This window comes from Miscanthus floridulus, chromosome 13, assembly GCF_019320115.1.
Source record: "Miscanthus floridulus cultivar M001 chromosome 13, ASM1932011v1, whole genome shotgun sequence".
In the NCBI taxonomy this organism is placed as follows: Eukaryota; Viridiplantae; Streptophyta; class Magnoliopsida; order Poales; family Poaceae; genus Miscanthus; species Miscanthus floridulus.
In genome coordinates, this window is record NC_089592.1 from 87,423,196 (window position 1) to 87,567,374 (window position 144,179).

At 45.4% G+C, this 144,179-nt stretch overlaps 7 protein-coding genes across 8 annotated transcripts; 2 read left to right on the forward strand and 5 right to left on the reverse strand.

The window, feature by feature from the left end:
- The first annotated feature begins 46,561 nt into the window (after positions 1 to 46,561).
- Positions 46,562 to 50,203, forward strand: LOC136500529 (COP9 signalosome complex subunit 6-like). Its single transcript, XM_066495901.1, has 9 exons — positions 46,562 to 47,076; positions 47,196 to 47,284; positions 48,047 to 48,140; positions 48,737 to 48,798; positions 48,867 to 48,945; positions 49,089 to 49,181; positions 49,387 to 49,487; positions 49,659 to 49,714; positions 49,821 to 50,203. Exons 1-9 carry the CDS (start codon positions 46,728 to 46,730, stop codon positions 49,903 to 49,905), a joined length of 1,008 nt encoding a protein of 335 aa, XP_066351998.1. The 5' UTR covers positions 46,562 to 46,727; the 3' UTR covers positions 49,906 to 50,203.
- Positions 50,204 to 50,396: 193 nt separating this feature from the next.
- LOC136500528 (F-box protein At-B-like) lies at positions 50,397 to 53,640 on the reverse strand. Its single transcript, XM_066495900.1, has 4 exons — positions 53,128 to 53,640; positions 52,828 to 53,030; positions 52,497 to 52,602; positions 50,397 to 52,254 (listed from the first exon to the last, which is right to left on the reverse strand). Exons 1-4 carry the CDS (start codon positions 53,386 to 53,388, stop codon positions 50,929 to 50,931), a joined length of 1,896 nt encoding a protein of 631 aa, XP_066351997.1. The 5' UTR covers positions 53,389 to 53,640; the 3' UTR covers positions 50,397 to 50,928.
- Positions 53,641 to 56,016: 2,376 nt separating this feature from the next.
- Positions 56,017 to 58,757, reverse strand: LOC136501259 (pentatricopeptide repeat-containing protein At1g80150, mitochondrial-like). The gene has a single exon (XM_066496759.1). It carries the CDS (start codon positions 58,534 to 58,536, stop codon positions 57,148 to 57,150), a length of 1,389 nt encoding a protein of 462 aa, XP_066352856.1. The 5' UTR covers positions 58,537 to 58,757; the 3' UTR covers positions 56,017 to 57,147.
- An 11,090-nt stretch (positions 58,758 to 69,847) lies between these two features.
- On the forward strand, positions 69,848 to 74,653 carry LOC136500630 (probable WRKY transcription factor 2). 2 transcript variants are annotated; one of them, XM_066496030.1, is made up of 6 exons: positions 69,848 to 70,421; positions 71,281 to 71,748; positions 71,966 to 72,136; positions 72,371 to 73,110; positions 73,193 to 73,378; positions 73,482 to 74,653. In XM_066496030.1, exons 2-6 carry the CDS (start codon positions 71,335 to 71,337, stop codon positions 74,017 to 74,019), a joined length of 2,049 nt encoding a protein of 682 aa, XP_066352127.1. In that variant the 5' UTR covers positions 69,848 to 70,421; positions 71,281 to 71,334; the 3' UTR covers positions 74,020 to 74,653. The 2 variants fall into 2 exon arrangements, with proteins under 2 accessions (XP_066352127.1, XP_066352128.1); XM_066496031.1 differs by having other exon boundaries at positions 69,848 to 70,171.
- On the reverse strand, positions 74,494 to 76,190 carry LOC136500253 (uncharacterized). The gene is made up of 4 exons (XM_066495613.1): positions 76,164 to 76,190; positions 75,358 to 76,117; positions 74,841 to 74,905; positions 74,494 to 74,610 (listed from the first exon to the last, which is right to left on the reverse strand). Exons 1-4 carry the CDS (start codon positions 76,188 to 76,190, stop codon positions 74,494 to 74,496), a joined length of 969 nt encoding a protein of 322 aa, XP_066351710.1.
- Positions 76,191 to 90,495: 14,305 nt separating this feature from the next.
- On the reverse strand, positions 90,496 to 96,192 carry LOC136500671 (chloride channel protein CLC-f-like). Its single transcript, XM_066496082.1, has 9 exons — positions 95,627 to 96,192; positions 94,229 to 94,631; positions 93,773 to 93,967; positions 92,507 to 92,961; positions 92,326 to 92,430; positions 92,018 to 92,251; positions 91,687 to 91,905; positions 91,358 to 91,590; positions 90,496 to 90,792 (listed from the first exon to the last, which is right to left on the reverse strand). Exons 1-9 carry the CDS (start codon positions 95,963 to 95,965, stop codon positions 90,720 to 90,722), a joined length of 2,256 nt encoding a protein of 751 aa, XP_066352179.1. The 5' UTR covers positions 95,966 to 96,192; the 3' UTR covers positions 90,496 to 90,719.
- Positions 96,193 to 97,381: 1,189 nt separating this feature from the next.
- LOC136501186 (uncharacterized) lies at positions 97,382 to 101,476 on the reverse strand. The gene is made up of 2 exons (XM_066496681.1): positions 101,112 to 101,476; positions 97,382 to 100,917 (listed from the first exon to the last, which is right to left on the reverse strand). The coding sequence occupies exon 2, from the start codon at positions 100,836 to 100,838 to the stop codon at positions 97,815 to 97,817; it is 3,024 nt and encodes a 1,007-aa protein (XP_066352778.1). The 5' UTR covers positions 100,839 to 100,917; positions 101,112 to 101,476; the 3' UTR covers positions 97,382 to 97,814.
- Between the last annotated feature and the right edge of the window lie 42,703 nt (positions 101,477 to 144,179).

The following is a 144,179-nucleotide window of genomic DNA, read 5'->3' on the forward strand; positions in this document are numbered from 1 at the left end:
AATTGCCATACGCCAAAATTCACAAATTACTCAAAATTTTTCTAAACAACTTGAAAAACTCCAAAAACAAACTTTGTATAACTTGCCAAGCTCTACACTTTTGCTTTTGGGATCAACCCCAAATTATGCTTAGATTTTGAAATAGATTTTCAGGGTAGGATTTAAATGCTGAAAAGCGGGGTTTTCTTGAAAAATTCAAAAATCCAAACAAACTTTGAATTTAAGTCAAACAATACAATTCAACACATACCACATGAATATAAACTTGTTTTAGTGTATGCATCTCAAAGTTTTCACCAAATGCCAAATGCTTTGCAATGCATATGACGACATGTCAGGTTTTAGTATTTTAAACACCCGAGGTGTTACACAGTGAGTGCACTTTTTTCAAAAAAAAAGCGCACGCCACTCAGAAGACTTCTTCAAGACAGACGACTTCAAGGCCACAAGATAAAAAGAACCCGTATATAGCTATATCCGAGCTCTTTTCAGCAAAAAGAACCTGGACATAGCTAAATCCGAGCTCTTTTCAACAAAAAGGACGGGTATATGCTCGGAAACCTTTCGACGAAGAATCAGGGGGATTTCAAGAAAAGACCCTCAAAGCTCCTTGTGCCAAACAACAAGAGGCTCGGGGGCTACATCCAAATGGGAGTACTTTTTTCTTCGAAAAAGTACACACCACGCAAAGATCTCACGAAGCGCCACACGGTTTCGCTCAAGAAAACACTCAGACGACGCTTGTTCCTGCTCGACGAGACTTGAAGGAACAAGATGAAGCTTCCAGAACTCAACCATGAAGTGCTCGGGGGCTTGTCGGTGCGGGACCCACAGGATACCCTGCAAGGAAGGGAGAAGACCTAGTCTAATTAGGATTCTTCTCCTATAATCTTAGTAGCAGTATTACTCTGTAATCCTACTAGGAACTCTCATTGTAAACCGACCAGGGCTCTGGCCTCCTGACTATATAAAGGAGAGCAGGGCTCCTTGGATCGGGAGTTCAGACAACAATTGTACAACACAACACTTTACAATCAATCCAACGCAAAGGCTAACGCCGATTGGACGTAGGGCTATTACTCGATCTACGGTCGAGGGCCCGAACCAGGATAAATCGACTGTCTCTTGCATTAACCGTCGAGTTCTGCATACGCTGAAGCCCGAACATACTGCCTCGGGTACCCCCATGGTAGGCTATCGGTGGTCAAACATCGATAGTATCTATTGGTCTTCACCAAGCTTATAATTGGACTTCACATTGCTATTGGAGTAATGAATTGGAATCTATGTGGCTATCCTCTACTCCAACATAGCAAAGGTATCATTGTAATGTGCATGATCATTTCATCCCTTACTAGTATGCAGTTAGTGCATATAGTACATGCTTCATAGGATCATGCATAACAAATGAAATATTTAAATTCATAGCCTACCACTATTGTTTGAATGATTACTTGATCTAGTGGTTAGTATATGAATTTGTTCATGAGCTAGTAAACCCAAGTACTTGACTCAATTTGGATTGCTAACAAGTGACAAGTACAACATTGGCAAGATAACCCTTGCAAGAGGTGTGAAGAAGCTTGTCATTAGTTCAAACCGGACTTGGAAGCTTAGGCGAATCAATTTAGTTCAAGTCAATCATAGAAGCTCATAATAGTGATAAGAGTACAAGCACAAGACAACAATGCAAATGGATATCTAGTTTGTATGTTTCAAATGGTATCTAGACTCAAGTATTCTATCAAGAATCTACAAATAATGTCTAGATCAACTCACAAGTGATATCCTATAAGTGGTACTCATGAAGATAGCAAATGTTTAAGAAATGGTCTTTATTGATAAATTAAACAAGTGGTTCCATACTAGAAGATTCTTTCAAATGGTATTCACTTCCTACAAGTGGTATCTATACATAGTATCAATCATGCAAGACGATGGTTCTACAAGTGATCCTCAACTTTTAGTGATCATCAAATGAAGAATGCATCCCTCAACTACAAGAGCGCAAGTGTATCAAATGGATGACCCATGCTATCACATAGGGGGAGGTGTCCCACAAATTGATCTCAAGATCAAAAATCTTATGTGTGGTATCTCAAGAAGCCCTACACAAGATACAAGGAGTACAAGTTACAAGTGGTATCTACAAGTGGTGTCATTCCAACAAACAAGTGATGTCCATAAAAAATGCAAGATTCAAGCCTCAACCATCTACCCCAAACATGTACCTTTGCATCAATGAGAAGCTCACCTTTTATGGAAATTGATGACAAAGGGGGAGAGATTGTATAAAGATATGAAAGCTTTGAGATTGAGATTGTACATGGGGGAGAGATAAGATATGAAAGCTCAAAGAAGTAGAGGTTAGACATGGACATGGACAAAGAGGGAGTAACATTGAAGAAAAGAGATGGATCAAAATTCTTGGACAAGAGAAGCACACAAGTAGGGGGAGCAAGCTCATGAACTTTGATTGATTGCATTTGATATGTGCATATTCATGTGCTTGCTTGCATTGCATAAGCTTTCAAATTCAATATGCATGCTTGTGTGGTGTATGCTAGTTGTAGAACTTGAATGATGATTTGATAACTAACATGCATAAGATGATAGCTAGACACTTGGTATGCTTTTCAAGTAATGCTAGTACCTTGCTTTTAATGTTGATCTCACAAGGTATCTAGTGCTTTTATTTCCAAGTGATATCTAGCTAACCATGGTGCTAAGGATGAACTTAAAGGTGCAACTCCGATTGGTACACGCTTCAAAGGTTTATTCTATACACCTTAGCATCATTTTGTAGTAATTACTCTCCCACAATTTTAATCTATGCATATGTGCGAGCTTCAAATCAAACATTCTAGCACATATGTAGGGGGAGCTAATACTACCATCTCGGGTTTGTGGTACTTGTCCAAAATCATTTTCACATGGTAAAATTGCTTGGGCAAGCAACATGAATCCAAAAGAGCTTAATTTCCATATCTTTGTAGAGTTGTCATCAATTACCAAAAAGGGGGAGATTGAAAGGTCCTTGTGTGGTTTTGGTAATTGAGTGACAACCTAGGTGGACTAATTGTGTTTACATGAGATACACAGGTGATTAGTCCACAGATACATGTGTGTGAGCAACATATGCCATGAAGGTGAAAATGGCTTTGAGATGTTGCAAAGCTCACACATGTGAAGATGAAGGAGCTCATTGCACATGAGACATGACATTGAGTCATATGATCAAAGGTGGAGAAGATCAAGTCAAGACTTGGCTTGATGGACCGGTTGCAAGCGTGAAGGGCAAGTTGGAGGCTTTGGAGCGATGGACCGCGTGGCGGTGAAGCTTGAGCAAGACTTGGCGCCGATGGACGAAGGCAACAGTGAAAAGCAAGTGAAGTCAAGATTGATGAACCAATATGATCACGTGATGATATGAAGTGGATCATATCATTGTTGATCGTGTTGGTGCATGTGTTGCATCGACATTGGAGGAGATGGAATGGAATGTGCAAGGCAAAGGTATAACCTAGGGCATTTCATTTCACCGGTCATAGGTGTGTAGAGAAGTTTATGACCGGGTTTAGGATAGATGGCCGTACTATCAAGAGGGGCAAACTTGTTTGCATATCGGTCATCTAGTGCCACTCGAGTGATCTAACTTTGCATCATCGCTAGAATCGAGTGGCGTGGCAAGTTGAGTGGCTAACAGCCTTGAAATTGTTTGTAAAAATATGCTAACACATGTGCACAAGGTGATACACTTGGTGGTTGGCACATTTGAGCAAGGATGAAGAAGTTGGAGGTGAAAACGAGTTAGTCGCGCTGGTTACAGAGCTACCGGACGCATCTGGTATGGTGACCGGACACGTCCGGTATTTGGCGACGTACTCAGCGACCGGACGCGTCCGATCACCACACGAGACACGTCCAGTGTGATTCAGCAAAGACGGTGTTCGGTAGATCTGTTGATTGGACGCTGGCAGCGTCCGGTCCGGTGTGACCGAACGCGTCCGGTCGTCAGTGGGTGCTTACTATACTCGACCGGACGCTGTGGCTCAGCGTCCGGTCAGCTTCTAACAGACGCGTCCAGTCGGCCCTAGAGGCTTACTGGACTCAACCGGACTCAGCGACTGAGCGTCCGGTCATTTTGTGCTGAGCGTCCGGTCGTCTTATCAGAGAGCCATTGGAGGCAACGACAGGACACGTGGCAGTCAGGTAGCTACCGGACACGTCCAGTATTCACGATCGGTGCGTCCGGTGCAACGTCCGGTGCTGCGTCCGGTCGACCCGAAAAACGCCCAGTGAAGGGGTAACGGCTAGTTTAGCCCATGAGGCTATAAATAGAAGTGGCCTTTGGCCATGGCTATAGCTGAGCACCTTGGGGGACTTTGTGTCCATGCTTGAGAGTGCTTAGGAGCCCTCCATCTCACACATACTTGATAGAGATCATCCGATTGTGTGAGCGAGCGATTCTAGTGCGATTGCATCGTGAGGTTGCAAGCCGGTGGTGCTTGTTACTCTTGGAGGTTGCCACCTTCTAGATGGCTTGGTGGTGGTCTCCGTTGAAGCCCGCAAGAAGCTTGTGCGGCGCTTCAGAGAAGTGCTTTGTGAGGGGCATTGTGCTCGCCCCGCGGGAGTGAAGGGTCGAGATGGCGACTAGAGGGGGGGGGTGAATAGTCCTTTTTAAAACTTAATCACGTTGGCTAACCGAAACAAGTGCGGAATTAAAATTATCGGTCTAGCCAAGACTACACCCCCCTATCTATGTTCACTAGCACCTTGCAAAGATACTAATCAAGCAACAAAGGTGCCGGGCTAGCTATAGCTCTCCTAACCAATTCTAGAAGCAAGGTCACACAAACCTATGCCACTAGTACTTTAAGCTACAGGGGAGCTCCTACACATGCTAGTAAGCAAAAGCACAAAGCCAACTAAGCTCACTAGCAATGCTCAATAACAAGGCAACCAATGCCAAATTAGAGAGCGCAATTACTTAGCTACACAAACTAAGTAATGTGACTAACAAGGTTACATAAACCAAATTAGCCACGCAAGGGAGCTACTTCTATGCTACACAAGCATGAAGGTAACTAGCAAGCTACACAAGCTAACTAATTACAAAAGCAACAACACAAGCTTAATGTATATGAAAGTAAACGCAAGCTTGTGTAACGGAGATGCAAACCAACGGGAAGAACAAGGTTGACACGATGATTTTTCTCCCGAGGTTCACGTGTTTGCCAACACGCTAGTCCCCGTTGTGTCGACCGCTCACTTGGTGGTTCGGCGGCTAATTGGCATCACCCGCCAAGCCCGCACGTCGGGCGCCGCAAGAACCTACCCCTTGAGTGAGGGTAGCTCAATGACACGCTTTACTAATGTTGCTCTTCGCGACTCCCGCGGGGCGAGCACAAGTGCCCCTCACAAGCACTTCTCTGGAGCGCCGCACAAGCTTCTTGCGCGCTTCGACGGAGACCACCACCAAGCCATCTAGGAGGTGGCAACCTCCAAGAGTAACAAGCACCACCGGCTTGCAACTCGATCACCTAGTGCCACTCGATGCAACCTCACGATGCAATCGCACTAGAATCGCTCACTCACACAATCGAATGATCACTATCAAGTATATGTGTGATGGAGGGCTCCCAAGCACTCACAAGCATGGACACTAAGTCCCTTGAGGTGCTCCGCACCAGCCATGGTTGAAGGCCACTTCTATTTATAGCCCCAAGGGCTAAACTAGCCGTTACCCCTTCACTGGGCAACGGTCGGGCCGACCGGATGCTCCGGTCGTGTTGACTGGACGCTGGACCTCAGCGTCCGGTCGCCCGCAGACGACCACATGTCCCGGTTCCAACGGTCACTTGACTTGACCGGACGCAGCAGCTTTCAACTGACCAGACGCTGAACCCCCAGCGTCCGGTCGTTTCTAGTAAGGTACTGACCTCGACCGGACACGTCCGGTCACACTTGATCGGACGCAGCCAGCGTCTGGTCACACTCCAGCTTCTGCATCATCATACGTCAGCCTGACCGAACATAGCCAGACAGCGTCCGGTGCTTTCAGACCCAGCGTCCGGTCAGTTGACCGACGCCAGCGTCTTCGCGACCAACTCGTTTTCACTTCTAACTTCTTCACCCTTGCTCCAATGTGCTAACCACAAGAACTTGCATCCGACGCAATAGAAAATAGGCACTCCATTTTCCCGAAAGCGCCTCCTTTGTAAATGTGCCAACACCACCAAGTGTACATCACCATGTGTATGTGTGTTAGCATTTCACAATCATTTCCCAAAGGATGTTAGCCACTCAACTTGCCACGCCACTCGATCCTAGCGACAATACAAAGTTAGATCACTCGAGTGGCACTAGATGACCGATATGCAAACAAGTTTGCCCCTCTTGATAGTACGGCCATCTATCCTAAACCCGGTCATAAACTTCTCTACACACCTATGACCGGTGAAATGAAATGCCCTAGGTTATACCTTTGCCTTGCGCATTCCATTCCATCTCCTCCAATGTTGATGCAACACATGCACCAACACGATCAACAATGATATGATCCACTTCATAGCATCACATGATCATATTGGTTCATTGATCTTGACTTTACTTGCTCTTCACCGTTGCCATCGTTCATCGGCGCCAAGTCTTGCTCAAGCTTCACCGCCACGTGGTCCATCACTCCAAAGCCTTCGACTTGCCCTTCACGCTTGCAACCGGTCCATCAAGCCAAGTCTTGTCTTGATCTTCTCCACCTTGATCACATGACTCAATGTCATGTCTCATGTGCATTTAAGCTCCTTCATCATCACATGTGTGAGCTTTGCAACATCTCCAAGCCATTTTCACCTCCATGGCATATGTTGCTCACACACATCTACCTGTGGACTAATCACCTGTGTATCTCACATAAACACAATTAGTCCACCTAGGTTGTCACTCAATTACCAAAACCAAACAAGGACCTTTCAGGGAGCCGCGAAGAGCAACTTTAGTAAAGCGTGTCATTGAGCTACCCTCACTTCCGGGGTAGGTTCTTGCGGCGCCTGATGTGTGGGCTTGGCGGGTGATGCCAATTAGCCACCGAACCACCAAGTGAGCGGTCGACACAACGGGGACTAGCATGCTGGTAAACACGTGAACCTCAGGAGAAAAATCATCGTGTCAACCTTGTTCTTCCCGTTGGTTTGGATCCCCGTTACACAAGCTTGCGATTACTTTCGTATACATTGAGCTAGTGTTATTGCTTTTGTAATTAGTTAGCTTGTGTAGCTTGCTAGTTACCTTCTTGCTTGTGTAGCATAGAAGTAGCTCCCTTGCGTGGCTAATTTGGTTTGTGTAACCTTGTTAGTCACATTGCTTAGTTTGTGTAGCTAAGTAATTGCGCTCTCTAATTTGGCATTGGTTGCCTTGTTATTGAGCATTGCTAGTAAGCTTAGGTGGCTTTGTGCTTTTGCTTACTAGCATGTGTAGGAGCTCCCTTGTTGCTTAAAGTACTAGTGGCATTGGTTTGTGTGACCTTGCTCCTAGAATTGGTTAGGAGAGCTCTAGCTAGCCCTGCACCTTAGTTGCTTAATTAGTATCTTTGAAAGGTGCTAGAGAACATAGATAGAGGGGTGTAGTCTTGGCTAGACCGATAGTTTTAATTCCGCACTTGTTTCGGTTAGCCGACGCGATTAATTTTAAAAAGGACTATTCACCTCCCTCTAGTTGCCATCTCGACCCTTTCAAGACCCGGTCTCAATATGGTGCTTAGGCCTCCACCTTTCCCCGCCTCCAATCAGTCGGTCCGGAAAGAGCCAGAACCCACGAAAAGAGCATAACGAGCCTTCCCGCTCCCATAAGCAAGTATGTGCTCAGGATAATAAGTCTATGACCTGACTACCATCCACAGCAATGGACGATCCTTAATCGACACGAACAGGGAAAACAATGTGATGGCGGGGAAACAGGCGGCTATGACCCACCTCCGCGTCAGCAGAGACAAATTTGGTTTTGGTTAAATTTAATTGGGACAAAAGCAAAATAATAGGTATTGCAAGTCCATACTTCCATAATTCTTATATTTGCATAAAAATTATGTTAATTACATCTCCGTAGAGAACACCCCTGATTAAGAGTTCCAAAATGTGTACATGAAAAATAAGATTACATCATATGGCTTCCTATTACAAACTACAAAAGAAAACAAAGTTTTTAGTCTTGGATGGATGCATGAGTATGTTTTGCATTTGGCGATGGTCATTTCTTGGATGAATAGTGCATCATATCGTGTATGCACGTGGTTTACTTTGAAGACTAGGTTTGACATAGTCTCATCAGGCCATGCAAAACTCTGGATTGACATGTTTGATATATGTGGATGCACTCGACATATGGTGCGATATTTTATATGGGCACTTGTCAAGGTTTAGGAAGATATGTTGTTGAGCCAAACCTAGACGCGACGCATGGAGTTGATTTGTTTTATCAAAGTTGGCGTACATGCTCATGACATGGTATTTGACCAAGGGTTCACATGCACTATGCTATTTAATTTGATTTGATTTGGTTCGTTATAGCAAGGCATAACCTTATATGAGTGCAGTCTAACTAAGGAGCTAGATTTAAGTTAGCCGTGATGCATAGCATTTGGAGGGCCTATCTGGGGCATAATTGACATTTCTTTTCAACATGACATGAGTTCATTTCTTGGTAAACTAACGCACACTCTTTGTAAATACGAATGACCCATTGGTTATTTGGGTTTTTTAGGAGACCACGATGTGCATGTATCTAGTTTATGCAAAGCTTTTATGAATATCGTGTTATTTATTTAGGCCATGATGTAGTTATGTCTTAATAACTCGGCATATGGCCTCTGTATGATTATTTGGACATATATGTATTTTGACATATGTGCGTGCCGACGGAAGGAATTTTATACACACGTGATTAATTATATCAGGCAAGATTATGGATTGGAATGCTTTGACATATATGATGTAATATTTTATTTGGGGCTAAGCCAGTACGTTTATTTTGCCATGGCTTAGAAAGATATGTGGCATCACCAGACTAGACCGTGACGTATGTAGTTAACTTATTTTATGAGAGTTAACGTGTATACTCATAGCATGGTATTTGGCCACGGATTAGCATATATTATGCAATTTACTTTAATTTGAATGCGATCACTAACTTGGCATCATATTCTCTTTTGTGCAGTTGCCTAGGCTAACAACAGCACGTATGAATGCCGGGCGGAGTATATTGGGATATTTTATTACTTAGGGCGTGCAAGTAGGTGCTAGCCATGCAGTATATTAGAATATAATCCTTTAGTTGCAAAATGGTGTGTTTGGAGATGAACCGTGTAATGCATTTGATCTTTCTTACCTTAAAAATATTTAACTATTTAACATTGAAATGATGATTGGTTTTGTGCCGGAAGATGCCTAAAAGCTAGCAGTATTCCCAGCGCATTGCATATGCGTGGACTGAAGATTTCTACATGCAGTATATGGCTATCTTTTCTTTTGGCATAATTTCTAATGCACAGATGGCTATTTCTTCGATTTAATATAAACTAGTGCACGAACTTTCTTTATGGCCGTAGCATGCACTTTATTTATTCTCTTTGATGCACAGTATGAAAATAGGCCAGCGGGGCGTGGCCAAAATATATGTAGATTTATTTGGGTATGGAGCCAAATCACATCCATATCAACTTCACCATGAATTAGGCGGAGCCAAAATGCATCCGCTCACAAATTTCAACGAGGCACATCTACTGGCCTTTTACATCTTTAGCGGGGCACGAGACCCACGCGCATCGCGCAATCTTGGCGCTGTTGACCGATTCTTTACCAGGGCATCAGACCCTTATGCACAATGCATTCATCTTTTAACCGGGGCGTGTAGCTCATGCGTGCAGCGCAGCCGGCCGTTACTAGCTCTTTTTACCTTTTACCAAGACATGACGTCCATGTATGGGGCACCACCCTTACTGGCCCTATTTACCAGAATGGAGGAGGACAAGAAACTTGTTGATGAAGTTGTCGCATATCAAAAGGGAGGTAGAGAGACAGGAGCGGGGCTCCTTGATTCGTCTCTGAAGATCAGACTGAGAGTCTGAAAAGAACTGGGGTTCCCACCTTATTCCGGGCACCGACGAACGAGCGTAGCTGCTTCTGCCGGCTGGTCCTGAGAGGGGCCTCCGGTGTGTGCTTCAGACGATGCGGGAAGGCAGCCGGACGGTGCTGTGTTTGAGGTGGGAAGTTGGCATCCTGACGGCGCTCTGTGCTGGGAGAGCAACGCGGCAGGTGTTTGCTTTTCTGATCACCGAACGGGAGTGTATGTGTGTATGTGTGGGGAGCCTGACGACACCGTGGATCAGAGAGCCAGGGGGCTGAACTCTTGCGGTAGCCTGATATTTATAGAGCCGAGCAACCAACGGTTTTTCTGATTTGAAATCATGTCAAGGTCTAAAGCGGCGGGAGTGGTTGCCAGCGCTCTTGAGTTTAATTTCGTATTTTCTAATGACCCTGGCGCGCGACTGCTGGACGGGACTCTTTCCGGATGTGGAGTTCGTGGAAGTTTGAATCCTCCTTTGGACTTGGACTTGGCCGCATCGAGACCTGCTGCTCCCTCTCCATGTCTTGTGGGCCACTTTATCTTTAGATCAAATTAATTAATTTAATTAAGGAAAATGGGGAGGTTTATCTTCTGGCCGGTATACATAGTTCTACAAGCTAGGTAGTATATATACACCACTATACTATACGTTGCATGATCATACTTTGATCCATGCGTGTGTAAAGTGTGTTTGCATTTATGACCGGGTATATATTTATATATGAGACATGTAATCGCCATGCTTTTAATTTGTCAAGGCGTGAACACGCTCATGCATATATGTACATGTGTGTCTCCTTTTTCTTTTTGCTCCATCTTTTCGTCTTTAGCGATGTTATATTATTCCTTATTTGCCTATATCATATTCATATGAAACTTGATCATCTATACCATTTTATTTAATATGGTATAAATGTTTTTTACACATTTTGGGTATGCCAAAATTGGTGTCAACAGATGCCCCCTCGAGGTCCGGATGCAAAAACTACTTCGTATATGTTGACGGATCCGGAGCTCGAAACTTGAGATTTTTGTTTTTTATTTATGATCTCGCTTTTTTTAAGCATATTTTGGGGCACTTGATTCACATGGAGATTGGCGCATATAAATGATACTTATCAAGCAATGACGTATAGTCTCACGTTATATTGATCTTTATATCAGACTCTTGGAGGACATAATATTTTAAATGTTCATTCCATGGTCGTAATTTAATTTTAAGAACTTTGGATTTTTTTCTTGTTGCATTCAGTTTAAACTCATGATGCATTGAAGATGCATTGGGGGCATTTGTTTATTTTCATGCCAACAGTTTAGGCTCATGTCGCAATAGAGCATCCTTTTTTTTATATTTTTTTAGCTTCAGTTCATGCTCATGAAGCTATGAAACATTTCTTCTCCTTTTTTGCTTACAATTTAGGCTCACGAAGGAGCACGTTTTTTTATGTGTGCTAACAATTGTAGCCGTGGAGCTTCATTTTTTTGTTTCAATTTAAACTCGTGAAGGAATGGAGCCTAGTGATTTTTTTACTTGATGCTACAGTCTAAGTTCATGAAGCGATGAAGCATTGGGGTTTTTTCACGCTACAGTTCAAACTCATGAAATGATAGAGCATTTATTTTCTTTACAGTTGAGGTTCATGAAGGAGCAATTTTTTTGTGCTAACAGTTTAGGCTCTTGTGGCAGTGAAGCGTTATGAATCTTTTTTTTACTTCAGCTTCAGTTTAGGCTCGTGAAGCTATGGAGCATATGTCTTCTTTACAGTTTAGGCTCATGAAGGAGCGTTTTTTTCGCGCTAACAGTTTAGGCTCGTGAAGCTATGGAACGTATGTCTTCTTTACAGTTTAGGCTCATGAAGGAGCACTTTTTTGCTAACAGTTTAGGCTCATGTAGCAATAGAGCGTAATATGCATATTCCCCTATGCGTACTAACGCTTTAGAAATTTTCCATTTACCGGCGGTGGGCAATACTCACCATCCGGAGATATGATTCTATAAGCGCCACTAGAGTAGACATCCTTCACAGTATAAGGACTGTCCCATTTAGGCTCAAATTTGCTTTGCATTCGATGAGTAATATTCATAGGCCGAATGACCGCTAGAACCAAATCCCCTTCTTTGAACGATCTCCTCCTTATGCGCTTGTCAAAAGCTCGAGACATTCTAGCTTGGTATGTCTCCAAGTTTTGCAATGCACGAAGACATTTTTCTTCAAGGTTGTCTAGTTCCCTTAGGCGTAATTTCACCGATTCATCTTCATTGAGTTCTTGGATAGCAACTCTTAAGGAGGCAATTTGCACCTCCAGTGGCAGGACCGCCTCTCCTCCATACACAAGTGAGTAAGGAGTCATTTTCGTTGGCGTCCGAGTCATGGTCCTATATGCCCACAAGGATTCGAGTAACTTTTCATGCCAGTGTCTCTTATTTTGTGAGACCACCTTTTTAAGCAACTTGCATAGCACTTTATTGAATGCTTCTGCTTGACCATTAGCGGCTAGATTATAACCTATGAGAAGCGATGTTTAATTTTGAATTTAGCACACATCTTCTCTATTTGTCTATTTTTAAAAGACGTGCCATTATCAGATATCATTCGGGCTGGAACCCCAAATCGATATATAAGATTCGTTCTTATAAAACTTTCAACATTTTCCGCTTTGACTTCTTTTAGTGCTACAACTTCTGCCCACTTAGAGAAGTAATCCGTTACGGCAAGAATGAATTTGTGTCCCTTAGAAGACATGAGATTTATTGGCCCAACTACATCCATTCCCCACATTTCAAAGGGCCAAGACATATTAGTCGGATGTAATGGTTCATGGGGCTGATGTATGAAATTACCATGTATTTGGCATTCATGGCATTTCCTTGCAAATTTCATAGAATCATCAAACATTGTAGGCCAATAATAACCTAAATGTCTTAGTTGGTAGTATAGCTTAGGTCTAGATTGGTGTGCGCCACACACTTCGGAGTGAACTTCATTTAAAGCTTCGATTACCTCATTGCCTGCAAGGCAGCGAAGTAAAATGCCATCGCATGAACGCCGATAGAGCGTGTCGTTTATACATGTATAATTCAATGATTTTTTTTGAATCCTAGACCTTTCACTAGAATCTAGGGGCAAATATCCATGAAGGAGATAATCGAGAAAAGGTGTTCTCCAATCACCCATCTCAATTTCATATGTATCTATAGTCATAACTGAAGTAGATGGTACGTCCTCTTCCTCAGTAAGTATGGGGAGGACTCTTCGTTCCTCTACGTGAACATCCATAGTTTGATATGGATTTAGTGACATGCTGGCAGCTAAGCTTGCCAATGCATCTGCTTTCTCATTTTGGCTTCTCACAACATGCTGAATTTTCAAATCAGCAAACATAGCCATTAGTTCTTTTGCCTTCCAAAAATATGGCAAAAGCCCTTGCTTTTTTACCATATATGCTCCCAACAATTGATTAATTATTAATTGGGAGTCTCCATATACAGAGAGTGTGTTTAAACCCATATTGTGAGCCATTTCAAGCCCGATAATTAGAGCCCTATATTCAACAACATTATTTGAAACCACTAAAGTTAATGTGAAGGAATATGGAAGTATTGCTTCGTCTGGTGTGACAAACACGACCCCTGCACCTGCTCCTGATTTTCGACAAGCACCATCAAAATACATTTTCCATGTAGGATTGGACACCGTAGTGGTGAAGACTACCTCATCTGGCAGGTCATCGTCAATGGGAAAGTCATCAGGTATGGGATGTGCGGCTAGAAAATTAGCCAAAGCTTGACCTTTAATGGATTTTGAGGCACGAACACAATATCAAATTATAAAAGGAACATCGCCCACTTAGCCAATCTACCAGATAATGTCATTTTATTTAAAATATGTCAGAGTGGATTAGCTCTCGAGACAAGATGTACTGTATGTTCTAGCATGTAATGGCGAAGCTTTTGTGCTGCAAATACAAGTGCCAGGCATATTTTTCTATATCCGAGTAATTGCACTCTACCCCCTGTAGTGTGCGACTTAAATAATATAGGGAGACTTCTTTCCCTACATCATTGGTTTGTGCCAAAAGAGCGCCTAATGAAGTTGGCATGGCTGCCGTATAGAGGATTAATGGTCGTCCTTTAATTAGCGTGTCTAAGACGAGAGGATTTGTTCAATATTTTTTTATGTCCTCAAATGTATTTTGACATGCTTGATCCCATTGAAACAGGACTCCTTTCTTCACGAGCCAGGAAAAAGGTTTGCACCTCCCGGACAGGTTTGAGATGAACCTTCTAATGTACGCTAAATGGCCTTGGAGGCTCTTTAATTCATGCAAGTTTGTTGGTCGAGGCATGTCGACAATTGTCTTTATTTTAGTAGGGTCAATTTCAATGCCACACTTGGTGACTATGAAACTAAGGAATTTTCCCAAAGATACTCCGAATGCGCACTTCATAGGATTCATCTTTAATTTATGTTTTCTAAGGCGGTCAAACACTATTTCCAAGTGTTTTAAGTAATCTTTCTCATACTTAGATTTTACAACAATATCATCTATATAGCACTCAACGATATCGTACAACAACCCATCAAGTACAATGGTCATTGCGCGTTGATACGTGGCACCTACATTTTTTAATCCGAAGGGCGTCACTTTATAACAATATATGCCCTTGGGTGTATGGAATGCTGTTAACTCCTCATCTTCCGGCGACATTTTTATTTGGTTGTAACCAGAGAAACCATCCATGAAGGAGAATATTTCATATCCCATAGTGGCATCAATAAGGATTTTAGAGATTGGAATTAGAAATTCATCTTTTGGACAGGCTTTATTTAAATCTCTAAAATCCACACATACACGGATCTGCCCATTTTTCTTTTTCGTGGGCACGATACTAGACACCCATTTGGGGTATTTCACTTCTCGAATAAACCTAGCAGCTATGAGTTTATCAACTTCAGCTTCTATTTGTGGGAGAAGTTCTGGACGATATCTTCTTTGTCCTTGCTTCATCGGAGGAACATCTTTTTGAACAGCCAATTTATGCACAGCAACTATTGGGTCTAGACCTGGCATTTCTTCATAAGACCAAGCAAAGACATCTCTATTTGCAAAAAGAAATTTATGGTATTCTTCCTTACTTTCTTTAGATATATGTTTACTAATGAAGATCGGTCGGGGATCTTCGTCCGTGCCGATATTAATTTCTTCCAACTCATCAATAGTTGGTTGATTTCCATCTTCCATTTGTGGAGATGCTTCCATAGCATCAAGGGGTTTGGTAGAGGTCATATTAACTTCATAGCCTAACCCATATTTCTCTTCTTTTAATGCTTGATCTTGGTGTAGGGCTTCAAGCTGAGCCTGGGACATCAACTTTTCAAATGGTGCGAGCTGCCCCCAGCCATCGCATAAAGAAGGACCGGTAGAAATATCATAGCCCATCTGTTGCATAATATAAAGAACTTTGTTGTCATATAAAGAGATGGGTAATGTTTTATCATCTTTATTTAACAAAGTGACCTATGTAACCAATTTACTCTTATTACCCCTTTCAATTTGGGATTGTTTTATTTTATATTACACCAAAGGAGGTAAAGGAGTTGGAAATGAAATACCTCTATTTTGAGAGGGTTTACTTATGATGCGAAATATCGGATTGTCTTCCTTCCTTTGATTGCTTGGTATGTATTGGTATATCTTTCGGCTTGATGAAGACTTGACATCTTCTATCTTCAGGATTTTTTGTTCTAACGACAATGATGATTTTGGTTTTGAGACTTTATCAATAGGCTCAAAATAAAACTTTGCATCAGCATAGAAGGATTTTGCTATAGTGAATGGCTTTTTATCAGCAAAAATCCTTACTACGGTCCCTAAAGGATCTTTATACTTGATGCATTGATGGAGAGTAGATGGAACAACTCCATTTTCATGCCGCCATGGGCAACCGATAAGAACATTATATGAGGTAGCCGCATCAATAACATGGAAGTACACATACGTCATAAGATTTTCAAACTTTAGAACCAGAGATATGGTGCCCAATGCTTCTTGTCCAGCTTGGTTAAAGCCATGAATCACACCATTTGAGCGACATAGGTCTCCTTTAGAATACCCAATCTTTTTAAGAGTGCTCAAGGGTAACAAGTTTATGGCTAAACCACCATCAATCATTATGCGATTAATGGGGAGATCATCGATCTCGCCGAACATAAGAAGGGGTCTATTATGCTTTTTATTTCCTAACAACAGATCCTCATCATTGAACATAATAGTTTGAGTTTGGGATAATTTTACTTCTACTTGTGAAACCTCAACCCTATAATCTTTAGGAAAGGAAAGTGTAGTAATAAATGCATTTCACAAATCAGAAGAGAGACACAAGGCATCATACACAGAAAGCATAGCTGGTATTTTCTTTAAGTGCGAGATTACATCGTACTTGACCAACACATTAGGAGTATGGTCAGTCGCATCATTCGGAGTTACATTTGGGGGATTCTTTGTTGAGGAGATGGCCTAGGTAGTTGATGGCCTAATCTAAGCTGAACTTCAGCAACTTTGGGTGCCTCTTCTTCAGGAAAGTGAAGAGACTCCTCATCATCCTCAAAAACTCCGATAGGGAAAGTAGCATATTCTTCAAGGGGGTTGTCCTCACGCTTCTTTATATTTTGGTAGAAGAGCGGGCCTTCGCTCTTTTCCATCATTCGTCGGAGAGCAAATCGTCTTGAGAGTTGTTGTCGACGCTCTCCTGATCTTTGGGAACTTGATGGTCCACATTTTGGGGTGTGGATCCACTGAAGAAAAGCCTTGCCTTCATGTTGGCGCTTAGCTTGCTGTTGTGGATGCCCTAAGAAAGACATATTAACATGCTTAGGTTTTGATATCATATATCGATCATAAGTTGGCCACATTTTTGGAGTTGCACAACTCACCGGATCACTTTGAAAAGTGGCGACATTTGACATAGCCGCTTCTTTCCATTTGTCATGCTTTTGAGTAGATCGACATCTATGGTGCCTTCATCTATGAGCTTTTGTATCATGTTTTTGACTACAAAACAATCTTTGAGCGTATGACCCAAGATGCGATGAAAGTGACAGAAATTTGGCTCATCGAATTTAGAAGCTTCTTCCGACCTTTTTGGTTTGGGGAGCTCGATGAGTTTCAACTCCCGTAGGCCATGAAGAGATCCCCCACTTCTTTGTCGGGGAAAGAGTACTTCTGATTTTGATGCTCGCTAAGAGTTGGCCTTCTAGGAGCTAGTGCACCCCCTTTGCTTGGTAATCTTGTGGTGGTGCCCCTAGTTTGGAACTTTTGAGGACCCACCATTGTCTCCATGGCCTGCATTTGCTTCGGCTTAGAATATGTGGGCTTATCTCGTGGGTTGTTTTTATCCAATGGTGCCTTGTTGAACGTCCTCAGCGGATGAGACATGTAATGCATATAATTCTCTATGTCTGTGCCCTTTGAGGACAATTCTTCAAAAGTTATTGGCCTTACACCCTGCAGGTGAATGGCCATGTCTGGGCTCAAGTTATTCATACACATATGAACTGCTTTTGGTTCGGTGATTGGCTGTGGGCAGTGGAGGCTTAAATTCCTCCACCTGTTGATGAAATCCGCAGCTTTCTCATTTGGCCTTTGTAAGGTTTGAGTCAACTCAGTTATTCCCACCGTCGTTTGAGTGCTATAAAAGTGCTCTAGGAAGGCGTCTTGCATTTGTTCCCATGTATGGTTGGAGCTAGGTGCCAACTTGCTATACCATGTGAAAGCTGGACCCGATAATGTTTGTACAAATTGATGGAGGAGAAGTGCTCCATTGTGGGTTGTATCTTGACACGCAGCAAGGAAATGGGCCACATGTTCATGTGGCGATCCGGTCCCATTAAATTTACTAAATTGCGGTTGGTGATAATTGTTCAAAAATGGTACCATGTCCACCTCTAGCGGATATGGTTTCACATACCCCGGACGCATGGAATAATGTGTTTGCATATATTGAGCCTTTACGCCTTCCGAAATCATCCTTGGTATGGCTTTAAGTGTGATTTCAGGTTGGTGATGTGGACCATTATGACTGGTCGAAGTGTTCACATCATTTGTATGATTCTGGTGTTGGCCACCTACTCATGAAGCGCGGCCAACTCTTCTTCTTTCTATTGTAAGGCAGCCATCATTCGGTTCATCTGCTCTTCAACAGATTGACCCTCATTTGTGGCAAGCACTTGTTCAGCATCGCCTGGCTCACTCTCACTATGCGGAGATGGTGAGCCATTCCCACTTGAGGCTTGTGGATCTTCACCATTTAGTGGGTTTAGATCAGCCGAGCCTACAGTATCCAATAATTCATTTTCAAAGTTAGAATGATCATCAAATAGGGGGTTATAAGACCCTACATAGATCGTATTATTTCTTGAATTACCGGAGCTTGTTAAGCTTCGAGTCACCGGACAATGACCCACCGGAATTTGTTTGCGAGGCTTCTTTCTTTTGAAGTGTGTAGAAGCGGAGGAAGTATCACTCATGTTGTAGGCTGCTTCCTCAACACTCACCGGCATTGAAGAGAATACCTCAAAATGGTTGCTCGAGGCTCTTTTATGAGGAGGCCGATAAGCTAGTGTTGTTGTATCTTCCACTCTTGGGGTGGCTGCTTTAATTTCTCCTTGGGTGCCACCAGCATGTCTTGATGACGCATCCCCTCATACCCAACTAGACACGGAGTCAGTTGGTATTGCCATCTCCCTTTGCTTTAAGCTGGCACGTCTTGCACGTACATTGGCAGCCTGCTTTGCATATCTCCCTCGCCTCGAGTTCCTTTTTACGAACTCTTGATTCTCGGGTAGTTTGGCCAAAATTTCGGCGCGTCGCATGATTTCACCCTCAATATTATCTAAGGATGTGGATGCTCCGGCAACAAGCTCCTTAGGTCCTAGCATATGGTTCTTTTGATGGAAGACTAAAAAGCTTGCCTCGCAGCATTTTGGATCCTGCAATATTCTCTGCTTTATTGAGCCAAAATTGAATCACAAATATAAGCATGTTGTGCATTAGTCATAGAGTCAATTGCGTTGTTGAAGTTGGCCCATGCTTGAAGGATTTTGCATTGCCGTCGATGGTGTTGCTTTGGAGACACAGAATCTTGTACAGAAGGCCATGACGGTGCCACCTCTAATGATATAGGATCAGAGAGTGTTGCAGCTGGATCAACATGTTCCCTCTTTATATCATTGAGGGAGAGGTGAATCCCTTGCCACTGAAGCTCACGCTTAGGTAGATCATTGCTGGAATTATAAACCAATGTGGGGATAAACTCTGGAGCTTCAACCTGAAGTTAGCTTTTTGTAGATGAATCACTTTGAATGGACAACACACTATATTCTATCGCCATGGCTTTTCCTTTGTTGGAAGGACGCGGGTGATCCATCTCTCCCACCGCTACAGCCCTTTCTTTGTTGTAGGGCTGTGGATGTTGAGGTTGATCCTGTGACACTATCCCCCTATTTGGAGGTGGGAAAGTTGTTGTTGATGCATTCTTTGTCAGAGGTGCCCCTAGTATGCTTGGGGCAGGTTTGGAGGAACCAACCCCCAGCTTATCATGAGTAATTGAAGGTGGCATTCCCCCCTTGTCTTTGGAGTCGATGAAGAGGATATCATTGGTGGCGTCGACTTGGTTGGCGACGCCCTTTTGGCATAGATAGGCCACTCCCCAAGCTTGGTGGGGTGGAACTTTGGTGCCATCTTGGAACTAGGGGACTTGGTGCTCTTGGGCTTGGTTGAGCCAGGAGCAACCACATTGGAGGATGTGGCCTTGCGCACATCGATAGCGCGCTCATTGGAGGCCATCATCCTTGCTTTGGTAGCAACTCTTCTTGCCTGCCGCTTTGCGGCATTGGACATGACAAGGGTGAACCCTTCCTTAGGCTTGGAATTGACCTCTTGGTCATGAGCAACTACAGTCGGCGACATAGTTGTAGTGTGGAGTGAACCAGCACTGTTGGACGCTTGAACGGGACCCATGGGAACATCGACCAAGAGGGAACCAATGCGGATCGTGATGAAGTCTTGAACACTTCCGACCATACCTTCACATAAGAAAACCATATATGAGTTTTCTTGAATATAAATATGAATGCGCATATAATTTCATTTGACAATTTAGGTCAAAGCCGTATGATGCAACCATGTTGGAACTCAAAGATGAGGGGAGAAGTAGGTCTCACTAGGCATGCCAGAATCTGATGGTGGGGAAACGGGCGGCAATGACCCGCCTCCGCGTCAGCAGAGACAAATTTGGTTTTGGTTAAATTTAATTGGGACAAAAGCAAAAGAACAGGTATTGCAAGTCCATACTTCCATAATTCTTATATTTGCATAAAAATTATGTTAATTACATCTCCGTAGAGAACACCCTTGATTAAGAGTTCCAAAATGAGTACATGAAAAATAAGATTACATCATATGGCTTCCTATTACAAACTATAAAAGAAAACAAAGTCTTCAGTCTTGTAGTCTTGGATGGATGCATGAGTATGTTTTGCATTTGGCGATGGTCATTTCTTGGATGAATAGTGCATCATATCGTGTATGCATGTGGTTTACTTTGAAGACTAGGTTTGATATAGTCTCATCAGGCCATGCAAAACTCTGGATCGACATGTTTGATATATGTGGATGCACTCGACATATGGTGCGATATTTTATATGGGCACTTGTCAAGGTTCAGGAAGATATGTTGTTGAGCCAAACCTAGATGCGACGCATGGAGTTGATTTGTTTTATCAAAGTTGGCGTACATACTCATGACATGGTATTTGACCAAGGGTTCACATGCACTATGCTATTTAATTTGATTTGATTTGGTTCGTTATAGCAAGGCATAACCTTATATGAGTGCAGTCTAACTAAGGAGCTAGATTTAAGTTAGCCGTGATGCATAGCATTTGGAGGGCCTATCTAGGGCATAATTGACATTTCTTTTCAACATGACTTGAGTTCATTTCTTGGTAAACTAACGCACACTCTTTGTAAATACGAATGACCGATAGCTTATTTGGGTTTTTAGGAGACCACGATGTGCATGTATCTAGTTTATGCAAAGGTTTTATGAATATTGTGTTATTTATTTAGGCCATGATGTAGTTACGTCTTAGTAACTCAGCATATGGCCTCTGTATGATTATTTGTACATATATGCATTTTGACATATGTGCGTGCCGACGGAAGGAAATTTATACATTTGTGTGATAAACATTTATTGCAAGATTATGGATTGGAAGGCTTTGATATGATGTAATATTTTATTTGGGGCTAAGCCAGTATGTTTATTTTACCATGGCTTAGAAAGATATCTGGCATCAGCAGACTGGACCGTGACATATGTAGTTAACTTATTTTATCAGAGTTAACGTGTATACTCATAGCATGGTATTTGGCCATGGATTAGCATATATTATGCAATTTACTTTAATTTGAATGCGATCACTAACTTGGCATCACATTCTCTTTTGTGCAGTTGCCTAGGCAAACATCAGCACGTTTGCATGCCGGGCGGAGCATATTAGGATATTTTATTACTTAGGGCGTGCAAGTAGGTGCTAGCCATGCAGTATATTAGAATAGAATCCTTTAGTTGCAAAATGGTGTGTTTGGAGATGAACCGTGTAATGCATTTGATCTTTCTTACCTTAAACAATATTTAACTATTTAACATTGAAATGATGATTGGTTTTGTGCCGGAAGATGCCTGAAAGCTAGCAATATTCCTGGCGTATTGCATATGCATGGACTTAAGATTTCTACATGTGGTACATGGCTATCTTTTCTTTTGGCATAATTTCTAATGCACAGATGGCTATTTCTTCGATTTAATATGAACTAGCGCACAAACTTTCTTTATGGCCGTAGCATGCACTTTATTTATTCTCTTTGATGCACAGTATGAAAATAGGCTGGCGGGGCGTGGCCAAAATATATGCAGATTTATTTGGGTATGGAGCCAAATCGCGTCCATATCAACTTCACCATGAATCAGGCGGAGCCAAAATGCGTCTGCTCCCAAATTTCAATGAGGCACATCTGCTGGCCTTTTACATCTTTAGCGGGGCACGAGACCCACGCACATCGCGCAATCTTGGCGCTGCTGACTGTGGCAGAACCACCTGAAATAACACACTTACAGAAGTGCTCGTCTTCCACCAGACACTAAGCACCCCGAAAGCAAGCTACAGCAGGCGGTATCCATCGGGCACACCCCAAGGGAGAACCCGAAAGATCAACATTTTCCCCAAGGATCCAATAATGAGAACGAGTTACAATACTTGTCCATTTCATACATCTGTGTTTCTTAAAAATTACATTATTACATTACCAAATGTCAGAGTGCGGAATAATAACAACGGAATTTAAAATAAACATCTAGCAATAAAAACGAGAATCCGTCTGCGCCCACCAGAAGAATCCTCCACATAATGGTACTTCTCATGCATTACCTGCAGTAGGGGTAAATAAACCCTGAGTACACAATGTACTCGCAAGACTTATCCGACTAGTGGGAATAATTTCCTGACTCCAAGGAATATGATAAGTTTTATGGTTTGCTGGTTTTCTTTTGGCAGAAAGCAATACTACTAGTGAGTCCTTACTTCTGATATTATTAATAGCCGTATTAATTTATTATCTATCCATTCTATGTAAGCACATGTTCTACTTTTAAGCAAGAGTTGAGCAATCAGTTCCATTTCCTTATCTTCCATCCTTCAGTTCTTACTACGGTGCTAGACACAAAACAAGCCGTACCGGATTGCCCGATGATTCATGAATCAATGCCCCTAGTTGGGTACCCCGAAAACACACGCCCCGCTTGTACCCCAGGCACAAGTAGGACTAACCCATCACCCTCCTATCCTAGGCGTCCAGGTCCCCGTCCAAACGTGGACTCCAAGCCCCCACTCCTGAGACCTAGACTCAGTGCGCTGCAAGAACCTCCACCATCCCCGCCTCCAATCAGTTGGCCCGGAAAGAGCCGGATCCACGACAAGAGAGCAATGAGTCTTCCCTACGCCCATACCCAAGTATGTGCTTAGGATAATAAATCTGTGACTTGCCCATGATGCCTTATGCAACGACCGGTCCTTAATTGACACGAACAGGGAAAAATATAACCGAGCTATGCCCTGTTGGCCGCAGGACACAACCCCTTACACCCACCAATACCCAAACCATATCCCTGCCCGGTCACCATTTTCCTTTACAACACTTTATCATGAGTGATTATATTTATCACCTATTTGTGGGTAACGGCAGGTTACTCATGCTACCGATATCCTGAGCATAGCAGCTACGCGACATATACTAGTAAGACACATAGGTAGATATATTTATGCTTGTAGTTTCAATAAAATACCTATACGTAAATGCACATCATATATATTCAGTGATCATCAAATAGGGGTTATGCACCGGGGCTTACCTTGGGCAGGCGATGGGTCAGCAAAGTCAGCACCAAAAGGCTCTAGGGCTCCCTCCTGCATGAGGATCTCCTCCTCATACTCTTCAATGACTTCCTCGTACTCCTGTTCATCCATAGGCACGAACTCTACCAACTCGTGATCTACATGTATGAAATGATGATGCAATACTTAGTAATATGGCAACATCAACTCTTAAAATAAAAGTACATCTGTCTAACTACTAGCTAGTGCTACCGGCTAAGGTACTAAATTACTTACTGTTACCACTAACAAGTATGAAGCATGACATACATTATCATAGCAACTAAAGGTATTCTTACTCCTAATACTGATTTAATCTATATATGATAAAACAATGATAATAGCTACTCTATTTATCAACTTACTCTAGGGCTACAAAATTTACAGCAAGTACATAATAATCTAGTGAGCCTAGTGTAAAATTTTTATAGCTATAGTTATCACCAATTCACCACAAAAATTCCTACAATTATTAATCTACATAATACTAAGCTCTCTAGTTTAAATTTATGAACCTACCATTGTCATAGATAACTGTAATCTAACTACACTAACAGGTAGATGGCATTTTTGTGAACCTAATAAGCTTGGTTTCACTATTTTTGGACATCTATAGAATATACTATAATTTATCAAAGTTTAGCTCAAAACATAATTGAATAAACATTTATACTTCACTGGAAATTTGAAAACGTATTCCACTACGCGGCCCAACTCACGACGCGGCTCGGCCCACCACAACGACCCGCGCGCGCGCACCAGCTTGGCCCACGCGATGGCCCGTTCCCACGACAGTGGCCCAACGCGGAGAGATCCATGCGCGCGCTGGCGAATAAGCAAAAGAGACCCCGACTTTCCGCTAAATGAATCCGCCGTCCCTTCTACTATTCTACTCTCTCAATGATGCTCGCATTTATCCCCCCATCTCACCTCGAATTTACATTATGACACCCCTGGCCAGATTTAACAGAGGCCACGGCATCTCTGGCCAACGCCGATGAGCACAGACCCTCTCGGCAGCAATACTCACCACTGAGACACTCCTCAACGCAAACGCAGTTGAACGTGTTACCCATCATCATGATAGGTGGCGTATAGAGGCACGACCGTGCACCACGATGGGGCTTGGCCATGGTGACGCCGACGTCGGCTAAACATCCATCCTAGCGCTACCACTACTCCTAGCCTTCATTCCTAGAGTACCGATAACACCCTAGAGTTTCTAGATACGACCATCCTTCTCCCAATCCAACCGGCCACGGACATAGTGGCGACACAGCGTTCGCCGACGGTGGCCATGCACTCCAGCAAGCCTCGGCCCCAATTGACTCACCCAACTATCCTAGGAGTAGGAGGGCCTTACCAGCAACGCGTAGGACGACTTGGACGAGGTTGTGGGGCACGGCAAGGCGACTGGCCACGTACATGGGGTCGCTCTGGTTCCCAGCAAGCGCAGCAATGATGTTCCCAGCGACCTGCAGATCCGCCGGTGAAACTGCTACACGAGCGAGGCCACCAAGTCAATCACTACGCCAAGCACAACCTAATTGAAATAGTGAAGCACCACGCGACGCCCTGGCCGTGCGCCCGCTTCGACGGCCATGGTGGACCATCGCGAGGGGAACGCCCCGCATTACCTCACTGTAGGCCGAACGAACATCGAGACGACTCCAATCAGAAGCTAACTACCCAAGCTCATAGTGTGGATGGTTAATTGGAAAGATGTGGAGAATGCAAGGTCAATTGCAGGGGCGACGCCTATGGACTTATGGCGGCCGGCGATGACAAAAACTTAAATTGACGCCCCTCCATTGTACCACCGCAACAGTGGTAGGTTAGGCACGAAGCTGTCCTCCCACTCGACCACCAAACATGCTTGGTAACAAGGATGGGGCCAGCTCCTTGGTTTGGCTTTGGCGTGGCTCGGTGGTCGGCGACCTTCCAAGAGACATGACAAAAACCTTTGGCGTGGCCTCGCGCGCAAATGTGAAAACAAGGGCAAGCAGGGCAAGCCCACGTGCGTGTAGCCGAACGTCAATGGGAGCAGTAGCTGTGCGGCAGCGCCGGATAGCGCGCAGTACGACCGGGGTGTAGTGCGACACGATGGCGAGCAGCAGCCTCAAGCAGACATGATGGAAGGGCAGAGCAGCCAGGATTGCCGGGCCCAGTGGGTGCGCGTGCCGTGTGCCAGAGCGCGGCAGCAGGAGGCCATGGCCGGCAGCGCAGAGCCAAACGCGCGAGTGTGCGCACACAGGCACGACGGGCGGCCAATGCAGCAACGTTGAGAGCCGGACGGTGACCGCACCCAGGCACTGGCACCATCCAAACATGCAACTTGCACACTTTTTAAAGTTACTACAAAAACCAACCCAATGATCCAGTAACTACACCACATATTTTACGCTCTAGCTGGTATATCAGGCTACTAGAGGAAACCCTAAAACCATGCCACTACCTAATCCGATCGTTCTACAAAAATTGCTGAACGTAGCTTCGTCAACGCATTGTCCGACATGGGAAATTTTGGCTAAGTCCTAACGATTTCGCGTCGAATGCGATTTTCAAGTTACCCGATACACTAGCTAGTGAATCCCGTTCTTGACCGCACATATTTCATCATCACCTCTGAAGTTCAGGCTACCAATTTTACTACATTCTGCCGATGCAATTCATATCATTTCCGTCCGATAAAAATTCATTTAGAACACTAAGTGATAATACGCGACATGAAATATAACATTCATTTCTTGTTTCAAATGAACGTTTCAAGTTCCGAATATCGATGTATACCCTATATTACACACATTTACACACAAGTACGATGCTCATGCAGTATTTTAGAAAAAATAGTACAGTGTAACACCGCCGATTCTTTACCAGGGCATGAGACTCCTATGCACAATGCATTCATCTTTTAACCGGGGCGTGTAGCTCATGCGTGCAGTGCAGCCGTTCGTTACCAGCTGTTTTTACCTTTTACCAAGACATGATGTCCATGTATGGGGCACCACCCTCACTGGCCCTATTTACCAGAATGGAGGAGGACAAGAAACTTGTCGATGAAGTTGTCGCAAATCAAAAGGGAGGTAGAGAGATAGGGGCGGGGCTCCTTGATTCGTCTCTGAAGATCGGACTGAGAGTCTAAAAAGAACTGGGGTTCCCACCTTGTTTTGGGCACCGACGAACGAGCATAGCTGCTTCCACCGGCTGGTCCTGAGAGGGGCCTTCGGTGTGTGCTTCGACGATGCGGGAAGGTAGCCGGACGGTGCTGTGTTTGAGGTGGGAAGTTGGCAGCCTAACGACGCTCTGTGTTGGGAGAGCAACGCGGTAGGTGTTTGCTTTTCTGATCATGGAACGGGAGTGTATGTGTGTATGTGTGGGGAGCCTGACATCACTGTGGATCAGAGAGCTAGGGGATTGAACTCTTGCGGTGCCTGATATTTATAGAGCCGAGCAACCAGTGGTTCTTCTGATGTGAAATCACGTCAAGGTCTAAAGCGGCGGGAGTGGTTGCCAGCGCTCTGGAATTTAATTTCGTATTTTCTAATGACCCTGGCGCGCGACTGCTGGATGGGACTCTTTCCGGATGTGGAGTTCATGGAAGTTTGAATCCTCCTTTGGACTTGGACTTTGTCGCATCGAGACCCATTGCTCCCTCTCCATGGCTTGTGGCCACTTTATCTTTAGATCAAAGTAATTAATTTACTTAAGGAAAATGGGGAGGTTTACCTTCTGGCCGGCATACATAGCGCTACAAGCTAGGTAGTATATATACACCACTATACTATATGTTGCATGATCATACTTTAATCCATGCATGTGTAAAGTGTGTTTGCATTTACGGCCGGGTGTATATTTATATATGAGACATGTAATCGCCATGCTTTTAATTTGTCACTCTATTAATTTGTCAAGGCGTGAACATGCTCATGCATATATGTACATGTGTGTCTCCTTTTTCTTTTTGCTCCATTTTTTCCTCTTTAGCGATGTTATATTATTCCTTATTTGCCTATATCATATTCATATGAAACTTGATCATCTATACCATTTTATTTAATATGGAATAAATGTTTTCACACATTTTGGGTATGCCAAAATTGTTGTCAACACAGTGTAACCAAGCTAAGCCCTATTGCCGCGGACACAACCTGTTATACCCACCAATACCCATACCATATATCTGTCATGTCTCCATTTTTCCTTTCATCATGTTATTATGAGAGTAATAATAATCCCCTATTGTGAGCAACGGTAGGTTACTCACGCTACTGATGACCTAAGCATAGCATCTAGTCGAACCTACACTAGTAAGACTCTTAGGATAGTTGTATCTATGCATGTGGTTTCCATAAAATCCTTGTAATGTAAATGCACAACATATTTATATACGATGAATTATAAAATAGACGTTATGCACCGGGCTTGCCTTGGGCAGACGTGGTGTCAGCTGAGTCAGTCAGTGGCGGCTCTAGGACCTCCTCCTACACAAGAATCTCCTCCTCGTACTCCTCGATGATCTCCTCGAACTCGTGATCACCGATGGTCATGATCTCCACAAACTCGTTCTCCACATGCATGCAATGATGATGCAACACTTAGCATTTAGGCAACAACAACTCTTAAACTAAGAATACGCACACTAAGCTACTAAGCTAGCTCTAATGACTATGGTACTAAGTTAACTATCATCTTTACCAAGCAAAGTGTTGGGTTCAACTAACAATCACCTAGCTTTACAAATGAAGGATATATCTTTATTTCTACTAAGGATTTAATGTATATTGAAACAAAGAGCATTTAACAACCCTAATGCTTAGTCTATTCTAAAGCTACAAAAATTACAGTGAGCACATAATAATACAATGAAGCTACCATAAAAATTTTAGGACTAAAGCTATCACCAATTTGCATGAAAATTCCTACAATGATTAATTTTAATAATATGATGCACTTTCAAATGATTTAATAGCTCCTGGTATCAATATATATATATATGAACTAAATACACTAACAGATAGATCACAATTTTAGAAACTTAACAAAATTTGTTTCACAATTTTTGAACACCTATATGATTTTATATTAATTACCAAAGATCAGCTCAAAAATTAAATTAGAAAACCATTCACATATTCCTAGAAAAAGAAAAAACAATCTCCCGCGCGGCCCATGCGACGCAGTGCGCGCTCACGCAGTGGCCTGCTTCCGCGGCCCACACGAGGCCGGCCCACGACGGAGAAGCCTGCGCGCGCAGGTGCTTTTGCAGAAACACCCCTGCACTATCCTCTATTAACACGACAACTATGCGCACTATTTCTACATACAATGTTTATGCAAGAAGGCCCTCGTATTAACCTGTCTTCGCATCGGGGAGGTCCTCGACGCCTCTGCGCTTGCTGGTGCAGCATTGACCGGCACTAGGCCACTACGCCGACCAATTGGGGACTCACTCGACCCATCTAGAGGACTGATGCTCACCTACAGGCCAACACGCAACAATGGGCAGTGATTCGGAGACCGAAAATGAAGTAGGGCGACTTCTCCACGTCAGCGGGGAACCTACGGTGGTGACCACAATGTTCTAGTCAGCCACAACGCTAAGGGAGCAGTAGAGGTAGCAGCTAAGCATCAGCGACTCACCAAGGACCTGGCCAAGGCGATGGTTTGGCCAGAGACACCCTGAGCAAGGCTGGCTGCGTACGCGCGGCGAGCTCGGTGATGAGCCATGGCGAACACGACCGAGTTAGCAGCATTGGAACAGCAGTAGGGGTACGGCTCATGTGCGCATGGTGAGGAGGGGTTTGAGACGAGTCTAGCAGTGCAGCCAATTTGGCCCAAGGTGGTTAGATGGAAGCTGCCCTCGGTGATGGGAGGACTCAGCCTTATCAGTATGGTGGTGGGCAAAAGCTCCAAAATTGAAGCTCGATCGAACGCCATTCAAGGTGAGGTGGGGCGGGTAGCTAGGCAGCTGGGTGTTGGAGCCAGCGAAGCGACGGATCAGACGATGGTGACGTCTCCCTGCTTGTTTTAATGGCACGGCTCAGTCCACCATGGCAGCAGCAAAGAAAGAGGGGAGGGGGTAGGTCAGAGCTCAGCTTGTCCTCGCCTTAGCGGGACACGAGTGGCACGATCAGGATGCACACATGCTGGCGCTATAGACAAGGCGTGCACGTGTCCACGACCGACATGGCATGAGGAAATTTAGTGCCTTTATGGGCAAGGTGACAGTAGGTACGGCCATGTGCTGATGTCGCAGATACACCAAGTGCACACACAGCAGTGGTAGGGCCACCGGTAGGGCAGGCAGTGGTGCAGAGCCGTAGGGGGGGCGTATGCGACGGCGAGGCGACAGCAGCGTAGCGTGGCCGTGGTGGCACCAATGGTGGCAGCACGAGGTAGGGCAGTGACGCGGGGCTAGCGGCTGGCTGTGGCCAGCCTTGGCCAAGCCCAGACAGGCTCGATCGACCCAGCGTGATGGCATGGGGTGACCGCGTGGGACATGGCCATGTGCACAGCGTGGGATGACCGCTGTAACACCCTCAGTGTTACACTGTACAATTTTTGCTAAAACATTGCATGTGCATCATATTCATATGATAGTGTATGAATTATAGAGTGTAAATCAATTTCTATGGCTCAAAACGTTCATTGGAAATGCGAAACGAATGTTATGTTTCATGTCGCGTTATATCACTTAGGGTTCTAAATGAATTTTTATTGAACGAAAATGCTATAGAACGCATACCCGACACTTGAATAAAGTTTGTGGTACAAACTTCGTAGGTGGCAGTGAAATACTTGCAGTCGAGAATGGGATTCGCTAGCTACCATACTTGATAGCTTAGTCAATTTTCGTAAGTCAGAAAATGGTTCGACGAAGTTAAGTTCGACAATTTTTGTAGGAAATTTGGGTTAAGCAATGGTAGGGTATTAGGGCTTGTTTCAGTAGTTTAACATGTCCTCTTGAGTGTAGAAAAACTGGTTTAGCAATTGGATCACCGTGTTGAGTTTTAGGACCATTTTAAAAAGCGTGCACGACACGGTTTCTATGTTTGGGCACGGTCACCATGCTCGCCCCTCGGTGTTGTCGCGCCGGCCGTCGATGTGCACACGCTTGCACACCGTACGAGCGCCACCGCATTGGCCGGGGCTACCGCTGGCTCTGCGCTATGGGCCACTGTCACCCGTTGCCATGCCTTGGCTCGCGCTCACGCCCGTGCATGCATGCACGCCGCGCCGGCGGGTCTAGCCACCACTGCCCTCGCCGCGGGCCCACTGCCCTAGCTAGCCACTACCACTGCTTCGCTGTGTTGCTGACTCCGCGCGTTGTGACATCCCGCTGCTACTGGCTATGGCCGCTCGTGCGTGTCGCCTACGTGCGCTCTGCCACCACCATCATGTCCGCCAGGCCATGCTGCCGCCTCGTGCTCGTCTGGCTGTACTGTGTGCTCATGGCCACGCTTGGCTCTGCCCACACATCGCCTTGCCACGTGTGGGCTTGCTGCCTGCCCTTACCATCACATCATGCTCGATACAAAGGCTACTCTAACCGGCGCCATGCCACTATGGCACGGGGCCAAGCCGTCGTCGTTGGCTTGCAGTTTATGGCCGTGCGGCCCACTGTCCTGTGCACACTAGACATTTCCCCATCGCCCCGTAGCCATGGTGCTACTCCTTCCGAGCCACAGTGCCCCCCCCCCATTGACTGTGCCTTGCCTGCTCAGTGCCGGGAGCTGCCAATTGCGCCGCCGCCGTCGTGCAGTCACCCGCCGCGGCCACCGCACGTGTGACCGGGACACTGCCGCCTACGCTTAGCCAAACCACCACCGCGGGCTGCTTCTAGCCGAGTCACGCCCTGCCTGGAGCACATGCGAGGTTGTTGTAGCTCTGCGTCAGCACTATCACCGGTGTGCCGCCATATCTGTCGGCGCTCTGCTTCCCTATCCGTGCTCTACTTTGAGGATGATGAAAAGGTAGAAAAGGACTCAAGCGTAAATAGCACTTTTACCATGTTCTTTTTGCAAAAACGCTAGACTCATAGGTTTACAAATAGGGTCTTAGTTAATTTAGAGAAAGTTCAGGGGCCTTTATGCAAGTTACCACCGCATCTGGGCTCGTCCACACGTGGGCCGACCGTTTCTTGTTGCTGGGTTGCGGCCTGCCTGGGCCTGGTGCCGCGCGCCGCGCTAGGCCAGCTGCACGCCCCGCTAGGCTGGCCGCCCCGCCTGGGCCACCGCATCATTTACCGCGTCGCTGGGCCGCGTCTGGCTAGCAGGCCGCGTCTGGCTAGCAGGCCGCATGCGCGTCTACGGGCCGAGCCAAGTCGCTGGCCCTTTAGCTTCTAAGCATTTGTTGATTTAGCTTTGAAAATAAACTTGTAAAATTCGTAGTAAAAATAGAAAAATCATAAAAATGCTAAACCCATTTTGTTAGGCTCCTAAAATCATGATCTATCTATTAGCGTAATTGGTTCATCTAGTTTTTAAATATTTCTAGGGTTACTCTAATTATTTCAAAATATTTAGAATTGTTAAAATATGAACTTGTAGGAATTTCTGTGATAAATCGGTGATAGTATTAACTCTAAAAATTTTATAGTAAATTACTAATATTATTAGCTGCTCACTGTAATTTTTGTAGCTCTAGAATAATTAGTTGCTAGAAAGATAATGACACTCTATTTCGAACAAAGATTAAATCGATAGAACAGAATAAAGAAACAATTTGGGTTTGTATAACTAAAACATTGGTTGGGACGTAATGCCTTATTCGACAACATGGATACGTAGCCTAATTACGATCATTGTTAGAACTAGCTTGTTAACTTGAGAGGCATAAATCGTATTTTACGAGTCACGGTTGCAGTCGATTAATTATGTCTTTGTATTGCATCGCATTGCATATCATAATATGGACATCGATGGATCGTGGAGTCATCGGGAGTTGCTGGAGGAATGATACTTTAGGAGATCATGTCGCCATGATGGAAAGCTAATTTCTGATTAAATTTTACCCAGGCAAGCCCCGGTGCATAACCCCTACTTTTCTGCACTTTAAATTATATTTATGCATTAAGTTTTATGGAGTTGATTGAAACCCACTTGCATATATATATCCTTATCCTGTGAGTCTTACTAGTATGACATGATCATGTAGATTGCTATGCTACAGGACTCCGGTAGAAGTCAAGTGATTGTCTGTCACTCGTGAGAGATAGGAATTATATTACTATATTATTATCACTTGGAAAATATGAATGGTGAAAAGAAAAAATGGTGACCGGGTAGGGATATGGTTTGGGTATTGGTGGGTGTAAGAGGTTGTGTCCTATGACCAATGGGACATAGCTTGGTTACACTATTTTTTCCCTGTCTGTGTCGGTTAAGGATAGGCTGTTGTATAAGACTCTAGGCAACTCATAGACATATTATCCTAAGGACATACTTGGGTATGGGCGCTTGGAACACTTGTTACTCTCTTGTCATGGGTTCTGGTTCTTTTCGGACCGACTGTCATGGTGGTTTTTAGGTATTGGAGGTCCTTGCACCGCACTAAGACCGGGACTCAGGGACGGGGCTTGGAGTCCTAGTTTGGATGGGGACCTAGACCCCTAACAGGAGGGTAGTGGGTTGGTCCTGCTTATGCCTGGGGTACAAGCGGGGCATGTGTTTTCGGGGTACCCAGCTGGGGGCATTGATTCGCGAATCACTGGCGTTCCGGTATAGCTTGTCTGTGGCCAAGCACCGTAGTAAGAACTGAAAGATAAAAGATGGAAAAAGGAAATCTGATTGCTTACCACCTTCTCAAAAGTAGCACAGGTGCTTACATAGAATGGTTAGTTGATGAACTAATGCACTGCTAAAAAAATCGAATATAAGGACACACTTTTAGTAATGCTCCTGAAGATGCAATAAACCCACTAGCCAGATAGCCTTGCATATCCTTGGAGTCTTTTCTTTTCTCCTATCGGGTAAGTCTTGCTAAGTACAATTGAATACTCAGGGTTTTATTTCCACCTGTTGCAGGTAATAGGTGGATGCTAGAGCTGACCCTTGTGTGTGGATTCCTCCTGGTGGGCTCAGAGATGATTCCTTTACGTTGCGATCATAGTTTTTGTTTATAACTCTTACTAAATATTTTTATAAATGAAAATTTTATAATCTGTTGTCCTAGTTTATTTATTAATGCTTCATCATGCCATGAATAGCTATTTATTTCCGCTATAATTCTGATCACATGTTTATATTCCGTTATTAATTTAAATTCTTCATAACTCTGATAATATGATCACATTCTGCTGTTATATCAAATAATATTATTCTCTAATGTTGTATTAAAAGTGATGTAAGAAATGGTTAAGAATGATGTAAGCTTTATTCTCTCATTTGTGATCCTGATGGAAAAATATGGATTTTTGGGTTCTCCCTTGGGGTGTGCCCGACGGGACCGTGTAATTTGGTGTTCTCATTTAAGTGTTTAGTGTCTAATGGAAGACGAGCACTCCTGGGAGGCATTTGATTAGGCGGTTCTGCCACAGGTGGTATTAGAGCCAATAATGGGTTACGAGTTTCATCACCCTTTTCCAAAACTTAAAAATTTGACCAACAAAAGTTTTGCAAAAAGTAGAATGTGCTAAAATTATGTAAATAAGTATAAGCCCTAGCAATATGGTCTATCTAGGATAGCGGCATAGGTTTTAGCTAATTAGTTTCTGCACTGACTTTCGTTGTGTAAGAAATCGCGTAGAATACAGAAAGTGAGTGTGCGATGTGCCGAAATCTTTGTGAATGCCGCTATATTCCGGTCTGAGTGAACGGATAGGCCGATACATGCATCATGATAATAGCATCTTGTTTAAAACCAAAGCCCCCTACACGTAAATTTAGATTAGTAAATTGATAGGATAACAATAAGAATGCTTTAATAAAGGTGTTGTCATTTTCTCTAATCCCTTGCTTCTGATCTGGAAGGTTGTCCTAAGTGGTTGGTTACTATCTCTTACAGATGAATCTGAGGTCCGGACGCGGGAGCACCAGTGCTGGGGAGGGCCACAGTCTTGGCCAGGGCCAAGGTGAGAGTGGCCGGGTCAATGAGCATGGCGGGAAGAGCCATGAGGCTCCACTTCTAGCTCCTCCTCCGTCACCTCCACCTCCGATGACTCATGCAGAGATGATGGCGGAACTGATGGCTTCTCGCTGCGAGTTAGCTCGTGCCATGGAGCTACTGGCACAGGCTGTCACTGGCTTCACCCATGGAGGACATAGGGGCAATGGTGGGAATGGGGGTGGTGCCCACGGTCCTAAGGGACCCTGCTCTTACTAGGATTTCCTCAAGACGCACCCGCCCATGTTCACACCATCGGCTAAGCCCCTGGATGCGTAGCATTGGCTTCGCATTCTGGAGCAGAAGTTCCTATTGCTCAACATGACTGATGAGCAGAAGGTGCGCTTTGCAGCGCAACAGTTGTTGGGGTCCATGAGTGTATGGTGGGATACCTTCAATGCCATGCAGTAGCCAGATCACCGGGTGACCTAGCAGGAGTTCATCGTAGCATTTAGGGAATTTTATATTCCTACTGGTGTCCTCAACAGGAAGCTGACTGAGTTCCTAGACCTTCGGCAAGGGGGCAAAACAGTGATGGACTATGTCAATAAGTTCAATCACTTGTCCTAGTATGCTGGAACTCATGTGGATACAAACGAGAAGAAGAGGGACCGCTTCTATCGCGGCCTCTCTTGTAGCCTTTAGGAGAAATTGTATACTGGGAACTATCAGACTTTCAGGGCAATGATGAACACTACCATCGCCATGGAGGGCTTGTAGTGAGATTCCCAGGTAGAATGGAAGAGGAAGTGGGTGGCTATGGGGTCTTCTAGCCACCCTCATCTAGAAGGTACAGGTTGTCCGATAGGTGCCATATCAATCATCAGGCAGGCATTCATTTCGGTAGCCCCAGCATACTTTTCAGACTTCTTCCACGTAGTACCATGCACCACTCAGCAGGTGCAACCCCAGCAGCCTCAGGGATAGCAGGTCCCACCTCATCTACGATAGGGAAACAAGTAGGGTGCTTGTTTCAAATGTGGCAAGGATGGCCACTATGCCCGAGAGTGTCCTCAGAACTAGTCAGCCTAGTCTACTCAACCATCGGCTAACTCCAGGCTTATCAAGAGAACAGTAGTCAAAAAGAAAGTGCCAGCCAGCCGATCTGGATAGGTGAATTTCACGGATGCTGAGCAGATATTGCAACAGGAATCGGTGATGGCTGGTATGTCCACCATTGATTCCCATCTAGCTTATGTGTTGTTTGATTCTGGTGCATCACATTCATTTATAAGCATAGGATTTGTAGACCGGCACAATATACCTCTTATGACTATACCATATGCCTATAGAATCTGTACTCCGGGTGTGCAGATGTGCATCAATACTCAGACGGATACAGTAAGCTTGGTATTAGCCACTCACACCTACCATCTCCAGTTCATGGTGTTGCCTGAGTAAGGCATTGATGCTATTCTAGGAATGAACTGGTTATGTGTATATGGGGTAGTATTGGATTTGAAGCAAAGAATTATGGAGTTATGGCTTCCTTCTTCTGAGGATAGGACATCTCTTCTTGTACCCTTAGATCCAGTCTTATCTATTGCTGCTCATGCTAAAGCCTCTCCTGATCTTACCTCCATCCCTGTGGTATGTGAGTTCCTGGATGTTTTTCCTAAAGATCTACCTGGGTTGCCACCGGACAGAGAGGTAGAATTCTCCATTGAGCTAGAGCCTGGTACTGCTCCTATCTCTCAACACCCGTACTGCATGGCTCCAAAGGAATTGGCTGAAATGAAGAAGCAGCTAGAAGAATTGTTAGAAAAAGGCTTCAGCTGTCCTAGCTCTTCACCATGAGGTTGTCTAGCCATTTTTGTGAAGAAGGATGGCACTCTCCGAATGTGTGTGGATTATCGCCCTCTTAATGCGGTAACCATTAAGAACAAGTATCCTTTGCCTCGCATAGATACTTTGTTCGATCAACTAGCTAGTGCCAAGGTGTTCTCCAAAATTGACCTCCGTTCAGGCTATCATCAGATCAAGATTAGACCACAAGATATACCAAATATAGCTTTTTCTACTAGGTATGGGCTATATGAGTACCTAGTAATGTCTTTTGGTCTCACCAACGCTCCTGCATTCTTCATGTACCTGATGAATTCAGTCTTTATGCCGGAACGGGACAAGTTTGTTGTGGTATTCATTGATGATATCCTGATATATTCCAAGAACGATGAAGAGCATGCCCAACACCTTTGGATAGTACTGGCTCGATTGAGGGAACACAAGTTGTATGTTAAATTCAGCAAGTGTGAATTTTGGTTAGATCGAGTGCAGCTTTTGGGGCATGTGTTGACACCTGACTGCATTTCTATAGATCCTAGCAAGGTGCAAGATGTGCTGAATTGGAAGTCTCCCAAATCTGTGCACCAGATTCGTTAGTTTCTTGGTCTAGCTGGGTACTATTGGTGTTTTATTCTGGATTTTTCTAAGATAGCTCAGCCAATGACCAAGCTGCTCCAAAAAGAAGTAAAGTTTGACTGGAGCCCATCCTATGAAGAAGCTTTCCAAGCTTTGAAGACATTTCTGACCATTACTCCTGTGTTGGCCCAACTAGATATTGATAGACCCTTTGATGTATATTGTGATGCCTCAAAGATGGGGTTGGGATGCGTGCTTATGTTGGATGGGCGTGTGATAGCTTATGCTTCGCGCCAACTGAAAAAGCACAAAATCAATTACCCCACCCATGATTTAGAGCTGGCTGCTGTGGTCCATGCTCTAAAAATTTAGAGGCATTACTTGTTGGGCAATAAAGTACACATTTTTACAGATCATAAGAGCCTCAATATATCTTCACTCAGTCTGAGCTAAATATGTGGCAAAGGAGGTGGTTGGAATTGATAAAGGATTATAACTTAGAGGTACATTACCACCTAGGAAAGGCCAACGTGGTAGCTGATGCCTTAAGCCAAAAGTCATATCAGGTTGAAGAAACACCTTTGTCTCTCAACCATGTAGAGGTGTTGGCTCATATTGCCTTGACCTCAAAATTGCTTGAGCAGATTATTCTAGAGCAGAGACAAGACCCTGATGAAATTCCTCACATTAGAAAATTGATTGCCGAAGGGCGTGGCCCTCACTTTAGTATTGATGAGCATGATGTGGTGAGATACAAGGATAGATTGGTGGTTCCATCAAATGATGAGCTGAAAAGGAAGATTTTGAATGAAGCTCACCATTCAAAGTTGCCTATCCATCCTGGCACCAACAAGATGTATCATGATTTGCGCCACTTATACTGGTGGTCCAACATGAAGCAGGATATCACCCAGTACGTCACGGAGTGTGACACTTGTGGGAGAATTAAAGCAGATCATATGCATACTCTAGAATATTTGCAGCCCTTGCCCATTCCTGTTTGGAAATGGGAAGACATCTCCATGGACTTTGTGGTGGGTTTGCCCCACACATCTAAGGGCTATGATTCTATTTAAGTCATTGTGGACCGTCTAACTAAGTCTACTCATTTTATCCCAGTGGACACCAGATATACAACTAGGAAGTATGCTCAGATATATTTTGACCGGATTGTGACCCTTCATAGAGTTCCTCTTACTATCATCTCTGATAGAGGGTCAGTTTTTGTCTCTCATTTCTAGGACCAACTGTAGCAATGTCTTGGTACTCGTCTCCTCAGGAGCTCAGCATATCATCCACAAACTGATGGCCAAATAGAAAGGGTGAGCCAGGTGCTTGAGGACATGTTGAGAGCTTGTGCCATTTCTTTCCTTGAAAAGTGGGATGAATGCCTAAAGTTCGTCGAGTTTTCTTATAACAACAGCTATCAGGAGAGCATTCGTATGGCACCATTGGAAGCTCTATATGGAAAGAAATGTAGGACACCACTTAACTGGGTTGAAGTGGGAGACTATGGATACTTTGGGCCAGATTTCATCAAGGAGGCTCGAGAGCAAGTAAGCGGTATTTAGAGTCACGTGAAGGCAGCTCAGAGCCGACAGAAAGCTTATACAGACAAGCGAAGAAGGCCCTTACAGTTTGCATATGGGGATTATGTATATCTCAAAGTATCTCCTATGAGAGGGGTGCATCGGTTTGGTGTCCGTGGCAAGCTAGCCCCTCGATATGTGGGTCATTACAAGGTGTTGGAGCAATGTGGCCCAGTTGCTTATCGTCTCCAGATTCTCGATATTTTATGTATGGTACACAATGTGTTTCATGTATCGCAATTGAAGAAATGCTTGCAGGTTCCTGATGAAGCTATGGAAATTGAAGGGTTTCCCCTCCAGCCTAATTTGACTTATATTGAGCACCCTGTCAAAATCTTGGACAAGAAGGAAAGGGTGACCAGAAATAATGTGGTGAAGTTCTACAAGGTGCAGTGGCAAAACCACTCTGAGGATGAGGCCACGTGGGAACAAGAGAGCTATATATTAAAGCATTACCCCCCACCTTCTCTCTGGTTCTGATGAGTAGTTCTTACATTGAAATGTATTTCCTATCTCCTTCTCACACTAGGCACATGAAAATCTCGGGTAGAGATTTTGTTTTAGGGGGTAGATTTGTAACACCCTCGGTGCTACACCGTACAATTTTTGCTAAAACATTGCATGTGCATCATGTTCATATGATAGTGTATGAATTATAGAGTGTAAATCAATTTATGTGGCTCAAAACGTTCATCAAAAACACGAAAAGAATGTTATGTTTCATGTCGTGTTATATCACTTAGGGTTCTAAATGAATTTTTATTGAACAAAAATGCTATAGAACGCATACCCGACACTTGAATAAAGTTTGTGGTACAAACTTCATAGGTGGCGGTGAAATACTTGCGGTCGAGAATGGGACTCACTAGCTACCATACTTGATAGCTTGGAAAATCGAATTCAACGCAAAACCGATAAGAACTTAGTCAACTTTTGTAAGTTGGAAAATGGTTCGACGAAGCTAAGTTCAACAATTTGTGTAGGAAATTTGGGTTAAGCAATGGTATGGTATTAGGGCTTGTTTTAGTAGTTTAACATACCCTCTTGAGTGTAGAAAAACTGGTTTAGCAATTGGATCATCGAGTTGGGTTTTAGGACCGTTTTAAAAAGCATGCACGACACGGTTTCTATGTCTAGGCGCGGTCACCGTGCTCGGCCCTCGGTGGTGTCACACCGACCATCGACGTGCACGTGCACCACCGCATTGGACAGGCCAGCTGCTGGCTCTGCGCTGTGGGCCACTGTCACCCATTGCCACGCCCTGGCTCACGCTCACGCTCGTGCATGCATGCACGCCGTGCCGGCGGGTCTGGCCACTCGGCCACCACTGCCGTTGCCATGGGCCTGCTGCCCTGGCTGGCCACTATCGCTGCTTCACCATGTCGCTGACTCCGCATGCTGTGACACCCCGCTGCTGCTGGTCGTGGCCGCTTGTGCGGGGTCGCTTGCGTGCGCTCTGCCACCGCTATCACGTCCGCCTCGCCATGCTGTCGCCTCATGCTTGTCTAGATGTATCGTGCGCTCATGGCCACGCTTGGCTCTGCCCACACATTGCCTTGCCATGCGTGGGCTTGCTGCCTGCCCTTACCATCACATCATGCTCGATGTGACACTACGCTGAACGGCGCCATGCCACTATGGCGCAGGGCCAAGCCGCCTTTGTCAGCTTGCGGTTTATGGCCGTGCGGCCCACCATCCTATGCACGCTAGCCGTTTCCCCATCACTCCATAGCCATGGCGCTGCCCCTTCTGAGCCGTAGTGCCCCGCCGTCGATTGTGCCTTGCCCGCCCGATGCCGGGAGCCGCCAATTGCGTCGCCGCCGTTGTGCAGTCGTACGCCGTGGCCATCGCATGTGTGGCTGGGACACTGCCACCTGCACTCAGCCAAACCACCACCGCGGGCCGCCTCCAGCCGAGTCATGCCCTACCTGGAGCGCGTGCAAGGTTGCTATAGCTCCACGTCAGCACCATCGTCAACGTGCCGCCGCATCGGCCGGCGCTCTGCTTCCCCTGTCCGTGCTCTGCTTTGAGGATGACGAAAAGGTAGAAAAGGACTCAAGCATAAATAGCACTTTTTATCATGTTCTTTTTACAAAAATGCTAGACTCATAGGTTTATAAATAGGGTTTTAGTTGATTTAGAGATAGTTTAGGGGCCTTTATGCAAGTTGCCACTGCGTCTGGGCTCGTCCACGCGTGGGCCGGCCGTTTCTCGTTGTTGGGCTGCGGCCTACCTGGGCCTGGTGCCGCGCGTCCCGCTGGGCCGTCCTGCTTCCACACGTGGGCTGGCCGCCCCGCCTGGGCCGCGTCTGGCCAGTAGGTCGCGTGCGCGTCTACGGGCCAAGCCAAGCCGCTGGCCCTTTAGCTTCTATGCATGTGTTGATTGAGCTTCGGAAATAAACTTTTAAAATTCATAGTAAATCATAGAAAAATCATAAAAATGTCAAACCAGTTTTGTTAGGCTCCTAAAATCATGATCTATCTATTAGTGTAATTGGTTCATCTAGTTTTTAAATATTTCCATTGTTGCTCTAATTATTTTAAAATATTTAGAATTATTAAAATGTGAACTTGTAGGAATTTCTGTGATAAATCGGTGATAGTATTAACTCTAAAAATTTGATAGTAAATTACTAATATTATTAGCTGCTCACTGTAATTTTGGTAGCTCTAGAATAATTAGTTGCTAGATAGACAATGATGCTCTATTTCGAACAAAGATTAAATCGATAGAATGGAATAAAGAAACAACTTGGGTTTGTATAACTAAAACATTGGTTGGGACGTAACGTCTTATTTGACAACATGGATACATAGCCTAATTACGGTCGTCGTTAGAACTAGCTCATTAACTTGAGAGGCGTAAATCGTATTTTACGAGTCACAGTTGCAGTCGATTAATTATGTCTTTGCATTGCATATCATAATAGGGACGTCGATGGATCGCAGTGTTATCGGAAGTTGCTGGAGGAATGGTACTTTTGGAGATCATGTCGCCATGATGGAAAGTTAACTTCTGATTAAATCTTACCTAGGCAAGCCCCGGTGCATAACCCCTACTTTTCTGCACTTTAAATTATATTTGTGCAATAAGTTTTAAGGAGTTGATTGAAACCCACTTGCATATATATATATATATATATATCCTTATCCTATGAGTCTTACTAGTATGATAGGATCATGTAGATTGCTATGCTACAGGACTTCGGTAGAAGTCGAGTGATTGCCTGTCACTCGCAAGAGATAGGAATTATATTACTGTATTATTATCACTTGAAAAATATAAACGGTGGAAAGGAAAAATGGTTACCGGACAGGGATATGGTTTGGGTATTGGTGGGTGTAAGAGGTTGTGTCCTGCGGCCAACGGGACATAGCCTGGTTACACTGTTTTTTCCCTGTCTATGTCGGTTAAGGACCGACCGTTGCATAAGACTCTAGGCAAGTCAAAGACTTATTATCCCAAGCATATACTTGGGTATGGGCACTTAGAAGACTTGTTACTCTCTTGTCATGGGTTCCGGCTCTTTCCAAACCGATTGTCATGGTGGTTTTTGGGTATTGGAGGTCCTTCCACTGCACTGAGTCTGAGACTTAGGGGTGGGGGCTTGGAGTCCTAGTTTGGATGGGGACCTAGACCCTGTGATAGGAGGGTAGTGGGTTGGTCCTACTTGTGCCTAGGGTACAAGCGGGGCATGTGTTTTCGGGGTACCCAGCTGGGGGCATTGATTCATGAATCGCCGACGTTTCGGTACGGCTTGTCTACGGTCTAGCACCGTAGTAAGAACTGAAAGATGAAAGATAGAAAAAGGAAATCTGATTGCTTACCACCTACTTGAAAGTAGCATAGGTGCTTACATAGAATGGTTAGTTGATGAACTAATGCACTGCTAAGAAAAATCAAATATAAGGACACACTTTTAGTAATGCTCCTGCAGATGCAATAAACCCACCAGCCAGATAGTCTTGCATATCCTTGGAGTCTTTTCTTTCCTCCTATCAGGTAAGTCTTGCTGAGTACAATTGAGTACTTAGGGTTTTATTTCCCCCTATTGCAGGTGACAGGTGGATGCTATAACTGACCCTTGTGTATGGATTCCTCATGGTGGGCTCAGAGAGGATTCCTCTATGTTGCCATCATAGTCTTTATTTATAACTCTTACTAAATATTTTTATAAATGAAAGTTTTATAATCTGTTGTCCTAGTTTATTTATCAATGCTTCATTATGCCATGAATAGCTATTTATTTCTGCTGTAATTCTGGTCACATGTTTATATTCCGCTGTTAATTTAAATTATTCATAACTCTGATAATATGATCATATTCTGCTATTATATCAAATAATATTATACTCTGATGTTGTATTAAAAGTGATGTAAGAAATGGTTAAGAATGATATAAGCTTTATTCTCTCATTTGTGATCTTGATGGAAAAATGTGGATTTTCGGGTTTTTCCTTGGGGTGTGCCCGACGGGACCGTGTAATTTGGTGTTCTCCCTTGAGTGCTTAGTGTCTAATGGAAGACGAGCACTCTTGGGAGGCATTAGATTAGGCGGTTCTGCCATAGCTGCACGGTGACCGTGCACACGGCGCCAACCATCGCGACTTTAAGCTAGTTTTGATTTCAAGTTCCATTTCTAAGCTACTAGAAGCACTAGCTATCAATGTTATTTTTCTACAACAAGTATTTCATTGTCATCTATAAAGTTCATACTCCAAACTTTAGTTAAGTGCCACGTATATGTTCTATAGTATTTTTGTTTAATAAAAATTGGTTTTAAACCCTACTTGATATACATGAGTTGTGTAATAGCTTCTCATTTAATATTTTTATTGATCATTTTAGGTTGCAATACTCCATCTATTCATTCCATCACATGCATTATCACATAGTAATTTGTTTAGGGCGTAACATCGAGGGTGTTACACTCGTCCTCCAGCTTGCGGCCCGCCGATGCCATCTCATCGGTGAGGCCCTTCATCTTCGTGTAGTAGTCGGCGATGGATGACGTCCCCTTGGATGCCGTGGCGAGTGCCATGCGCGTGGCGATGACGTGCACACGAGACTGCGAAGCATGCAATCCTTGAATTACAGCCCAAAGCTCGGCCGCAGTCTACGCCGATGACACCTGGGCGAAGATCTCCTTGGAGAGCGACGAAAGCAGGTAGCTAAGGATCTGCTGGTCCTGTGCCACCCATTTCTCGTAGTCAAGGTTGGGCAGCGGATCGACCTTCTTGTCCGACTTGTCGCCAGTCGAAGCAGCGTCGAGAAACTCCGATGGCGACTTCGTCGTGGGCTTAATGAACCCAACGAGTTGAGCTCTCTTCAGGGCAGAGAGAACTTAGGCATGCCACATCCCATAGTTCCCGCGGGTGAGCTTCTCCGTCACGACGGGGAGAAGACCGAAGGAGAGCGATGCAGCAGCGGCAGAGGATTGAGCCATGGATCAAATCCGTGAGGAAAGAGGCTCTAGATACCATGTAAAAGTATGTGGAACGAGATAACCCTTCCTGGGCTCTCGGCTTCATGTTAAATAGAGTAGGGAATAGCTCCCTACGTGGCTTGTACAACAAGATGATGTTTACAACAAACTCTTGAAGAGATCTCTATCCTATATGCATGTACACCGACGCCTCCTCAACAACCTGAAGTCGGCGCCTATACAATGAACCTAGACGGCTCTATCAGATGAACCTATCATCTAACAATCCTTACTTTATTTTTGGTCCTAGAGAAAAAAAACTTAATCCAATGATGTCTCAACTCAAGTTTGTATTTTATGTAGACCTCCAAGTCTCCCCCCATCCACATCTCTTATAGGTGCGTAAGGAAGCCCTTACTGTTTCTTGGAATTTTTTTTCACATCAACTTAGTGTTGTAGGTCTTTTTTCGTCCCAACTCTCTTTCGCGTTGCTGCCTTATTCCCCTATCGGCGTGACTTTGCGGCGAAGCCCTCAGCCCGCCGCGAGTCTCCTCCTAGGCGCTTGTCTCGTCCCTAGTGAGGCCCCATTTAACATGTCTCTTCTTATCCTGGACAGTCACTCAACCCCACCGCCCCATCTTCAATGCTCGTGCTTGGGCCCATCGCGCTCCCGCAGCTCAGTCGACTGCAATGATGGTGGACATGGCCGAATGACGAGCGGAGTGGGCCTCATGTGACAGTGCCATGGGCTATTGAAATGATGATTTTAAGGTTCGAGGGCTTCTGTTATAGTAGATAAAAAAAATAAACCCTTGAAAGCAAGAGGATAGAGGAAAGGGGTCAATGATGATTTTAAGGTTCGAGGGCTTCTGTTATAGTAGATAAAAAAATAAACCCTTGAAAGCAAGAGGATAGAGGAAAGGGGTCATTTTTTCAAGCTTCTTGCATATATGACGTTACAATTATGTCATCCTTCGTCTTCCAAATTTGTCATGCATATCATTCCTTTTTTCACGTATATAGTAAGTCACACAAAAGTCACTTAAGTGATTTTTTTTGTATTTTAATTATCACGTTACAACAAAATAAAGTTACAATAAATTAATTTTAAGGATCACTTTTTTTCTTTTTCATGGTGTAGAAAGAAGTAAGTGTCTATATCTGGTTCATCTCCCACCTCCGGCCTCCTCTTCTTCACTCTTCACCCCTCTCCTGCGATTCCTCTCTATTCATTCCGCGGATCCCCCGTGCATGCGGAGAGAGCTTGAGACTCCCAACCTTCCATACCTCAAATACTTGCTCGTCCACATTCCATAGCTCAACAAATACTGATCGGTCAGCAAGAACGGCTGTGTTCGCTGCAGCTACCCTACAACAGTCGTGACTGTTTGCATGGCGATAGCACAGGAAATTGTGAAAAGACTGCTGGGGAAATCACATAATCCTAGCTTGATTCTCGTTAGCATAGAGACTCAGCCACTACTGGATTATACTAGCATGAGGATTTTAGGTAATCGCGAGTGTCACCGAACCATACCGCACGATTCCAAACAGGACTAAAAGAAGAGAACCAATAATGCAACACTTACCTTTATCTTGATTCAGCACCAGGGCGAAACCAGAAAGTTGATTTTTTGAATGTTACAGGGGCTAAGAGTGTTAAATTTTCAAAATTTATTTGAATTTCAAAAAACCAGTGAAAATTTCACATTCATATGCCCCGGGTTCAACACGTACATCTTCTCTAAGATTTAACACTTGTTGACTCACTATGATTTTTTAGTAATTGTTATGTCTCAGTTGGTTTCAGCTCACTACTCTATACGTTCTAACTTATGATCAGTTGACTGACACTTTTTAGTTGGCTACTGTTTTTTTTTTTTAGAAATTGTCTTTCACCGATCGGAAAAATCATTTGTATTTTTTTGGTTTTCTTTGTTGTTCGTACTGATTGGTTCCATGTGCACGCGACCTGTTTTGATTGGTTGAAAGAAATGACTGAAACATAAACAGAAATCAGTCGAATCACTTTTGGTTCCATGTGCAACTGTCCTATTCTGACTGGTTGGGAAAAAATCGGCCGTAACACAAACAAAAATCAGTCGATTGATGCGTAGTCACTGAGAATCGGTGAAATTTCCACATTCATAGGTTGGGATGAAAACGGTGACCGTATTCGAAATCGAATTCGTTTAGAGGGGTTGAGATCTGTCCATATTCAAGTTCGGATATTTAACATCCGATACCGTATCCGAATCCGAATATTCAAATCGTATATTTATGATGTCGATATTCAATCGTATCCTATCCGACATAGTTGACACTATCCGTATTCGAATCCAAATCCGGACAGAAATATGAAAACAAATGTAATATCGGTGATATCCGTCCGTATCCGATCCGTTTTCATCTCTATTCACAGGGTTCATCTGGACCATTGCACTTCTCTTCCACCAGGAAGGCCTAATCGCCTATCCGAGCCCAGCACGAGACGCAAGCAAAGCCCACATAGCATCTCTCTCTTTCTCGCACGCACGCCCCAGAGCGCAAAACCTTCCCGTCCCCGTCGCAATCGCAACCCCCGCCGGCGCTACCTTGGTCACGCCACACGCCACCTCTCCCCCGGCTCCGACGATGTCGGCGCCCTCCGAGGCCGCACCGGCAGTATCCGCGCCCGCGCCCGCGACCACCGCCGCCGCCTCCAGCGGCGGGTTCACCTTCAAGCTCCACCCGCTCGTCATCGTGAACGTCTCCGACCACCACACCCGCGTCAAGGCGCAGGCCGCCTGCTCTGGGGACAGCTCCTCCTCCTCGTCCGCGGCGGGGGCGGGGGCGGCGGCCGGGCAGCCGCCGAGGGTGTTCGGGTGCGTGATCGGGGTGCAGCGCGGGCGGACCGTGGAGATCTTCAACAGCTTCGAGCTCGTGCTCGACCCCGTCTCAGGCACCCTCGACCGCGCCTTCCTCGAGAAGAAGCAGGAGCTCTGTAAGCTCCTACTCGAATCTGGGGATTTTTTTAGGGTTTCACGACGCCTGGAATCGTAGGGAATGATAGGGTTTCGTGGATGGTTTGATGAGTTCTTTGTTACGGCTGTGGCTGTGCAGATAAGAAGGTGTTCCCCGACTTCTACGTGCTCGGCTGGTACTCCACTGGAAGCGATGTGCACGACACCGACATGCAAATCCACAAAGCCGTGAGTTTTTACAACCTTTTCTTCAAGTCCTTGAATCTGTTATCTGTGTGACAATGTCACATTGTGCTTGGGCATTGGTGTTTGCCCATGCTATGGAGAAAATGTGTCGGTTTCAGATTGTAATAATTCACTGTTCATTCACTTGATGATGCTAACCCTGACCTACGGTGGCACTTATGGATTCTTATTTCTACATGTTATTAGTCCTATTTAACATGCCTATTGGTTTAGTAAGTAAAACAAGCAAAAGAGACTGCTTCAATGTTTCTGGAATTTGGGAATTCTCACTGTACAAATGTAACTGGTGCTGAATCAGATGGCTAGTAATTATAGCTGCCAATAACCTCATAATGTAACACATTATGCTTCTAATAAGGTTTCTTTTGAAGTTTCATGCTTAAAAATACATAGTATACGGCAGCAAGATTAACAGCTGAAAATGTCATTGCAGTTGCATCTTTCAGAGCCTAACTTCAAGGCAGAATTAAGTAACAAGCAGTAGCTTTGGATGTTTGATAATTTTCACAATATTAAGTTTCCCTCTTCTATGCAAAAATTGCTTACCTTCTGTACAGAAAAACCATATGTTACTTACCTCTATAGAGTTTCACCTGAGTTCGTGTGACTGAATGGAACGATGGCTATATGATTTTGGCTTGAGAGGAGAGTTGAGGAATTGCCTGCCAGCATAGACATTTGTTTGATCTGTGATGTATATATTCATCTGACTCTGCATAACCTTCTTTTATTTGTATTATCCAGTTGATGGATGTTAACGAAAGCCCTGTTTATCTTCTATTAAATCCTACAATCAACCTCTCCCAGAAGGATCTCCCTGTGACTATCTATGAGAGTGGTAAGTCAATATGGATTTAAGTTTGGAATCATTAATGTATTGCAACTTGTTTCTCCTGTGTTTGGTTCTAACCTGAACCTGTTTATGCAACTTCAATGATTTATATGTGCTTTTGACTATTAGCGCTTGATTTTGTGTGTACATAGGTTCTGGTTATGCACGCATGTTGCTCTGAATCTTGATCAGTCTTAGATTGCCAAGTCGCATTGCCATACTAGTTATCATATTGCTCTTTAAATTCAGGGTTCAGATCAAGAAAGGATATTTATGAATTTATGAAGTTTGGTGCTGCTGTATTAATAAGTTTAAACTTTTTTCTTTCGTGTCGACACATTGCCTTTTTTATGTAAAAAATGTAAATGCTCAATTTTTTAATTTTGTATCAGGCAACCCCTAAAGTTTATTTCCAGGTGCCAATATTAACTACATAAGCCATTAGGTTCTACCATGTGTACAAGTATAACGTGAATAGCCCCTGAACTGTTCCACTTGTATACTTAACCAGAGAGTTTTATCAATGTTTTCTTGTCACGCTCTCACTTTGTTTTTCTATCAAATTGTCTGCTAATTGCTTCTTTATTTTCTGTAATTTGAAGAGTTGCATGTCATCGATGGGAGTCCTCAGCTCATCTTTGTCAGATCAAATTATACAATTGAGGTAAGTGTTACCCCTTGTGCGTCTAGCTATATATGATTTTTTTTTAACATTAGTACGCTTGATCAAAGACTGTAGAGGCTGAGAGGATATCTGTGGACCATGTTGCCCATCTCAAACCTTCTGATGGTGGCTCAGCAGCAACTCAGTGTAAGGATTATACTTTGAAGACCTCTCATCAGACAAAGCCCTGGGGGGTGGCTTCCCTGTGGCTTTGCTTTCTCAACATTATTAGTCATACTATCTGAGGTATTTTTCTGGACAGAATTGTACTAATCGATGCTTTTGTGCAGTGGCTGCTCATCTTACAGGAATACACAGTGCCATCAAGATGCTCAATAGCAGGGTCCGTGTTATCCATCAGTATCTTGTTGCCATGCAAAAAGGTCCGTACATATATGAAGTGCTACATTGCTTTATCTCTCGCTACTGAGATAATGCTCTATCGTGCTTGTTCTCCAAAACATGCTTCCATTCTTATTTAAACATAAAAACCTTTAGAACTTTAATTTCCCATGTACTTGTTAATCACCCTGTTGGACTTTTTTTGACTTGAGAAATTTAACTGCAAAGCCTTTTCTTCAACTGCAGGTGACATTCCAGTGGATAACTCGCTGCTTAGGCAAGTCTCAAGCCTCGTAAGAAGGCTACCAGCTATGGAGTCACAGAAATTCCAAGACGACTTCTTAATGGTATGCTAGTTTCATTTCTCATCTTAGGCAAAGTGCTTTCTCTTTTGATTTGAAGAATACATTATTTGAATTGCCAGCTATGTTGCCAGTAAAGATCGCTTTTCTGTAATTTTCTCAACGTTGCATAGTTAATGTATGTGTAATAATGATGATGACATTCATTGTTTCCAGGAATACAACGACACTCTCCTCATGACTTACCTGGCAATGTTCACCAACTGTTCAAGGTTTGCACTCACCTCTTTCACAGATGAAGTTCCTTATTCTTCTATACCTTATATCGTTCTTTGTTGGAAATTTCACTTGTGTTGATTTCAACTTTATAATTTGCAGCACAATGAACGAGTTGGTCGAGAAGATCAACACAAGCTACGAGAGACCGACTACCAGGAGAGGAGGCCGAGGTGCTTTCATGTAGCTTACCTGCCGTGATCCTGCTGCTGCTTTCATCTGTGGAGATTTTTTGGAAAAAAATAGCTTATGTTCCCGAGGCATTTTTTTTTGCATGTATTATGTGCAATCGGCTATACGGCAGCTCTCGAGTCACTTCAAAGTTTCTAGGCAAAAAATGATGATTTGCTCGAACTGTATCAAATCCCACTTGTGCTGAAGTTGGTCTGTAAAGTTTCTCCCCCTAGTTATTCTATTTGACTGGCAAATGGATATTGATGCTGGTTTGCGTCACGCTCACGGTCAAAAAAAACTTGAAATCATTTGTTACGCTGCTTGATGTAACGTTATGATACATGGGCACGGCAGAACGCAGCTGACCCGATCCTATTGGCAGGACTATACGTTCTTTGAAGATTAGAAGATACATCTGAATATTCAGAACAAGACAAGAAATTAGCTGTGATGTAATCAGCCACTCTTCCTACTGAGGGCTTACTTCATAAATCATCATCAAAATAAGAAAAGAAAAGGTACCATATAATCCTGAAGAAATTGTCCAAAAGAAAAGGCGCCATAGAATAGTTCTTTGACACAAGGAACCATAGAGCACAAATGGTACATGTTTAATCAAAGGTAAAATAGGGCATTACAGTATCAACTCAAATGGCAATAACAACACATACTGAAGAAAACGAATGTTGGGTTGGCACTTCTACTGCAACCCATGTCGCAGCCTCACAGGCGCTGCCACAGATGGGTTAATCCTGCACATCTACTGAAGAAAACGAATGTCTGTTGCCACAGATGGGTTAATCCTGCACATCAACTGAAGAAAACGAATGGCTGGATGACACTTGTTCCTGCCCATGTTTTAAAGGCGGCTAGGCGTCCAGGCGAGTGCTTGGTACGCCTGGACGCCTAGGCGACGCCTAGGCGACAAGGCGCCACTGTTTCCCAAGGCGAGCTGGGTACGCCTGGACGCCTACGCCTAGGCGACGCCTTTAAAACACTGGTTCCTGCAGCCGATGTCGCAGAAATTGCAGCACATCTACTGAAGAAAACGAATGTCTGGATGGCACTTGTTCCTGCAGCCCATGTCGCAGGCGTTGCAGCAGATGGTTAATCCAGGCTTTCGCTCCAGAACCTCCGCAACTGTCGGGCTGCAGCCACGACGTTGTGCCACATTCTTACCGACGCCAAGCCACCGCAGCCCTCGGAACAGTGGTGGCTCAAAGTGTCTCAGGAAGTTTCGAGACAGCTTACTGCAGTAGGCAAGATCAAGCATTCTCAGGGAACATTTACTGGAGTCGCATCCCATAGAACCTAGCACTTCGAGAGACGAATCAGTTATGAGGAGGCAGTTCCGCAGACACAGGCTGCTTATCTGCTCACAGTTCCTGGCAATCACTGTCACAGCCCGACATGATATTCTTGGTACATTCCCGATGTCAAGCGAAATTAATGTTTTGTTGATGGTGCCAGTCCCGCACAACAGTGAAGCTATTCCATTACTGCCGATCCTTCTGCACCCTCTCAAGCACAAAGAAGATATCAGGCACCTCCCATTACCGAGTGCTGATAAACCCGCATCAGTAATGTCAGCTCCAGCAAGATCCAGTAGAGTTAGGTTGGGGAGCTTTGAGATGGAAACCAAGCCAGAGTCTGCAATGCTCTTGCAACCCGAGAGATCGAGAACCTTCAAGTTAGTGCAGGGTGCTAGAGATTTGGCGGTATCACTAGTTAGGAGAGCACAGTTAAGCAACCTCACTTCTGAAATGTTTGGAGCTGCCTTATCAAGATCTAGGCATGCCAAGTCTGACAAGCACGAGCCGTTGCTGACCTCAAACTTCTTCAGGTCCTTCCCAGAGTGGAGAAGGGCTGCATACCCTGCATCACTTACTTTAGAGAACCCACCAAATCTAATGGTTCTGAGTTGCTTGCATCCGTCAGCGAGCATCAGTATCCCAAAGTCGTTTACCCGTCTGAAGTCGCAGCAACGACGTGTCAGAGACAAATGTCTCAAGTTGTGGCATAAGCCAAGTGCTTGAAGCCCAACATTGGTCAAATCTTCAGGCAAATTTGGTTGGGTAACAGGTTCATCTTCCAGGCACAGCTCAACCAACTTGTGGACATTACTGGTGATCAACATAACGAGTTCATCCGTTATTGTGTCGAGAACTAAAGAGAGTGATTCCAAACTGTCAGTGATGTGTTTGCTCAGAGAGGTGGTTTTCAGGAAGACTGTCTTTGCCCTAGAATGAGATACAGGCTGTAGCAACAGGTCCTTGATGTTACTAGGAATGAGAGGCAATCCAGTTCCAGTCTCGTATTCAGCTGTGCGTGGATCTAGCAGAGGGAACTTCACCCAAAGAGTCTGTATTGAATATTGAAAAAAAGACTGCTCAGAGCAAGCAACCAAATTAACTGAACTTTTTCTAAAAGCTCCATAACATTATTCAAAGGCTACGGTTAATCTTATGTAATTCTGTGCATGCTTGGAAATCGAAAGACAATGAAAGCAAACAAATCTTCGAATATGCAATATTGCTACAAAGTGGCATGTTTTTAGCGAGGAAGAATATCATATTCGTAAATTGTACCAGAAAAATCTCTCACCTCCAAGTAAACACATCCCGTGTAGATAGGCGCTAGGCAAGTACCGAACCCAGAATAACGAGAATATAGAATGTCTGGAGCAACCGCCATCTCCAGCTTCAACGATCTGAATTTTTCAAATTCGGGTTAAAGGATGATTGGACTTCTCAATCACTATGACTTGAAAGCAATGTCCCAAATTCCAGATCATTAATTGCATAATCCAATTTCATTTTGGCAAATGACGAGAATAAACAGGAATGTGCATAGTTCCAGACGCAATCTTCTGAAGCAATTTTACATTCGCGTGCATATACGAAGGCATGAACAATACAGTGCTGAAGAACCGCACCTTAAATTGCGGCATCCCGCGCCAACAGCCACAAAGAAGCTCATGGAGAAGGAGCACCTGAGCAGCGAGAGCTCGCGCAGGCTACCCCTGGCGATGACGGAGGCGGCGGAGTCGTCGAGGAGGCTGCAATTGACGGTGAGGCTGCGGACCGCGCCGTTCCCCGCGAGAATCCTGCCTAGGATGGCGTTCGACGGGGCAAAGGCCTGCAGCGGGCGAGCGACCGAACCGAAGCCCCAGGGGGTTAGTGGAGGAAGGGAAGGAAGAAGGGGGAAACGGAGGGGAGGGGAGGGTGAAGCTCACGGAGAGGTCGATGGCGGTGAGGGCGGAGAGGGCGGCGTTGGCGGCGGCGTGGAGCGAGCGGCAGGACGCGGCGGCGGAGAAGGCGCCGTCGAGGTCGAGACGGCCCAGCACCTCCACCAGGAGCGCCTCGGGGAGCCTCTCGACCAGGCCGCCACCGCCGCCGCCGCTGCTCTCTGCGGTGCCGGAGGGCTCGCCGTTGCAGCGGTCTCCGTCGCCGTCGCCGGCGGTCCGGGGCTTCTTCTCCGCTACTGTGTCCTCCATCCCCTTCGCTTCTGAGCCGGGCTGGCCCCGCCGCCTGCAGCAGAGAGCGTGGACTCTGGATTGAGAAGTGCACAGATTTGCAGGGAGGAGGAACGGGAGGATATGCCGCTGACACCCAGGGACCACACGAGCACGGTGTTTGGATGACTGGTCTAGGAGAAAACTGCGTCTATGACATGTGGGCCCCTTTTACAGTTACCGACGGTGGTTTATCAAGGATTTCGGTAGCGTATAAGGAATTGTTCCTTATCATATTTGACAATAGTAACGTCCAATCCGCGCGCCTTTTAGAATTTAAATTCTTTCAATTCTAGCCGGGGTAAGTTTTTGAGCCATCATGTGGTAGATATATAAGATAGGTCTGGTACTTGGTAGAGAAAGGATGCGCGTTAGGTACCCCAAAAAAAATACTGACAAATAAAAGTGCTTCTGAAGTTAGCAGAACACAGGTTGGAATACCATGCGAAATGCTCCATTACTTCATCAGTACTCAACAGTTGCTATGTTTTGAAGCGTTCTTATGTTTATTTCTTTTTAACACAAAAAAATCTGTTCAATAGATATTTTTTTTAAAATAGTCCATATGATACAGGTATTTCTTCAGCTCTTAAAGTCTCTGTGATCATTTTTTGCTACACGGGAAGGTATCATGTAGAATTGTACCTTATAGTAGCATCTGTTAAGCAGATGAACAATTGCTATTTGAGGAGTCCAAAAAGATTATCAAGACAGTATTCAAGAACCCCCTCAATCTTGTTTATTTAAACTTGGCAGCAGAAAACAAAAGAATATCCACAACAGCTTTACACTACATATGGTGGAACTTACATCAGAACTTCCCTATCAAGCTGTCAACGCATCTTCCAGTAACCCCATGAAACATGCCCTTGAAGACCTCCATTTCATCATCTTCCCTATCAATATGAAGTTTTCTCCCGGTAACTAACTACCTCCTCAAATTCATATTCTTTTCAAATCTCTGTGAGGTCATTAACGGTTAGTTAATAGTAACTACACTTGGGCCCCGTTCGCGTGCCCTTAAACCCGGCTTGATCCGCTTCTTTTTTTATCTGGAATAGTGTTTTTCTCTCACAAATTCCTCCAGCATTCCTCCAGACCATCCAAATTCCTCCAGAATTCCTCCAGCCGAACACCCCCTTGGAAAAGAAAAGGTGTTCTCCTGTTCTCCATGCTGTCCTTGCACAATCTGAATGCAAAAACACTGTTCCGGATGAAATATTGTGAGAGAGAAACACTGTTCTGGATGAAAAAAGAAGCCGAACAAGCCGGTTTTAAGGGCACGCGAATGGGGCCTAAAGTCCTTCACATTGTTCTCCAGCTTGCGTCGCCAAAAACCACCTTGGTCATCTCATGCTCACCCATAACCATAATGAAGAAACCCAAAACGTGTACTGTCAGTCAAAGTTCTGTTGCAGATGGAGATGAACAAGGAAGAGTATCAAAGTTTTATGAGCAGTGAGTGTAAATGTGACCAAATATGCTGAGAAGTGATGTTATGAAATACCTCAATTTCCACAAAGTATCAATTACACCAGTTTTCTTTTCTCATGCCTCAGGACATACATTAGTTCTGAATTCTGCTGCTAACATAAAAGTATTTGAAAACTAATGTAACTATCATAAAAGCTCACAAAAAAAAAATCAAATGACCGTCTCATGCGCATTCTTACTGGTATCAAAAGAATCATCAATCCTAAATTAAACTTTTATATCGCTGAGTTTGCAGAACTAAAAGGGAAAAGAGATAATAAGACGGAAAAGGCTGCATGAAATGCTTCTATTTAACTTGACTGAAAACAAAATTATAAAGGAAAGACAGTTACATGTGGCGGATTTACAGCTGAATTTCTTTCCAGACGTCAACTTATATTCCGGTCTTCTTAAGGTACATGGTGTCTTTGAAGACCATCATTTTCATCATCTGAATACATAGGTTTTCTCCCAGTAACCAACTCCGTTATCTCTCCCAGTTAATAGTATCGACACTGGGAAACCAGTTCTTCTCCAAGCTATCCTTGCACAACCTGAATGCCAAATAACAGTCCCTTCCCAATTCCCATCGTTTCCAGGATCCATGTATCTCATAATTGGTTTCAAGATCAGTGAAAAACATCTAGGATTTTAAGACTAGCACTATTGTAATGCTTTAAAAGTAGGATTTCATATAGATAGTCTAGGTTTATTCACTGATATTTCACATTTTTCACGGAATACAGGATTCTCTCTGAGATTACTCATGTGAAACCTTCTAACAATATTTTAAAAATAATGTAGCAGACACTACAACTTAAAGCTACATGGTTATCAACAGGTGGAAGGGGGTAAAAGAGCTGTCCACATATTAGCAAAAGTATGATAAAATGTACAGTGTAGATTTAAAATTATTGATGACTGAATGATAAGTGCTATGTCGTATTTTAACCAACAAAAATAATCAGAAGAATAATCTTGATGTATAATTGTAAAGGTCATGTGCATCATTTCAATCATGTTAAGAATCACAACGTTTCAACCAGATGAGATCACATGATTGCAAAATTTTCACAGATCTAAGAGATAATAAATTATCCTAGTCACATTAGTTTGTTTTACTTTTAGACATGCACATTACTAACTAATCATCCGAACTGATGCATCATAGAGGTGTATGCATCAAGTAGCATGCAATGTTAGTTACTTTTTAGTCAATCAGTGATGACTGATGAATAGCAAGTAGTAACTCTGGTAACTGAAAACTGTTATTGATCAGTCACAAATTTGAACATTGTTGTCAAGGAAGTTAGTATTTTTAACAAGAAACATGCAGCACAGATTTGAAAAACTGTGTAACTATCATATGGCTCCTACAAAAAATGGAAATAAATCCAGTTGATTTTGTTTTGGTTTGTTTCCTATGCCTTTTCATCAATGTCAAAAGAATCATCAATCTTAGGGTAGGGAAACTTTGAGGCACAATTAAAATATTTCTTGTTCTTAACAAGTAGACAATACTATCTTGGTAATGGAAAAATAAAAAAATGATAACAAGATCAAATTTTCCCAAACATAGGTTTGTATACTGCACAGAATACTTCATTACTTCATCAACACTGATACCAAAGATGAAGATGGCGTACCTGCCCTTATAAGGGGCTCCGAGCAACGACTTTATATGGAATCAAGTTTGTTTCTTCTTGATTACAACTGGAACGCCTCTCACGTTAAGTAGGTGCAGCTAAATATCAAACTCTTATTTTTCTCCAACTAAAAGTATAAAACAAAGTCTGGACCCTAACTGAATTGAACAAACCATGACTGAACTGATAATACTCCTGAACAAACTCTATCCTAAACACTTGTGGAGACCACTGATTCCTTCTTCCTGCCATGCTCATATGTTTTCCCGATGAATGCTCCAACAACACATTCTTATATAGTTATGTTGAATTATTACGATCCCAACCTTTTTATAAAACTCCTGAACATTAGCTAACGAAAAGTACAAAACAGAACCTTCAGCTCTTAAAGTCCTTGTCATCCGTGATACTTGAATTTTTATCTTTCTATAACTTATACTAACTTTTAAGGACCTGAAAAATTGTTGTCTGAGGAGCTTGACAGGATGGTTCAATATTTGAAACCCTTTGATCAACCTCATTTCAACTTGCCTATGAAAACAAAGTGATGAAAGAATGTCAACAACAGCCTTACAGTTACAAGTGGTGGATTTACAGCAAAACTTCCTATCCAGACATCAACTTATCTTCCAGTCTTCCTATGAGATAATATGTCTTTGAAGACCTTCATTTCACCATCTGAATACGAAGGTTTTCTCCCAGTAACCAACTTCATTATCTCTCTCGCATTCCTATCCTTTGAGATAGCCATGAGGCCTTTCAACAGTTGGTTAATAGTATCGACACTCGGAAACCAATTTTTCTCCACGCTATCTTTGCACAACCTGAATGCGAAATCAAAGTCCCTTCTCTCACAGAGGTAATGGACCATTGTCTGGTAAACCTTACTGTTTGGCTTGCATCCCCTCCCATGCATCGCGCCAAAGACTGTCTTGGCCATCTCATGCTCACCCATTATGAAGAAACCCTTGATAATTAGATTGTATGTGATCTCATCTGGTTTGATCCCCGCTGCATACATTTTCCGCACCAACTCATTTGCCTGCCACCCCCTTCCCCTGTTAATCAGGAACTGGATCCTCACATTGTAGGTAGCAAGTGTCGGGTCACAACCCCTCAGCCTCATGAGGTTCCACAAACCATCTCCAACCTCGCGCCAGCCACACTTATAGAACGCAGCCATGAGCGTCGTGTACGTGACGACATCCGGTCGCACACCAGCCCCATCCATCTCCTGCATAACCCGGTAGGCCGCACGCAAGTCCCCCATGTCACAGTACATCTTGATCACCGTATTACACGAGATGTTGTCCAGCTCAACGCCGTACTTCTCCGGCCCCTCCTCAAACAGACACAGAGCCTCATCAAACATCCGTGCTCGCAGCAGCACCTTCATGGTGGCATTGAGCGACTTGGCGGTGCGCGGGCACCCGTACATACCCATCTCCTGGAAAGTCCGCAGCGCGTGACCCGGCATCCCGGCCTTCCCGTACAGGCCGATGATCCTGACCACGAACCCCTCCCGCCTCCCTTGGGGCAGCGCCTTGTGCTGCTCGAGGATCTCCTCGACGAGGTCATTCCGCCGAGCACCCGCCAGGCGCCCCACCGCGTCCTCGAACACGAAGCGGTTCTCCACCAGGAGGCGGTTTTGCGCATTGGCCCTGAACAGCTGGTACAGCCGCTCCGGGTCCCGCTCATGCTTGATCCTGACCAGCACCGGCTGCTGCTGCTCCTCCTCCGCCGCCGCCTTCTCCTCGGCTGCGGCGGCTGCGGGGGAGGGGGAGGGATGGCCGACGCCGGGGCGGCGGCGGCGGCGGTCACCCTTGGAGGCGGAGACTGCGGCGCGGCAGGCAGCGATGGTGGGGAAGTCGGCGGGGTGAGTGGAGTGCGCGTGCGCGGAGGAGAAGGGGTGGCGGCCCGAGGGCGGGCGCGAGAGCCCCGCGGCGATGACGGTGAGCGCGACGGCGTCGAAGGCTGCGCAGAGCTTGCGGAGGGCGCCCAGGGAGAGCATCTGGCCTCGCTCGATCCCGGGGCGAGAGCCTAGGGTGCGGGGGCGGCTGCGGCGGCCATGGGCGTGGTGGGCGGCGAAGCGAGGAGGGGACAAGAGAGGGGGAGAGGAGTGCGCGGCGGCGGCGGCGACGGCGGCGTGGAGGCGCAACGCACCGCTCCGTCCAGCGGACTCGCGAGCGGTGGGCGAGAGCCCACGGTTTTCCCAACCAAAAGCCTGGAACTGTGCTCGTTGGGCTTTGAGGGCATGGCGTAGTTAGGCCTTTTATGGGCCTTGAGCCCAGCAATACATATGGGCTCGGCCTGAGAGTTTACGTGGACAGGCTCGTGCACATTGTCTAGGCCACAATCTTTCTGGGCGGGTCTTCCACTCTACAGTTTCTCACTCTCTTCACTTCATTCACCGGTAAAAACTAGAGATTCTAGATTTAAAAAAAAAACTAGAGATTCTGTTCCATAAAAAAGAGATTATACAAATTAATAATAAAATAAATTATATGGTAATTTAGTCGATCTGAATATCTTTCTTTTTTTTAGAAGATGCTTAGGCTAGTTCAATAGGAGTTTCATTCATAGTGACACTAAGAATGGCTAGTACGGTGCCCGTGCTAAGGCCACTTTTTTTTTTCCAGGATGCATATGAAAACAACCAAACAACGATATTTTTCCATAGTTTAAATCTCACACAATTGTATATGACTATGTATATAATCCGAAAAACACTCAACATAACAAGGCACTTGCTTGCATGAAGCCCTGCCTCCTTGCCGGCTTGACAGTGAGGCAATGCTCCTCGACGGCGATCTAGGGCATCTTTGGAATGTAACAATGTAACAGATTTCACAGGAAATCCCATGGGGTCACTCTGAACCCATGCTTCAAATGGTCTAATGTCCAAAGAGCAGAAAGAAAAAACTTGGTTGGACTAACACTCTAAGAGAGCTCAATATTTGCATGAGGTAGCCTAGCAAAGCAACATTATCACACAACTGCAGAAAAATGTTGAATGAAGTTGTCGTGTGCCAGTTAACACAAATAAATGTTTTCGGCATACCTTGTCTATTTTTGAAGAAGAAGACTGAAGTTCCCATGTAGCATGTTCGTAATCTAGATCCTTCCATTTTCAGTAGCCATTTGACACTATGGTATATAAATTTAGCACCTAGTGAATTAAAAAAGAACTTCGGCTTTTTTTTTGGAGGCGTAAGTAATCTTCTCTTCAACAGACGTTGTGGTTCAGTCCATTCCTGTGTCCACCTTATATTGTATAAGAAATCAAATTCAGAAAGGAATCCATCAGCAACCATAGTCTTACAGAGCCTAACATCCTCTGAAAAAAGATAAGCAATGAGATTCCTCACATGAGCAAAAAGATAAGCATAGTTGTGAGCGGTAGCGCGAGGCCCGAAGCCGATGGAAAGCGGCCTCGGCGGTGGAGAGGTCAGCGGAGGTGGTGGGTGCCGTGAGCAAGGGGGGCGCAGCCTGGTCATTGACGGACACCATCGGATCCCAATCGCCGCCGCCGCCGCCACAGCCCCAGGCAAACCAGCCTTCGATCCCTTGCAAGATCAACGGGTGGGGTTCGCGTCCTGAGATTGTGCGTTTCCGAGACAGGGGAGACGACAACCGTAAACATTGGAGACCGAAGTTGATCTTTTTTTTTTCTGGATAGACCGTAAACATTGATTTTCTGGACAGACGTAAACGGGTGCACTCCCCAGCCAACCGTAAAGAGGCATTTCATGACGATACGTGCATATATCAAACTGAAATTTTATTGAACGTAACATCGAACTGAAATTTTGAGTAGTAATTTACAAAATCTCAATAGTAATTACAAAAAAACAGCATTGCGCAAAAAACTAATATTACAAATTCACTCCTCCAGCAGTGATTGAAACAATAGGACGAAAGTAAATTCATCCAACAACCAAAATCTCAATCAACAACAAATCAGTGACGCCAATTTCCTCGGGGCGAGGCCGAACATGGATCCAGGAGATGACTTGATTCAGAACTAAAAACAACAGTTGTAGTAGTTATTGTTGTAGTAGCATTACTAGGAGTAGCAGCAGAAATCGTAGTAGCAGCAGCAGTTGTAGTAAGAGTAATCATTTTAATTCGGGCACTAATACTTGTTTGAATCAGTTACTACTAATTGTTTGAAATGGGTGTGATTACACTACTACTTTAGTTTACAATCTATAATAGTGTTCATGAGAGTGCAACATGATTCGAACCAACCTACAATAACAATGAAAAACCTTCAGTACAAATTTCAGTAAAATACATAGGTATGTAGCTAAACAGGCAGCGTCATGTATCATCAAGTATCGAATTTACAACCATAAGATTTAGTAGTGATAATGCCCACCATTTCCTGGTAGTAAGTATAAGCAGATTTGAACTGAAATATGTACTACAGGCTACCATATGAGATTTGCTAGATGCATCAATATTCATGGTAGCACATTTGAACTAAAATATGTAGAAGTCAATTGACTCCAAAAAGCAACAACGTACCATGAGTATTAGCATTGGTAGAAGTAATAGTGGTATTGGTAGAACTAAAAAATGGATTTTATTAACAATAGATGCAGGCAACATGGATTTTATTAACAATAGATGCAGGCAGCTGTTATGGTAGTACTAAGAACTAATCAGCAATACCTAAAACAAGAGATCTATTCTCCCGTATAAAAGATTGTATTTCAGTTCTTGCAAAGTAAATGGAATGGATAAAAGACTGTATTTCCGTTCATGCAAAGTAAACAAATCATAGTAAGCACTGCTACTGCAGAAACAACCGGGTAAGCATGTACAAGAAAATAGATTCAAGAAAATATTATTCATATGCCCCGAGGAACTGAAATAACCACCTGGATCACCCCACAGCGCTCCTGCATGGATCTTCCTCATCCCCTCCTGGATCCATCGCTGGGAGACGGCATCGGCAGCGTGAGGGCCGCCGACGCCATTGATGGGGTGGGTGATGAAGGCCGGAGCTCGAAGGGGATCAATCCACGGCGCCCCTGCACGGATCCTCCTCATCCCAACCTAGATGCATCGCCGCCACTACCTTCAGCGGGAGCAGGTTTGCACCACCGCCGGCGTGGTGGTGGTGTGCGCTGCCACCGGTGCGGTGGAGGGTGCCGCCGCCGGTCGCCAGATCCATCACCGTGTGGTGTTTGCGACGAAGCTGGATGCGCCGCTAGTGGGGAGGGAGAGGGGCGCCACCGATGGGGAGGGAGGAGGGGGCGTCGTCGGTGAGGGAGGGAGAAGGGGGCACCGCCGAATGCAGGGCCCCGATCCCGTCGACGCCATCACCGAAGGGAGGGACGGGGAGGGTTGCCGCCGCCAGATGCAGGGGGGCCCTCGTCGGCGCCAGTACCGGAGGGAGGGGAGGGCGCCGCCACCTGACTCCCGTGCGTGAGAGGTCGAGGGAGGGGCCGGGTGCCGCTGATGCCTTTCCTTCTGTTGTTGTTTATTTTATTCGGTGATGACTCCAGGAATCGATCGCTGGTCGCCGCGCATGTTTGAAGCCCGCGTGCGTGACGGAGGGCGCGGGGGTGAGAAGCCTGTAATCACACGTCAAATATCGGCCGCCGGATGGGATTTAGTGTTTTATTAGCGCTTGATTTCAACAGAGACGAAGTGTTGTGTATATTTTTTTTGAAGTGTACAATGGTTAGATGCTTTCAGCAGGGAACATTTTTATGGAAGGACCTAGTATAATTTTAATTGATTTATTATAGTAGAGATGACGTGGCACAGGAATAATTATGACTAGAAAACCTTCGCGCCATCTTTGATAACCATATGATTTTATTGGCCTATGTTAAAACAATAGAGTGTTGAAACTCAATAGAGTGTTAGACATCTTCTCCACTAATGTGATAGGAATATATATTCCATGACAAAGATAAATCAGCGATAATAGTCATTAAAAAAATGAAGGAGCAATACACGATTGATGAATAAGTGAATCCATGAGCTTTAATATGATTTATTGTACTCGTAGTGTCGTAGTAATTAAAATGCATTTGATCTGAAATTTAGTGTTTGGTGAAGCTTTTAAGAAGATTTATTGTCACGACTTATAGTGAAGAATAATTTGATGGCACGGCTGAGGTGACAACACAAATTAAATAGATTTAGTGTTCATCTGAATTGAGAGCCTACAACTTTCTATCTATATTTGAGTACTTACATCTATAGAACTCTTGATGCAAATCAGTACATGTCTAGGAACTTATGCCAATTGCCAAACCACAAATGAAAAAGAACATAGAGCCTACCCAACTCTTGAATATATATTTTATAATGACACGTGTGGTCCACTGAAAAGAAAATGAATCTATAAAAGATTATAATTGTCCAGCTGAACTGAGAGCCTACAGCGTCCTTATAGAGTTCATAGTCATAATTCATAAAATGTGATGAGCTTTATTCTTGTTTCTCGTCTATTTGTGCATAATAAAATATAAATAATAAGTTGCAGCAATGAATTACCCGTGCAACTTCTAGAATTTAGCAAATGCCATGGTTTACATTTTGGGAACTTAGCAAACAAGGTACAAGGAAATGGTATTAGAGGAAGCTTATATTGATCTGCGTATATTCAAAGTGGCTATTGGAAATTATTAGTGCCATATTCTTTAGCACCCACTGGTGTGCTTAGTAATTCTGTTGCTCCTGCATGACATAGAAGCATAAAAGATTAATAAAGCAAGCAACAATTCTGTCAAATAATTAGCGTGGATTTCCTGTATTACACACGGACCTTGCATTTCTAAGAGCAGTGCTTCAAACCTTCACGAAAGGCATTAACTATCGAGCTTGTCCCAAACGCAATATATTTGAAATGGGAGGCATTTGTAATCACATGTTGACCTTGAGTGATGAAAATTGAACAAAGGAAAAAAAACGTTTGTCATCTGAATTCGTAGAAGAGCAGACTGATGAACACCAAGAGAAGGCATCTTGTGCGCCGAGAAGTGTTCGCTTTGAGGAAGTGGGCATGGATTTTGAACTAAGATTACTTGAGTCACATTACAATTAATTAAATATCATAAAGTATCTTGGGTCTACTACATAACTTGATCAAAATAAATGTCAATGAAACTAACTATAATTATCTGCTGACATGCATGTTTGTTTGGTTTGTTACTTAGTTTGTTTATTAGTCAGCAGACGATCATTCGACTGAGACAAACCATTGAGTACATGGTGTGTATCCATCGCATGCATGTGCAGGGTAAGAGATAAGAAACCAAGAAATTAGCATTAAATCAACCTAAGAAGTAAAAAACAGGCTCATGAACGAATCATTAGATGGATTCTCACCTGATCTCAGCAATAAGATTATGAACAGTGCACAGTGTAGAGTGTTTGTGAATATTGTGTATTGCTAGCTGCTGCTAGCTGACGTTTGTTCTCAAGAGATCTGTATTCAATGGAAAATAAGTAGTATCTAGAAATTTTGTTTTGTACGTGCTTACATAGATTTAAGTCCTCTCTTAGCAATAGTTTTTCTTCTTGGATGAACAGTTTGTCCTGTTCTAAAGTTTTTCTTGCTTTTCTTGATGCTTATGTTATATTTTTCTTTCTTTTGCTGTATTTTACTATACATAAGAAAATAGCTTGGACCATGTTTACATTTTTTAGGTAAAAAATAGGTGCTTAAGAGAGTGAGCCATCGTTTAAGATTAGTTCTATATTTTGCTGCTAATCAGCATAACCGCTCTAGTGGGAAGGCAGTTGGATTTGGATCACCGGATCACAAGTTTGACACAGTAGCTCAATCATATGAAAAAAAAACTTTATAATCTTTGCATTGCATATCTGACATGTGCTGATAAAAATGGTTATGAATTTGGAGGAAGGACAGAGTTAATAAAGAAACTGAGTGGTAAACTTCAGAACAACCAAAGAACTATACAGTGGTTGAAAATGCCTACCAGCGTTATGTTCATATTTCATTTTTTTCCAATAGCATCATTGCAGGACTTTCTATAACTAAAATCTACTTGTATAAGTGTAATATTACTTTCTAGATGTCAAATTAGGATCTACTACAGCAAAAGCCATATTTTTTATTCCGATATTTCTGGATGCACATTATACTGAGGCTGGTACTGAAGTCATATCAAAAAAATTGGCTGTGAGTACTAAGGCTGGATAACGAGCTGGCTCGACTCGTTTGGGCTCGGCTCGTTAAGATAACGAGCTAGCTCGGCTCGGCTCGTTATCCTAACGAGCCAGAAAGCCAGCTCGGCTCGGCTCGTTAAAAGCTCGAGCTGGCTCGTTAAGCTCGTGAGCCAGGTATAAAAAATACATAAAATATAATATTTGCATTTATCTAAAGTTTGAGAATAATAATAATAAAAAAATGCATCTAGACCAGTTACCAGTCAATTTATAGGGTCTAGACCAGTTACCAGTCAATTGTAAAGTGCAAGACATGAAGTAATACAAAAACTAATACAAGTTTTGATACTTTTTTTCTGAAAGCTTGGCTCGTTTAGCTCACGAGCAGCTCGCGAGCTGGCTCGAGTTGGCTCGTTATAGCTAACGAGCTAAAATCTTGGCTCGGCTCGGCTCGTTATGATAACGAGCCGAGCCGAGCCGAGTCGAGCCAGCCACGAGCCGAGCAAGCTAACGAGCTTCGAGTTTTTCGTCCAGCCTTAGCTGTAACTTATATTTTCCCAACTACAAGTAGCAAAGAACTAACCATTAATCAAAGAACTGAGATTAGCATAATCACATGTCAAGCAACAATTTGACATACATGAGCTGCTATTCAGAGCCTATTATTTGAACTGTATGTGTAGTAAAAGGTAAAAATATGTATTTTTTGCTTTCGTATTACTAAAATATCCTAAATCATATAAAATAAGTTTTACTTTTTATCTATGTATAATTCTGTAACCTTGTTAAGCAGCATGGTAGTAGGCCTCCACTACAACCTGTAGGCATTGCAGCGGCAGACTCCTAGAGCATAAACAAATGATAGTACCCAATATGATGAGTGCTTATAAGAAAGAATCTTACATGAGTACGAAGCCCTTTGCTAAGATTTTAGAAAAGGTAAACCCTATCCGACACGGGAATAGATAAAGAGAAGTGTTTGTACCTGGCTCAAGTATTTTGATTGCACACTCAAAATTTAGAACTTTTTTCTTCCACAAACTCAGATGAAATAAAAATGTAGCATATGCTAACTTGACATTTCATAAGTGGTCGCTATACTTCGGCTGTTTCATCACAAAGCTTGCAATTAAGTTGTTTAATTATCTAAAAATGTGGAATTTTATATGGATCTGGTCATGTGCAGTCAAGTAGGACTTAGAAAGAGAAAAAAAAAACCTTCGTATATGAACATATCCTTTCTGACTGCTCAGGCAGGCAGGAGGTTGAAGTAGTAGTGAATGGGTGTAAGAAGCTAGGAGCTTGTCGCCGGCGCTGCAGCTCCTTCTTTACGCAACGTGGATTTTCACATGGGCCGGTGTCCACTTTTTCTCCACGGAAAGTGCCTTGAGCATTGCTGTCGTCTGGAGTCTGGAATAAGCTCAGGCTGAGTGCGACATTTTGTCGAACAGTAGGCACGCGAGGCGTGTGAAGCCCAGGTGTGGACCTGCCGCGTCTCCCGTCCGCGTGGCCCCCACGTCGCTACGCCGCGGCCTGTTCTTAGCCCCTGCGGACCCGCACCGCCGGCCATCTGTGCGGCCCGTGCTCCTCTGCGCCGCAGCCCCGCGTGCCATAGCGCGGCCCTCACTCTACCGTGATGCAGCCTGTTCGTGTCCGCGGCTCCCTGCGCCGCCGTTCTCGTGTGGTAGAGCAGAAGGACCCGGCGACGCGGCAAGCCCCGGGCGTCGTCGAACCTCGGGCGGGAGCAGGGACGACGGAGGCGCCGCACAGGGAGGCGACTGGTGGCGCATGAGTATGAGCGGCGCACAGCAGTCCAAGATGGAGGGGGTGAGTCGAGTGGGTTCCGAAGCATTCCTGACGGCCCGGTTGTGTGGATTAACGGGTAGGAGACCCGCGAAGACCATGATCGAACGGTGGACATGGCTTGTTCGCCGGATTGGACGATCAGCGGGCTAACAGACGACGTGGCCCAATCCGTTGCCCGTCTTTTGGAGGTAGGATTCCTATATAGAGACGAGAGAGATGAGCAATTGAAACCCACTGCACAAACATAGTGAAACTCCACTGGGAGCATTTTGTTTCGCTCCCACATGAATTGGAAACTGAGTGAAACTTCATTAAAAATATTTCATTTCGTAACACCATTCAACATTTAAATATGTGAGCTTATGAAACAGAGAAATGAAACTATGCATTATGAGCACTACAATAGCCTTATAAAAATAGAGTGTGTTTGTGTGTTTATAATGGTGAGTGTATGGATACGTATGTACTGTGTTCGAAAAAAATTAAGATAAGATCAAGCTGCCTTTCCATTGTCTCCTTGCCTAAACTGACAAATGGTCCCTTGCTTCCAAACCATTCTCTCTCGTTCTCTGCTCGTTGTACGATGGCTACTTGTTTTCCCACATATTAGCCAAAAGCGAGATAATCCAATTTTTGCCGGCCAGCAACATGTTCGTTTCGGCTTATTTACTCGTATCTGGCTTATAATCCACGGCTTTAAGAGTATTTTTCTCTCAAACCAAACCAGCCAGCAGTACTTTCAGCCATGGCTTATAAGCCAATTGAGCTGAAACGAACAGGCTGCAGATAAGCAAGGATCCGAATCCGATGCCACGTACGTAAACACAGCCAAAAGCGATGAGCGCAAGTTAGAAATAAAAACAAGAGGCCAATCTAAGTAGCTGGACAAAGCTGTTATCCACAGATAAAGCTCTGCTTTGGCCTTTGTTGGATGCTAATCATGATTGCACATAATTACACGTACGGGGATTACGGAATAACTCTTCTGTAATGATACAATTTCCTCAAAGCAAAGATTAGGGGATAAACTGATCAGGATGCTATCATGCTGTTTATGGACTTACTTCAAGGTTACAAGTAGCGCTAATTAATTATCACTTTACTCCTCCATCTTTTCGGTCAGATTTTAGCTCTTAGTATTAAGGGAGATTGGCTCCATTCTACGGATCACAAATTCACAATGCACTTGCCTTCTGGCCTTCTGGTTGCGGCCACAGCATACGATGTCAGCAATCTTGTTGCGTTGCTGACTTGCTGCACGAGTGAGTTCAGAGTTCAGAGTTCAGAGTTCCATACATGCAGCCCCACACAGTTCTATGCAGGCATTCAGAGTTCGGTCCAGTAGTTCAGCTACCGCAGCATTTTGTTCAGTGTTCAGCTACTTCAGTTCGTTTTAGTTTTCAGCTACTGCAGTTTGGTTTACGAGGTGTCTGTTTCCACCTCCTAAACTCTAGTCGCAATATTTGGACATATGCATGGAGTATTAAATATAGACTATTTACGAAATTAAATGCACAGATTGAGATTATTTTGCAAGACGAATTTTTTAAGCCTAATCAGTCCATGATTTGACAATATGTTACTACAGTAAACATGTGCTAATAACGGATTACTGAGGCTTAATAAATTCGTCTCGCGGATTACTGAAGGATTCTGTAATTTATTTTTTTTATTAGTATCTGAACATCCTATGCAATACCCCCACGTGACACCTTCTAAACTTTAGTCTCTGGATCAAAATATAGTTCAGGGCCTGTTTGGATCGGAGGATTTTCAAAGGAAAATCGTAGGAACCAAGAAACGGAGGAAAGAAAACCTTTGAGTGTGTTTGGAATTGAGGAATTGAGATTTTATTTCCTTTGGATTCCTATAGTTAGATGTCGATTTCACGGGAAGAAAATAATCCACTCCAATCCCTTGTTTTCTTTTCCTTCGTGATTGCTCGAGCAAATGAGTGATTACGAGATGGCGGCAGGTGTCATCTGGGAGCATAGCATCATGAGCATGGACCACAGTGGCAGGATATAGTAATTAGTACCCATATTTACCTAAAATGTTACAATTCCTATGTTATAAATTCCTGTGTTTCAAACAACCTAAATTTTCTGTTTATGTGTTTTAAAATCCCGTAGTTTTTCACTTTTCATCGTACCTTATTTCTACGTTTTTTCCTATTCCTGCGTTTTGGATTCCTTTGTTTTGGATTCCTTTGTTCAAACAGGCCCTCAGTGTTCAGCTACCGCAGTTCATCATAGAGGAGTACAGTTCAGTGATCCAGGATTCAGCTGCTCCTTCATGGCAATTGTACATATTTGTTTACAGTTCTCTACATGGTACCTGGCGCGAGACACCTGAATGGATGCATATCCATAATCCCAGCATGGTGCCATGGTGCATGTACCATGGGCACCCACTGCATGGTGCCAAAACTGCTGGTCAGGCCGAGGAGATGGCTGCCGCCATGGGATGAGACCACCGAGCTTGAGAAGAGAAGATGGACCTCGCCTCTCCTCCTCTGCATCCCCTGCAATATTTGCTGGAGTAGAGGCAGCCAGAGGCCAGAAGAGCCAGGGAGTGGAGCTGTCAGCTCAGCTGCAACTTGCAGGGTTGCGGCATCTCTGTCCTGTCCTCTTTACCGGAGTACTACTGCACTTTTGTGTGTACCTGTAGGAAGATCCTTGGAACATGAAAAACAAAATAATACATCTCTTATCTCTGACTTGGAGTGGCATGATATTTATTAGTCTGACTTGGTCTTCTTCGTTTTATTAGTCTGCTAAAAATAGATGAGATGACAGTGGATGCTGGATATGTGCTGTTTAATAACTAACCTAATGCACACGGTAACAGTGCTACTGCCGGTTATAAGCATCATTTATATATTTAAAAATATAAAATGAGAATATGTCTGCAAATAATGGCCCTGTTTGGATCCATGGGTTAGAGCTAGTTTGGGCTAGTTGGAGCTCAACTAGCCCTAAAGTAGCCAAACAGGAGGGCTAGAGTGGGTTATTTGCAACTAGCCCACCCTAAAAAACTATCCCCCCAAAGAGATGATTATTTGGGCTAGTTGGGGCTATTTGAGGTGGGGTCCACTGTTTTCTCTCTACTTTCACCCGCACCAATGATTTGGAAAGCACATTTATTATCATTTTAACCCTTGTATCCAAACATCTCTTAGACTAGAGTTAGTTCAGGGCTAGTCCTGAGCTAGAAACTAACTCTAACCTCTAGCTGTGCTAGAGTATCAAACAGGGCCAATGACGCATGTAGGTTATGGTTAAAGTTAAACCGCCAGACGGTTAAAGAGCAACCGCTTCCATAAAGGATGGGGGGAAAGTGAGTGGGGAAGACGACAGCTCTGCAGTTGCAACGAACCCCTCCCTCCGGTTTCTCTGCCGCCGTTCGGTCCCTTCGCCTCCTCTCGGCCAACCGCTCTTGTCTACTCCCTCTTCCATCTCCTCTCCCTCTCCCTCTGCTGAGTCCATACCCATCCTGGTCCTGGCAAAAACCGCTTGCTCCCCATAAATATCAGGAAGCCACCCACAGAGACGCCCAGAGGGAGAGAGTCAGAGGGAGAGAGGTGAATCCAATTCAGTCGTCTCGGAACAGATTCTTCTTCGTGGGGGGTAAGAACCTGGTTTCCACTGCCGCTTACTGCAAGGTTTTTGCCGCCGTGGACGGTAGGTCCTTGCTCTGGTGAGACAATTGCGGGGCCAAAAGGAGCCGGGAAAAGGCCGTAGAAAGACAGGAATTTTTGTCCATAGTCAGAGGCCCGATTGTTCTGTTCTTATCCCCGCGGGCGAGCGATTTGACCATCCACCCCGCATTCGCACATCCGCCGCCTCGCCGCCTCTTCCACTCCTGCCGCTTCGCTTTGTCAAAGAAGATAGAGAGCTGTATCGTTGCCGTCGACCGCTCCAGCCACCTCAGGTGCCCATTTCAATGCCCGTCGCGTTTAATTCCTCCGTGTTTTTAAAGTTTTGTGGTAAAGGCGGCGCCTTTGTCATCGAAGCCGAAGTTTTGTGGGTTGTTCCTTGGATTGTGTAATTTGCGTGTCGAGTTCGAGGTTTATTTGGTTCCATAAAAAAAATGCAAAATTGAGACGCTAGTTACCTGTGGTTTGTGTAAGAAAATTGTGTCCTGGGTCGTTTTGCAAAGAATTGGAGACCTGACGTTTTTTTATGGAAACAGGAGACCTGACGTTTTATTTTTATTTTTTACACCGTGGTTGTTTGCATGATTGAGTCGAACTGCATCTTGCAGTGGTGTGCTTGGATTCAGTTCAAATGTCAGCGATCTTCTGTTAGCTGATGCTGAAATTTGGTTTATGCTGATGCTTATGCTAAAATGTTGTAAGATAAAAAACATTGTTCTATGGCTGAAAATGAATAAGCTCAAGCGAACAGGGCAAAGCTGGTTTGGCTGTAATTTACTTGCACATAGGACTATGATTTCGTTCAGTAATCAGTAGTGTTTATATGTGTACTCTGTGTTTATATGAATTCCACACCTTATATAATCTCGTGGGTTTAGCAGTAAAGTACTCTACTCTCATGTATGTGCAAAGGTTGCCCCATTACCTGTCCATATCCTGAGCTCAAGTGCCTTATATTAAATGACTGCTGCTATCTTCAGTTAGCTATTCTCATTTCCAGCTATGCTATCATATGCCATGTCTAGTAATATCATTTGCCTTATCATATGCACAGTTGATAGAAACACTGCACCACTTGATCTTATTAACACGATTGTTTAGTGTTTCAACTAACATAATGGTTTTGCTTTAAAGGTTTAAGTTTGAGTTGCTTCCCTTATTGCTGGGACTGACAACCGCTGCGCATTGATGGAGGATTGGATGCTTCCCTCACCCAGCCCAAGAACACTGATGCCAAGCTTCTTCAGCGAAGAATTCAGCTCCGCTCCATTCTCCAACATCTTCGGTGACGATAGAAGCAACAAACCACTGGATGAAATTGAGAAGAGTAAATCTTTCATTGGTTCGAGTGCTCAAGAAACCTCTCAAGATATGAAAGACCATCCACAGACTGAATCAAACCTTTTTGGCGCAAATCAGAAATCAACCTCTCCTGGAGGTCTTGCAGAGAGGATGGCCGCAAGAGTGGGTTTTGGTGTCCTGAAAATTGACACGTCCCGTGTCAGTTCATCTGGTGCACCAATCCGGTCTCCTGTGACAATTCCTCCTGGTGTGAGCCCAAGGGAACTTCTTGAGTCACCGGTTTTCCTTCCAAATGCCATTGTAAGTGTCTGTATTCATCGTGTGATTTTTGTCTGGGTGATACTGTGAAGGATAGGCTGGCCAATAGCTTCGAACTATATTCTAACCTGATAATCTAATTGGTTGTTTTTTTACCACTTTCCAATGTCTTATTGCGAAGGTGGAATTTTCGAAGAAGAAAAAAAGGTGAACCAATCTTTATTATCTGAACATTCCGTAACTGTTTATATCTCTGCAGTCGCAACCTTCTCCTACCACTGGTAAATTGCCATTCCTGATGCCTAATAATTTTAAATCAACAATGCCGTCCGTCCCCGAGAAGTCTGAAGATCACTCACATGAAGATTCTGCGTTTTTCTTCCAGCCCATTTTGAGGTCTAAACCATCAACCTTATGGACTGCAGAGAAGGTAATTTGCCTGATCACCTATTTATTGCCATTGCTATTTCTTATAATTGCATTTTCTTTTTTTTTTCTACTAATTCAATCTGCAAAAGCATATCTAGCAGTTAATAATGCACTTATTTATTGCCATTGCTATTTCTTATAATTGCATTTTTATTTTTATTTTCTACTAATTCAATCTGCAAAAGCATATCTAGCAGTTAATAATGCACTTGCCTTGATGAATTTGCACTGTCAGGGGTCAAGTGTTGTTCACCAAACCCAGTCCTTAGCGAAGGATAGTCAGGAGTTAAATCTTCATGCTAACCCAACTGCGACCAAGCATGAAACTGAGGAAAATCTAGTTAAACCTAAGACATATGATTCCATGTTTGATAATGATCATCCTTCCCCTGACGTTGAGCCAGAACAGAGCGAGGAAATCCAAAATGGGGAAGATTCTTCAGCTCCAGTCACTGGCACCGCCGAGGATGGATATAACTGGAGAAAATATGGAGAAAAGCAAGTGAAGAACAGTCAACATCCAAGGAGCTACTACAAATGCACTCACCCAAAATGCCCTGTCAAGAAAATGGTGGAGCCTTCTCTAGAAGGTCATATAACGGAGATAGTCTACAGAGGTTCTCATAGTCACCCACTGCCGCTTCCCAACCGCCGTCCAAGTGTCCCTTTGTCGCAATTCAATGATTCAGAAGCTGATGGTCTGGAGAACTTCAGTTCCAAGCCTGGGCCTGGCTATAACTCAGCAACTTCACAGGGAATTGCTCCGAATGGCCAGTTCCAAGATGCGCACAGCGGAGCTCTTGAAACAAAACTGTCTGGCTCTCTTACTACAACCGAGATTGCTGACACGTCTGTTTTGGAGTCTATGGATGTCTCATCAACACTCTCCTCCAATGAGAAGGGTAATAGGGCAATGCATTGTGCTGTTTCTTCAACCAATGGCATGAACGAAGACGAGACTGAATCTAAAAGAAGGTTGGACCTTGTTACCAAGTACATAATTCTAGCTACCATCCTAGTCAACGAATTCTCATTTGTTCCTTTGACTCTTTTCCAGGAAAATGGAGGTTTCTGCCGCTACTAACACTAGCAACACTGGCATTGATATGGCGGCTATGGCATCAAGGGCTTCCCGGGAGCCTCGGATTGTTGTGCAAACAACAAGCGAGGTCGACATCCTTGACGATGGCTACCGCTGGCGCAAGTATGGGCAGAAAGTTGTGAAAGGCAACCCAAACCCAAGGTCAGTCTTGGTGCCAATTTCCGTCTGACTCATCCTTTATCAGGAAACCAAGTGGAATTTTAGCCTCTTCAATTGTTCAACACACCCTTCTATTTGCATATAGGAGCTACTATAAATGCACTTATGCGGGCTGCTCAGTGCGCAAGCATGTGGAGAGGGCCTCGAACGATCTCAAGTCCGTGATCACGACGTATGAGGGGAAACACAACCATGAAGTTCCAGCTGCCAGGAACAGCAATGGGCATCCGACCTCTGGCTCCGGTGCTGCGCCACAGGGTAGCGGCCTTCACCGGAGGCCAGAGCCTCCACAATTCAGCATGCCTCAATTGAGCGGTGCTGCTGCTGCCTACGGCTCACTCTGTCTCCCACCACAACTCAGTGCAGCTGCAGCTTCTGGGGGTTTCTCCTTCGGAATGCTGCCTTCTGGCATGGCAATGCCGGTACCATCTCTGGGCAACTTCATGCCAGCGCAGGTGCCTGACCATGGATCGCCAATGCAGGGCTGCACAGGCCTCATGCTGCAAAGAGGCGAGGCGAAGGTGAACCCAGAGCAGCAGTCCGGATTACCGGTGGCGAATGGGAATGCCTCGGCAACTTACCAGCAGCTCATGGGCAGGTGGTCTCAGGATCATCAGATGTAAATACTCCAGCAGGGACAGAGATGAAGAGATAGGATTTGTTATTTGCTTGTGTACATAAACAATGTCATTGCTCAGTGGTTTCTTCTACCGTAGCTCCTTTGTTTGCTTTCAGCCTTTAGTACAGAAGATTATTCTGATAATAGTAAGGAGGGAGAGAGGGAAAGGGGAAGGGATGAACTTGGGTCATCAGGCTTTGCTGTTGTGTTCATTGAATTATTCAGACTAGGGTCCTGGAGTAGTAACTAGCTTCAATATCTGCTCTTTCGCAGTGATGTGACCATTCAAAGACAGACCATCCCATAAATCAGTCAGCATTTTGCTGGTCGTTTTCTTTTTTAATAAAAAAGCACTAATTATGTGATTGATTGACCTTCGCTTGTCCACGTCCTGAGTTGTTTGCAAGTCGAGTTCACAGTTCAGCTAGGAGTTGAACAATAATCAGTTCAGATGGCACTGCAGCTCAAGTCACCGGAGTCAGGCATGATTCAAGGCACACAGGAAATACTGCCTGCTAGCAACAGGAAATTCAAAAGCAGATGCGTAGGAAGTAGTGGGAAGCTTACGGTGGCTGTTTCTAACTGTGATCAGATTCTAAAATGGTGCATTAAGAATGAAACATCACAATAACTTTGATGACTAGTGATTTGAGTTTCTAAACTTGTGATCAACAAATTATTCTTGAATCTTGGTGATCCAATATGTGTTATGTGTAAGAAAAGGCATTGATGGATGCCTAACTCGATCCAGCATTATATACGACGTAAACATTTTATTCACAGATGAAGCATGCATATGTTAATATGTAACATACAAAAACTTACTCTCAACTTGTGGTTAACAAAAACAATAATAAAGTAGTCTAATAGGACGCCCCCAGTGCAGAACACTATGATTTCAAGAAAATAAGTTAACCAATTTGAACACTCTAACCATCTAAGGAGGCAAGACATAATTGGTTTATCGATCATCATGTGCATCACTTTGGGACCCCTTGCCCAAATATTAATGTAGCTCTTAACTTGAGCACATCAAAGAGAGTTCTGCAGGGACATATATATAAGTTTTAACCCTGAAACATATACCAGTGCGAGTGCGCACAGATCAAGCAATGAACTTATTTTTTTACTTTTCTGAGGAAGAAATATCAAGCAATGAACTAGTAGTAGAGCAAATATAAATGAATGTGGCAAGAAGATACACAGAGGCGATTTACCAGCGAATGAGTCCAAAGCAAACACATTGAGCAGGACGGAAACCCCATAACATAATTCTGAAGCAGAATAGCCATTAGCCAGAGATGAGATGAGGACGAGGCATGGACGCATGAACATGGTATACCTGAGGAGATCGCTCGCGGCAGCTCCCAATCGCGGACGAATCGGTTGGCAATGCCGTACTCGCGGGGAGGCGCCACCAGGTGGTAGCGTTCGCAGTCGACAACTTTGCGGGCGGGCACGTCGACGGCGAAGAGGTGGTCCTCGAGGAAGGAGTAGACGACGGCGGGGTTGTGGGGGTGGATGAGCGCGAGCACGGGAGCCGTCTTTGGGAGGCCAGTGGCCTTGTAGGTGTCGTCGGCCCAGACGTCGGCGAAGGTGGCCTGGTGCTCCAGCGTCCACTCCGTGGCGTCCGGATCGCGCAGCGTCCAGACGGTGACCTTGTTGGGAGCGCCTCCGCGGCGGTAGGTGTCGACGAAGCGCAGGCTGCCAGCGCTGACCCCGACGTAGCGGAGCTGATCGAGCACCCCCCAGGCCTCCCTGCTCTTGAGCACGCATGGGCGGGGCAGCGGGACGAAGCCGAGCACGGGGTCGTCGGCGAAGGGGTCGGCGGTGAGGACGCCCCAGGAGTAGTCGGCCCACCAGAGCCTGCCGTGGTGGGCGAGCGTGCGGAGCGGCGCGAGCACGCGCACTGGGAGCGGGTAGCGCACGCGCTTGTTGACCCACTCGCCGACGTCGGAGGCGAAGCAGCGGAGGTCGGTCTTGTCCGTGCCCATGAAGGGCAGGAGCTCGGCGACCACGTCGGAGGCGAAGAAGCGGAGGTCGGCCGAGGCGGAGGCGGCCCCTGGGGGTCGGCCGAGCTGGAGCTTAGCCTCGGGAGTCGGCTGAAGCGAAGCCAGCCTCAGACGTTGGACGAGGCGAAGCCCATACTGAGCGGTCGGACGAGACGGAACCCATCCTGGGGGGTCCAACGAGGCGGAGTCAACCCTCGGAGGTCAACGAGACGGGGGCCATGGTCTTGGGTCGAACGAGACGGAGCCCGTAGTACATCTCGGATAACCAACGTCGATGGTTATTAGCTCCTCCTCTATGGGTACCATAATATTGGTCTTCGACAAATACAATTATGGAAAACGTGCTAGCCAAACTTACTCATATTTAACCAAGTTTATAGTAAATAGTATTAGCATTTATGTCTCGAAATAAATTTATTATGAAAATATATTCTATAACTAATCTAATGATACTTATTTTGTCTCACAAGTGTGTTAGATAATCTACTGCTTCCTTATGTGAACACACGGCAGGGAAGGCGACGCTGAAAAGGCCCCCTAGTGTGGTACTCTAGTCGTTGCAGAGACAGGCACTGAACGGCTCACCTGCCGTACTGTAGCCACAGCAGTGGCTGGCGTCAGAGTCAGCCCTGCTGTGTTATCTAGTCACTGTAGCTAAAGATGGCAACGGGGACCCGATCCCCGATTCCCCGCGGGGAATTCCCCTATTAGGGGCCGGGGATGGAGTCAAATATGCCCCCACGGGGATCTAAACGGGGAGAAAACGTCCCCCGTCGGGTTTGGCGGGGACGGGTCTGGGGGAGCATTCCCCGTCCCCGATACCCGCATCCCCGCCCCGTTTATATACAGGCTTTGCTCTCTTTCCTGATGGCCCAACCAGCCTACGAAGGCCCAATGTCTTCTGAGTATATATAACAGCAATAACCCTAGTTCTACACCTTTGTGATGATTAATATCCTGCTTCTTGCTATTTAGCTATTTTTGGATTGTGATTCGTGGTGTACTCTAATATTGTGTCGATGAACTCATGTGAATGATGATTAATTAACATGAATGGTGATGAACAAATGCGGGGACGGTGATCCCCGACGGGGATTTTTCCCCTCGCGGGGGCGGGGATGGGGGAGAAATCGTCCCCGTGAGCTTTGGCGGGGACGGGGACGGGGATATTTTCTCCCCGCGGGGACGGGGATGGGAAGGCAACCTCCGACGGGGAATTCCCCGTTGCCATCTTTAACTGTAGCAGCATGACAGTTATACTAGGACTAGATGAATAGAGTTGTATATATAGTTTGCCACTGCAACTCAGTAAAGAGAGCGAGTTCAGATTTATCATCTCCTATACAGAGCTCCGTCCAACGCTGGTGTCTCTGCTGTGTGTGTATGCTCTGTTTTCCCTCCCTTCTTCTACCTCCAGCGATAGTGTGTGGTCGGACAACGTCTGTCATGGTCGACAAGACTGGTGAGAGGTCGACTCACCTGAGCCGGTGATCCTGTGTGGGCCAACAAGTGGTATCAGAGCCGTACAAGCACCGTCGTCGGACTAACCGCTGGCGATGACGGACGGTTTGGAGTTGAGCGACAACAGTGGCACTGATGTGGCTGCCCAACCACGATAGGAGGTCGTTGTTCGCACGGTGCGGGAGGTCAGTGGCATCAGTTGGCCGACGCTGACTCGCACCTACTATGAAGATTGGTCGGTGACCATGAAGGTCAAGCTTAGAACCCGACGGCTCTGGAATGCTGTTGACAAGGACATCGACAATGAAGAAGACGATATGTCAGCGTTGGAGGCTATCCACGCTGTTGTACCAGTAGAGTACAGGGAGCCGTTTGGGGCAAAAAGCTCTACCAAAGAGGCGTGGGTAGCCATTATGGCGATGCACGTCGGTTCTGACCACGCAAAGAAGGCGACGACCTAGCTTCTGAAGCAGGAGTACGCCAACCTCAAGTTCAAGGATGGTGAATTGGTGGAGGACTTCTCCCTCCACCTACAGACGCTCATCAACAAGCTGAAGAGCCACGGCGTCACCATCAACGAAGAAGAGACGGTCTCCAAGTACATCCACTCCGTGCTGGCAAAGTACATCAAGATCGCTCTCTCCATAGAGACGATGCTGGACGTGTCCACCCTCACCATTGAGCATGTGATAGGCCGTCTACGGGCGGTGGACGAGCGCCTAGAGCAAGCGACAATAACGAAGGTCAGCAGCAAACTGCTGCTGACAGAGGAGGAGTGGGCTGCTCAGAGGAACTCTGGGGTAGCCTCCTCCAGCCACGGTGGCGATAGCAAGCGCCGCGGTAAGGCTTCTTCAATGAAGAAGAAGCAGGTCGACCCCAACATCTGCCGACGTTGTGGGAAGACGGGTCATTGGGCACGGGAGTGCCCAAATCGCAAGCAGGAGAAGAAGGTTGAGGCTCATCTAGCGCAAGCTGACGATGAGGCCACTATCCTAATGGCGATGTTCTATGCACTACACGACGTCGAGGCCAAGAAGAAGGTAGAGGTGATGGCGGTAGAAGGGTCTAGGAAGGCCCTGAAGGCTGTCATCCTCGACGAACCACGTGCCCAAGTCCAACTCGAACGTGTGGGCAGCGAGCAGAAGCAGTGGTGGTATCTGGACTCTGACGCCAGCAACCACATGACGGGCTCCAAGACAGCCTTTTTCGAGCTCAATGATGATGTAACCAGTACGGTAAAGTTCGATGACGGCTCAAGGGTGGAAATCCGAGGGCGTGGCACCATCATCTTCAGGTGCTAGAACAGCGAGCACCGCGCGCTAACGGATATATATTACATCCCGCAGCTGCGTTCAAGCATCATCAGCATTGGTCAGTTGGATGAGCACGGGAGTAAGGTACTGGTCAAGGACGGTGTCCATAGGATCAGGGACTAGGAGCAGAAACTTCTTGCTAAGGTGAAGAGGTTCCAGAACTGGTTGTACCTACTCGATTTTAAGATGGAGCAGCCGGTGTGCCTGGCGACACGGCATACCGAGGAGCCGTGGTTGTGGCATGTCCGATTTGGCCGTCTCAGCTTTGACGTGCTTGGTCGGCTGGGGAAGATGGTCCGAGGGCCGCCTCACATCGAGCATAGAGGCGAGCTGTGACAGCTACCTGACCGGGAAGCAGAGCAGGCTACCATTCCCAAAGGCAGCCAAGTATCACGGGATGAAAGCTCTCGAGCTCGTCCATGGCGATCTCTGCGAGCCAATCACGCCAGCCATAAACGGTGGTCGGTAGTACTTCCTCCTGCTCGTGGATGATTGCAGTCGCTACATGTGGCTACAACTCCTGATGAGCAAGGACGAAGCAGCGGCGGCGATCAAGAAGTTCAAGATGCGCGCGGAGGCTAAGAGCGGCAAGAAGCTGTGTGTGCTAAGGACTGATCGCGGCGACGAATTCACTTTGGTAAAGTTCGTTGTGTACTACGCGGATCAGGGTGTGGTGTGACACCACACCGCGCCGTACTCGTCACAACAGAATGGTGTAGTGGAGCAGTGGAACCAGACGGTGGTCAGTATGGCTCGATCCATGATGAAGGCCAAAGACATGCCAACAAGGTTCTAGGGTGAGACGGTGACCACTATGGTGTTCAGCCTCAACCGCATGCCCACCAAAGCCCTGAAGGGCGTGATGCCGTTCGAAGCTTGGTATGGATGGAAGCCGAGCGTGTCCTTCCTCCGGACATTCGACTGCATCGGCCATGTTAGGAAGATAAAGCCGATCCTCACTAAGCTGGAGGACAGGAGTACACCAATGGTGTTCCTAGGCTACGCGGAGGGTACCAAGGTGTACCGGCTCTATGACCCATGCGTAGACAAGGTACTTGTCTTGCGTGACGCCGTGTTCGACGAGAAGGTGGCTTGGGACTAGAATAGTCCGAGCATGGGGGAAGCTGGTGGCTTCAACAGCACCTTCATCGTCGAGCACTTGGTCATCCACAGTGGTGGAGACGCTGGGGAAGAGGTGCCAAGCACCCTAGGAGAGGTGCCGAGCACTCCAACGATAGAGCCGAGCACTCTAGGGGAGATGCCGAACACTCTGGGAGGGGTGCCGAGCACTCCAGCGATAGAGCCGAGCACTCTAGGGGAGGTGCCGAGCACTTTGGGAGGAGTGTCGAGCACTCCAGGAGTGGAGCCAGGAGGTCCTACAATGGCGTTGACCACTCCAGGACGGATGTCGAACACTCCCGTATTAGAGCCAAGAAGTCTTGCAGTGGTGCCAACCACTCCAAGACTGAGGCTGAGCACTCCTGTAGTGGTGCCGAGCACTACAGGAGTAGTGACGAGCTGTCCAGAAGTAGTGCCGAGCACTCTAGGAGGGATGTCGATCAATTAGATTTAGTTTTGTAGGTTACCTATAAGGAAAATGGACCATAGGTCCATTTACTTTGGATTTTGGTGTTTGATGACCAACATAACCAAATTGGACTAATGAATTTGTAAGAGATTGTTTTGTAGTTCAATAGGGTGCAAGACGTAACTTAGACGAAGGCGATGTGATGATCCGATGATCAACACCTTAAGCAAGACCCTAGAAGCACAAGAAAAGACCCAAGATATCAAGCAAAGTCCAAGCACGAAGATAGGAACTAAGCCAGACGCAAGATCGCGAAGAAACGAGCTCACAAAGGTGACCGGGCGTAGCACCGGGCGCTGTCCTTATAGCGACCGGACACTCCGATTAGTTGCTCGGCAACAGCAGACGTCAGCAGCAGCGACCAGACGCTAAAGACTGAAAGTGACCGAATGCACCGATGGTACTGTTCATCATCCTAGCAATAGCTTAGCCTTGACCAGACACTAGCGGCTAATCGACTGGACGCAGGGACTGCAGCGTCCGATCGAGTACAGAGAGGTTCCAGAGCGGTGAAATTACGACCGAATGTGTCCAGTGGCATGTGATCAGACGCCAGTAGTGTCCGATCAGTTGATCACGGCTGTAACAGTTAGGACAACCGGACGCATCCGATCAAGATGACCTGAGCATCCGGTCAGTAGCAGAAAAGTAGGATTTCGTCCCTAATGGCTACTTTCTCTATGGGGCTTATAAATAGACCCCACAACCGGCCATTTCACATGGGTGGAGATAACGAAACATATCTAGGGTGTTGATACACCATTTTAGTGATCTTCACATGCATAGTGCTTAGTGATTCATTAGGTGATTAGCATAGGTACTTTGCGAAGTGCTTAGGTTGATTAGACCACCGCTTATGCGCTTGCTCTAGGTTTTAGCCTAGTGTTTAGTGAGGTTTGTATACCTCTTACCACTCAATGCTTGCGCGCACCATTGTTGTACATCGGAGGGGCTTATAGCCTTGCGAGATCACACCAACCATGTTTGTGGTGTGGCCACCACCGTGCACCGGAGGGAACAAGGCCCGCGGCGTTTCGGCCGGAAGTTTGATAGTGAAGACGGTGGGAAGCGGTCTGGGAGAGGCTTTGCCACGAGTGGCTTAACCGAAGACCCACTTGCGCATGGGGAAGGCCCAGAGCTATCCACGAAGTTACCCGACCGGGAGCTTGGCCCTTACGAGGGATTCCTTACGATGGGCTCCAATGAGGACTAAGGGAAAGCTTGCGCGCTTCTCGATACCTCAGTAAAAATACCAGAGTCGTCGACGAGAGTTTTCATATCTCTACCTTGCTCTTTAGCTTTTGCATTTACATTATTTGTATTACTCATTTTACGGTAGAGATAGCAACACAGTAGCAAAACCATAGTTGAACATTGAGATAGTTTATCTTTTACATAGGTTTTGCTAAGGGTAGAAAAAGAGGCCATAGTTTAGAGAAGTAGAATGTTAAGTTGCCTAATTCACCCCCCCCTCTTAGGCGTCATGGTTCCCTATAATTGGTATCAGATCCGGTTGGCTCAATTTGGACCTTTGGCTTAACTACCATTGACCCGACGCTATTTAGAGTGGTTGGGATGGACACCTCTAGGTCTCCGCACTTTAACGGCATTAACTTCTCCTACTATAAAGGTAGAATGGCTTATCATCTTGAGGTGGTTGATTTGGGTGTTTGGAGAGTCACTCGTGACGGAATGAAACCCATTAAAAATCCCAATAAACCTACAAAGAGTGAAGAAAAGGAATTATATTTTAATGCTAGAGCTAAGAATTGTTTATATGAATCTTTTAGCATGGATGTTTTTAATCAAGTGTTCACTTTAAATACGACACATGAAATTTGGTTAAAACTCCAAGAGCTCCATGACGGCACAACTAATGTCCGTGAGCAAAAACATTATTTAGCTAAGCAAAATTATGATTCCTTTGAAATGAATGATGATGAACTTGTTCGTGATATATATTCTTGTTTGAATCTAATTATCAATGAGCTCCATTCAATAGGATTAACAAAGTTAGATGATGCGGACATCATGAGGAAGATCATCTCTGTGCTACCATAAAAGAAATATGCAAGCATCATCACCATCCTTCACAACATAGAGGACTTCAGCACGATGACTATCAACAAAAGATGCTCGGCAGTCCACCGAGGGGTATCCCGCGATGGTAGATTTGTCGGTGGGGTTGCGCGTAATCAGGAACCGGATGGTGACACAAGGCACGGAGACAGTAATTTAGACAGGTTCGGGCCATCTGATCGACGTAATACCCTACGTCATGTGCCTTTGGTGTATTGTATTGATCTGGATGACCAAGTAGATTATCCGCTAGGGGACCCCTGCCTCTCCTTATATACTATGGAAGGGTAGGGTTACAAGGAAAGTAGCCTATTTGGTACTATATAATATCTTACAGTGTACGCCGAGCAGCGCCGTGCACGCCTTGATCTTGTGGGCTGGGCCACCTCTGATGGTGCGGCCCATGTCTTGTCTTGTGAATACCGGGGGCCATACCCCCACAGCTAGTCCCCGAGCCTGACAGTAGGTGATGTAGTCATGTGGTGCTAGGGTTAGAAAGTAGAAGGCCAGCCGAGCAGACAGCCAGTCTCCGGGCGTAGCCTCAAGATGAGAAAAGCGCACATTCACCGCAAGGTGAAGTGCGCCCACTTAGTCCCTAAGCTTGCCGAAAGATGAAGAATGAATCTTGTAGCAGGGTCAAAGAAAAAGAAGTCTGAAAAGCTTTGCCGACGTCATTCGACATGCGCGTATCAAGACTCCAGACGTGCTGCCCAAGATCAGCACCCTGATCCAAATAGCATGGAGCAGCTTGATAGCACACCGATGAGACGTAGCAAGATCCGACCACCAAAGGAGCAGCGAGGAGTCCCCGGCGTCGCCGGCGATGTCCGAGCACCGAGGAGTCCCCGGCGTCGCTGGCAATGTCCGAGCACCGAGGAGCGAGGAGTCCCCGGTGTCGCTGGCGATGTCCGAGCACTAAAGAGCGAGGAGTCCCCGGCATCGCTGGCGATGTCCGAGCACCGAGGAGCGAGAGTCCCTGGTGTTGCTGGCGATGTCCGAACACCGAGGAGGCTGGCGATGTCCGAGCACCGAAGAGCAAGGAGTCCCCAGCGTCGCTGGCGATGTCCGAGCACCGAGGACCGAGAGTCCCTGGCATTGCTGGCGATGTCCGAGCACCAAGGAGCGAGAGTCCCCGGCATTGAGGGCGATGTCCGTGCGGCGAGGAGTTCCAGCGTAGCTGGCGATGTCCGAGCACCGAGGAGCGAGAGTCCTCGGCGTCGCTGGTGATGTCCGAGCACCGAGGAGCGAGAGTCCCCGGCATCACTGGCGATGTCTGAACACTGAGGAGCAAGAATCCCTGGTGTCGCTGGTGATGTCTGAGCATCAAAGAGCGAGGAGTCCCCGGCGTCGCTGGTGATGTCCGAGCACCGAGGTGCGAGAGTCCCCGATGTCACTAGCGATGTCCGAGCGCCGAGGAGTGAGAGTCCCCGGCGTCGCTGGTGATGTCCGAGCACCAAGGAGCGAGAGTCCCCGACGTCACTGGCGATGTCTGAACACTGAGGAGCGAGAATCCCTGGCATCGCTGGCGATGTTTGAGCACCGAAGAGTGAGGAGTCCCCGGCGTAGCTGGCGATGTCCGAGCACCGAGGAGTCCCCGGCTCAGCTGGCGATGTTCGAGCATCGAGGAGTCCCCGGTGTAGGCGATGATGTTCGAGCACCGAGGAGTTCCCGGCGTAGTTGGCGATGTCCGCAAGGTGAAGTGGGGTGAAGTGTGCCCACTTAGTCCTCGAGCACAAAGAAACTGAGCCGAGGAGTCCCCGGCGTAGCTGGCGATGTCCGAGCACCGAGGAGCCCCCGGCGTAGCGGCGAATAGTCCGATCAACTGGTCGGCAATGAAGTCCATGAACCTAGTGGTCTGACCAGTTGATCGGTGGAGAAGTCCGAGCACCAGGTGGTCCGATCACCTGGACGATGATCCTGCAATACAAATATGGAGAACGAGTAGTACATGATGTAAAAATATATGAACTCCAGAGAAAAATCAGCAATGGCAATGAAACAACGTATGCAACTCGGCGATTAGTTGGTGTGAAGATGTATTTATATTTAATATGAACCGCCCGACCAGTTAGTGTGTAGTTGAGTGTCCAGCCCTAACTAGCCTGTTAACCATAACATCGAGCGTGGAGCCCATGTACGTGTAGAAAGAACAAAGCATCGCTAAGGAGTCGCTGCCGACCACCCATAACGCAGAGCGCGGAGCCCGTAGCACGTGTAGGGAGAAGCCAGAGACAGGGTCGTCTCTGGGGACATCCGAGCGTCAACATGACTGTTCGAGGGTTCAAAAAATCATTCGGAGAGCAAACATGGAGAAAACAGCTTGGAGAAACATTATGGCGATATACGAAGATTGAAGAATATTTAGAAGAATATTAAAGCGTGACTTAGCTTTAGACAGAAAGTCTGGTCGGCGACGTATGGCGTTATCTGGTCAGCATTGACGGCGAGCACCTGGCAGGCAGTGAGTTGTTGGTGAAGACGACCTCGGAGGTGGTTCCAAGATCGGATCTGCTGTCGTGGGGGCTGATGTAGCCAGCGATGAATTGTTGTCGTGGACCGACATGGATCTCCACGAGATTGACGACGAGAATGCATTGTTGATTTGAGGTCCATCTGGCTCGCCATGGGATCAAGCGCACACCCCTACCTAGCACGCCAATTGTCGACAAAAGGTGCTCGGTAGTTCACCGAAAGGTATCCCACGATGGTAGATTTGTTAGTGGGGGTGTGCGTAATCAGAAACCGGATGGTGACACAAGACACAGAGACAACGATTTAGACAGGTTCGGGCCATCTGATCGACGTAATACCCTACATCCTGTGTCTTTGGTGTATTGTATTGATCTAGACGACCAAGTAGCTTGTCCGCTAGGGGACCCCTGCCTCTTCTTATATACTCTAGAGGGGTAGGGTTACAAGGAAAGTAGCCTATTTGATACTATATAATATCTTGCGGTGCACGCCGAGCAGTGCCGTGCATGGGCTGGGCCACTTCTGATGGTGCGGCCCATGTCTTGTCTTGTGGATACCAGGGGCCATACCCCCATAATGACCCCGGCCATAGTCATTGGCAAGATAGTGGCATTTGAAATGTCACGCAAAATGGGTCAAGAAGAAGCATCTTCATCAAGCAAAGGTAAAGCTCTCGCATGTAGTGAGAAAAAGAAGATGAAGGGCAAGAAAGTTGAGACAAGGTCAAGCTCAAGCTTCTCAAGTGAAGATGAAGAAGAAGATGATGATGATGATGATGAAGATTCAAGTGATGATGATCAATCTTCCTCCTCCACCTCCAACCTTGATGAAGAATCAATCAAACTTATCAACAAGATGGAGAAGATGATCCCCAGGCTCAATGTCAAAGGTGTGCCGATCCAAATTTAATATCTCATTTTCACCAATCAAAGAAATGAGTAAAGGAAGAAAGGATGCTATGGATGCGGCGAGTTGGGGCACTTTGTGGAAGTTTGTCCAAACAAGCCCACACCTAAGACAAAGAAGAAGGCGTGCAAGGACAAAGCCCTCACATCAATAAGGTCATGGGATAATTCTTCAAATGAAGAAGAAGACCATCATAAGAGGCGAAGCCACAAGCACTCATCATCAAGGTCTTCTCGTGTGTGCCTTATGGCACGAGGTAACAAAAGCTCATCCTCTAGTGAGAGTAATAGTGTTGATGAAATACCTTCTTATGATGAAGTTATGCAACAAAATCTTAACTATGCTAAAGTTTACACTAGTCAACAAAAGAAGCTTGAAAAATTAAAAGAAAAACTAGATAGCTCTCAATAAGCTTATGCTACTTTGCTTGAATAATATGAAACTTTTGCCAATCTTAATATGGAGCTATCTACTAAAATTGAGCAACTTGAGGCTAGTGCAACAACAAATGCATGCACAATCAATGATGAGCAACTTATAAAGAAAAATGAAAAATTAAAAAAAAGTTATCTAGCTCACAAGATGCTTATAAATGTTTGCTTGCTAAATTGGAAACTATGTGCAAATATTATGATGAGCTAACTAATAAAGTTGCTAATCTCGAAGCCGTTGGTACAACCCCCACTGAGGCACCTAATAAGAAAGGTTCAATCTTTGACATGCCTAAGAAGAATATCTCTACTTCTTGTAATGATTTATGTTTAGACTCACCCTTGTGCAACTAAGTTTGTGTTGAGAAAGTTGTTATAGATACATGTAGTTGCAAAGGAGAATGACCAACTCAAGCAAGAAGTGGCTCGCCTCACCAAGGACTTGACTCAAGTGAAAGGCAAGACGAAGCAAGTCCAACTTTATCAAGATAACACCGTCAAGGGAGTGAAGAAGCTTGATGAAGGACAAATCGTGGTTTGCTACGTATGCCACAAGGAAGGCCACATGTCCTATGAGTGCAAGGTAAAGAATGGGGGAGGAGCAAAGGAGAAAGAAAAAAAAGCAAACAAGCAAGTTCTCCAATACCTACACCAACAAGGTGGACAAAAAGGCATCCACACCTTATCTCTTGAAGAAGAAGAAAAATGACATGGTGGTGACCATCAAGGTGAACAAGCAAGCCAACAAATGGGGTCAAACACTTTTGGGTGCCAAAGAAAATCATTTCAAATATGAAGAGCACCAAGAAGGTTTGGATCTCGAAAGGGAAGTGAGAAGTCCGATGGACTTTGGAGAATTTGGAGACTTAGCAAAGTATGGGTGCATTTCATGGGGTGCATCACATTAGATCATGTCAATTGCCAAGTGGGTTAGTGAATACTATGGACCCAAATTTCCCTTCCCATGTTAGGTAACTAGATATAAATTCCTTCAATTGGTATTTCCTACAAGTGGTATTAAAATTTAAAATCTTGCAATCTCAATTAGCATCTAGTTCCTTTCATGCCTAGGTTTGTATTTGCATGCTTATATCATTTGTCATGCATACACTAGGTAAATCATATGGTAGGATTGCTCGGTTTCATTCTTAACCCTTGGAGCAAACCTATATGGTTTAAATTGTTTAGAAGCACAGCACGTAGCTTGTCTTTCAATTGTTCATCTAATATGTGCCAAAGTCCAAATTGTAGATAATTTCTCCCGAATATCATTTTCGAAAATGATTCTCACATTCATGTGATGTCATCTTTCAAGTGGTATTTTTTATTTTAAAATCAATATGCATATCTCATACAAGTATTCTATACTTGTGTGCACAAATTTAGGGGGAGGTTACTCTATAAGTTGGATGCTTTGAGACTAACACTTTTTCAAGCTTATCATGTGTGTAGTAGTCTCATTGCAAGGAAAATAGAGTCCCCGGAGTTAAGCATCATACTTCAAACATCCACCACCTATTGCGAGTGGTATAAATTAAATTGGTTTCCACATATGGTATTTCTAATCCGATATCATCATGTTGATTTCACTTTGATATTTATATGCTTTCTCCATGCATTATATAGATTAAACTCCTATGAGCATTAATTTGCCAATTATGCATAAACTATATTCTCCATCATATGTATGCATATATTTAGAGGGAGCTTAGTCTATGTAATGTGAGAGTCAAATTTTGTGATCTATTCCACTCCACATACAAAGGATCACAAAGTTTAATCCTTCCTTGTGCTACTAATGTCTTTCTTTTCGGTGTTTGATTCTAAAGGGGGAGAATTTATAGGACTAAAAGCAAGCCCGATCATAATAATTTACAAGTAGTATATAATTTACAAGTGGTAATGGTCTTACAAGTAGTATCTTTTAAAACGTACCTTTTAGCCTTACAAGTAGTATCTTTTACAAGTGGTATCTTTTAGTATCATATAACCTTGCGATTTGCATTGCATCCTAGCAAGTAGATAGTTTTTAAATTCCAAAATTTTATCATTTGCTTGCTTTGGTCGTGTTGTTATCAATCATCAAAAATGGGGAGATTATAAGGAAAATGGACCCTAGGCCCATTTACTTTGGATTTTGGTGTTTGATGACCAACACAACCAAATTAGACTAATGAATTTACAAGTGATTGTTTGTAGTTTAATAGGGTGCAAGACGTGACTTGGACGAAGGCGACGTGATGATCCGATGATCAACACCTTAAGCAAGATCCTAGAAGCACAAGAAAAGACCCAAGATATCAAGCAAAGTCCAAGCACGAAGATAGGAACAAAGCCGGACATAAGATCGCGAAGAAACGAGCTCACAGAGGTGACCGGGCACACACTAGACATTGTCCTTATAGCGATCGGACGCTCCAATCAGTTGCTCGGACGCTGAAGACTAAAAGTGACCGGACGCACCGATGGTACTGTTCATCATCTCGGCAATAGCTCAGCATTGACCGGACGCTGGTGGCTAATCGACCAGACGCAGGAACGGCAGTGTCCGATCGAGTACAGAGTGGTTCCAGAGCGGCAAAATTACGACCGGACGCGTCCGGTGGCATGTGACCGGACGCCAGCAGCGTCCGATCAGCTGATCGCGGCTCTAACGGTCGGGACCACCGGACACGTCCGATCAGGACGACCTGAGCGTCCGGTCGGTAGCAGAAAAGTGGGATTTCGTCCCCAACGGCTACTTTCTCCATGGGGCTTATAAATAGACCCCCGAACCGGCCATTTCACATGGGTGGGGCTGAGAAAACATATCTAGGGTGTTGATACACCATTTTAGTGATATCCACATGCATAGTGCTTAGTGATTCATCAGGTGATTAGCGTAGGTGCTTTGTGAAGTGCTTAGGTTGATTAGACCACCGTTTATGTGCTTGCTCTAGGTTTTAGCCTAGTGTTTAGTGAGGTTTGCATACCTCTTACCACTCGGTGCTTGCGCGTACTATTCTTGTACATCGGAGGGGTTTGTAGTCTTATGAGATCACACCAACCGCGTTTGTGGTGTGGCTACCACCGTGTACTAGAAGAAATAAGGCCCGTGGCGTTTTGGCCGAAAGCTTGATAGTGTAGATGGCGGAAAGCGGTCCGGGAGAGGCTTTGCCACGAGTGGCTTAACCGGAGACCCACTTGCGCATGGGGAAGACCCGAAGCTATCCACGCAGTTACCTGACCGGGAGCTTGACCCTTGCGAGGGGCTTCAAGAGGACTAGAGGAAAGCTTGCGCGCTTCTCGATACCTCGGTAAAAATACCAGAGTCGTCGACGGGAGTTTGCATATCTCTACCTTGCTCTTTAGCTTCCGCATTTACATTGTTTATATTACTCCTTTTGCGGTAGAGATAGCGACACACTAGCAAAACCGTAATTGCACATTGAGATAGTTTATCTTTTGCATATGTTTTGCTAAGTGTAGAAAAAGAAATCATAGTTTAGAGAAGTGGAATTTTAAGTTGTTTAATTTACCTCCCTCTTAGGCATCACGGTTCTCTACATTACCTACATACAAAATAAAACCTATTTGTGGATCTGTGAAACCCACTTGCATCCTGAGTAGGAGCTAAGGACTTCTAGCGTGTATGTAGCACTACAAAAATACATGCATGAAACCTATTTGTGGATTTGTGGATAAACCTACTTGCATCCCTGAGTAGGAGCTAAGGACTTCTAGCGTGTATATATAGCGCTACAAAAATACATGCAAGAGTACATGATAAAGCATATTAAAAACTCCATACGTTTTCTTTACAAGTCGTGTTTTCATTTCACCAATGCCAGCAATTACTCTATTAAGACTAGTACTTTATTTATATGACAGAAAATTATAACTATAGGCAGTTATGAATAAGGCTTTAATAATAATAATTTCGCTCCACAAATATGTATTACTCCAATTTTAAGTATATTATTATAGTAGAACAAATAAATTACTTTATTTTGAAGTAATAATTAAGATTTCCAAACGCCATTTGTTTTGATCGATGGGAGTAATAACAAAGTAGTATGATCAAATGCTTGTCCTAAAGAAAGAAAAAATAAGCCTTGTAATTTTTCTCTTCCAACAACCATAATTTGAGTAGCAACCTCTTGCACTGAACAAGGGCGGCCAAATCAGGTTTATGTACAATACCGTGTCCGAACTTCAGCACTCCACAACGAAATCTGATAACAGCAGACCACACACATCATCTCTCATATATGGATCACCTCTTAAACCTCTTATATATATGTTTGATACAAAATGCATATCTTGGTAAGACTCAAGGCTTTACAGTTGACGAGGGGGCTCTTTGACAGATGCGATCTAAGCTAATCCTAGTTTTGTCGGAATGTCACTATATATTTCGTATCTTCGCTACAAAGCACGAACAAAACTTCAGTTCCACATATTCAGTGCCCATTAACTGTTGACTGCTGGAAATTCTCTCTCTGGTATAGTGCCTTCCACCGCTCAAGCTCTTCCCTGCAGATGGATAACAGCCCAAACATTAGCATCAGACCTTTTTTTTTATTGTAAGGTACTAGGAAGCACAAGGGTACAGTTCTCCTATGTCAGTCAATCAGTTAACTCGCACTTGTTCAGTTACAGTCAAATGCTGAAATGCTTCTACAATCAGGCTCTTAGGGAAACTGTGGTGTTTGGTAGTATTTAGTGCTAGAAACTTTTGGACCCAGAAAACAGAATCCTAGTTTTTCAGTTTTCTGTGCGAGGTATCTGGGTGCCTAAATAGTTTGCTCCTCTCAAATTTTGGTGTAATTAATGATAAGAGAGGAGGTCTACAGGGAATCTGAGCCCTGAAGAATGGGTGCTGGAAAACCAAAACATGATCACCTCCAGTTTTTCATCCAGTTAGTTTCAAGTTTTCAAAACCCTGGTTGTGTTACCGTACATGTGAAAGTCAACTACTCTTGGTTATATATCTCATTAACAAACCAAATATGACGTTAACATAGAAAACAAGAAGCAGATTATTAAATAAGACAACTAAAGTAATAAACCAAAAACATAAACAGGGGAAAGGGATCACCTTAAGCACCATCCTATTGAATCATAATGAAGAAGGCCAAGGACCTTACGCCTCCCATCATTTCTACGGCCAGCACCACGTTTGACTACCGGAAGTTGTTTAATCCCTTTAACTTCCATAAGAACCTTGGCAGTGCTCAGGTCTGTATCTGGAAAGCAGGTCACCAGTCCTCTTTCATTGCCATGGAACTGAAAACCTCGAGTGAGGCATGATGACACAAGAGAAGAATTTGCCTGCGAAGTTGCCAAGTAAATGTTTGTAGTGCTAACATAATGAGTAAATAACAGGAAGGACTAAAATTGCAGCTACAATATGAGCAGTTTACATACATCCAAGGTCGATGAATTTGCCTGGGTACTATCAGAGTTTTCACTTGGCACAAATCCTTTACGACGAAGGTCACCTAATGTTACAATTCCCTCGAGAAAATCTTCATTATCTACAACAACAACACAGCTTTGCTGCTTCTCTTGCATAAGCCTTGTTGTCTCCTCGATGGTGAATGTAGGTGTGACCTTCAAATAATGCTTTGTCATTGCTTGCGATACCTGGAAAAGTGATGTCAGGAAGTTGCAAAATAACTTGAGCATCACATTTCACAAATGTATTAATCATTTAACTTTGTACAAACAAAAAACGAGAATAACTTCAATTATCAACCTTCAAGTCATCAAGAAGCATCTCCTCATTGTTACTACCATAGTGGTAGGGATCAACATCTAGAATTGCAAGTTCCACATCGTCTCCATCTTGTCGCCTCCAATCTGTCTCATTCCTATCTGTGGGAGGTAACAGTGACGAATAGCCATGACGAGGTGATGTTGCCTCGAATGTATCTTTGCTACCAGATTGATTTACAACAGATGGGACCCATATTGCTAAACCAACAGCTCCCTGTTAATCAGCACAAAATAATGAATATATTGAATTATAGGGCAGTAAAAAATTGCAAACCCAATGTACAGTACCATTAGAGGAAGTAGAATTCTGTAATCCTTAGTCAATTCAAAGAGCAGCAGCACAGACGTCAGTGGAACAGAACACACTGAAGCCAGCGTAGCAGCCATTCCCACCTAAATCGTATGGAAAGTTAGCACACTCTTGGAGTTATCAAACGTTAAACTGAGTGACAATAGATAAGAAACTTACCAGTGCATAAGCTTGAGGATGTGCGACAGCAGTGTTACCCGGAATCGCAGAGTTTATTAATTCTGCTGCTGAGCCTCCAAAAACAGCACCGACAGCAGCGCCAATCATCAAACTTGGAGCATAAAGACCACCAACAAGACCAGAACCTTTGCAAAGTGCCGTTGCTACAACTTTCGCAGCAGCTAATTGAGCCAAGAGCCAGATTCCAGGGGCTGAAGCACTTTTACCCGTATGTAGAATCTCATCAACATTGGTGAAACCCCAATACAATATTCCAGGATACCTTAGAGCTATTAAACCAGCTCCAAGACCACCTAGAGCAGGACATACTACAGCAGGAAGGCCAAACTTCTTCCTTATCAAGTCAAAAGTCTTAGTGAACCAAACAACCAACTGCCTGAATGCCACGCTCACAACACCACAAAGCATGCCCAGAATAAGGTAGAGTGGCAGCTCTGGAGAATATAATCTTAGTCAGTTTTATGTTGAAACAAAGTAACATTAACAGTAAAAAAGTTGGAGAAATACAACTAATGTTAGACCACAAAGCATTGCAGGGTACCAAATTCTAAATGGCAATAAAAAAATGCTAGCTCATGAAAACACTAACAAAACAGAGTTGTAAATACTTCTACATGGAATCACACGTGCTGCATCATGGTGGTAAATAGAACAGCAACAAAACCATGAACCTGCCACATTTGATTATTAAAAGACTACAGAAGGGTAATACAACTATCTGTTTTTGCTCCTGGGAAAGCAATTAACACCAAACTGAAAAAGCAAAAAGAACACATGTTCTAGCTCTTACCATAAGCCTAGAGGATGATTAAGGAGTCCGGTAAAGTTCGACTGGGCACTACAGCCTAAAGTAGGAAATTAAAGCTTTATTTGAGTTCCCAGGTTTCAAAAAGAGAATGCTAGACAGGCTGCTGGAGAAAAATATAGAAGTTGGAGAGATAAGATGGCATGGTAATGAAGAATAGCTATAAATGATTTACAATCAGAAGTTTGCAACAAAGTTAATTACAGATATTCGCTCACATTAATGTTTCTCGAAATAGCAAAAGCGCAAAAAATGTACGGGCCGCGTATCATACAATAACAGACTGGTATCACATAAGGACAGACTGAAATTATCTAAAAAATATAGATGGAAATTAGAGCCAAAAATAAGGTGAGAACACATGCTTCCCTATATCTTGAAGGTAACTAAGAAACATCTACCTTAGTAACACCAAAAATGATCAGAATAAGGTAAAATACCAGCAGCAGATTTTAGTTCATACGTCGGGACAATAAATGCTGCCTTTTCCCCTAGCAAAACATTGGAAACAGTTGATGATATAACTGATGCCAATATAATCATAGCAGTAGTAAATGGTGGAGAATTTTCTGCTCGAAGTGGCCTTAATACTGTTTCGATAGCAAAAAAGCATCCAGCAACTGCAGCATTGAAACCTAAAGGAACATAGTAACACAAGTTAGGGGAGGATATAGGGCAAGAAACTCAGTAGCATGACGGTTATAAAAAGGAATTTAAGCAAAAGATTTATTATTCCTAAAAATATTCCATGTTTCCACTTCCTAACCACAAGTGCAATTTTTGAGATAAAAATGGCCAATATCTTAGCAAGCCGAAACAAAACTGGAAGCACATCCCATTCATTTTTAATCCATTGAGTCCATATCACGAATGGAATAGATAATTAATTAAAATACCTGAAGCGATTCCAGCAGCTGATCCAGCAGCAACAAGAGCAATTCTCCGTTCCCTATTGTTCTCCATCATTTCAGCACACCCATTTGCACAAGATTTACCAATATCAACACTGGGTCCTTCTGGCCCCAGTGAACACCCTGTCCCTAAAGTAATTGCGGCTTGGATGGCTTTGATTGTGGGAAAAATTGCAGACATGAAATCAATACCCTCCCTTTGATATGATAATGATTGCTTTATCTGCTCAAAAATCTCCAATAATCCATGCATCATACCCACAACTACTCCACCAGTCACTGGAATTAACAATATCCTATGCCAAGTATCAGCAAGCCTCTGCAGACGAAGCCAAGCAGCACCCTCAGTGGGAGTGCCTGCCCATGCCCATTCATGTATGACATGTACCTGAAAAAGCCAGGCAGGCACTTCTGAGACAGTAACAGACATTTGGGAAGGTTGAAATAAGAACTTTGTGTAAATAAAAAAATGCACAGCCAAACACAATTGAATAGCCCTCATACGATGACTATATGTTCTTCCAAAGTAAGATATTCTCCTTTTGATTTGAATAACTGGCTTAAGTACACAGCACAACTGACGTGCAATGGATTTAGATCTAACCCTGTATTGGAAATTGCTTGCCGATTGCCAGTGGTTCAAGATCACAGTAAGAGAGCAAACAGGTGAGTAAAATCACCTTGATTGTATAGAACAATAAATCCACACCAAATGGTATGGAATCACCAAGATATTACTCCAAAGACCAGTGACTCACAAAATTGAGAATCATGTTAATTAATTCACTGGTAGCACTAATAACTGGTAAAACAACAAATTGAGCCATCTCTCAATTCTGTGTCTGTGCCTTTTTTTTGCGCATTCTGAGGAAAATAAAATAGTCATCCACCTAATAAATTGATTGAGCCATCTCTAAATTCTGTCTCTGTCTTTTTTTTTTTGCGCATTCTGAGGAAAGTAAAATAGTCATCCACCTAATAAATTGACTATTACCAAACGCTATCTGATCAATTCACAGCATAAAATAGAAAACAGGAAACCAAGCCGTTCACAAAAACCACCACCAAGAAGACACCAGGCAGTCAGTAGAGCTAAAATTCAACATAATACACTGCCTGCAAACCCTTAGCATCGAACAGCAGAGTCGAAATCGAAATACTGTGAAACATGCTACCATCCCCACGCCATGAAATTACACATTTAGGAGGCACAAAAAAAATACATTGATGTCTCTTAACATATAGCATCCTCAACAGCAAATCACGATCGTAACGGGTAATAAACTAATTAACACTAGCATACCGTTAGAAAATAAAAAGATGGTACAGATTATTCCGTAAGAAACAACGCGATTCCCCACAAGGAGAGATCTCGGCACTCACCCCGCGATTGAACGCGGCGACGCAGATGCCGGTGGCGAGCCCGAGGAGGCAGCCGACGAGCAGCAGCGCCCACTCGGGCGGCGCGCCGTCGCCGAGCACGTCGCTGTCCTCCTCGCCCCTCCTCGGCGACGCCCCTGCCTCCCCGCGGCCGTGCCCCGCAGCGGCGGCCGCGACCGCGCCCTCGCCGCCGCGGCTCCGGTTGGAGAGCCTGAGGTCCAGGTTGCGCAGCAGGTCCCGCACCCGGCTCCGGCGCGGGGTCGCGGCGGGCGAGTCCGGGTCCGACGAGGACGGCAGCGCCGCCGCGCCCGTGCGCAGCGGCTCGAGGTCGCTCCCCGCCATGGCGACAGCAGCGGCGGGAGGAGGAGGGACCGGGCTTAACGGGATCCCATGAGAGTGCGTACGGCCTCTCCCGGGCCCCGAGATCTCGCCGCCGGATCTGGGGCTCGTTTTCCCGCGCCGGATCTCGTCGGCGGTTGGCGATGGGCGACGCGGGGCGGGTAGGGGCGGAGACGGAGGAGGGAGGGGAAGCGGACGAGGAAAGCAAAGCTGGGTGTGGCCGTGTGGGACGCTGGGTGCGCGCGTGTTTTGCAAATAGCCCCCCGTGCGAGCTCGTATTCGCAAGCATACGCCCTCCTCGGCTGATCGTCGTCGGGTGGGTTGGGTTGGGCCGACAACGACAGGCACAGGCCCATTGACCACCCGAGTTGGTTTGGTAGGCCTCCACTCCACTACAGCCCACGCGGATCTGGGAGTGCATCTGTGCATGTGTCACTCACCACGGCAGTGGTAGATCGCCAACGCCATTGTCGTCGTCGTCAAAGTGCGTGGAGCAGACATGTCGTCCTGCTGTCCATGTAGACGAAGCTCAAAGAACAGCTAGCACAGGGTTCAGGGAGCATGGAAAGATCTTTTGGACGAACAAAAGGGCGGCGCCTGTTGCTGCAAGCCTCCCTCTACTACTGCTTCCTTTCAGTCAAAAAAAAAACCATAGCCTTTTTCTTTCTGCTTCGTATTGCTTTCGGCGAAAGAATCGTTTCGTTGGGTGAAATGTCCGCGAGATCAGATTCAGACATCGCAGCTTTCCCCGACAAACCTTGCATCAAAAGCTGAGCTTGTAAACACCGCGAGAGTTTGCGTATCAGGCAACAAGCAACAGGACTGTTGATAGCTATTACCTAGGCAGTGTTCGGCTGGTGATGTTTGGCTGGCTGGTTCCCCTTTTTTTTTTTTCCAGTCTGAGCAGTGTTTTTCTCTCACAACATTTTATGATGAACAGTAAATTTCCAGTCTTGCTGTTTGGCATCAGATTTGACCATAGATGCATGTTTTTTTTCGGAGGAAACATAGCACCTTCCAGCAACTTTATGGTATGATGCGGCCCTTTGCTCACCAAATCTGAACTCCAGATGATAAAAGGAAGAACATCTTCATTTCTGAAAGTTCAGCCAGGGAAGCTCAATGGTAAGACGAAAATGAAGTTCTACCAAATAGCAGATGGACTGTACTGTACATAACACCTCCAGTTTCACATGGCATCATGGACCTTGGCTTGTATACTTATGATCGCTAACACTGTAGCTGGTGGTATAACATATTCAGAAAAAAATGTGGGGCGTGAAAACTTCTGAACCGTTGCATATCGGGCAACAAGCAACAGGACTGTTCAAAGCAAACATTTCAGATTTGACCCACCTGATGATGGTGTGGTGACAACGAAAACATTTCAGAAAGACTACAGATTCTTGCTGTTTGGCATTCAGATTTGACCATAGATGCATGTTTTTTTGGAGAAAACATAGCACTTTCCAGCAACTTTAAGGTATGATGCAGCTCTTTGCTCACCAAATCTGAACTCGAGATGTTAAAAGGAAGAACATCTTCATTTCTGAAAGTTCAGCCTGGGAAGCTCAAGGTAGTAAGACGAAAATGAAGTTCTACCAAATAGCAGATGGACTGTACTGTACATAACACCTCCACTTACATGTGGCCCCAACCTGCGCTAAAATAAGTTACACATGGCATCATGGACCTCGGCTAGTATACTGATGGTCGCTAACAAAACTGTAGCTGGTGGTATGACAGATTCAGAAAAAAAATGGGGCATGAAAACTTCTGAACCCTTTGTAATACAGCAGAGGGATGTCACATTATACAAGGAGCTTGCGAGGGTCTTGGACATCACCTTATCTCAGATCTTACTCCTGTACCTGACCAGCTTCGCCAGTGTCTCCTGAGCAGCCAGCGTCTGGGCATGTCCGTGGCCGAGCATGACGGTCCGGATGCTGATGCAGGTCCTGCACAGCTCCTCGCCGGTGTCGAACAGCCCGCCGCGGAGCAGCAGCTTCGCCCTCGCCTCCAGCAGCGTCGCTTTGAGCAGCGTCACCTCCTGCCAGACGAACTCGTCGACGCGGTGGTTCGGCTGAAGCTTCTTCCTCCAGCACAGCGACCCACGGTTCCAGTCCTGCATCCGCGACGCGTACGACTTCTCCACCTCCTCGAGGACGTTGGTGCACACCTTGAGCAGCTCCAGAGCTGAGCCGCACCGCGAGAACGACATGAAGGAGTCGATTGCCAGGGGCAGCGCCGTCTTCTTGATGAAGAGGACCATGTCGACTGCTTTAAGCTGGACGGCGGGTGGCTCGGACTTGAAACCAAACACGAGGAACGCGCTAGCCCATAAGTGGTCAGAGTATACCGAGGGGTTTCCGGCCCTCATCACTCCATTCACTGCTGCAGTCGTGGGTGCCAAACCTCCCCTGATCTTGCCAAAGAGCTGCGTGATAGGATGGAATTGGATCCAGCAACCAGGATGTCGATTTGCCTTTCTTGCCAACCCAAGATTAACAAGCAAGAGCGCTGACTCCACCTCAGCCTTCCGCCCATTTGGAGCTAGGAAACAATGTGTGCCACATAGAAATGCAGTCTTGAGTGATTCACCAAACAGGTGCATACCACTGCCTTTCATCGGTAGCTTGCTCGCTGTTGCAGCTAATAGTGTGGATGATACAGGAGTGGGAGCTAACCAAGAACCGGCAATGACCATTCTTGACGTAAGACTTCCTCCTTTTGCTCGGTCCATCAAAGCAAAACAGAAGACCAAGACCTTTATCAAGAAAGAATTGTTACGGCAGAAGCCATCGTCATTGGCGCCAATGGGGAACAAATTCTCGCTCAGTGATATTCTATCAACAGCCTCAAATAGAGTGGAAGGAGCAATCATGAGCTCCGACAGCAGCGAACCGACGACCCACAGGCCAAAGCTCAGCCTGCCTAACCGCTCATCAAACTTTCTGAGAACTTCGGTTTCCTCAGGCGGATAGTCCTTCTTTCTTTTCCCCTGTATCAATGCCATCGCATCAATGTACGAGAGCTGTGGCAGTTGCATCGGTTCAAGATTCATCACGCGTGGCAAACGTGTGGTCACGATGACATGTGTTGCTCCAGTGTTCCTTGGCATGAAGTCATGGAGATCCTTGCCTTCCCACCAATCCCTCTCGCTCTCAAGATTGTCAATTATGAGCAAATAGGGCACATCACGGAACAGCTCCCGCTTCACCCGCTGGAATGCATCAAACTCTTGCTCCTCAAAGCTCCTAATCCTACCCCTCTCCTTCTCAGCCTCAGCACTGATATCCAGTCCCAAATTCATGGATACATTGAGTATGTTTTGCCTCAAATACCGAGCTTCGCCTCCAATCCACAGTACCATCTTGTACCTCTGTGAGTACCTGTAAGCAAACTCCAATGCCAGTTCGGTCTTGCCAATGCCTGAAGAACCATTGATGCACATTACATTGGCACCGCTATAGCCCTTGCTGTTGCACCGAAACCTTGACCTCCTGTGCCTTGATCTCTGCTTCTGCAGGCTTCTGCTTTTACCAGATGATAACTCAATCACTGGGTCAATCCAAGCCTCCAGTGTCGGTTCCTTGCACTTGCGCATCTCCAAGCTGATGTACCTGGCATTGGATTTCCTTGCAGTATCACTATCCTCATCGGCAAATCCATCAGACACACCGCTTGATCTCTCATTTGTACTGGAAGCCCTCGGGCAATCCACTTCTTGGATATCCACAGTCGAACCAAAGAGCATGCCTTCAATCTCGCTCAGCTCCTTCTCCCTTCCCACGAAATGTCGGTTGCGCGGAAAAGGCAGGCTCTCAGAAGCTTCGCTCTCCTCGGCGATATTCTTCCGTCCAAGCTTGGAACGAAGCAGCGTAACCGTCCTCGACACACAGCTTCTCGAATTGCTCTCATTCGCCTCAAGCTTGAATTCATGGCATCGCATCAGCCCTTCAAACGCTTCCTTCCCTTCCTTATCCTCCAATTTACCATCGAAAAGCCCGGCGATCTCTGCTGGCTCGGTGTCGAACAGTATAGGCACCAGGTTCTTCTTCTGAGCAAAGAATCTGATCTCCTCAAGGCTAAACGGATTGAGGAAACTGGACATGGTGACCACCACGACGCCGAACGCGACGGAGCAAATAATCCGGTCGGCAATCTCGTGGCTCTGCGAATCCGAGTACTTGGCGCGGTCGGCGACGAACGAGGCGATGCCCTGCAGCTCGAGCTCCGACTTGAGCCACTTGCAGAACCTGGAGAGGCCGCCGTTGCCGTGGTAGCCAATGTACACGTCGCAGCTCCGGAGCTTGGCGTTGGAGGACGGCGACGCGACGGAGCCCCTGGTGAAGGACACCCGCGGCACGGGGAACGAAAACGACACGCGCGGCGGCAGGGCGCCCGCGCCGCCGCCGCCACCGCCGCCGTCGGAAATCTTGGCCGCGTCGATGCCGCTGGAGTCGTAGCGCTCGGACGGCGGCGTGCGGGACGCGCTGGGCGCGTCGATATCGGACCCGTTGGAGCACGACGTCGGCGATGGCGCCGCGGTGGTGGTGACGCTGGCGCCGGCGCCGGCGGCCTTGGTTTCCTGCCGCGGCTGAGGCTCCGGCGCCGCCGCCGGAGGAGGCGGCGGGTCGAGAACCCGAGGCGAGATGTACGGGGACTGCAGCGCGGAGACGAACGCGGACGACGGCGGCGACGGCGAGTAGAGGTGCGGCGTGATGGAGATGGCCGGCGAGATGGGGCAGGACCGGTCGGAGCCGCCGCATCCGGATGCGGCGGCGCTGGTCCGGATGGTGAGAGGCTTGGTGGTGGCAATGGGGATATCCTTGGGCACATCAAGAAAGCTCGGAGCTTTTCGGTCGTCCTCCATGGCTACCACCGAATCACAAAGCTTCGGAAGCTTGCTGGAAAGTGCCGCACGATCTGGCGCACCTCATTTCCTTCCTTCCCTATCAAACATTGGGAGCGAAAGGGGAAGAAAATAACGGAGCTTTATTAGAATCCAAAAAAATATTCACAGAAACAAAGAATATACTGCGTCTCATTCAGAAAACTAGTAGCAGCACAAACGAGTGTAGCAATAACCCGCAGCAATCTGAAGATGCTGTTCTTGACTCAAATGCGCAACGAAACTCGAACTCACTGGGGCGAAACGAAGGCAGCGAGCGGGCTTCAAGAATCCAGCCACATCAGAAGCGGGCGAGGGTGCTTGTGGTTCCCATGATTGATGCTTCAAGAACAGCACAGGAACGGCAGGAGCCTGGAGGTGGATTTGGATTTTAAAAACGGGCTCGCTGCCTGCCTTTCCCACTCGAGCTATTGCATGGGATGGGTGGAACTATCCCCTTCCTGTTCCCTCCGGCTCCTGCGGCTGCGGCTGCGGCTGCGGCTGCGAGTGTGAGCGACTGTGACCTTGTCCTAGGAGGGAGGAAATGAAGGGTGTAGTGGAGCCCCATTCATGCCCAACAAAGTACAGGGTCAGTTCAAGGTCCCTCTCTCTCTCCTCTTCCCTCGAGATGACCAGCAGCCACCAGCCCCAGGCAGCGGGCAGCTCCTTAATAAAAAATCATTATCAGGCAAAATACCCTACTGTACTCCTATCGAAAAGACGGAAACCATATGTGGGTGGCATCAAAAGGTGCAAGGAAAATGTGTGAAGCTACGATGGAGATCCTGCTAGGGGCTGCTAGGGCTACCTAGTTCCACTTCCACCCACGCCACTGCGAGAAGAGAAGACCAGCAGCATTCCCAATGGAGGCGAGCAGGGAAAGGCCAAAATCTGCACAGCAAGCGCCTGCCGATGCCCAAGCAGCAAGCAGTCAAGCACCATCATGTCCGTGCGATGCTGAAGCTTGAACTGCTTGCTGTTCGTGGAATCAAAAAAAAGTTCAACTCATTTGGAACAGTCTCGTCTCTGCATGCGTTCCGAATCTTGATGCGGCTGGGTGTGATTCTCATTTGGAACAGTGCCTGCTGGAAAGCGCGGGTAAACGCCCTTGATTAAATAATTTAACGGTATCCTCTAATGGATGGAGGCATGGAGCACTTGTTTTATGTGCCCTGGCCTCTGGGTCACTGTTTCCTCAAGTATAGTAATTTACAGTGCCCTAAGCTTAGCCAATGGAGCAGTATTAAACTACTGCTGCTGCTAATGCAGTGGCTTGGAAAGAACCCTAGGCTACCAGTGGGACACCGCGGTTTTTGTAGTTGTAGGGCATGCAAATTGCAAGAAACACCGATGGCCAGAGGACAAAGCAACGGTGAAAAGAGAGGAGATCTTGCAGGCAGGGATTACTGTAGGACGGAAGAGGACACGAGATACTACCACCAGGCACCAGTAGCAGTAATAATGCTGGTGCTGAGGGGCGCCGGCAGTCGGCAGAGCATGGCATGGCCGCATGGCCTCGCCTTTGTTTTGCATCGGGGTCTTGTTTAGATTGAAAGTTTTTTCAACCTGATGAATAGTACCACTTTCGTTTTATTTGGTAAATATTGTCTAATCGTAGATCAACTAGGCTCAAAAGATTTATCTCGTGATTTCCAACTAAACTATGTAATTAGTTATTTTTTTATCTACATTTAATACTCTATGCAAGCGACTAAAAATTGATATGACGGAGAGAGAGTGAAAAAACTTGGAATTTGGAGTTGATCTAAACAAGGCGCGCTTGCATTCAAATCCAATGCCGCATGTCGGTGGAGTACTGCGTTCTGTTTATTTGGACTTATTTGGTTTATAGTCATACTTTTTTTAGCCAATAAATAGTATTTTTCTTTCACGTCAAATCAGTTAACAAAACTTTCAGTCATAACTTATTAGCCAAACAAGCCCAAACAAATAGGGCGTTGCTTCTCCGAGCAAGTATAATAATAGGATGTAAGTTGGGTAAATGCTAAGTTGGACGAAAAAGAAGAGAGGCGGGCTGTAAGCTTACAGCTGCCTTAGGTACAAGAACTAAAAAAAAATTATGAGAGAGGTAAGTGAGCCATGTATTAATAGTAAGAGTTAACTATTATACAGGTGGACGGAGAGAAGACTGTCAGCAGCCCTATTAAAATTTAGTCACTGTAACATCGAAGTTTGGACACGTGAATGGAGTATTAAATATAGACTAATTACATAACTAATTGCACAAAATCTATTAAGTCTAATTAGACTCATGTTTAATCTTTCTAATTAGTATCAAATACTCGATGCGATATATACTAAACTTTAGCCCGTGTTTAGTTCAAAAAAACTTCCCAAAAAGTGCTACAGTAGTCGTTACATCGAATCTTGCGATACGTGCATGGAGCATTAAATGTAGACGAAAAAAAACTAATTGCACAGTTTGGTTGAAAATCGCGAGACACACGTTTTGAATCTAATTAGTCCATAATTGAACACTAATTACCAAATAAAAACGAAAGTGCTACAGTAGCCAAATTCCAACTTTCCTCCAACTAAACATGTAGCACTTAGTCCCTAAATCTAAATACCCCGAAAAACACGAGAACTTCTCTCACAATACACAGGTGACACGGCATCTCTCTATACCCTCCACTGATTCTCTCTCTAGCACATGTTGCACAGCAGACGTTGCAGACATGGGTGGAGAGACATTTATGATTTTAAGTGGATTCTCTCGTGGCCTTTCCTAGGTGAGGATGACTCCGGCCTTCTTTACACACTGTTCGTTTCACCTTATTTGCTCGTAACTAACTTATAATCTATGATTTAAATAATATTTTTTCTCATATTAAATCAGTCAGTAATATTTTCAGTCATGGCTTATAAGTCAATTCAGCCGAAACGAATAGGTTGTTAGTTCCTCCCCTAAAATTTACTTCCTATTTCATTGAATGTTTGACATATGTATAGAATATTAAATATAGACTAAAAATAATTAATTATATAGTTTGCGATTAATTTGCGAGACAAATCTTTTAAGCCTAATTAATTCATGATTTGACAATGTGGTGCTACAGTAACACATACGCTAATGACAGATTAATTAGGCTTAATAAATTCGTCTTGTGGATTACTGACGGATTCTGTAATTTATTTTTTTATTAATATCCGAATACTCTATGCAACACCCTCATATGACATCCGATGTGATACCCTAAAACTTTAAGGACTGAATTTAAACGAGGCCTCACACGACCAAGGGCACATGACGTGAGAGGGACACTGAGAGTTATGAGAAAGGGATAGATATATCTTACGTAGAAAATATATTTCTATGACTTCAAATCAATATAATATAAAAAAATACTCTTTACATCACAAAATCTTTGCACATCCACTTTGCGAGAAATCAAATTTTAAAATTTTAGTTAAATTTATAGAAAATACTATTCATATTGCATTTCTCAATATATTCTACTGTTAATTAGTTGATATTTATTATACATAGTAAACAATTGTATTTTTTATATATTTGATCAAACTATGAGATTTTTTTCTTTGTTCAAAATTACTGTGAGCCAAAAGGGACTTATGTAAGTGGTTGGAGAATTACTCGTTCCGTCCTAAAATATAGTGTATCGTATCTTTTACATTTGGTTATAATATATTTTATGTGATACTGAAAGGTCCTAATATGGTTAGAGAAGTGTGAATAGCCTATTTAAAATCTACAAATCAATTAGAGCAATTGATTAGTATAACAAATGGCGTAATACAATTTTGCTCTAGTTCTACAAGAGTTGTAAGCCACTTATTTCAACAATTCTAGTTGCTATGATCACTAGACACATAAGAGCTAAGTTGCTACTCACTAAGAGCTCTCAAACTTGCTACACTAAAGAGCTTCACTAGATGAACTTAAGCTATTAAGCAAGCTCTCAATTCTAACTACACTAAAGAGCTTGTTACAACTAGTTTGCGGAAAAGTAATAGAGAGAATGAGGTGATTATACCGCCCCGTCGAGGGATGAACCAATCACAATATGAATACCAATCAATCACCGGGAGAAATTAAAGGGCAAGAGACAACCAATTTTCTTCTGAAGTTCACGTGTTTGCCAGCACGCTACGTCCCTATTGTGTCGACCAGCACTTGGTGGTTCGACGGCTAAGAGGTGTTGCACGAACCTCGTCCACATAATTGGACATCGTAAGAACCTACCCATAAGTGAGGTAACTCAATGACACGAGTAATCCACTAGAGTTACCTTTTGGCTCTCCGTCGAAGAAGGTACAAGACCCCTCACAAACACTAGACTCGGCCACGAACAATCACCAACTCGTGTCGAAGCTCCTCCGCTGCTCCAAGACATCTAGGTGACGGCAACCACCAAGAGAAACAAGAAATCCGTAGCCACAACGATCCCCAAGTGCCACTAGATGCAATCACTCAAGCAAATGCACTTGGAATCACTCCCAATTTCACTATGATGATGAATCAATGATGGAGATAAGTAGAAGGTGTTTGCTTAGGCTTATAAGTATATGTTAGGAATGTTAAAGTGCCAAGAGAGTGAGCCCAAAGCCGGTACCTTTCTATTTATAGAGCCCCAAGACTCAAAGAGCCGTTGAGCACTCTCGGGGTGACCGGACGCACTGATCAGACGTAGCCTAGCATCCGGTTAGCCATCGTCCGGTCGCTCTGATGGCCGCCACGTGTCCCCGTTTAAACCTCAGCCATCGGATGCCAACGGGCACTTAACGTTCAACACGCAGTCAAACAACCGACCGGACGCGCTGCTCCGACGCACCTGTTGCAGAGCCACGCCACGTCTGTTCGCTTCCCGTAAGAGTCCAGAGATGTTTTTCGTCGACCGGACGCGTCAGGTCACAAGTGACAGGATGCGCCCGGGAGTTCGGTCAGCTCCCTGCGTCTCTGCCTATGAGAACCCTGTCAACGTCAGCGTACGTCAGTCATGACCTGATGCAGCCACTTTGCGTCCGGTCGCGCGCTGACCCCTGCGTCCGCTTGCCTAAAGAAGTGACCTGATGCACCGATGGCAGCGTCCGATCGCTCCTCGCCCTTCTCGGTCGTAGCGCCCCACTTCGCTATAATTGATCGGGCGCGCCGGGGTGAGTCCGGTCACCCCGCGGCCAGCGTCCGATCGTGGACTATCTCCTCATTTTCTTTTTCTAAGTCCACAACCACTTAGCCCTTGCTTTCAACTTGCTAACCACAAAATATAAAACTTGTGTGCACGTGTGTTAGCATTTTTCAAAGCATTTTACAAGGGTCAAAGTTAGCACACTAGGTTCCTAAATGCATATGCTGAATCATGTCACCTAGTGGCACTCGATAAACCGTTTAGCCAAAGATCTCCCTTCTTTATAGTATGGCTATCGATCCTAAGTCACTCACACCCTCTATGGTGTCTTGAGTGCAAAACAAAAACCTATCTCATACATTTGCCTTGATCTTCTCGGTTTTTATTTTTCTCATTTTTCTTTTCCAAGTTAAAGCTTGATCATCTTCATTTCATGTCCACCTTCATCACCATGGACCTCTCACTTGCTTCACCACTTGGATTGAACCACCTTATCTAATTTATACACTTAGATCAAAGGTTAGTTCTAGGTTTCATCAATTATCCAAAACCAAACTAGGGCTTTTAGATGCTCATACTCAGCTTAACAGAGTTTGTTAGAAAGAAAATTATAATTTGAGGAGAAACTTCTTGATTGGGTTCAACACATGGGTATATTCATCATTTGAGTATTTGTGTAAGTGGCTAGAGAATTACTCCATCTGTCCTAAAATATAGTGCATTATGACTATTAAAATTTTGTTATAATATAATATATTTATGTGATGCTCATGATCAGTTTAACAAAGTACATTAAAAAAGAAAATCATAATTTGAGAAGAAACTTTTTAATTGGGTTTAACACATTGGTACATTCATCATTTGAGTATTCCATTAACTCATCTTAATTTTTTTAAAATTTTATTATATTATGGAGGGAACACTATGAGATTCCATTTCTTGTGTTCAAAATTACTATGAGATAATAGGCACTTGTAATAGAAACCTAACATGCAATACTTTTGGTGTGCAAACCAAATTTAACGGCAGGAGCACTCTCGTGTTGTCAATGCTTTTGGTGTGCAACACTCAAACGCCTCTTTTTTTAAGGGAATTCGTATATATTTCAGAGTTGGATAGTTATGGCATTTGGTTCTTGCATTTCTCTTTTCACTCTGCCCAAATGTTTTTCGTTTCTGAAGTCCGTAAGTGTGCTTAGCTCTGCATGGTGTAGGACGTGCACAATTGCATATGCAGTATAATCGTTACATATATCGTTACATATATGCATGTGCAAGTAAACTTTTTTGTATTCAAATTTACGTCCGGCATGATTATTAACTAACCTATAAATTGTTTCCGTGTACAAAACAGTACCACCAATAAGAACAGCCAAGAACTGACAAAGAGTAGATACAATCAAGGACAGGGGACATGTTTCTGTACGTCTTACATTATAAATTAACCATCAACTCTAGTAAAGCAATTTCAAATTACGGTTAGTACATCCTGTTCGAGCACTGCAGCACCATAAAAGCTTTTCTGTGCAAGTATTTCAAAGGAAAAAGCAAAAGGTAATGTGTTTATTGAAAAAGTAATTCCTGCCTAATGGAAACATTAATTTCAACATTTACTGGTCGGGCTTGTTTGAAATGTATTTATTTTTTATATACTGTTATAAAAAAACTGTTCAACATATTTTCATGAACATGATGCTGTTAGATTGATCTCTAATCTCAAATTGGACACAACGGCCCAATTGGGCCTTTGATCCGCGCCCTGATCGGGGGCGCCCAGCCCACTATGGCTGGAGGACCCCTGTCACACTGCGCTATATATAGAGGTGGGGGCCGGCGGCTCTGAGTACGAGGTTCGCCTAAGCCGAGCTCCCCACCGATAAACCCTAACCCGATCTAGTGAGGGGCGCAGCCAGTGACGGGAAGCACCGCCACCACGGCATTGCGCCGCCACCGGCCTTCACCGCCGGTCGCCACCGCCCATCACCGTCACCGTCCTCACCGACCATCGCTACCCTCGCGCAGACACCGACACAACGACCATGGGCGACGCCGGATCGAAGGGCTACGATGGTCGGTAACCTAGCACTACTCCTCCCTCTAATCTCTGTCTAGTTCACGTACTAGGACATGTTATCCATTTACAAGATGTACCCGGCTAGATCTATGACTATGTGATCATAATAGATCTTAACATTGGTATCGGAGCCAGGTTCTATTGAGTAGATCTCGGTATGGGTACAAATAGAAAAGAAAAGAAATCAAATGAAAGAGATGAACCGAATCGAACGAATCGAATCGGGAAAAGAAACCCTAACCCTAAAAAGAGAAAGGGGACTGTAGAGAAGGGGCTTCCTACCTGGGGACCGGTCGTCCCATCTTCGCCACCGGCCATCTCCATGGCCGGCGCGCGGGAAGAACCAGAGGCGCCGACCGGGCAGGTCACGCCACCGCGTGGCTCCGCCTCGGGCTCAGGTGTCAAGGGCACCACAGTGCAGCCCTTCGACGGCGGTGCACTCACCCTCGGGTAGATGTACGCACCGGTGAAGGGGCGCGCGGCGACGCCGCCACTTCCTCCTACCGCCATGGCTGCTGCCTGCGCTTGCATGAAGAGCGGAGGGAGGCGAACATAATGGGGGCTAGGGTTATGGGACAGTGGCTGGAGGCCAGTTTTGTCTCTCTGAGATTGAAGCCTGTCCGTCGGATTCAAATCAACGGACGAGATCGTTCGGGCCAACATTTGGCCCAGGCGGGATTTGAGAATCCCGGCCCAGGCCCAGGTTGTGGCCTAGGACGCGGGGGAGCGCGGCTGCGCGTTGGGCCGTGGGCCGCGTTTCTGCTCTACTGGGCCGAAATGGCCACAAACACAGTGAAACATATTTTTTCTTTCGTTTTATTTTTCCAGAAACCTTTTGATACATATTTGATGAATTTCAATTGAATTTTGATGTCCAACTCTGCACAATTTTGATCCAATGACAATTTTGTTCAGAGAAAAGTACAGTACTATAAAGTTTATAGAAAAATAATAATGAGAATATTTACGCTTTTCGCTGCGTATTTAAAGTTGTTATTTTCATTATTAAATTCGAACCAACGGGAAAATTTAATTTTGAAAAATGGATATATTTTTAGTTGATTATAATATTGTTATTATTCTGATCAACGTTGATTAATGACAATATTATGATGTTATTTATGAGTTTTGTCATGTAATAAATCTATTTCTGTCCAATGGTGATGTAGAATTAGTGTAGAGGACAATTATATGTTTTAATTTTGACCAACATTGGAACTAAGGCATGCAATTGTTATTATTATGTTTATGTTCTCACTCTATATGAATTGTGTTTTCAGACAGATATAACTTGATGGGTTGTATCAAAGAGATCCCCACTCTCAAAGGTGACAACTACACGGAGTGGAAGAAAAAGATTGACCTGGCCTTCATCTTGGCTAAGGTGGACGGGGTAGTCACCTCACCGTGTCCCACTGAGCCTGTGGCACCGATGAGGAAGACAAACAAGGCTGATGCCGCTTGGACAACTAGAGAGAGGGATTTTGCATCCCAAAAGATGTCATATGACCTTAAGCATATGAAGTGGGTCACTACCAATAAGAAATGCTTGGCTGTGATAAAGAACACGATTGAGCCTGTAATTGTGGGCTCAATCCCAGAGTATGACACGGTCACCGAGTACCTCGATAGAATAAAGAGCTAGTTCACTGGCTCTTCAAAGACATATGCTACCCAACTGATAAAGCAGCTGGTGATAGAAAGGTACTCTGGAAATGGTGGCATAAGAGAGCACATACTAAGGATGAATAATTTGGTATCCAAGCTAAAACCAATGGATCTGGCTCTCAAGGAAGAGTTCCTTATCCATCTGATTTTTGCTTTATTACCAAAGAAATTTGACACTTTTGTTGTCAACTACAACATACAACCCGAGAAGTGGGACTTAGAGAGGCTCATGGCTATGTGTGTGCAAGAGGAGAGAATGAAAGCTGTCAATGGTGGCACTATCAATTATGTGAAAGAGAACAAGAAAAAGAATAATAATGCTAACTCCTCCTCAAAGTCAAAGGAAAAGGGTCCCATGCTGTATCAGCCTCAGCAGAACAAGTTCACAGTAGAGAAAGACCAATGTCTCTATTGTAAGAAGACAGGACATTATAAGAAAGATTGTCCCGATTACTTAAAGATGATCATGGCAAAGAAAGGTGAGAATATTATTACGTTCATAAATGAATCCCTGTATGTATAGTATTCGAAATCTACTTGGTGGATTGACTCAGGTGCAACTGTTCATGTTGCTAATTCCTTACAGGGATTCCGTTCGACGAGGACTACGCAAAGAAAAGAAAGACACGTTAAAGTTGCAAATGGAGTCCGAGCAGATGTTGAAGCCGTTGGCGATCTTTCTCTAGAGCTTACTGATGGCTTCACACTTTTACTTAGAGATATACTTTATGTTCTCTCTTTATAGAGAAACTTGATTAGTGTTTCATGCTTAAACAATGATGGATATAATTGTCATTTTGGAAATGGTAAATGTAAGATAACATTTAATAATGCATGTGTTGGTCTTGCTATCTTACAAAATGAGCTTTATTTGTTATCACTACGTGATGATGTGAATGTTGTATGCGATGATGAGAACGTTGCGTGCGACAATGAGGATGTATCCTCGTCTGCGGATGTAAACAGAAAATGAAAGAGAGCTCACGATGCGTCGTCGAAATTATAGCACTGTCATTTAGGCTATATTTCGAGGGAGAGAATAGAAAGACTAGTTAAGAATGATATTCTTCCTTTATTAGAGTTCTCAGATTTAGAACAATACAGAGAATGCATAAAAGAAAAGTATGTAAAGAAAATTAAGAAAGATGCCAAACGAAGCGCAGGAATTTTACAGATTATTCACATAGACATCTGCGGTCTGTTTCCTATAAAGAGTGTGGATGGTTATGATTCGTTCATAACATTCACAGATGATTACTCCCATTATGGCTACATTTATCCAATTAAAGAAAGAATAGAAACATTAGATAAATTTAAGATATTTAAGGCAGAAGTTGAAAACCAACACAATTTAAAGATTAAGATAGTCAAGTCCGACCGTGGGGGGAGTACTACGGTCGGCATATCCCATATGGCCAAGTTCCTGGACCTTTTGCAAGGTTCTTACAGGAGAATGGCATAGTAGCCTAGTATTCTATACCGGGCGAAACTCAGCAGAATGGAGTAGCTGAAAGACGCAATCGTACCCTGATGGATATGGTGCGCAGTATGATAAGTTACTCCATCTTTCCGTTGAGCCTGTGGATGGAGACGTTAAAAACCGTCATTCATATTCTCAATAGAGTACCAAGTAAGTCGATGCCTAAAACACTGTATGAGTTGTGGACAGGAAGAGTACCATCACTAAACTATTTACGTGTAGGGGGAGTCCTACTGAGGCTAAAGTATTTAACCCAAACACTTGGAAGCTAGATCCCAAAACAGTAAGTTATCATTTCATTGGCTACCCAGAAAAGTCAAAAGGTTTTCGTTTCTACTGTCCAGACAGACATACAAAGTTTGTGGAAACGAGATATGATGTCTTCCTAGAGGATGAAATGATAAGGGGGAGCATGGTAGCTTGAGAAATTGACCTTGAAGAGAAGCGGGTGTATGCACCCACTTTGATGATTCATAAGCTATTTTTCTTACTACCTGTTGTCGCAGCACCGGCAGTACAAGATATTGTGGTGTCAGCACCTGTTGTTATTCCGCCTGTGGCAACAATGAATGACGATGACGAACCTGTTCTTCAGGATTCTGTAGAACCTATTGCCACACATGAGGGGAAGCAACAACAGCCTCAAATAGAAGATGTGCCAAATGTGGAGGCCCCTAGAAGGTCTCAAAGAGTTAGAAAAACAGTTATTCCTGGTGAATATAAAGTATATAACACTGAGAAATTTCAAATGGAGGATGATCCCACCTCATTTGAAGAAGCCATGAGAAGTGATCATTCATCAAAGTGGCTTGAGGCCATGGAAGATGAAATGAAATCAATGAATGCCAATAAAGTTTAGGACTTGAAAATAATTCCTAAAGGAGCAAAAACAGTAGGCTGTAAATGGGTCTACAAAACAAAACTTGACTCTCAAGGGAATATAGAGAGATATAAAGCGCGGCTTGTGGCAACAGGCTTTATACAAAGAGAAGGCATTAATTACAATAAGACCTTTTCTCCAGTCTCATGTAAGGATTCCTTTAGAATCATAATGGCATTAGTGGCACATTACGATTTAGAATTACATTAGATGGATGTAAAGACGGCATTTCTCAACGGGGACTTGGAAGAAAATATTTACATGACACAACCGAAAAGTTTTGTCATGAAAGGAAAAGAACGAATGGGATGCCGCCTAAATAAATCCATTTATGGATTAAAACAAGCTTTAAGACAGTGGTACTTGAAATTTGATCAGACAATCAGGAATTTTGGGTTTAAAGAGAATGTAGAGGACAATTATGTCTATGCAAAGTTTAAGAATAGAAAGTTTATCTTCCTTGTCCTATATGTGAATGATATCTTACTTGCTAGTAGTGATGTCAGTCTACTACTGGAGACAAAGAAGTTTTTGTCCTCAAAATTTGATATGAAAGGTCTTGGTGAAGCTTCGTTCGTTCTAGGGATCGAGATTCACCGAGATAGGAGTAAATGGGTATTAGGACTGTCACGAAAGACATACATAGAAAAGATCTTAAAGAAATTCAATATGCACAAATGTAGTCCCTCACCTGCTCCTATAGTCAAGGGCGACAGATATGAGGATTTTCAATGCCCCAGGAATCAATATGAGATCGATCAAATAAAAACGGTTCCATATGCTTCAGCTGTCGGAAGCTTGCAATATGCTCAAGTATGTACGTGCCCTGACTTGATATTTGTTACCGGGTTACTTGGCAGATTCCAGAGCAATCCTGGAATAGAACACTAGAAAATAGTAAAGAAAGTCTTGCGTTATTTGTAAGGAACGAAAAGCCTCATGATGACGTATAGAAGATCAGATTCACTCCATATAGTGGGATATTCAGATTCTGATTATATGGAAGATGATAGAAAATCCACGTCTGGATATGTATTCACTCTCGTAGGGGGAGCTATTTCATGAAAAAGCTCAAAGCAAACCATCACTACATAGTCCACAATGTATGCCGAGTTTGTAGCGGGTTATGAGGCAACGGGGCAGGTGAACTGGCTAACGAAGTTCATACCCGGTTTGAAGGTGGTTGATGATATTTATAGACCACTTAAGTTATACTACGATAATAATCCGGTAGTACAGTATGCTCACAACAATAAGTCAAGTGGTGCTGTCAAAAACATTGACATAAAGTATTATGTTGTGAAAGATAAAGTCCGGGATCATGTCATAAGTCTTGAGCATATAAGTACCGAAAAGATGCTCGCGGATCCGCTTACAAAAGGCTTACCACCCAACGTGTTCAGAGAACATGTAGCCGACATGGGTTTAAGAGAAACCCTATAATTCATGGACAAAAGAAGGCACAAAGTTAAGTATCTATTTCAGAACAGAGTGGTGTGTTGTAGTTGTTAAATCTATCGGTAATTGACCGTGACGATGAAACATGCTCTATGCGCTAATCTGTAATGGAATGAACAAAAGTAAATGATATGAAATTGAAAGATGGTAGGAGATCAAGGGGGAGATTGTTAGATTGATCTCTAATCATAAACTGGGCACAACGGTCCAGTTGGGCCTGTGATTCGCGCCCTGATCGGGGGCGCCCAGCTCACTATGGCTGGATGGCCCCTGTCACACTGCGCCATATATAGAGGTGGGGGCCGACGGCTCTGAGTACGAGGTTCGCCTGAGCCGAGCTCCCCACCGATAAACCCTAACCCGATCTAGTGAGGGGCGCAGCCAGTGACGGGAACCACCACCACCACTGCACTGTGCCGCCACCGGTCTTCATCGCCGGTCGCCACCGCCCATCACCGTCACCGTCCTCATCGACCATCGCTGCCCTCGCGCAGACACCGACACAACGACCATGGCCGACGCCTCTGGTCGGTAATCTAGCACTACTCCTCCCTCTAATCTCTGTCTAGTTCATGTACTGGGACATGTTATCCATTTATAAGATGTACCCGGCTAGATCTATGACTATGTAATCATAATAGATCTTAACAGATGCTATACTAAGGGCCTATTTGGCAGGGCTCCTCCTCAACTTCGGCTCCAACTCCTCCAGAGGAGCCCTGCCAAGCGTTTTTATTGGAGGAGCCATTTTTCAGTAAAAAATAGAGGAGCCGAAGCCGTTTTGGAGGAGCCATAATTTATGGCTCCTCCAGAATGGTTCTGGCTTCTCTGGAGGAGCACCTCGGGAGGAGCCCTGCCGCTTTGGCTTTGGCCTATAAATCAAACTTCAACTTCGATAGAGTTTTCAGAGAAATGCAGCAAACATCTAGGTACAAACTAGTGTCCGTAACATACATATTTGAAGATGTAAATGTATCTTTTTCTAAAAAAGTCGATCATCAAAATTAAAAAGGTTTGACTTTTATGACACAGCTGCAATTTGGAAAGGAGTCATATATTATTGTTACATTCCACAAAGAAGAATCTGAAACCTATTCTGTTTCTCGTCACTATTCTTCTTGAGACTGTTCAGATATGTCAGTTCCTTATCTGAATAAATAAAAACAGTCACGCCATGTTTTAAATTAGCGGGTTCTGATTTCTGAAAGTACAAGGTGTCATGCTCTTCGTCTGAAAGGGGTATACTAGTCTAGTAATCACTTCTCTTGCTCCTGTATTTGATAACAATAACAGAGGCAGAACAGTGTGGGAGCACACCATGTGTGCATGGTCATAGGGTGATTTTCATAGTGCTGCTGGCTGCTGCTTCAGTGAGTGGCTCTTTGAGGCATCACTTCTAGTATAGGCCGGGTTTTCTTGGATTCTGATTGTATAATCCTTCTGAAAGTGAACTAATGAAACTACCGATCAATGGTTTTTGTTTAACAGCAATCAATGGAAAACCAAACAATATTTTCGTACTCTGAATAAAGGAGTTGCAGTAAGAAACTAACCAATCAAGCCAATTTTGTTTTGGAAGGAATTGAACATGCATGCAGCCCATCGAATCCACTCTGGGCTTGTAGCCCAACTGAGGCCCGTTTTGATCGACGCAATGCAACGAACAGGTCCAGCAAGAGCCATGCGCTCTCACACGTATTAATAAGAGTATATATGCCGCGTATACATACATGTATAATCCAAAAACTTCCTCGCAGGAAAAAAATAGTACCGGAAGCGGAAGGATTATTTAAGAGCGCTAAACTGACATAAAAGGTAGCGCAGGCCTGTAACCCTAGCTTTGGGGGGCAAGAGTTAGCAGGTTTGGGCCGTTCCGATGAATGGGCTCTCTCGGCTGTACTAGCACACATCATGTGTGTGGCCTTGGGCCACCGTCGAGATGGGGGGCCCACATCTAGAGAACATGTGGGTTAGGTCGCTCCTGGTCCTCCAAAAATTGAGGGCTGAGAGAGAGAGCTCTCGTAAGTCGTTGATAATAAAAATCATCTCCTGCAACTTCTTTTTTATATTACTATTTTATTATACATTTTATTGACTTTATGCTAGGAATGCAAGACAGGTTGCCCTACTCTGTGCCACAGTTGGCTCCTAATTTTATTCTACTTCAGTTGTAACAAGCAAGATACAACATATCGTATATATATGTGATGTATACGTGAGGAGACAAATAAGCATTGCAAATTGAATTTTGCGCTTCGTTGAGACTAAGAGGAGCAAATATTTTATCGCATGGACACCAACCCTTTGGGTCCACATGTCATCCAAGCAACAGCTGCAATCCTTGGCCGTTGTCGACAGCGAGGAAGCATCCGCCGTAGATTATTAGGTGCAGTGCGAGAGAGAATAAGGAATGTGAGAAGAGACAGGGGATAAGGATGACAAGTGGATCACCCCACGGGTTAGTGTCACCGCTACTTTGAAAAATTGTCCAGGGTCGGGACCAACGCCCACCCTATCGCACATACATAGTCTTGACGACGTTCCACTAGCGCTTCTACATAGTCGGGCGTTAAGTAATTTTGTGGTAATTGTGAAGTATTTATATATGTCCAATTTACATAAAATTAAGGTAACTTCGTGTCCAAGCTCCTAGAATGGCTGATGTGTACAAATTCAAAAAAAAGAATTAGTTCCATTTTACCATTTGCATTTATGAACTATGTTTTCTTTATTGGAATTTTATTGAGTGGCTTCATAGTTTCGTATGCCCAATTTTAAAATCTTGCATCCACCACCGCGGGAAACAAAGTCGGATTAGTGGATGTTGATCACCCGACTATGTATAACAAAATAATATAAAAATAAAAAGGAGTCAAAATGATAACAAAATTTATATATATACCTAATATTAAAGAGCCAAAATTTCTTTTTTTATCCGTATTCCCCTGACTACCAAATAATGGAGAGTTTCTTCTGTCTGAATTGATATGACGTGTGCTCATAGAGTAAGTGTTAGATTCTAATATTAAAAAAATTAAAGAGAGTCCTGTTCTTATTTTAGCTCTTCCGTACGTCTCTGGGTGGTTATTATGGTTTTGTTTTTGTCTCCACTCGCTACACTCCCTCCGCTCCTATAGTCCTATGGTTTATTGTTTTCAAAAATAAATGTCATAAAATAATAACCACAGTATAGCATTCATAATAAATAATAGATTTATGTTAAAATAATAAATACAGTATTACATTCAAAATAAATAATAGATATTTTTGGATCCGATTAGGTTCATCCGAATTCTTTTTTGTCTTATGTTCTTTTTTCATCTGATCATAGAGTAAGAATAAACAAGATACGAACTAAAACGGAGGAGATACAGTGAAAAGATTCCGCATCGTATATGTGATTTGAAAATTTCTCTTCTATTTTTTTGTCTCACACCCTCTCCCATTATGCGTGTGTCCCTCCACTCTCCAGAGCATAGAGTTATACCAGTTTTACTAAGAGTAATAAAACGTGATGAATTAGAGATTAGTTAGAGTCGTGTTTAGTTTATTGTCCCATGACCTAAACTTACGACCATGATGAAATAGATATTATAGTTCTAATTTATTTTTTGTCCCGTTCATGATCCAAACTCACTGACACACGATCATACGAGTTTGAATAGTCCACGTCTAACCACCTTACTGAGTCTAATTCCAAAATGTGGATTGAGTTCCAAAAACGTATTAGAATATATGAACTGAATATAAGTTTTGTTGCAACGTACGGACTTATTTGCTAGTAATATAAAAAAAGTAAAAACGACGTGCAACAAAAAAAAGTGTTATAAAAAGTTTCGTTGCAGCACACAGACTTATTTGCTAGTAATATAAAAAAAAGATGTGCAACAAAAAAAAGTGTTATAAAAAGTTGTTGGCAGGCACTCCTCTGTTGTAGGGGGTTGCGTTAGGGCAAATCTTGCCTCAACTTTTGGTTGACACCGTTACAACGTCCTGCACGCCCTCAGGACACTTATCCGAGAGAGCTCGTCATCGGAATCCGGCCCGTAAGCCCCTGCCAACTCCTGCCCCAAGAGCCTGGGTTACAAGCCTGCTCTGCCAGCCCCGGCGAGAAGAGGGGTTGTTATAGCTAAAGTAGAAGAAAATCAAGAAGCCGATAAAATCTAACGCCTCTCTCTCTCTCTCTCTCTCTCTCTCTCTCTCTCTCTCTCTCTCTCTCTCTCTCTCTCTCTGATGTCACAAGTATATCATTGCAATTTTTGGTGAATTCAATCCATTCGGGACTCATGTAACAGCCATGTTTGCATAGAAACGAAACGTTGCGAACATATGTTTTTTTTGGAAAGTTAAAAATATTTTATAACAAAATAATAATATTAATAATAATATAAAAAAGATGTTGGCAGGAGGGGGGTATGTTTTCTGTAAAGTTTTAAAAAATTGTATAACAAAATAAAAAGAAGTTGGCAGGAGAGGGCCATCGTCGGCTTCCGAGAGAGCTCTCTCTCGACAATTTCTTGCCTCAACTCTTAGTTGATCCCGTACAGCGTTTTGCACGGTAGCCAATCCAGCCGTCAAGGCCGAGAGTAGCCATAATCCAAAGCCCTTAGCCGAGAGGGCTCGTCATCGGAAACTCGAAGGCCCAAACCTGCCAACTCCTGCCCCCAAGAGCTGGGTTACAAGCCTGCGCTACCAGGCCCGGCGAGAAGAGGGTTTGGGAGTCTTTTTTTATGCCAGTTGAGCGTTGTTAAAATAATCGCTTTGGTGCTAAAAAACAACATTTTTACGCGTGTGACTTGTGAGCGCATCGGTGGCCTTTACCGGACTTGTTCGTTGCATTGACCGAAACGGGCCTCAATTGGGCAACAAGCCCATGGAGCGTATCGATGGATGGGTTGTACCAGGCAGACAAGATACCAGCACGTGTCATGTAGCTCGTTCCGGGTCCGTCGTATAAAGAGAAGCATAAATACTCAGATAGTCAGATTTGGGAATTGGAAAAGAAGAGGAGGTCGCTGCATGCATCGGAGGTTTGCTTCCACACTCAATACTCTCGTCCTCGTCCAGACGTGGCTTTGATAAACTGTGCTTGACAAAACCAAAACAACTACCAACCAGTAGAGTCCTCACCCGGTGAGCACTCCGCGGTAAGCCATCTCTGGTCAGTAGTCGTCCGCAGCGATAGGTCTTGTGGCCATGTGAAATTATCGTATATCATCTTTGCACAGAAAAGTCGACTTGGCTTGGTCGAAGGGATTTGTTTTGGAAAGTTCTTCCGTTCTGCTCCTTCCAAATAAATCATAACACCATTCACCATATCTCTTTTTCCTTTGTCCTCTATCAAACTTAGCGAGGCATTTACGCCGGCAACCGCCTAGTGATCTCATCGTTCCCACTGAATCCACCACTACTAAACCAAACCACTGTTTTAAGAAGAACCAAACGTCCTCTGAGAAAGGGCAGTCTTTGCAAAGCTGCGTTGGTGTCTCCTGGTTTGCCCCGCGACGTTTCCAGATCAGGTCGTTTCGCCAGTTGCGTTTACTATTTAAGTTGTTAGCGGCCAGGATCTTCCTGTGCAGCAGTGTCCAAGCGAAAAAACGACATTTGGGTTCCGCCCCCTGCTTTCCAAATTGGCATTAGCTTCAACTTACTATACCTTCAAATTGGATGCGATAGGCACTCTTAGTTGTATATTCTCCGTCTGTCATCCAATATCAACGGATGGTATCCCTCATTGTTGACATCTAGCTGAGCTGAGTCTGATCAACAACTTCCCCGAGAGTGGTATATTCTCTTATCTCTTGTGGCATATGTAGAGGAAGAATATGTATTATCCATCGATTGTCATCCAATGCTTTCTGTACTGTAATATGCTTCCTCTTGGTTTTTTGAAATAGTGTCGGTGCTATTTTTTTTTGGGGGGGGGGGGGGGGGGGGGGGGGTTCGACTTTTTTAACGGTACAACGCATGTCTACACTTGAATTATCGTAATATTATTTTTCCTGTCATAACGCATGGTACATGATCCTACCTTATATATTAATTAAAATGCTAGAAAAGAGGAAAAATGATGTATAATAAAATAGTAATATAAAAAAATTGATGTATAATAAAATAAAAATATTATTATAAATGATGCTAGCTTATATATTAATTAAAATGCTGGAAAAGAGAACAAAATGATTTAGGATAAAGTAATAATATAAAAATTGATATATAGTAATATAATCATCATCATTATCACACTATAAAAGAGCGAGTTTTTTGGGGTGCTCTCCCTCTGTAATAACTATTTGATCTTACGCCGTGCTATATGAGCCTTCCGTCATACGTGATCTTACTCTTACTTTATAACAACCGTTCGATCTACATGTCGTGCTATATATGAGCCCTCCATGATCTTACATGTAAGATCAAAAGACTCCTGTTCAATCTCAAATATACATCACCCTCGCCACAGCCGCCGTAGAAAACGGGGAAAAAAAATCTTAGGCCTCTCCGTATCCGTGCCCTCGCTCGCCGCCTCGATCCGCCGCCATGTCGTCGTCCGCGCAGGGTCACCGCCCTTGACCTACGTCGACGATGAGCCCTAGCGCGTAACGCAGAATCCACGGCGGTGATCGTGGCCTCTGAGTGCACGCAGGGCGAGGCGTGGTGCTCGGACGCCCTCTCCCGCGATGATGTGAACGACGCCGCGGGGGCAGGGACGGGGTCGGGGTCGGGGCCGTGTGCCCGCGGCAGCGTCGTGACACATGATGGCGGTTCCTGCCAGACGAGCCGCGAGCTGCTCGATCAACACACTTTCGCCCTAGCAACACCGCATCGAGCCAGCAGCTTACCACCGTCAAGGTTCGCTTCGATGGATAATCCCTTAATTGGTTTCCTGTTTCCAGGATGTCAAACCAAGCAAGTCCCTGCGTATAACTGAATGATAATCCTGATGTTGTCTGTGGTATGTACGAGAACACAGGAAGGACAAGGTTTCCAAGATCGAGGTGCCCGACGAAGAGCTTGACGTGTACGCGTCGGCAACAACAAGATCTACGCCAGCTACCTCCATACCGCCCGTGAGCCATCGTTTATTGAATTCTACCTCCATATAGGCATGCCACCCCCATTTAGTTCCATCGTTCATGTTCGGAACTTTGGCAGTGGCAATGCGGCCTGCCGCAAGGTCCTGGAGCTTGCTCAGGTACCGAATGGATTCTTGATCTACCCCTCCTCTCCTCTCCCTCCCTTTTGATATTTATTGGTAATGCAGCTAAAGTTCGGAGGTTATATGGCATTGTCGTTGTCCTGTCTTCACTGAATCTAATTGAGAAGGTAGGCTTTCGATGCTTCCTGATGATTAATAAGTTGCAATCTGGTAGTAGCGCATGTTTCTTAACATACATTTTTGAACTGTGGGTTCCAGATACAGCAAGGAGACTCGAGAAAGCTTGCATTTGTTGGTCTTTGGGACCATCGTCACAATCAACAAAGGAAGGTCATAATCTAATTGGGATCTAAATAGGCTAGATTATAGGGTGGGTTATTATAATATCAAAACCTCATATTAAAGTTTGCTTTTTATTGACGACAACAAACTCTAAAACAAATATATAATATTTGGAGATAAAAAAACGAGCATGATGTCTCAATGGCTCATTAACAAAATATTTTAGAAATACATCTTACTTTACCTTAGTAGCCAATAATGTAGAATGGGTTCTTCTTAAACATGATATTGGGAAGGACAATGATGATGACGATTGAGGAGTTGTAAAAAATGGCATTATGCTTATGATTTTTTTATAGACACGTGCGTGTCGCACGGCTACTAGTAATAATATAAAAATGGAGCTTTTTACTTGTATGGCCTTGGAAAAAAATATCTCTTCCTTACGTGACTCTTAGTTTTTTGAACTTACCTGTATGGCCCCAAAACGAAATTCCCTTCCTTCTATGACCTTCCGTCCGTATTTGGCACTTGACGTTGTTAAGTCACGGGTAAAATAACCATTTTACCCCTGGCGAAAAAATTAAAATATAGAGTTTTGTTTATGTGTCTTATTATGTACCGTTATGTATGAACTTATTTGCATAATATTACTTAAATATACAACAGACAAATAAAACTCTGCATTTTAATTTTTTTCATAGGGGTAAAATGGATAAAACTCTGCATTTTAATTTTTTTCATAGGGGTAAAATGACCATTTTACCCTTGACTTAAACCATCAAGTGCTAAAAACGGACGGAAGGCCATAGAAGGAAGGGAATTTCGTTTTGAGACCATGCAGGTAAGTTCAAAAAAATAAGGGCCATAAAAGGAAGAGGCATTTTTTCCAGGACCATACAGGTAAAAAGCTCATAAAACTGAGTATGCAGGAGATGGTTATCGACGAATATGAAATAATAATAATAATCTCTATATATTAAGCCAGTTTGGCTCGGCTGCTCCTCAGGGTGGCCACGTTAGCGGAATTAATAACTGCCGTCTGATTTGCATCTAGTGGTTTTGCTTTACCCGACCTTTCCTCTACTGTACAGGCCCACGCACCAACAGGTTAATGTTCATAGAAAAATATCTCTCCATCCCCTCCAATCTCTCTCCAGGCCACCGCATCGCTCGTCTCCTCCGTTCATCCGCCGCTCTCTCGTCTCTGTCGCTCCACCCTCTTCCTTCCTCCGCCTCGCCTCTCCCAGCGCCGCCGCCGCCCCCCTCCCCTTCAACTGCGTCGGCGCTGCGCCCTCTCCAGCGCCGTGGCTGTGGCAGAACCACCTGGAATAGCATACTTACGGAGGCGCTCGTCTTCCACCAGACACTAAGCACCCCGAAAGCAACTACCACGAGCGGTATCCATCGGGCACACCCCGAGGGAGAACCCGAAAGATCCACATTTTTCCCAAGGATCCAATAATGAAAACGAGTTACAACACAAGTCCATCTCATACATTAGAGTTTCTTAAAAAGTACATTATTACAATACCAAATACAGAGTGCGGAATGATAAACAGCGGAATATTAAAAGATAACATCTAGCGATATGATAACGAGGATTGCGTCTGAGCCCACCAGAAGAATCCTCCACACAAGGTACTCCTCAAGCATCACCTGCAACAGGGGTAAATAAACCCTGAGTACACAACGTACTCGCAAGACTTATCCGACCAGTGGGAATACTTTCCCGACTCCAAGGGATATGCTAGGCTTTATAGTTTGCTGGTTCTCTTTTAGCAAAAAGCAATACTAATAGTGAGTCCTTATTGATACATTATTATCATTAGCCGTATTAAGTCTTCATCTAGTCAATCTATATAAGCACCTGTTCTATTTTCAAGCAAGGGTTGAGCAATCGATACTGATCATTCTCCTTTTTCCACTTACAGTTCTTACTACGGTGCTAAATCGCAGACAAGCCGTACCGGATAACCCGGCGATTCACGAATCAATGTGCCCAGCTGGGTGCCCCGAAGACACACGCCCCGCTTGTACCCTAGGTACAAACAGGACTAACCCACCACTCTCCTGTCCCGGGTGTCCAGGTCCCCGTCCAAACTTGGACTCCAAGCCCCCGCCTCTGAATCCTGGACTCAGTGCGGTGCAAGGACCTCCACCACCTCCTCTTCCCATCAGTCGGTCCGAAAGAGCCGGATCCGCGACAAGAGAGCAGCAAGTCTTTCCTGCGCCCATACCTAAGTATGTGCTCGGGACAATAGTCTGTGACTTGCCTAGAGTCATATGCAACGACCGGTCCTTAATCGACACAGACAGGGAAAAAGTGTAACCGAGTTATGCCCTGTTGGCCGCAGGACACAACCCCTCACACCCACCAGTACCAGATCCCCATCCCTGCCCGGTCACCATTTTCCTTTCCATTATTTCATCATGGTATCATAGTTTAACCACCTATTTGCGAGTAACGACAGGTTACTCACGCTACCGACATCCTGAGCATAGCAACTACTCGACCTGTACTAGTAGGACTCATGGTGGATATATTTATGCATGTAGTTTCCATAAAATGCCTGTAACATAAATGCATATCATATAATATATTTAGTGACCATTTAAAAATAGGGATTATGCACCGGGGCTTGCCTTGGGCAGGTGCCGGGTCAGCAAAGTCAGTACCAACAGGCTCCTGGGCTTCCTCCTGTGCGAAAAGCTCCTCCTCGTACTCCTCGATCACCTCGTCGTACTCCAGATCACCGACGGGTACGAAGTCTACCTGTTCGTGATCTACATGAAATGACGATGCAATGATTAACACTATGGCAACAGAAATTCTTAATGCAAAAGTACCCTTATTAAATTACTAAGTGAGATTTACCCGCTAAAGTCTAAGCTACGTACCAGCACTACTAACAAGTATGAACGTATCCTACATTCTTATGGTGACTATGGATATTCCTACTCCTAATGCCAGGTTATGATACATACTCGAAAGCAAGGATAATAACTACGCCATTAAACGACTCGCTCTATGGTTACCACTTTTACAGCAAGTATATAAATACCTAAAGAACCTACTGTAACGATTTCAAAGCTAAAGCTATTGTCGGTTTACCACAGCAAATCCTGCAATTAAAGATCGATATACCGCTAAGCTTTCTACTTCAATCTTATGAGCCTACCATCCTAATAGCTAATGGTGAACTAACTGTACTAACAGGTAGATGACATTTTTGTGAACCTAACAAGCTTAGTTTCGCTATTTTTGGACAACCATGCAATTTACTACGATTTATCGAAGTTGGATTCATAACAGGAAATAAATAAGCATTTCAATTTCCAGGAAATAATGAAAACCGAAACCTCCTTTGCCGGCCCACCACGCGTGGCTCGATCCAACGCGTCACCCCGCCCGCGCGCGACGGAAGGCCAGCGCGCGGCCCACGAGGAGGCGCGGCCCAGCCGGCCAACGGCCCACGATGGTGACGGCCTGCGCGCGAAGGCGATTATGCATGGGCACCCCCGAACTACAATGGAATAGCAGCGAACTCTAAGTCACTATTGAATCAGTCTGCGCTTTTACAACAGCACCCTCCGACTTCTACGTCTTCACCGCGGCGAAGTCCCTGACCATCCAGGGCGCGCACCGGCGTGACGGCGTGGCACTAGACGTCTACGCCGGCCACCCCAGCCCTCCCCTTACTAAAATAAAGAGCCGACACTCACCTACGTGCGAACGCAAATCGCAGGGCAGAGACACACGCACCGAGACGTCGCAGCGAGCTCTGACCACGACGGTGGGCACCCTGCAAGTACGGCGATGCCGTTCCGGTGAACATCAACACTGCCGGGACAAAGTAAGGAGCGGACGATTACCAGCGACTCACCACGGAACTGGAAGACGCAAAGAAATGATCGGAGATGGCTCAGGCCGAGCCGGCCACGTGCGCGCAATGAGTGCAGCGGAGCATGGCAATGGCATGGCCACGCCACGGGCTACACTATGGCGGTAGGGTCTAGGATGTGGCGAGCATGGTGACAACCAACTGAAGGGGGGGCTAGTGGCGCGAGGAATTTGACCGAGCTGCTTTGTTGGCGATGATAGCCAACGGCGCAGGCACTCCTGGTCTTAAGGACCTGAAAGCTCGGCCCTTCAAAATTGGCGCACAGGACTGAGCTACAGGCGGCTATGTGGGGCAGGATGGGCGACCAGCTGCCCAATGGAGCTGCGGGCAAGGCCAATTGGAACGTGGTGCAACCACTACGGTGAATTGGAAGAAAACGTCACGGCGGCAAGGGAACAGTGGAGACAGGGGAGGTCCTAGCACGGCATGGCTCGTCTGCAACATCAACGCTCGTACCGACGTGCCTGGCCATGGGGAACCTCAGGGCATTCTCCAGACAGCCGTCCGCACGGCCGCTGCAGCAAACGACAAGACTCGGTATGGCTCGTCTGCGGACAGCGCCAGGCAACGACACTGCGGACGCGACGCCGAGGTGACTGTGAAGCAGGCAGTCTTCTAGCGCGCAAGCGGCCAAGGGAGTCAATGGAGCAGTGCCGAGCGTAGCCGCTGGCGACGTGGACGCGGGACCCAGCGCGACCACGGCCACAGCGGGGCAGGGCAAGGTGCTGGCAGAGCACGGCCGGTGGCCAGGGCGCAACGCGTCGGCTGGCGAGGCGAGCAGCAGCGGGGCAGAGGTCGCAGGCGGGCAGCAGCGAGGCAGGCGGCCAGGACGCGTAGGTCGTGCGTGTGAACGGTGTCGTGAGCGCAGCCGGGCGCGGCGGTGGTCTCAGCTGGGTGGCAGCAGGTGCGGCTCGCACGGCAGAGCGCGCTGGCAAGCCAGGGGGGGATGGTGACCGCGCCCAGTGATCAGCCAGGTGGCGTGCACGATATTTAAAGCAGCTAGGAAACATGTACGCCGCGCTCCAAACACTAAGCCAATTGCTCGATGCGAAAAGGAGTACACCGAGCCATCACCCTCAGTCGCGACATTGTTCTACTCCTTAAGCCAATCGTTCTACAAATATTGCCAAAGGTGGCTTCGTCGACCACTTCAAAGACTTACGCGGAGGACGTTGATTTGAATGGTTTCGCGTCGAATCCCAAACCCGACCCCCGGGGCGTACTCGCTAGCCATCCATGTCTTCGACCGCACATTTTTCTCGCCATTTGCGAAACGTTTCATAATATTTTGTTTTAACAAGAATTCGATTAAGATAATAATTATGTTATGTGACACGAAACATAACCTTTGCTTTCCCGTTTCGTAAAAATGTTTCAATGCCAAACACTGATTATAAAGCCTATCATACACAAATGCACATAATTCCGATGCTTACGAAATGTTTCAGCAAAACATTACAATGTAACACCAGGGTGTTATAAATCTACCCCCCTAAAACAAAATTTCGACCCAAGATTTCATGTGCCTAGTGTGAGAAAGAGGTAGGGAGTACATTCGGCGCAAAACTAACTATCCGATCCAGAGAGGAGATGGGGGTAATGCTTTGCTAAGTAGCTCTCTTGCTCCCAGGTGGCTTCGTCCTCTGAATGGTTTTGCCATTGTACCTTGTAAAACTTTATCACCCTGTTCCTGGTCACTCTCTCCTTCTCATCCAAGATTTTTATAGGATGCTCCACATAGGACAGATCAGGTTGGAGCGGAAGTTCTTCTATTTCCACAGATTCTTCAGGAACTCATAGGCATTTCTTCAGTTGCAAGACGTGAAATACATTGTGAACTACCGAGAGAATTTCAGGGAGTTGGAGACGATAAGCAACGGGACCACACTGCTGCAACACCTTGTATGGACCCACATACTGAGGGGCTAACTTGCCATGGACACCAAACCGATGTACCCCTCTCATAGGAGATACCTTGAGATACACATAATCTCCAACTGCAAATTCTAAAGGTCTTCTTCGCTTATCTGCGTAAGCCTTCTGTCGACTCTGAGCTGACTTCAAGTGTTCACGAATTATATTTACTTTCTCTCGAGCCTCCTTTATGAAATCAGGCCTGAAGTACCCACGGTCTCCTACTTCAACCCAGTTTAGTGGCGTCCTACACTTCTGTCCATATAAAGCTTTAAATGGTGCCATACGGATACTCTCCTGATAGCTGTTATTATAAGAAAATTCGGCCAGCTTCAAACACTGATCCCACTTCTCAGGAAAAGAGATTGTACAAGCCCGCAACATATCCTCGAGCACCTGGTTCACCCTTTCAGTCTGACCATCAGTCTGTGGGTGGTATGCCGAGCTTCTAAGAAGACGAGTACCCAAATACTCCTGGAGTTTCTCCTAGAAACGAGAGACAAAAACTGACCCTCTATCAGAGATGATGGTGAGAGGAACTCCATGTAGGGTCACAATCCGATCAAAGTATAACCCCACATACTTTTTGGCATTATATCTAGTGTCCACCGGAAGGAAGTGGGCAGACTTGGTGAGACGGTCCACAATGACCCAAATAGAATCAAAACCAGAGGAGGTGCGGGGTAAACCCACAATGAAATCCAGGGAAATATCCTCCCATTTCCAAATAGGAATGGGCAAGGGCTGTAGATATCCAGGAGTACGCAAATGATCTACCTTCATTCTACCACAAGTGTCACACTCTGCAATGAATTGGGTGATATCTTGCTTCATGTAAGACCACCAGTACAGTTGGCGTAGATCATGGTACATCTTGTTGCTACCAGGGTGGATAGACAGCTTGGAATGATGGGCTTCTTTTAAAATCTTACTTTTTAGCTCTTCTTTAGACGGAACCACCAGTCTATTCTTGTATCTCACGACTCCCAGCTCATCAATGCTAAAATGAGGTCCATGTCCTTCAGCTAGCAACTTCTTGATGTGAGGAATCTCTTCGGGGTCTTCCTTTTGTTCTCGAATAATTTGCTCCAGCAGCTCTGAGGTCAAAGCAATCTGAGCTAGCACCTCTGTGTGGTGAAGTGACAAGGGTATTTCCTCAACCTGATGCGACTTATGACTTAAGGCATCAGCTACCACATTGGCTTTCCCTGGATGATAGTGGACTTCCAAATTATAATCCTTGATCAACTCTAACCATCTCCTTTGCCTCATGTTCAACTCAGACTGAGTGAAAATATACTTAAGGCTCTTGTGGTCAGTGAAGATATGCACTTTGTTGCCCAACAAATAATGCCTCCAAATCTTCAGAGAGTGAACTACAGTAGCTAGCTCTAAGTCATGGGTAGGGTAGTTCACCTCGTGCTTCTTCAGTTGGCGCGAAGCATAAGCTATCACACACCCCCCTTGCATAAGCACACACCCCAATCCCGTCTTCGAGGCATCACAGTAAATATCAAAGGGCCTCTCAATATCAGGTTGAGCCAATACAGGAGCAGTGGTCAGAAAAGTCTTCAGGGACTGAAAAGCTTCTTCACAAGCTGGACTCCAAACAAACTTAGCTTCTTTCTGGAGCAGCTTAGTCATGGGCTGGGCTATCTTGGAGAACTCAGGGATGAAACGATGATAGTATCCAGCTAATCCAAGGAACTGACGGATCTAGTGCATAGATCTAGGGGACTTCCAATCTAATACATCTTGCACCTTGTTGGGATCCACAGAAATGCCCTCAGGTGTCAACACATGTCCCAAAAACTGCACTCGATCAAGCCAAAACTCGCACTTGCTGAATTTAGCATACAGCTGGTGCTCTCTGAGTCGAGTTAGGACTATCCGGAGGTGACATGTATGCTCTTCATCATCCTTGGAATAGATCAAAATGTCATCAATGAACACTACCACAAACTTATCCAACTCCGGCATGAAGACTGAGTTCATCAGGTACATGAAGAAAGCCGTGGCATTGGTGAGACCGAAAGACATCACTAGGTACTCATACAACCCCTACCTAGTAGAGAAAGCTGTCCTTGGTATATCCTATGGCCTGATCTTGATCTGATGGTAGCTCGATCAAAGATCTATCTTTGAGAACACCTTGGCACCAGCTAACTGATCGAACAAAGTATCTATGCGGGGCAAAGGGTACTTGTTCTTAACTGTTACCGCATTGAGGGGGCGGTAATCCACACACATCCGCAGAGTACCATCCTTCTTCTTCACGAAAATTGCTGGGCAACCCCATGGTGAAGAACTTGGGTGGATGAAACCCTTGTCCATCAACTCCTCCAGTTGCTTCTTCATTTCTGCCAGTTCTCTCAGAGCCATGCGGTACGGGCGCCTAGATATAGGAGCAGTACTAGGCTCAAGCTCAATGGAGAATTCTACCTCACGGTCCGGTGGCAATCCAGGAAGATCTTCAGGGAAAACATCTGGGAACTCACATACTACTGGAATGGAGGTAAGATCCGGAACGGCTTCAGCATGGGCAGCAACAGGTAAGACCGGTTCTGAGGGTATGATGAGGGACATCCTATCCTCAGAAGACGGAAGCCGTAACTCTACACTTCTTCTCTTCATATCCAATACTACCCCATACACCCGCAACCAGTTTATTCCAAGAATAACATCAATGCCTTGCCCAGGCATTATCATGAACTGTAGACGGTAAGTGTGGGTGGCTAATACCAAACTTACTGTATCCGTGCGGGTATTGATGAACATCTGAGAACCCACAGTATGGATCTTATAGGCATACGGTATAGCCACTAGTGATAAGTTGTGCCGCTCTACAAACCCCATGCTCATAAAGGAATGCGATGCACCAGAATCAAACAACACCAAAGCTGGATGGGATTCGATGGTAAACATACCAGCCATAACTGTCTCCTGCTGCACAACCTGCTGAGCATCCGTGAAATGCACCTGACCAGATCTGCTGGGCACCTTCCTCTTGATGAAAGTCCTCTTAATGAGCCTGGAATTTGCAGACGGCTGAGACGACTGAGTTGCCTGCTGCTGAGGACACTCCCTGGCATAGTGGCCATCCTTGCCACATTTGAAACAAGCACCAAGCTTGTTCTCGAATCCCTGATGAGGTGGGACCTGCTGTCCCTGAGCCTGCTGGGGCTACACCTGCTGTGGAGGTGCCTTGTACTAAGTAGCGGAAGTCTGTGATGTCTGCTGGGGTGACCGGAACAGAGGCCCGCTGGATGGTTGATAGGGCCCCGCCTAACAATCTGCACCTTCTGAGTATGGGGATGGCTGGAGGATCCAGCTGCCACCCGCTTCCGCTTCCAATCCGCCTGAGATGCCCGCTGAAAACCCTCAAGAGCGATGGCGGCGTTCATCAGTGCCCCAAAGGTCAGATAGTTCCCCAGGTATAGTTTCTCCTGAAGAGCAGGAGTGAGACCGAGAAAGAAGCGATCCCTCTTCTAGTCATCTGTGTCCACCTAACTACCAGCATACTGAGCCAAGTGGTTAAACTGGGTCACATACTCCATTACCGTCCTGCTCCCCTGACGTAGCTCCATGAACTCGGTCACCTTCTGGTGGATAACACCAGCAGGTATGAAGAACTTGTGGAAGGTGGTGGAGAACTCCTGCCACATCGTCGGGTGATCTGGCAGCTCCGCGGCCTAGAAAGTCTCCCACCAGGCACCTGCTGACCCCAAAAGTTGCTGGGACGCAAAGTGCACCTTTTGCTCGTTGGCCACTCCGAGCAACCGAAACTTCTGCTCCAGCGTGCGAAGCCAGTGCTCCGCCTCCAACGGATTGTCCGACGGCATGAACGTGGGCGGGTGGGTCTTGAGGAAGTCCTGGTAAGAGGACTGCCCCTCAGGAAAGCGAGCACTGCCCCCATTCCCACCGTTGCATCCGGGGCCTCCACGGGCGAGACCCGCGACGGCCTGTGCCATAATCTCCAAGGCATGAGCAGTCTCCTAATGAGCAGCGGCTGACTCCCAACGAGCAGCCAACAACTCCACCATGACCTCCACGGCGGACAGCGGCGGAGGCGGTGGCGGCGGCGGGAAAGGATGAGGAACCAAAGGTGGAACCTCTCGAGCTCCCTCATTGTCATGCTCAAAGGCCCGAGCACTGTCACCATGGCCCTCGTTGGCCGCTCCCGAACTGGTTCTCCAACGTCTGGACCTTAGATTCATCTGTAAGAGAGACGAACCATCCATTAGGACACCCTCCCGATTAGAATCTAGGGATTAGAGAGATGGCATCACATTTATTAAAGTATTCATTAAGTTAGTCCTACCAATTTACTACTTTCATTATACATGAAGGGGGATTCCTAGTTCAAGTAAGATGCTATTATATGATGCATGCTTCGACCTATACGTTCACTCCAGCCGGAATATAGCGGCGTTCGTAAAATTTTCTTTGGCACATCGCACACTCACTCTCCATATACTAAGCGATTTCTTACGCAACGTAAGTCAGTGTACCTGTAGAAAACTGATTAGGTAAAACCAGTGCCGCTATCCTAGATATACCATATAGCTAGGGCTTATACTTATATAACTTACTTAATCGCATCCTACTTTTCGCAAAACTTTTGTTGGTCAACTTTTAGTTTTGTAAAAGAGTGAGGAACTCGTGACCATTATTGACTCTGGTACCAACTGTGGCAGAACCACCCAGAATAGCGTACTTACGGAGGCGCTCGTCTTCCACCAGACACTAAGCACCCCGAAAGCAACTACCACGAGCGGTATCCGTCGGGCACACCCCGAGGGAGAACCCAAAAGATCCACATTTTTCCCAAGGATCCAATAATGAAAACGAGTTACAACACAAGTCCATCTCATACATTAGAGTTTCTTAAAAAGTACATTATTACAATACCAAATACAGAGTGTGGAATGATAAACAACAGAATATTAAAAGATAACATCTAGCGATATGATAACGAGGATTGCGTCTGAGCCCACCAGAAGAATCCTCCACACAAGGTACTCCTCAAGCATCACCTGCAACAGGGGTAAATAAACCCTGAGTACACAACGTACTCGCAAGACTTATCCGACCAGTGGGAATACTTTCCCGACTCCAAGGGATATGCTAGGCTTTATGGTTTGCTGGTTCTCTTTTAGCAAAAAGCAATACTAATAGTGAGTCCTTATTGATACATTATTATCATTAGCCGTATTAAGTCTTCATCTAGTCAATCTATATAAGCACCTGTTCTACTTTCAAGCAAGGGTTGAGCAATCGATACTGATCATTCTCCTTTTTCCACTTACAGTTCTTACTATGGTGCTAAACCGCAGACAAGCCGTACCGGATAACCCGGCGATTCATGAATCAATGTGCCCAGTTGGGTGCCCCGAAGACACACGCCCCGCTTGTACCCCAGGTACAAACAGGACTAACCCACCACTCTCCTATCTCGGGTGTCCAGGTCCCCGTCCAAACTTGGACTCCAAGCCCCCGCCTCTGAATCCTGGATTCAGTGCGGTGCAAGGACCTCCACCACCTCCTCTTCCCATCAGTCAGTCTGGAAAGAGCCGGATCCGCGACAAGAGAGCAGCAAGTCTTCCCTGCGCCCATACCCAAGTATGTGCTCGGGACAATAGTCTGTGACTTGCCTAGAGTCATATGCAATGACCGGTCCTTAATCGACACAGACAGGGAAAAAGTGTAACCGGGTTATGCACTGTTGGCCGCAGGACACAACCCCTCACACCCACTAGTACCAAATCCCCATCCCTGCCCGGTCACCATTTTCCTTTCCATTATTTCATCATGATATCATAGTTTAACCACCTATTTGCGAGTAACGACAGGTTACTCACGCTACCGACATCTTGAGCATAGCAACTACTCGACCTGTACTAGTAGGACTCATGGTGGATATATTTATGCATGTAGTTTCCATAAAATGCCCATAACATAAATGCATATCATATAATATATTCAATGACCATTTAAAAATAGGGATTATGCACCGGGGCTTGCCTTGGGCAGGTGCCGGGTCAGCAAAGTCAGTACCAACAGGCTCCTGGGCTCCCTCCTGTGCGAAAAGCTCCTCCTTGTACTCCTCGATCACCTCGTCGTACTCCGGATCATCGACGGGTACGAAGTCTACCTGTTCGTGATCTACATGAAATGACGATGCAATGATTAACACTATGGCAACAGAAATTCTTAATGCAAAAGTACCCTTATTAAATTACAAAGTGAGATTTACCCGCTAAAGTCTAAGCTACGTACCAGCACTACTAACAAGTATGAACGTGTCCTACATTCTTACGGTGACTATGGATATTCCTACTCCTAATGCCAGGTTACGATACATACTCGAAAGCAAGGATAATAACTACGCCATTAAACGACTCGCTCTATGGTTACCACTTTTACAGCAAGTATATAAATACCTAAAGAACCTACTGTAACGATTTCAAAGCTAAAGCTATTGTCGGTTTACCACAGCAAATCCTGCAATTAAAGATCGATATACCGCTAAGCTTTCTACTTCAATCTTATGAGCCTACCATCCTAACAGCTAATGGTGAACTAACTGTACTAACAGGTAGATGACATTTTTGCGAACCTAACAAGCTTAGTTTCGCTATTTTTGGACAACCATGCAATTTACTACGATTTATCGAAGTTGGATTCATAACAGGAAATAAATAAGCATTTCAATTTCCAGGAAATAATGAAAACCGAAACCTCCTTTGCCGGCCCACCACGCGCGGCCCGATCCAACGCGTCACCCTGCCCGCGTGCGATGGAAGGCCAGCGCGCGGCCCACGCGGAGGCGCGGCCCAGCCGGCCAACGGCCCATGACGGTGACGGCCTACGCGCGAAGGCGATTATGCATGGGCACCCCCGAACTACAATGGAATAGCAGCGAACTCTAAGTCACTATTGAATCAGTCTGCGCTTTTACAACAGCACCCTCCGACTTCTACGTCTTCACCGTGGCGAAGTCCCTGACCATCCAGGGCGCGCACCGGCGCGACGGCGTGGCACTAGACGTCTACGCCGGCCACCCCAGCCCTCTCCTTACTAAAATAAAGAGCCGACACTTACCTACGTGCGAACGCAAATCGCAGGGCGGAGACACACGCACCGAGACGTCGCAGCGAGCTCGGACCACGACGGTGGGCACCCTGCAAGTACGGTGATGCCGTTCCGGTGAACATCAACACTGCCGGGACAAAGCAAGGAGCGGACGAGTACCAGCGACTCACCACGGAACTGGAAGACGCGAAGAAACGATCGGAGATGGCTCAGGCCGAGCCGGCCACGTGCGCGCGATGAGTGCAGCGGAGCACGGCAATGGCACGGCCACGCCACGGGCTGCACTACGGCGGTTGGGTCTAGGATGTGGCGAGCATGGTGACAACCGACTGAAGGGGGGGCTAGTGGCGCGAGGAATTTGACCGAGCTGCTTTGGTGGCGATGATAGCCGACGGCGCAGGCACTCTTGGTCTTAAGGACCCGAAAGCTCGGCCCTTCAAAATTGGCGCACAGGACTGAGCCACAGGCGGCTATGTGGGGCAGGATGGGCGACCGGCTGCCCAATGGAGCTGCGGGCAAGGCCAATTGGAACGTGGTGCAACCACTACGGTGAATTGGAAGAAAACGTCACGGCGGCAAGGGAACAGCGGAGACAGGGGAGGTCCTAGCATGGCATGGCTCGTCTGCGACATCAACGCTCGTACCGACGTGCCTGGCCATGGGGAACCTCAGGGCGTGCTCCAGACAGCCGTCCGCACGGCCGCTGCAGCAAACGACGAGACTCGGTATGGCTCATCTGCGGACAGCGCCAGGCAACGACACTGCGGACGCAACGCCGAGGTGACTGTGAAGCAGGCAGTCTTCTAGCGCGCAAGCGGCCAAGGGAGTCAATGGAGCGGTGCCGAGCGTAGCCGCTGGCAACGCGGACGCGGGACCTAGCGCGACCACGGCCACAGCGGGGCAGGGCAAGGTGCTGGCAGAGCACGGCCGGCGGCCAGGGCGCAACGCGTCGGCTGGCGAGGCGAGCAGCAGCAGGGCAGAGGTCGTAGGCGGGCAGCAGCGAGGCAGGCAGCCAGGACGCGCAGGTCGTGCGCGTGAACGACGCCGTGAGCGCAGCCGGGCGCGGCGGTGGGCTCAGCCGGGTGGCAGCGGGTGCGGCCCGCGCGGCAGAGCGCGCTGGCAAGCCAAGGGGGGTGGTGACCGCGCCCAGTGATCAGCCAGGTGGCGTGCACGACATTTAAAGCAGCTAGGAAACGTGTACGCCGTGCTCCAAACGCTAAGCCAATTGCTCGATGCGAAAAGGAGTACACCGAGCCATCACCCTCAGTCGCGACATTGTTCTACTCCTTAAGCCAATCGTTCTACAAATATTGCCAAAGGTGGCTTCGTCGACCACTTCAAAGACTTACGCGGAGGACGTCGATTTGAATGGTTTCGCGTCGAATCCCAAACCCGACCCCCGGGGCGTACTCGCTAGCCATCCATGTCTTCGACCGCACATTTTTCTCGCCCTTCGCGAAACGTTTCATAATATTTTGTTTTAACAAGAATTCGATTAAGATAATAATTATGTTATGTGACACGAAACATAACCTTTGCTTTCCCGTTTCGTAAAAATGTTTCAATGCCAAACACTGATTATAAAGCCTATCATACACAAATGCACATAATTCCGATGCTTACGAAATGTTTCAGCAAAACATTACAGTGTGACACCATTGTGTTACAGTGGCTCCGCCGCTCTTGTGCCTCCGGATGGCCCCCGGCGTACCGCAAACCCTAGGGAGGCCCCCCACGCACCAAACTGGCACGGCACAGCCGGAACTGCTGACGGGACGGCCGCCGGCGCAGCGCAGCGGCGTGGGTGCCCCCCGGCGTGGCCGGCTTCCGCCGCGGCACCATCGCCATGAGCCGCCCCTGGTACAGGCGGCCTCCGTCGTCGTTGCGGTTGACGCTAGTGAACCCCCCGCGTCGTCACGACAGATCCATGTTTTCGTCGAGGTTTGACGTTTCCGTCTGATTCACAATGTACGGTTCCTTGTTTTGTTCGTTTGAAAAATTTTCATGTACAAGATGCATGCCGAGTTTCCTTATATATAGAGTGCCGATGGCGACGGCCTACATTAGGGTTGCATCTCCCAGGGTTGTTTGCAAGATTAGCTTTGTTTTCTGATAATAGGATTGGTTTACAACGTTTTGCTTACAGAGGGCACGCAAAATAAAAGGAAGAAGGCGAATGTTTCAGGTTTATTGATATTTCCCATTCTTAGTATTTTATTTCTGTGTATGCAAAATTGGCTTCTGTTCTTTGTTAACTGACTTTGGTTTACTACATGCTAATTAGTTGGTTTCCAGGGTTTAGTTTGTGATTTATAGTGCGTTCGTCCGCTGCCATACTGTTGCCTGTGCTCTTTGCTAATTACACTTTGTTTGGTAGGTGATGCTTGGTTACTTTCCATATTTTTGTTTTTCGTTTACAGTATATTTGTCTGCTTGTCTTCTTAGGTTTCCTGCTTCCAGTGTTGGGGCGTGCTACTAGGTGCTAATTAATTTGTTTTCAGATTTTCCTGTTTGTGAGTTATAGCGCATTTGTCCGCTGGCGTATGCCTCTGCTCTGTGCTAATTAGATCGGGTTTAGTAGGTGCTGCTTAATTAGCTTAATTTCATATTTTTTTTGTTTTTCCATTTACAGTGTATTTGTATGCTTCTCTTCTTAGATTTCCTGTTTGCGGCATTTGAGGGTGCTACTAGGTGCTGATTACTTTGTTTCCATATTTTAATTTGTCATTTGTAGCTCATTTCTCCGCTGGCATATGCTCTTTTGCTAATTAGATTGGGTTTGGTAGCGCTGCGGCATTAGCTTTCAGATTTTTGTTTTACATTTACAGTATATTTCTATTCTTGTCTTCTTAGCTTTCTCTGTCGTTCAACGGTGCCGCTCGCTGCGTGGATATGTTTACATCCATAATTTTCTGTTGTGCCGGCTCTGTGACTGCCCGACGCTTAAACTTCAGTAGAAAACAAAATTAACATCTATTCCTTCCTATGTCCAGGTTGAAGACAAGCGCAGCCATAATTTGTTGGTCTCTTTGTCATTCTGCTGATTGTGCGGAGCCTGTCTCGACAATCGTGCACATATGCTGTTGCTATGGACACTCAGTTTCCTTTTAAAACAACCTCTATCATAGTTTGTTACAGATATATCTTTTCTCGGGTTCATGTCTTTCGCAGCTGTGTAACTATTGGTTGCTTCCGAGGGACTAATCAGTGTGTTGGGTTTTTTTATAATAGTTTTACTAATACACAGGATTTCTTACTTCTGCTTTCTTAAGGTAAGTAGATTGTGCTCCTGCTCTTATCTGTATTTTTTTGGTCTATACTGCAGCCTTGATTGTGCTTCTACTTTTCTCAGTTTTCTGTTCTCTGGGTTACAGCCTCTTCTACTCTTCTCAGTTTTCTGTTCTCTGTGTGTCGATGAAATATGGTCGGCAGTCTACCTAGGGGTATGCCCAAGGTAGTAGATTGTCGGCAGACAGATGCGCAAGCTACAAACAAGATGGTGACGCAAGACAGACACGAGGTTTTATCCAGGTTCGGCCGCCGTGAAGGCGTAATACCTACGTCCTACGGCTGATTGTATTGCTGTATGTCAATGAGAGATGTTTTTTAGAGAGGTCCCCTGCCCGCCTTATATAGTCTGGGGAGTAGGGTTACAGATCTGGAAACTAATCCTAACCGGTTACAATTGCCATAGGTGGCCAGATAAGGATTCCTATTCTAATCGACCAGGATCTTGCTTGATCTCCAAGTCTGTCTTGACTCCTTGCGCGGGACTTCGAGCAGATCGGCCGAGCCGCGCGTCGTCTTCCAGTGGACCGGACCCCCTGGACTGGGCTGGCCCAAGCCTAGCCATAAGGGTATAGGGGTTAATACCCCCACAGCTAGTCCCCGAGCACCATGTATTATGTTGCGACACGCCGTTTGATCTTCTTCGGCTAATGCAGTTTGTCTTCATGTCATCTCCAACTGGTTGGAACATCGACCAAGCAAATATGCTAGTATTCTGGTCCGCACAGAGAGCAGTAAACCACGATTATAGCCGAAAATTTCGGTTGTCCGAAGAATGCATGGCGCTCTAAAGAAAAAAGAAAAAGATTTCTTTCCTGATCAAGTGTGCCCACTTGTATTTCTGAAAAGAAATGTAAGTGATCCTTGTACAGTAGTTGTTATGGCCAACAGTCAGAGCGTAGGGGTCGATAAAATAAACACATTCACCGCAAGGTGAAGTGTGCCCACTTAGTCTCCGAGCCTGATAGTAAGTGACGCAGGCACGTGGTGCTAGGGTCTAAAAAGAATTCCCAGTTAAGTTGAAAATCCAATCATCATACAAGCGATACGAGATGCACCGGCAGGTGCATCGTACCGATGTAGTCACCGAGCTTGCTGGAAGGCGAGGTATCAGCCTTGTAGCAAGGTCTAAATAAATGCCTCTCGACTATATGTGAGTACAAATCACATGTAGCCGAGGAGAGCTGTCTTCGAGCAATGTTCGGAGAGTGGTCGGGGCAGTCCCCGAGTATGAGAGTGGTATGGGCCCGAAGAAGAGCCCGAAGAGGACGAAGTGGAGGAGGTCCTGGGCCGTCCGCAAGACAAGCGACAACATGTGTATGTTTCGCGTTGGCGGAACGACGAATGGGTTGTCCATGAGGAAATCCCGGAGGTCGAAGAGACCAAAAAAGTTGAACAGGCGGCGAAAGGTCTAGGTAGGCTTTGCTTCACCACTTGATCTTGCTGTCTAGTCAAGCTGTCTTACTTAGCTATCTGCACACATGACTTAATGAAGACCGCACGGTACCACAAGAAATGCTTCGACCAGATCGAGGGGATCACTGCAAGCAACAAGGAGCTGACGGCGGAGGTGGAACGCTTGCGTCACCGACTTGAAGCCGCCAACCATGAGAAGACGGAGCAAGAGTCCCAGAACCAAAACCTGGTCGTCCAGCTCAGTAATAAAGAGCAGGAAAGAACAAGTAAGTAGCCCCTTTATCACAACAAATACTGACAAGTGTTGTTGCGTTGTTAGTAGTAATAGTTGTAGTGCAGGCTTAGAAGCCGAAGTGGTCCGTCTCTGAGAGGAGAACAGTCGTGCGGTCGTGGAGTGTGATCGCTTGAAAGAGGACAACAGAAAACTGGCGCACAACCAGTCGCAGCTCCGGGACCACACGGCCAAGATGATAGAGGAACTGAAAAGTAAGTTTTCCAAACCCCTTTGCTCACTTTTGTTGCCCACCTTATTTTGTCGTGGTATGACGTTTTGATAGCTTGTGCGGTTTGCAGTTTTAAAAGTCAATGCCAAGAAGCATCTGGAAGCCGTGATAAAAGAGCGTGACGGCTAGAAGGCACAGTGCCAAGAGATCACCAAGGATCGGGACACCTGGAAAAACCGGTGCCAGGAGGTGGCAACGTGCATTTTGCCGATCCTTAACCTCATCGACCCAGCGCTAACAGAGGACGTGCCAAGGACGCCGTAGCTGGGATTGATCGATAGATGCCGAAAGGCATGGGGATGGTTTCAGGAGTTCGTGAAGGAGGCGGGTGAGTACACAGGCGCACATGTGCTAAGCATGGTATGTGCTCACTACCCCTTGATCGATCTCAAGCGCCTAGAAGCTGGATACCCAAAGGAGGTAGATCCAGACAAGGCTGAGGAGCTACGGATGGCCCAGCTGGACTTGTCGGCGAAAATAATTGGCGACATTAACCTGTGTAGAGGTGCGACACCATCCGTACAGGGAACACCATCGACAAGTCAGCTGGAAACGCCTTTATTTTCAAGCCAACCGGCGAAGCCTACGGTCTCGACCAGCCAGGCGTCGGTGGGGCCATCTTCTTCAGCTCGACCAATGCAAGAGTCCCCGAGACTTGAGCACGATGTCAGGCCCAGCGAGCAGTAGGTGCCGCGTGCCCCGACCAGCCATTAGTGTAGGCTATAGCTGTAGAAGAAGATGTAGTTGTGTTATTGTAAACTTGGTCCTTTTCAGGCAAGCTTGTAATAACGTAACTGTATAACAACATGAGCTTGTTTGTTTTGTAGAAAACGTTTTTAAGCCCGGACATCGTACCGATGTAACTAAGTTAGAACATGTTGACGTTCTGTTTAGTTGTACCAGTTTAGTTGACATGTCATCCTGAAAGGTTTGTATGGCCCTGGTTTGTCTTGCGGTTGGAGTGTTTGTGCACACGTAGAAACACACAAGTCAAACCAGAGAGCACCTGCCAATCACCCGTAGCGTAGAGAGCGGATCCCATGCATGCATTGAGAGAAACCGAAGATAGGGCCTGCTCTGAAAACCCGATAAGGATTGGTGGTCGGTTTTAACTGGTAGAGTTAGAATATCAACAGACTTCGAAATGACACATTAGAGTGGTCGGAGAAATCATAATAGCTTTATTAAATTGAAAGTACAAGAGGAGTACATATCTTAGTAGTTAAGCATAGAAACGCCTAAGCTTGTCGATGTGCCATGAATTGGGTACGTCTGTACCGTCCAGTTGAGCTAACCTGTAAGACGTTGGTCGTGTAACCTCCTTGATCATGAAGGGCCCTTCCCATGGGGTTGCGAGTTTGTGGACGCCAGCCTGATTCGTCTTCCACTTCAGGACCAGGTCCCCAACCACGAAGAACCGCTCCTTGACGTTCTTGTTGTAGTACCTGCGCAAAACAGCAAGGTATTTGGCTGTACGTATACAAGAATCGAGCCGCTTCTCTTCTGCACTATTTACTTCTAGCTCTCGTACTTCATTGGCCTTGTCTTCGTCGAGGTTCTCTACCCATGCTGATCTGAAGGCTATATCTGCTGGAAGCACTGCCTCAGCGCCATAAACCATAAAGTATGGTGATACGCCGGTATTGCGACTGGCTGGGTTCTGAGACCCCAGACCACGGCTAGTAACTCTTTGAGCCATCTTCCGAGAGCTTTATCATTTTCCCTGTACATCCTCTTTTTAAGTGCGTCCAAGATCATACCATTTGCCCGCTCAACCTATCCATTAGCTCTAGGGTGCGCCACCGAGACGTATTTTACTACTATGCTCCTTTCATCGCAGAAGTCCCAAAAAGCATTCCTGGTGAACAGAGTACCCAGATCAGTGATGATGCTGTTGGGTATGCCGAAGCGGTGGATGACCTGGTCGATGAACATGATAGCCTTTTCTAAAGATGCCTGTACCGGAGGCATGTACTCTATCCACTTGGAAAATTTGTCGATCAGCACAAAGACGCATGTAAATTTCCCAGGAGCCGGTTTGAAGGGCCCAATCATATCCAGTCCCCAGCATGCGAAGGGCCAAGAGGCTAGTATTGACTGAATCTTGTGTGCTGGTACGTGGATTCTCTTGGTGAAGAACTAATAACCCTCACAATGGCGGACTAGCTTCTCTGCATCGGCTATGGCTGACGGCCAATAGAACCCTGCTCGGAAAGCCTTGCCAACCCGTGTTCTCGAGGCCGCATGGTTGCCGTAGGAGCCAGAGTGGATTTGGTCCAGGAGATGTTCGCCATCCTCCTGGGTTATACACTTCATCAAGATTTCCTCCTTTGCGTTCTTGCGCCACAATTTGCCATCGACGAGCAGATACTGCTTACTGCGACGCATCAGGCGTTTGTTTTCTATCCAATCGATGTAACCACTACCGTCTATCAGGTACTTGATGAAAGGTACTCTCTAGTCAGGCTCCTTAGTGGTCGGAGGTGGTTCGGTGACGTTTGATGCCGGAACCGTAGCCACCAATAGCTGGTCTAGAGGCTTGTCGACCATGGGATCTTCCTCTTCGATGGAAGGCGTGAGCAAGTCTTGAACAAATACGCCATGTGGGACATTGGCTCGGGATGATCCTAACTTTGACAGCGCATCTGCTGCTTGATTTTTGTCCTGGACCACATGTGTGTACTCGATGCCATAGAACTTGCCTTCCAGCTTTCTGATCGCTTTGCAGTATTCATCCATCTTTTCGCTGGTCGTATCCCAGTCCTTGTTGAGTTGATTGATGACCAGAGCCGAGTCTCCATAGATATAGAGATGTTTGACACCGAGCTCGACAGCAATGCGCAGACCATGTAGGCATGCTTCGTACTCGGCGGCGTTATTAGACGCCGAGAAATAAATCCTGAGGATGTATCGGAGCTGCTCCTTGGATGGTGACACGAAAAGGACTCCTGCTCCTACACCGTCGATGTTGAGAGAGCCGTCAAAGTACATCTTCCAATACTCGGCGGGCCCCTGAGAGGCAGGTGTGCTTAAGTCTGTCCACTCGACGATGAAATCGACAAGTGCCTGAGACTTGATTGTACTACGACTGGCAAATTCTAAGGAGAAAGGGCATAGCTCCATTGCCCATTTGACGATGCGCCCGTTTGCATCCTTGTTGCGAATGATGTCTCCCAGAGGGTACTCGATCATGACCACCACACGATATCCGTCGAAGTAGTGTTTCAACTTTCGGGATGTAATCAATATGGCGTAGATCAGTTTCTGAATCTGTGGGTACCTGGTCTTGGATTCATTGAGTACCTCGCTGATGAAATAGATTGGTCACTGTACCTTGTAGACATGGCCAGGCTCATCACGCTCGACCACCATGGTAGTGGAGACCACCCGATTAGTTGCCGCAATGTAAAGCAGGAGGGTTTTGTCTTCTCTGGGAGCAGTGAGGACCGGAGGTGATGTAAGGAATTGCTTTAGCTGTGTAAAAGCAGCGTCTGCCTCCTCCGACCACTCAAACTTCTCAGTTGCTTTGAGCAGCTTGAAAAACGGCAGTCCCTTTTTGCCTAATCTTGATATAAAGCGACTGAGGGCAGCCATGCATCCGGTGAGCTTCTGAACATCCTTCACCATTTTAGGTGGCTTCATGTCCAAGATAGCTTTTACCTTCTTTGGGTTAGGGCATATGCCATCGTGACTGACGATGTTGCCGAGCAATATACCAGATGGAACACCAAAGATACACTTCTTTGGGTTTCATTTCCATTGGAATGTGTTAAGAGCTGTAAAGGTATGTTCGAGGTCATCAACAAGGGTGTATGCTTCCTTGGTTTTAACAACTACGTCATCAACATAAGCCTCGATGAGGTTGTCTTTTATCTCGTTGTTGAGGCAGGCCTGTATGGCGCGTTGGTAGGTAGCCCCGGCGTTCTTGAGCCCGAACGACTTGGTCATGTAGCAGTAAGCGCCGAAGGGCATGATGAAGGATGTCTTGATCTGGTCGTCCTTTTTGAGAGCGATCTAGTGATAACCAGAGTAGCAATCGAGAAAGGATAGCAACTCGCAACCGGTAGTTGAATCTATAACCTCGTCTATGCGAGGTTAGCCGAATGGGTCTTTAGGACAGTGTTTGTTGAGACCAGTGTAATTAATGCACATTCTCCATTCATTATTCTTTTTGCGTACAAGAACCGGGTTGGCTAACCACTCCGGATGATATACTTCTTTGATAAATCTGGCTGCCAAAAGTCGTGTAACTTCTACCCTAATAGCCTCCTTTTTGTCGTGAGCGAACCGTCGTAGCTTCTGCTTGATAGGTTTGGCCTTGCCATCGACATTTAAGGAGTGCTCGATCAAGTTCCGAGGTACACCGGGCATGTCAGCGGGTTTCCATGCGAACACACTCACGTTGCTCCTCAAGAACCTAACGGGCGCGTCTTCCTATTTAGGATCCAAGTTGGCCCCGATGAGGGCCGTTTTGCTGGGATCACCATCGACCAGCTGGATCACTTCGTGCTCTTTGGACTTGACGTTCTGGCGTGGGGCCTCGAGCTCTGGGATCTCCAGGTGGTCGACTGGCGTCTTCTTGGCGTCGAGCATGGTCTCGGCCATGCGAATAGAGAGGTCGTGAGCCTCTGCTATTTTGAAGTTGTCATCCTCGCAAGTGTAAGCTGTGTACACGTTGCCCCTGAGAGTTAGAACCCCCTTCTCAGTAGGTATCTTGAGCACCAAATACCTGTAGTGAGGTATGGCCATGAACTTGATGAGCGTTGGTCGACCAAGGATAGCATGGTAGGTGCCTTCGAAGTCAGCGACCACAAAGTTGACGTAGTCGGTGCGGAAGTGGTCCGAGGTACCAAATTGCACATGTAGCATGATCTGCCCGAGAGGTGTAGAGCTCTGTCCGGGGAGAACACCCCAGAACTGTGCCTCGTATGGCTTGAGATCAGCCTGGGTTATCTTCAGAGCTGGCAAACTATTCTTGAATAGTATATCGATGGAACTGCCGCCATCAACCAACACTCTGTTAAACTGAACCTTGTTGATACACGGATCGAGAACCAGGGGAAAACGCCCTGGCTCAGGTATAGCAGCTCATTGGTC

Excerpts from the sequence above, each read along its gene's own strand:
- LOC136501186 (XM_066496681.1), bottom strand. The coding sequence starts at position 100,838 with ATGGAGGACGACCGAAAAGCTCCGAGCTTTCTTGATGTGCCCAAGGAT.
- LOC136500671 (XM_066496082.1), bottom strand. The coding sequence starts at position 95,965 with ATGGCGGGGAGCGACCTCGAGCCGCTGCGCACGGGCGCGGCGGCGCTG. Across the intron at positions 93,968-94,228 it reads AGCTGCTGGAATCGCTTCAG|GTTTCAATGCTGCAGTTGCT; the intron begins GTATTTTAATTA and ends ATGTTCCTTTAG. Across the intron at positions 91,591-91,686 it reads CAAATTCATCGACCTTGGAT|GCAAATTCTTCTCTTGTGTC; the intron begins GTATGTAAACTG and ends GCAACTTCGCAG.
- LOC136500253 (XM_066495613.1), bottom strand. The coding sequence starts at position 76,190 with ATGGGTTCCGTCTCGTCCGACCGCTCA. Across the intron at positions 76,118-76,163 it reads CCGTCTCGTCCGACCGCTCA|CCGACTCCCGAGGCTAAGCT; the intron begins GTATGGGCTTCG and ends GCTTCGCTTCAG. Across the intron at positions 74,906-75,357 it reads GCCGCGAGCGATCTCCTCAG|TGTTCTGCACTGGGGGCGTC; the intron begins GTATACCATGTT and ends TTGAAATCATAG.
- LOC136500528 (XM_066495900.1), bottom strand. The coding sequence starts at position 53,388 with ATGGAGGACACAGTAGCGGAGAAGAAGCCCCGGACCGCCGGCGACGGC. Across the intron at positions 53,031-53,127 it reads TCACCGCCATCGACCTCTCC|GCCTTTGCCCCGTCGAACGC; the intron begins GTGAGCTTCACC and ends CGCCCGCTGCAG. Across the intron at positions 52,255-52,496 it reads CGGGATGTGTTTACTTGGAG|ACTCTTTGGGTGAAGTTCCC; the intron begins GTGAGAGATTTT and ends TATTCAATACAG.
- LOC136501259 (XM_066496759.1), bottom strand. The coding sequence starts at position 58,536 with ATGCTCTCCCTGGGCGCCCTCCGCAAGCTCTGCGCAGCCTTCGACGCC.
- LOC136500529 (XM_066495901.1), top strand. The coding sequence starts at position 46,728 with ATGTCGGCGCCCTCCGAGGCCGCACCGGCAGTATCCGCGCCCGCGCCC. Across the intron at positions 48,141-48,736 it reads TGTGACTATCTATGAGAGTG|AGTTGCATGTCATCGATGGG; the intron begins GTAAGTCAATAT and ends TGTAATTTGAAG. Across the intron at positions 48,799-48,866 it reads GATCAAATTATACAATTGAG|ACTGTAGAGGCTGAGAGGAT; the intron begins GTAAGTGTTACC and ends GCTTGATCAAAG.
- LOC136500630 (XM_066496030.1), top strand. The coding sequence starts at position 71,335 with ATGGAGGATTGGATGCTTCCCTCACCCAGCCCAAGAACACTGATGCCA. Across the intron at positions 71,749-71,965 it reads TTTTCCTTCCAAATGCCATT|TCGCAACCTTCTCCTACCAC; the intron begins GTAAGTGTCTGT and ends ATATCTCTGCAG. Across the intron at positions 73,379-73,481 it reads AAAGGCAACCCAAACCCAAG|GAGCTACTATAAATGCACTT; the intron begins GTCAGTCTTGGT and ends ATTTGCATATAG.